The 144,179-nt window shown below is 38.7% G+C and overlaps 2 protein-coding genes and 1 long non-coding RNA gene across 3 annotated transcripts in view; 2 read left to right on the top strand and 1 right to left on the bottom strand.

The window, feature by feature from the left end:
• eml2 (EMAP like 2) overlaps positions 1–19,709 on the top strand; it is a 20,423-nt gene extending 714 nt beyond the window's left edge. The window contains exons 2-19 of the mRNA XM_042487219.1: positions 6,522–6,550; positions 7,684–7,813; positions 8,810–8,959; positions 11,038–11,107; positions 11,306–11,416; positions 11,587–11,682; positions 13,261–13,395; positions 13,532–13,631; positions 13,943–14,097; positions 14,379–14,504; positions 14,631–14,762; positions 14,908–14,975; positions 15,446–15,534; positions 15,662–15,759; positions 16,094–16,181; positions 16,347–16,442; positions 17,093–17,223; positions 19,567–19,709. Coding sequence (XP_042343153.1) covers positions 6,522–6,550; positions 7,684–7,813; positions 8,810–8,959; positions 11,038–11,107; positions 11,306–11,416; positions 11,587–11,682; positions 13,261–13,395; positions 13,532–13,631; positions 13,943–14,097; positions 14,379–14,504; positions 14,631–14,762; positions 14,908–14,975; positions 15,446–15,534; positions 15,662–15,759; positions 16,094–16,181; positions 16,347–16,442; positions 17,093–17,223; positions 19,567–19,689 — 1,927 coding nt within the window. The 3' untranslated portion in view covers positions 19,690–19,709. The remainder of the gene's footprint in view (positions 1–6,521; positions 6,551–7,683; positions 7,814–8,809; positions 8,960–11,037; positions 11,108–11,305; positions 11,417–11,586; positions 11,683–13,260; positions 13,396–13,531; positions 13,632–13,942; positions 14,098–14,378; positions 14,505–14,630; positions 14,763–14,907; positions 14,976–15,445; positions 15,535–15,661; positions 15,760–16,093; positions 16,182–16,346; positions 16,443–17,092; positions 17,224–19,566) is intronic.
• A 23,013-nt stretch (positions 19,710–42,722) lies between these two features.
• Positions 42,723–115,426, top strand: gpr4 (G protein-coupled receptor 4). Its single transcript, XM_042486021.1, has 4 exons — positions 42,723–42,849; positions 106,784–107,536; positions 113,069–113,333; positions 114,500–115,426. Exons 2-4 carry the CDS (start codon positions 107,408–107,410, stop codon positions 115,219–115,221), a joined length of 1,116 nt encoding a protein of 371 aa, XP_042341955.1. The 5' UTR covers positions 42,723–42,849; positions 106,784–107,407; the 3' UTR covers positions 115,222–115,426.
• A 17,201-nt stretch (positions 115,427–132,627) lies between these two features.
• Positions 132,628–144,179, bottom strand: part of LOC121942927 — a 12,560-nt gene continuing 1,008 nt past the window's right edge. The window contains exons 2-4 of the long non-coding RNA XR_006105835.1: positions 143,697–143,785; positions 139,301–139,369; positions 132,628–132,835 (exon numbers count right to left, since the gene is read on the bottom strand). This is a non-coding gene — a long non-coding RNA (uncharacterized LOC121942927). The remainder of the gene's footprint in view (positions 132,836–139,300; positions 139,370–143,696; positions 143,786–144,179) is intronic.

Genomic DNA, 144,179 nt, shown 5'->3' with positions numbered 1-144,179 from the left:
AACATACTAAAATATGTCACTGTGAGAAGAATTAATCATAGTTTAATTGTGTAGATCAAAGTAAGAAAGAAAAAAAATTTGTTGTACTGAATCGCCAGAAACAGAAATTTCACTAAGAGAGCTCTCAGATTATGAATTACATTACATTACAGTCATTAAAATATGTCTTTGAGACGCAGACGGAGTAAAGGCAGTGTGCACATTTTTGTCCCTCCTTGCCGGTCGTCAGTCAACACTTCACAAAGGAAATGTATATGTGCTTAAAAAAAAAAAAAACAAACAAACCCTGAGATCTGACTCATGACAGTCATAAGATAGTGTTTTTTTAAAGGTGGAGGTAAATCTCTTTTCTAATACATCTCTCATTATGTCATAGACACTTTTAATGATGCGCCTTTTCAAGTGTAATTAGTAACTCTTTTGTATTCAAGGTTCTAATGATGAACATTAGTTCAACAGTTCTGTCCAGTTATGAAACACACACACACACACGCACGCACGCACGCACGCACGCACGCACACACACACACACACACACACACACACACACACACACACACACACACACACACACACACACACACACACAAAGACCCACGCACACATATGGGATGACTAAATGTGAAGTGACAGAGGACTGTACTCACACTGTGTTCAGCAGTTCTGTCAGTTAACTGATTCTTCTGTTGTCTGATTAATTCTGGCAGCAGACAGGACGGAGCTCCTGCGTCTACAGATTAAAGTTCACACTAAAATGACAACATCACATTTACATGTGGAAAAAATCAGCTACTGAAGTGTCATTTGCATGTGCTGCCTTGGGTGGTGCACACTTAATTATTTAGATTAATTTTAGGATTGAAAATGATTTTCAAGTGATTGAAAATGATTATTAATTTCTTAAATGTGCAGCACAGCTTATAACTTGAAAATACTACAGAGACAGTTTCTTTAGCAGCATTGTTAGCACACACAGGAGGCTGATGCCACTGTGGGACTGACGTAACAATCACAGATTCTGCACAGTTTGCAAAAACACTGATAACATTGATTGGAGCTTCTGTTTAAAATGCAAAAAACATATTGACCACAATGCAGAGAAGCATTTTGCACCATTAAACCAGCTTTAACCACAATAAACCAGTTTATCATCACTATGACTGCCTTTGGATTTAAATTTAAAGTTAGTTTTAATGACCCTTTAAATCTAAGCGCATTGTACAGAGTGGAGTTTTGCCATACAGGTCTGGATTTATGCAAATACAGGGAACAAGGAAAAGATTTTTATCATGTTTGCCCTGACCATCTCTGTCCTGTTGTCTCTGTTTCATTGGACTGAAAGCTTTGATCCAGAAGGAAATCTGATGAGGTTGCTTTAAATTTTCAGTTAAAATGAGTACTGCAGGGCTCAACAGTAAGGACTGCCTAATTGTGTGGGGCAAGTAAAATGCCACCTCAGGCTAGCAAATTTAAAAATTTAAAAAGGAAGTTTTACAAATCACAATAGCTCACGAATTAAGAATAAAAAGAGTCATAAATGGCATTGTTTGCAGTTTAAGGTGTCCTGCCAACGGTTTTACAGACGTGTCTTTTGTAATGGTGGTCTACTGGGAAAATGTTTTCTGGGCTGCAGGGGATTTTTTCACTGCAATACCAGGAGTGGTCACTGCAAAAAAATTCTACCAGGCTGAGCAGCTTTCCTGGGGTCCTGAAAAAACATCACTGAAGTGCCATAACTAAAGCCAAAAGCACCATGAAACAATTAACTCCGTCAGCCAAATGGCAATTGAATGTTCAAATTTTACCAGCCCCTCAGTAGATAACCATGGTTTTGTGGTTGATGTGTGAGCTACCAGCCACTTGCATATTTTTACCAGCATTTGGCTAGTGCATGGTGCTATTTTTATACCCTGCTGCCAAAAAACCCTCCTTAAGGGCCTTGCAAGTTTTACAAAATTAATAAAAATGTAATACTTGCTAATAAATGCAAACACATGTATAGGGACAAGTAAAAATTGACTTTGGGCAAGTAGATTTCTGACCCATTGTCAGACTGGGCAAGTGAAAAAGAAAAGTTGAACCCAGATTCTAATATGTATGTAACTGTGGTCTCAATATAACCTTTGTAAAGTACAAAAGGATCACTAACTAAAATAAAAAACTAAGATATTACCCTTTACCAGATTGACACCATGTCAGTTCTGATAAAGGAAAATTGGAAAGATCCACATCATGTTGAAAAGATTAAGATCTTTTCCTCCTGTCAAATTAAATATTTCTCCCTTTCACTTGCTCTTTTTCTCTCTCGTGTATTTTGTCTGATGCCACAATAACTTCAGAGCAGATTTGTCTAATTTAAGATGGAAAAAAGTTCAGTGTATTTTTGAAAGATTGGAGATCATCATATGTTTGTTTCCATTAACTAAACTGCCTAAGTGCTTAAGTCATAATGGACCAGGAAATGGATGCACACTTTGACCACTCCCACAGTCTGGGTGGGCCACGACCCATCAGTCCGACCACAAGATCCATCTTCTGTCCGCCTGCATCACTGCGATAAAAACTGATTTACTACAACATCCATCACTGCAGTCTCTCCCAGCCTGATGAAGCATTTTCCTCTTACTTATGAAATACAGTGATGAGGATCCATTACTGCACCTGGAGTACCATTGTACCATATTTCAGCTGAAAAGTTTTAAATAACATTTTAAACACTACACTCATTATATATTAGCAATAGCTGATTTATTGTAATTAGCAAGTTAAACAACGCAAGCCAGCTAACGTTAATGAAGACAGTTTACGCAATAACAAGTATAAAGCACAATATTTCAGCAAGTGAAATACATCTGAAATATGATAAACAAGCTAGCTAAACCACAAGTTCAGATAAAAGCTTCATAACTTACACTGTGGTCTTCATGCACTGACAGTCAAAAAAATGTTTCTCAAAAAGATTCAACACCTCAAATTCAAAACTTGAGACAAATATAGATACAAAACCGCTACAAAGACACACACAGAAACAATGACTATTGAATGGGCAAAACAACTGCACACTCAAAATGACCACAAAGGCACACAAAAACTACTACAGAGATGCAAAATTACTTGGAAGAGACACAAAAACACTATAAAGAGGTGAAAAATGACTACAAAGAGACACAAAAAGACTATGAAGAGATACAAAACGACGACAGAGACACAAAACAATTACAAAGACATGCAAAATTACTACAAAGACACATTAAATAAATACAAAGAAATTACAACATGGAGATGCATAACATCTGAAAGAGACAAAATGACTACAAAGAGACATAAATCAACTAAAGGAGATGCAAAATGTCTACCCTAACTATGTGGCCTATTTTTTTTGCACCCCATTTTTTAAGAAATTTAAGCAAGTGCAAGCCGAAAGAGTTCTTGGATCTTAACGACAAAACCACAAAACTCCTCTCCTCAGGTTTGGTTTTCAGAGTGCATCCAAGCAGAAAATGGCAACAACACCCTCAGTGCTGCATGTTAATGAGCAGCCTGTTTGTGCATTCCTTATCCCTGGAAATCTTGTGACTAAGGGCTGCAGCCGCATGGCTTTTAAATCCACAGTTATTTGCCCTGTCCGACTGCCAGCTACCCAGCATGCCCTGCACTAATTATCGGCTCTGAATCAATCGTGTTCTCTCATTGGCCAGAGCTGGGCCACACCTCATCTTCCTGGCAGACCCCACATACACACTCACACACAGACACGCAGTTCAAGAGACAAACGGGCCTTTATGTGGTTACTTTAAAGAGCCGACTGGCTGGCTGGTCGCCTCCAGCTGCTCAGGGACACAACAGACAACAGTCAGGTCCTCAGATCAGCAGCCTGCTCTCTCTGCACTCATCTTTGAATCTTCTTCAGATGCTTTGTGATACATTCAAACACACATACGAGCGCTGATCTTTTATGATTGATAATAATTCCCTTTTCTCTTCACCTGTGTCCCCTTTATTGACTTATAAAACACACTGAGGCAAACCTACTTGATGAGAAAACGATTTGATTACATATCACTTGACATGACCTGACAAGCTTAAAAAGACACAGAGACACCTCAGTGCTGTGAGGCTTTTCCAGGTAACTCCCTGCTAAACAAATGTCAGGACAAGAAGCCACACATGGTTCATCCTGCTGCGTGGCCTGTTGAGTTTTCTTGCTAACATGTAAAAATTGCATTAAATGATACCTGACAAAATGCAGCTAGACTTCACCCATGTGCTAAGTGTGAACTCCTAGTTAGGATTCCTTAAGCATTGCATTTGCATTTTTCAGGAGGTTTTTACCAGGAGCCTTTTATCTATAGAAGTCTCTTCCTCTCCAAAACAAACAGACGAGGCAATTTAACCCTTTGAAACCTAGATCGACATCAGTTTTCTTTTGCTGCATTCAGATGCCTTTTACAAGCTATTTAACCCTTTGGAACCCAAGCAAATTGGTTTGATCTCTTTCTAAAACATGGGGGGAATGCAGTGACCAAATTGGCAAGGAATGTCCCACAAATTGCAAGAAAATTACCTAAAATTTGTTTTGAAAAAGAGGGAAAGATTATTCGAACTATCTAAAACTTAGGGAAAAATGTCCAGAAAACTATTTTCATAATTATAATTTTAACTTTTATGACTTTTTCATTTCTTATTTGTGAGCCATGTCTTTTGCCCTCTCCCCATGTTTTTGACAGAAATCAAACCTGTCTGCTCAGGTGAAAACATGGAATAAAACAGTTTTATGGAAAAAAAATCAGTCTTTTTCAAATTTTGTTCGACTGGTTGCCGAGACGCTGCTAACTACGGTGGCCAGCTTGAAAACAACAACGGCCCAATATACAGGCAGTTTTTGGTTTGTCTCTTCTGGGCTACTATAAAAACATGACAATTCAGCATTGCAGTCTCTGTAGTAGAGGACTCGCCCCCCATGTCTGTACAAATATAAACAGCTCACTTTAAGGTAACAAAAACACAACAATAATTATTCCAGGTCATAAGAAACTACTGAAAACATTTTACAATTAAAAAAAAAAGGAACCATGACAACATACTTAAATTCCATTACTGCTAATGCGCCCCCCTAAAGGGAATATATTTTAGCATACCCTGGACCATTAAATTGTCTTCTTCACTTACTTCAGGTTTTTTTTTTTTTTACAACCACTGACTGTCAGTGTGCTTCCACAGACACTAAGGAAAGTCAAACACATGGTTTCTGACTCTACTGTTGCTAAGTAGGAAGAGTCAAGCCCTTCAGTTTCCTTATCTTATCAAGTCTTTCTTTTACTGCTGTTGCCATGGTGACATCCACCTATCGGCTGAGGCAGCGTTTCAACATCCTGATTACTGTCAGCATCCTGACAGGTTTGGCTGAGTGGTCAGCAGGCACTGAAATGCTCAGTGGGCAGTTCTGATTGGTTGACATATGGCTGATTCAGGAAGAGCTGCTGCAAACTGATGAGGCTACTACAGGTTTTGACGGACAGATCTCATTATGGGTTTTGGCAAATTAGCTGACTCACGAGTTGTCATTTTGAGTTTAAAGTAGTCATCCAACATACAGCTTTTCTGTGTGACTTTCAGAAACACTTGTGACTCTCCGTCTCGTCTTGCTGTGATCCTCTATCACACCGTTTGGCTGTGCAGCACATTCACTGTGTGTATAACTGATAGTGTCACCATCCATATGTGGATACACAAATGTTAAGACTCCTCTGTTTACTTTGTGTCAGCTGACTTGATCAAAGACTGTCCTTATCAACCTGTGTACACAGCAGGCAGCAAGCTTTCAAGGCTGAAAAGTAAAGCCAGCATTTAAGTACCAAAATCTGCAGTTCCTCTAATGTCCACTTGAGGCTGGCTCCAAAACGGAGCCAATCCCCATAGACCCCCATGTTAAAATGCCCAACTTTACAGCAGAAATAAAAATGTTTATAGCCTGGTAAAAAAAAAATAATAAAAGAAAAGCTGCTCACGCAGGCAGTCTGTGACTAATGTTGCAAATCTTTGACTTTCAGGGGGCATCCATACTCAAAACATGCTAGAGTTCAATTCCACAAGTTTGATGCAAACTGACATTTCAGTTACTGCACATGAAAACATTATTTCCAAGCACCAGGGGCGTAAATCTAGCCTCCGTAGTCCATCATCCCACACAAGAATTGCCGGAGTATAAGACCTGTCTTTCACGGCATGTGCTTTCTGCTGACTCTGTGCTCTGCAGCTCTTCACAAACGTCCCTATTGTCCAGTTAATGTGAAACTGAAGGCTGCGGCCTGTCGAGCACAGAATAAATAATTCAGAAACTTATAGGAACGCCTGATGTTATGGAACAAAGTCTCAGAAGCTCGCATGTATTGTCTGATGTACCTGCTGGTACAGAACAGGTGGTATTACCATTATTGTTCCATTATGGACAACAGAAAGACCCTGAATCATCTTATGTTGCTTAACAATCTTTACACTTATTTCTTTTTTTTCTGTTTCAGCAAATCCAAAGAGTGCACCTTTAATGCAGGTAAGAGAAGTTTTTACCCCACTGATGTTCTGTATTTATGGAAGTCTCTTTGTGTCTACTTTAAAGGTCCAGTGTAAAGGATTTTGCAGTGTCTAGTGGAGACCTCTCTTGTGTGCCAAGCGTGTAGGAGAACTACAAGGCTGACATAAAAACACAAATGTACCTATCTAGAGCTAGTGTTTGGTTTGTCCATTCTGGGCTACGGTAGAAACAACAATTCTCTCGTCTGATTTTGAGTCAGAAAGACCTACTTTTATCTTTTAACTCAACACTGAGAAACAGGATTAAATAAAAGGAGATGGAAGTCAAGGCTGTAGGCGGGTTTCCATTAACCCTTAAACTGCAAAAATTGAAACTGCAGATATAAAATATATAGAAACATGCCGATTTAAAAAATCACCTTTTTATCGCAAAAAAGTTTTTATGCTTGCATGAGATGGTATTTCAGGCAATTCTAATAAACCATATTTCACAAAACTTTAATAGAAGCACTTTTTTGGCTTTTATAGGTCACATGATGCTATGGCTATGCGCTTTTTGGTAGAAACTGGCACCCTCAGCCATGATGCAACAGGCGCTACAAGAGGTGTTATTGCATCGCATAACTCTTCAAAAGTTGAGTGGATCATCTAGAAGTTTTGAATCCACAATTTCACAGAGGTATTGTGGATCAGCTCCGAGAAATCCATCAGGATAAGGGGCTCGCTTTTCCATTATCGCTTGCATAACACACCTGCGTCACCTTGGATTGTAAATATTAACAGTTAGTGCAGTGGCTGTAATAGAAATAAATCTGCTAATGTTTTGAACATCCACTACCATGCTTCTTGGAATTTTCTCGAGAGAGAGAGAAAAGTTGCAGAACATCACTCAATGGAAGCGCAGTCATCTTGCAATTGTGTTTTAGCAACATTTGAAAATATCGCTTACATTTTGCGCAAATCTGTAATGGAAACCTGCCTTGTGTCAAAATAGAGATTAAGCTTTCACAACTTTCAGTTAATGGAGTGCTGTCATTTTCTAAAAGAGACGCACGCATCGCTCTGTCTCTGCAGCTTGACTTTTATTTCTGTGTTCTTTTCCCTTAACCTAACCTTCCATCATTTTTTTTCCCGCTTTCTGTTTCCCTCCAGAGGATGGCTACGTGAGGATGTTCCTCCGAGGTCGTCCTGTCACCATGCATATCCCTGACCAGCAGAGGGAAAGCTACAGCCTTGACCAAAAGGTGGCGCTGCCTGACCGCAAGCTCAAACTGCAGTGGGTGTATCCTTCAGACTGACAGAGGGAAACTGAGAAATAGACAGAGAAATAGTTTCTTTGATGGAGTTAGTGAATAAATGAATGAAAAATAAATGAATTATTATCCGTGTCAGACTTCAAAAACCTCTAGAATGGACACATGCACCGCAACCTCACTAATAGCAAGACTATAGTAATTACTACATTTTTATATTTTTGGGATTTGTTGGTTATTTTGCTTCTTTTCAACTGGTGTAAAGAAAACATCCAAAATAAAAATGTAGGTTTACTTTGGTTAAGCTTTCTGTTTTAGAAATGTATGCATTTGGATATTTAATTACATTATGCTTCATTTTAATATTTAAACAAATCATTTCTGAAAACTTTTTTTCTTCACACAAGTAATACTTAAACCCACCAAACGTTCCTGTTTTACTTCTAGCTATATTTTGAAGGTTATAATTGAAGGGTGTGTATATATATATAATTTATAGTCTGATTTATATAACACTTATGTTCCAAAAATGTGGCGAACATTTTGTTTTTTTGGTGGCTGTTATAAGCGTTTTCTGATTTATGAAGTGAGTAAGAGATATCCAAAATTAACTCTGTCAAAATATTTGATTCTAATATGTCAACAAAATAAGACACACATTTTCAGACTGGTTTTATCCTTTGTTGAGATTCCTGTTCTGGAAAATTATGCAGAAAAAGCATATTTTATCAGATAGAGCCTCATTTTCACATTTAAATGTAAAATTTTAGAGAACTTGAAACAGAAAATAATTGTCTTTATGTAAGAAATTAACTGAGACTGTTTCATGGTGATATCTGCTTGTTAAAAGTTTATCCCTATTCACCTATAGTGTCTCCCCTTAATCTACGTAGATATTGTAAAATCAGCATAAGCTTCAGTCCTCAAAAGTCACCTTGATGACTAAACTTAACACCTAAAATATGTAAATCACATGTTCTCTCTCGCCGGTCCTGGTCCTGTTCCCTAACTTAAGCGTGAACCAGGTATGGCTACCGTGGACGTGACTGCCGCTCCAACCTCTACCTGCTGCCCACAGGAGAGATCGTCTACTTCAATGCCTCTGTGGTGGTGCTGTACAACACAGAGGAGCAGCAGCAGAGACACTACCTGGGCCACAACGATGACGTCAAATGGTGAGAAAACGCCAGACTGATAACAGCTGTTTCCAGGTGTTTGATATCTAACATGAAGTCCGGGTAGACTAATGTCTCACTTCCTGTGTAACCTCCATCTACCCGGGTTCTGTTGTACATGTATCTCCTTTGATTAAAGGCTGTGCTGAAAGATTCATTAGTCACATACAATATGCAGTACACATGTAGAATAACACACAGGGCACAGAGAACAACCAGAGGGAGTTGACAGCAGGATATGAAAACTATCGTTTAAGCTAACTACTGCAAATTGAAAGCACTTTCCTAAATTGATTATTGGTAAAATTAATGATCAATTAATTGGTTTTTAAAGAAAAAAACATTGCTTATTTCATTCAATACCAAATGTGTTTTTTCCTTAATCAAAGCTCACAGCAACATATTGAATATAATGTGACAGCATTGCATATCCTTTCAAATGATAATAATAATAGATGGATCTTATTTAGCTTAAGTACCCAAAGGAGCTTTATATGAAATGCAAAAGAAAAACAAATACGAATACAAATTAAGAATACAAAATACTGAAAGACGCTTACATGAAACAAAACAACCAAAACATATACAAAAAATAAATTTGTGATTTACTATTATTCATTTATTTATTTTATTGATTAAATTCTACATTTTAGAATAAATTCTTAACCACTGATTAACCGATCATTGATTATCTGTTATCATTGCTAGTGTAAACATAGGAGTGACTCAAAATTACTTTCAACACGACATTGGCACTTTTGTAACACATAATTGCTCTGTGCATTTCATATTTATCAATCCACATTTGTTATTGCGTCAAACCTGAAACTCACATATTTCACACCTCACCAATTCATTAAAGCTTCTTCGTGACTCCAAAACGCAGAAAAATACAAGAAAACAATCTCTTGTCATTCTTGCTTTTGTTTAACTCACCATCGACAGCTTCATGCAGCTGACTGTGTTTACCATGAATGTAATTTTTGATTTACCTAATGAGCGCCAGATGACATCCTGAATGAGCTCTGTGACTGGAACCACTGGGATGTCAATAAACTGAATCCCCCTCCTGGGGCATGCTGGGAAAGCTACTCATGTCTTCAGGGAAGCAATCATGTTCTCCTCTCCCATGAAATCATATTTAGTTCTCTTTTTCTCGCTATAGACCAAATAGCAATGACATCACACTACCAACAATCATTCGTGAGAAGACAGCTGACAGTTGTTTTGCCTTACAGAGGGATGTGAAATCGTCAAACCTGTTTATTTCTATTGTCGTTTTCAACTGTAACCGAAGCATTTGAAGATGATATAGTTAAACATGGACTTATCTAATGCTTCTGTTGCTCCTATTTTGTGTACTGTGCTGCTTTGTGCTGCTTTGTTACCATAAGAAAACAAGTCTGGCACAGAAGCTAATGTACTGCTGTGAACAGGGCATGCAACAAAATGTATTTTAGCCACCTTAAAAAAATAAAAAATAAAAAAAATTAAAAAACAATGACAGTTTAAGTATACATCATATGTGGATTATTATCACCTGATAGTCTCGTCACATTGGAAAAAGTCTTGAGCTAAGTGCTTCGGTTTCCCGTCAGATGTGGCTATCTAACGGCAAGATAAAACTGTGAAAATGTTCTAAATATAGCGCACACTTGAACTGATATTGATTTTAGGTGGCTAAAAACTAACCAGCAAAGGCAACATTTGCTCAGCACTATTTCATTTTATCCATGTGACATACAGGTTTTCTACCCGAAAGTCATTGTCAACAAACACTGATTCGGATACTGTGTTAACTACTGTAGTTTTTATGTTGTGTTTTTTTTTTCATGTATTGCAATAAACATTTGCTGCTTAATAGAAATCACAGGCCAAAAAAAACCAGCTTCTTTTGTGGAAATGGTAACAAATGGTGGTAGATCTTTAAAATGTCTCTTGCTATGATGGCCTTTCAGTGTTTACATGAATCCAAATCTGTTTTTTGAGTTTCCTCTGGGATTTCACATATTTTTCCATAAAAGCTAGGAATGTTAAAAAGTTAAAATGAGCTTACAAGTTATATTTCCTCTTCTTAGCCTGAGTGTGCATCCTGACATGGTTACCATAGCAACGGGGCAAGTGGCTGGAAACTCTAAAGATGGAAAGGTACGATAAAAACCATCACTGTCATTCTCCCACTGAGTTTCAATGGTTTACTCAAATTTTGACAAAGGTTACTTAAGAGTTAAAAATAGAGAAGAAAAAACAATACACAATATTCACATTTTAAAAGTTATAAATGGTTAAAAAAAAAAAAAGTTTGTGTGACACTGTCTCACACTGATTTCATCTCTGTGTGTTCAGCTGCTCGCTCCTCATGTCCGTGTTTGGGACTCTGTGAGCCTCAACACACTCCATGTGATCGGGATGGGTGTGTTTGACAGAGCTGTCACCTGTGTGGCTTTCTCCAAGTCGGTAAGCAGCTTCATGTCCTGTACACTTTTCAGAGGCTTTGACACTGTGCAAAGTTCAATCGTTTACTGAGTTGTTTTACAATAGAGTTCATATTTACTATGTTTTTTTTTATAAATGCATGTAACTGCTTTTCTGCTGTCTGGAGATCTAACTCCTTATTTTGCTCTCAGAACGGCGGCACCTTCCTCTGCGCTGTGGATGACGCTAACGATCACATCCTGTCAGTCTGGAACTGGCAGAAGGAGAAGCAACTGGCCGACGTCAAGGTACCCTGACCCTTAACCTGTAACTTCCTGATCCTGATCACATTTTAATGGACTTGCACTTGTATAGTGCCTTTCTAGTCTTCCAACCACTCAAATTTCTTTTAGTCCAAGGCTACCGTACAAGGTGCCAACTGCTACTCAGTTTTTTTTTCAACATTCTCCAACTTTTGGCTCCAGTCAGTACATTTACATGAAGTTAGAAAAAGTTTATTGTGTTAGTCAGACTGGACTGGACTGGACTTTTAAAATAAATATAAACATGTTAGTCCGACTGAAATTGGACTAAACCGAATTTCTCGAAGTCGCGCTAACACACTCAGAAAACCTGATTATAAGTTAAGCTACTCAGTGGGACTTAAACTGGACTAGATGTTTTGTGCGTGCTCCTCATCACCATTTCAGCCTCCCTCAGTCATTAGGGATAGGGACTGTTATTCATGAGGGGGGAAGGGGTGCTGCAAAAGGCATTAAAAAAATGTAAGCACTGAGGAGGGACTTGTATTTTCAATTTTGGCTGAGGTGAGGGACATTCAACTTGAAAAGGTTCATTTCATATTTACTTAAAAAAAAAAGTCATACCCCAGCCACCCTCCTCCTCTGATAAATAAAGTACAGTCCAACAGCACCGGCACAGAAGCTAAGCGATGTCCTGCTGCAAACGGGGCAGCAGTAAAACATATTTTAGCCTCCTAAAAAAAATCATTATCAGTTGAAGTGTTCACTATATTTGAATATTTGCTCCTCTTTACCTTCAACAACAGCTGATGGAGGCAGCGGTAGAGCAGCAGCTCCGCCATTTAGTGGAGTAAAATTCTCACTGGAGTCTGGTGTTTTTGATGCAACGGCTTCAAATCCCCGCCGATAAAGTCTGTTTTACAGCAAAGTAAATCTGTGAAAATATTCTAAATATAGCATAGGCTAATGCTTAAACCCATTTTGATGGCTTAAAACTAATCAATGAAGGCAGAGTTTGCTCAGTGTTGTTTGATTATATGTATGTGACCTGACGGTTTTCTACATGAAAGTTATTGTAAAAAATAGTTGTGATTGTGATTCGGTCTATATCATATTCTGTATAAATAATATAGGTTAATTGCAGCTGGCTGAAAGGTAGCATATCGCCACCTGCCGTGGAGGAGTCGAATAGACTTCGGACAATCGATTCTCGATTCGAATCGATTCTCCCCGGTGCTTGTATACTGGGACAAGGACAGTAGTCCAATTAAATGGTCTAATCGAGCCGTAACCATAGCTCAACTTATCTTTGGTGAAGGGCTGCAGGTTTAGCCTCTGTGCCCTGTAACTCCTGTCAGCTTCTCCACATTGGGAGTATGCTGGCCACAAGCTAACTTTAGCAAAAACGCTGACCTATGTCATAGCTTCTTTTAAAAAATGGTTGAGTGGGAGTTTTTATTCAGAAACATGGAAAAGAACACAAATGTACCTGCCCTTTTAACAACCAAACAGTTGGATTTCCAGCATGGACAGAAATGGTTGCAGTATTACAAAATCTTCTGAAACCACTTAATGATTCTGGTTGAGAAAGCATGTTAAACATGTTATCATCTGTCTCTGCAGTGCTCAAATGACTCTGTGCTGGCCGCTGTGTTTCATCCCATGGATGCCAACCTGATTGTCACCTGCGGAAAATCTCACATTAACTTCTGGACCATGGAGGGCAACACTCTCACCAAGAAACAGGGCCTGTTCGAGGTACGGCCACCATAAGAAACCTCTGACCTCAAGTGTTAACCACTAAATTACACTTATTTAAAGCTTAGCTAAAACAAATGCAGCAATATATGCAATAAATTCCTCTTTCTTTCTCTGTATGTCTCTGTCCCTCTAGAAACATGAGAAGCCAAAGTATGTGTTATGTGTGGCATTTGCTGAGAATGGAGATGCCATCACAGGAGACTCCAGTGGAAATATCTATGTCTGGGCCAAAGGTAGAAAATAAAAGAAGCACAATCATCCTGACCTTTTGTCAAAGATGTTTAAGTCTTCAAACAATAAAAAACTGCTCACTAAAGCATGAAGATGTTAATGCAGCAGTGCTGCTTATGTAAGAACATGAGTGGATGTTTGAAAAGCAATATGTAAAGAAATAAAACCAGTTTGCCTGTTACGGATCACGACTAAAACGTAGCCATAACAATTTGGTGTTACCTACTAAAACACATTTTTGTTTTGGGAAAAGATAATTAATTTTTTCACAAATGCATGATTGATTTGATTTCCTGTGTGTTTTGATTGACAGGTGGTAATCGCATTAGCCAGGTGGTGTCTGGGGCCCACGAGGGCGGGATTTTCTCTGTTTGTGTCCTGAAGGACGGAACCATGGTGTCTGGAGGAGGGAAGGACCGCAAGGTGGTGCTGTGGGACCACGACTACAGGAAACAAGCCGAGATGGAGGTGAGGGAGCCGTGGTGTCCTGTGTCCCTTAGAGGGACAAAGTCAGAATAATTCTGAGGGGAAAATCAGTTTCCTTTTGACATGTCTGGGGCCTTTAAAAAGGTAGAATTGAGACACAATATAGTATCTTCTATCTTGACATTATCATTAAGTCTTTTAAGTCTAAACAGCTTGGCCCTGGTTCTATTTTCTTTGAGCTCTTTCTTGATACATACAGTTTGTGAGCTGCGTTAACAAGAGCATGACACCTTTTTCTCAGTCTGTGCTGTGTGTGTTTTTAGGTGGGTGAGTCGCTTGGTCCTGTACGGGCTCTGGCTGAAGGAAAACCTGGAGAGCTCTTTGTAGGAACCACTAAGAACGCCATCGTGAGAGCTGCCTTCCCTGACACGTTAACTCCTCTTGTACAGGTACACACACACACTGACACACATTTTTGTGATTGACGAAGAACACACTGGGATCATTTTGTTTACAGTGGAATGTGCTAACAAACATGTTATCTTTGTGACCACATTGTATTAATTGTGATTCAGGGTCACACAGATGAGCTGTGGGGTCTGGACATCCACCCCTCCATGGAGCAGTTTGTCACCTGCTCGCAGGACAAACAGGTTCACCTGTGGGACACCAACTCCCATCAGCCCCTCTGGAGCAAGACCATCGAGGTGAGTCTAATTTTTTGTGCCTTTAACATAAGGTTGTTAAGCACTGACCTGACAGCACTAGAATAACAAAGAATTTAAAACAGTTGCACAAATCGATCTTCAATAATAAAGAAATGAAACTAATTCATCCTCTCCCCTGCTCCAGGATCCAGGGAGGTCTGTAGGTTTCCATCCCAGTGGAGCCGTTCTGGCTGTGGGGACCATGACTGGAAGGTCAGCCTCGAAGTTACAATTTACAAACTGAACACTAACACAGCACGATGATAATTGATCCATTTTTTACAGCAGCAGTCTTGAAAAGCTGTTAACGTTGCAAAAATGATTACTGATTGATTAGATTCATTTAGATTATCAGATGTATTCATTTAGTAAGATTTATTAGTTTATTTAATATATAAATAAGTAAAAAGTAATAATTAAAAAGAATAATGATGATGGTGACAATAATTATAATAAGTAAATAGGTAGTAATAATAAAAATTAAGTAGTGATAGTAAAAACAAGTAAACATGTAAATAAATAAATAAGTAATAATTAAGTTAATAAATGAATAAGAATTTCTCTGTTTTATCGAGTACGTGTTTGTCGTTTGGACAAGACATGCTGCTGACAAATAACAACTTGTGAAGGGTATTTGTCACAGATTTCTGACCTGTGTGTGTGTGTATGTGTGTGTGTTGCAGGTGGTTGGTGCTGGACGCTGACACCCGGGATCTTGTTTCTATGCACAAAGACGGCGATGAGATCATTTCCAACGTCAAGTACTCTCCAGGTAAAACGTCAGCTGATCACATCATTGACCCTGATTGATTAAAGACCTTCAATCGACACAGCTGGTGTAACACGTCTCAGTGCTGTATTGATTCTGATAATACCAATGTTAACTCTTGTGCCTTTAGACGGTAACTTCCTGGCTGTTGCTTCCCATGACAACTTTGTTTACATCTACGCTGTGACCGAGAATGGCCGAAAGTACAGTCGCGTGGGGAAATGCACTGTAAGTATCCTCAAATGAGCAGCCTCACAATTCATATCTCACTGGTCTGAAAGCATTAAAATATTTGTACTCATGAGAGCCTTTTTTTACAACTGTACTACTTAAGCTTTATTATTATTTATTTATAGTTAAACTTAATTTGAACTTGAATCACTGAAATAAAAGTTTCCCTTCTGAATCAGATGAATCACAAGAAGCCCCTGACTTCTTCCATTCACAGATTTAATACAACTAAAACAGAACACCTGAAATGTCAGTTTACACTGTTTGGAATAAAACCCTAATGCTCTGTGACATTACTATTCAAGCAACATAAACTTCTCCCTCTCCCAAGGGCCACTCCAGCTTTGTCACCCATCTGGACTGGTCTACAGACAGCCAGTACCTCGTCACCAACTCAGGAGACTACGAGATCCTCTTCTGTACGTTCTCCCTCTTGTCTTTTATTGTATTGCCACTGTAAGAATTAATGCTAAAATATCTAAACTTCAGTCACTCATATCTCAAAGACAAAATGTTAAAGCAACATTTTGACTTGTTGCACAAATCAGACAGCATGACTTTTTTGTTTTTTGTTTTTTGTTCAGGGGAGGCATCCAGTGGTAAACATGTGACCAACATGGACACAGTGCGCAACCAGGAGTGGGCCACTTCCACCTGCACTCTGGGCTTCAACACCTTTGGTAAGTCGATAAAACTCACATGATTGATCATGTAATGGATTGCACTTTATTTATCAGAGGAAGGGGGTGGCTGGAGAGATATTTTCTAAAAAGTTATTGTTTTTATTTTTGTTATTATTAATTAATTAATTTTGGCCCTCCCCACAGCTACAAATATTTAGCTCTGAGCCTCCTGAGTAACTTGGGGAAAATGCATGATCTTCCTTCCACCATAAATATCATGAACACTACACTATATTATGTTAGGTGTTGCTGCCAAATAAACAAGCAAACAGCACAGAGGGAGTGAGAGTTGTCATCAAAACAAACAAATGATTTCTTTAGAAAATACAAATCCTCCTGAAAAATTGTATCAAACAGGCGCCTGGTGGCTCAGTGGATAGAGAGGGCACCCAGTGTACAGAGGCTGTGTCCCCCAGCCTAAGCCCTTTGCTGCATGATACCCTGATATTTTGTAACGTTGACTAACCTGCGTAATTTGACAAAGTCAAATTCAGTTCAGTCAGTTCTGTTGTTGGAGAAATGTCCAGACTGATCTTTGAATCACTGCACAGCATTCTGCATTTTGCTGCAGCCTGAAACAGAACATGAAGAGGAATGTAATGTTTGGCTGTTTTCTCTCTCACCCTCTCACTGATTCTCTCTCTCAGGGATTTGGCCTGACGGAGCAGACGGCACAGACATCAATGCCGTGTGCAGGTCACACGACGGATCCCTGCTGGCCTCTGCTGATGACTTTGGCAAAGTGCACTTGTTCTCCTTCCCCTGCTCTCAACCAAGGGTCAGTCATGTTCACTCACATTCACACACTAGGCTGGTTTCCATTAACCCTTAAATTGTGCAGATTGAAATTGCAAACATAAAATACACCTAACAGAAACACGTCATTTAAAAAAACTCCCATTTATCGCAAAAACGTTTTTACACTTGAGGTGGTATTTCAGACAATTCAAAATAGCCATATTTTGCAGAATTGCAATGGAAACAATTTTTTGGCTTTTATAGGTGACATGATGCTATGGCTATGCGCCTGTTGGTAGGAACTGGCTCCCTCATGATGCAGCAGGTGCAACAAGTTCTCAAAAGTTCAACGGATCATTCGGAAGTTTTGAATTCACAATTCCTCTGTGAAATCGTGAACTATCACCTCCCAGAAATCCCTCATATGTGGCCACTCCCACGTATAAGGGGCTCGCCTTTTCATTACTGCTCACATTACACGCCTACATCGCCTTGGATTGGAAATAATGATGGCTAGTGTGGTGGCTGCAATAGAAATAACCTGCCATTGTTTTGATGATCCATCCCCATGCTTCTTGGAATGTTATCACCAGAGGAGAAGTTGTATAACATCACTCAATGGAAATGCCTCGCAATTGTGCTTTATTAACATTTTGAAAATATCGCTTAAGTTTTGTGCAAATCTGTAATGGAAACCTGACTACTGAGCAGAAGCTCTCCAACAGCTCATCCCACAATCATTTTTAGACAATTTTCTGCTCTGCTTAGATGTTTTACACTTCCTGAGCCAAGCAGCCACACTGTTCTTCTGTCCCTACATCGGGATAAAGTGTGGATGAACACTGTAAAACACAATGAAAGCTCAGCAAAAATAACTAAGTACTCAGCCACAAGGCTTTCGGTGTAGGATCACCACCAGGCCTATAACATGCACAATTTCTAACAAGGTGTTTTACTGAGTGCTCACAGCATGTTTTTATTTTCTTTTAACAAGTTCAAATTTTCAGTCAGAGGCATTTAAAGTGGAGCTGTAAACTTAATCACCCATTCAGACTGGCTGCCATTAGCACAGAAACTCGCTGCTGTAAACAGTTACAAGTTGGTATTGTTTATAACTCCCAAACATTTTGTAACTAAAATATAAGTCAGTTGGAGTTGCACTCCATGCACATTCTGTCACTGTCAGATGCTTTAGTATCACTGTCAGTGTCAGTGAACAGACTTGGAGTTTCTCATAAAATAAATCTGAAGGGTTAGGAGATCCTTCGTGGGACAGTAAATGTATGTCTATTTCTTGTTATTAAAATTCATCTGAGAAAGAACTATCACTCTAACCAGTTGTTTTAAGAAAAGATATTAACAACTGTGAAGTTAAGCATTTTTCCTTAGTGACACAAAATAAAGCAGTTTAACCTCCTGAAACCGGAAAAAATTGGCTTAATCTCAAAACAAAAAACATGTAATGCAAGGAGATGATATACCTTTGCAACTTTGACAGGAATTTCCTCTGATGCCAGCATAAAAAGGGAACTTGTTTGCACCAGTGCCTTGCAGCTCCGAGATGCTGCAGCAGACAACGTCTTTGTCTAATTAGTAGGAAATTACAAGAAAATGACCTGAAATCAGCCCACAGAAAGAAAGGAAAAGAAAGCAAAAAACAAACAAAAAAGGAAATGGCCTGAAAAAAGTGCTAAAATTTTAAATGTAATTAACTTTCAATAATTAATAAAATATAATCATTATCATATAATTAATATTATAATAATTACAATTAAATAATCATTTTGTAGTATTTTCTCTCTCTTTTTTCTTTTTTTAAACTAACTTTCAGTGATTTTTGTCAGCTTTTCCTAATTTTTTGCAGTTTTCAGGGCATCTCTCGCCAAGTTGCTAGTTGTATTTTAGCAGCAAAAGAAATCAAACTAATCAAATCACATTTTAAAGGTATAAAGGCTTGCAGAAGGGATTCAAATATAACACAAGAAACTGATGTCGATCTGGGTTTCAGAGGGTTAAAGGAGCACTGTTTAGGACTGAGTCCAAAGGATTTCAGATTGCAATCAGCTGAAACTTTTCCGAAGTGCCAATGGGCTACTGTAGAAACATGCCAGTGAAACATGTGATCTCCATAGAACAAGCCCTGCCTCTATGCAGATACAAACAGCTCATTCTGAACTGACAAAAACACAACAGTTCTTATCTCAGGTGATTATATACTACAGAAAACACAATATTATATTACACTCCATTTCTGCCTATATATTCCCTGAAACCTTACACACTGGAAATTAACATTTAACTCTGTTGTTGTTGACTTCACCACTTAGCATCTGACTAACTCATTACTTTTCATGTCCTCCCTTTGTCTCGCTCTGACATACAGGCTCCAAGCCATGAGTACGGTGGCCACAGCAGTCACGTGACCAACGTTGCCTTCCTGCACGATGACAGTCACCTGATCTCCACTGGTGGGAAAGACACCAGCATCCTGCAGTGGGTGGTCTAGCTACGCACCTACATCTCTAATCCCCCCACAAACGCGGTACAGCATCTCCTGACGCCTGCCACCTCTTCACTGTTTTTATCCTCCTGCAACCAGGGGGCAGTCCTCTCCACTGTGCCTACTGGAAACAAACACACACACACAACACACACACAACCACACAACACACACACACACACACAACCTGACCCACAAGTCACACGAATGAGATGATTGGTATCATTGTAGTAAATGGGAATATTATTTTAGTGTCCTGCTGTTTGTACTAGAATGTAGAGAAAAATGACTAGTTGCCATGCAGGAAGTGAATCACAAACTGTTCAAAAAAAATCAACTATTGCAAAGCCAACCAGCCTTAAGGTACTGGTTTGTGACCACTCAAGTCAACCTGTGATTTAGCATTAGTTCTAACTGTGCCTAAACTGTATCTTAACCCCCTTTAACGGGAAATCCACCTACTTTAAAGGACAAGTGTTTGCAACTTTTAGCTTCATTCTTTATAAATAACAGTAATGTACACTTCACACTTTTGTTTGCCATTTTTGAATGCACACTGCACAGTTTGGGTTATATTTATATTTTGAGGTGTTTTTTCTTACTCTTACAAGCAGCTACTGGTTTCCAGAAAGTTTGAAAACCAGTTAGAAGATTCTTGAATTTAATGCAATACAGACTTCTCAAATCAGTCTGAGCGAGATCAGCTTCACCACCTGATAAGAATGTAAGATTGACAAAATAATGCAGAATCACTGATCACTGTAATTGATTTAATCCATCCAGTTTCCTTAACCGCTTATCATATTCACAAAAGCAGCTGGAACAAATATCCCAGCTGACACTCAGCAGAAGAGGGTACACTCTGGACAGGTCATAGACTATCACAGGGCAGAAATATAGGCCTTGTTCAGAATGCCAGCCCCAAAAGGTTTTTTTATTTGGCCATGTCCAGATATATTTTAGAATGTCTGGCAGCAGCAAAAAAAAAAAAACCTCTTTCAATTAAAAAAAACAAAAAAACAATCTTTTGCAAATTTGATCTAAACAACATTTGGAGGTGGTTTAAAATTGCGATTCTTTTTGGATTTCTACAAATGTGTTCTGTTTTGGGAACATATATGATTTGCCTGCAGTGTGAACGTCGCCAAAGAGACCACCACTCTCTGTCATAATCACACTTCCGGGCAATTTAAGGTAAAAAATTAACTTAAAAAAATCAAAATATATTTTCTAATACATTTCTAATACGTACAATGGTAGGCTGGGATGTTAAGTGTGCATGATTTAGGGGCTAAAATGTGAACTTACATTGCTCTTTAAGAATTTGTGTCATTTCTGCACCCCAAGGTGAGCGCAACCGAAGCTTGTTAGCATGCACCGATCTTTTTTAAAGCCACAAACGGCAAAGATAAACTTTCCAACTTGTGATAAAGCTGTGCAGAATGTAACCAAGTCAAGGTGTGTGATGAAAACCAGTGCTTCTGTTGCTGAGCTTTCTAGCTTTATGAAAAAGAGATGCATGTTGGGAAGAAGTGATTGACCTGTCCTGGGCAAAGAAAGATTGTATTAAAATTTCTAAAATGGGTGGTATTCCCCTTACTACAACGTATAACCCCCACTGCCTTGTTAACTTAGACTTCCCTCCATCCCTCAGCCTGATTTCCAACCTCTTACGGTGCAGATTTTAAGTATTACAGATTGCTGTTGGAGATTGTAAAGGGTACAAAGTGGCTGTTTTATCCCGAACCTTTCATTTCACCTGTCCCCCATCTCTGGAGCTGCTGTGTTTCTGATTGTACTACTGTAACTGTCACTAGATGGCGCTACAATGCAAGAGAATGAGCATGACCGAGGCTGTCCTCCACCTGTAGATGCTGTTAATGTCGCAAAGGTCTATAGAGTAAATTTATATATTATGCAGTATATCCAAGTGGCTGTGTAATTTTTAATATTTAACTGTAACAATAATAGATGTTGTTATTAATATTATTATTGTGGCACTTTTAGCGATTGACAGAAAGGTAATGTAGGCTGCTGTGCTGTTGAAGTGAGCTTGAGCTGTGCTTTGCCTTCTTCTGTTTTGTTAATAAAGTTTTTACCCAAGTATGACTGACTGGAGGCTCTTTTGTCCTTCTTTTTATGAGGGGTGGAAGACGCAAAAACTTTATAAGATAAAAATTGAGGTTATGAAATTGTATGTGAAATTAAAAAAAGAATGATAAATTATCAATTGATTTGATTAGTTTAAAGCTGATTTGATTAAAATATTCCTTGTGTGATGAAAACAGAGCTATGTTTCATCATTTTACCCATCTCACATTCATGATCCAGGACACAATTTTGGCATCTATCGTATAAGAGAAGTTGTCTTAAGGGAGGGAGTAACAAAAAATATTTGAAAGTAAATGAAAGTGATTAAAATGCATAAGTAGTAATGGAAGTGATGGACAAATTTGCAGGACAAATTTGAGAGGTCCTGGGACCCAGTAATTAGACATCTTAATTTTCGCATCTCTTAGCTGAAGATCCTGCTGCTTGACACCTAGTTTTGCTATTCAGTCATTTTTTCTTTTTGTTTCTATCATCGGGTAAATATTGATGTATTTATCTCTGTCCAGTCCAGCTTTTTGTTTTGTTTTGTCTTTTTGTACATGTTACGTGTAGGTTCATATGTTTGTTTTTATATGTTACTTTTAAATTAATTAAAATATTTTGACAAATAACCGAAGTGATGTAATGGATGTAAAATGACAGAGTGAAAAAACAACTGAATCATTCGTTTACCATTCATCATTCACAACTCCCACTAACACTTCTCCCCAAAATCGAATCAAAATTTATCAAAAACCCACCCCGACCGACTAGCCGATCAAGTTTTAGCTTTTAAAGGAAAACTTTACTGATTTTCAACCAGCTATGCATCACCAGAGTGTGTGCAGGTGAATAGTGTTTCCTTACTAGAACCACCAGCAGCCTTCGCTCACCCCCCTGCTCGTGAGCAGACCCCCGCCAGCAGCCAAGCTTACACCTCCAGCTGGTTGAAAAGAGCCAAAACGTTCTCCGTTAGTAGATTCTTCCTTCTTCTTCCTATAAACGATGAATGTTGTAAGTTCTAATGATGGATGGTTGACAAGTTAATCAATCCTTTCAATAATTTATCACTCTGTTTTCAGCTCACATACGCCATCACTTCCATTATTAATTTGTAAGCATTTAATCACTTCAGTTCTTTAAATTAATTTTTGTTGCTCTTTTTCTTGAGACAACTTTTCTTGAATGATAAATGTCAATTTTGTTTTGTGAATGACGAATGTAAGATAGGAAAAATAATAAAACATGGCCCTGTTTTGATCAGACCATGACTGTTTTAATCAAATCAGCTTTGAATTAATCAAATAACTAATAATCTATCTATTTAACTCTCTTTTAATTTCACACCCATGGTATATACTCCATTTTTCGATGAATAAATATTTAATCTCTTTCACTTTTATGAATTGTGTTTTTTCTCTGCCCCTTATCAGAAATACTGGTGAAGTAAGGTTTATAATTGATACATGGGTATTGAACTTGATTTCTAGTTTATGTCTTCCTGTATACAATAAATACTGTTGTTCTTAGTTCTTGAAAGAGCTGAAAATTAATTTCTGTTAAAAAAAATAGTGGTAAATTAAAAGTAAAAACATGGTCATTGTGATGATCTGAGTTGGGGATGTCACAGTGACAGATCTACAATCTATTCACAGTCAACGTGTGTGTGATGGTTAGAGGAGGTTCAGTTTGTGATCAAAGGCAGCTGGTTCAAATATCAGGTCACTTAAGGTGATCTACACGGGTGCACCGTAAACAAGGATGTTCGGTTTGCACCTGCAGCAGTATGTATGTGGGTTTATCGTGTCATGTAAACAACATTTAGAGCCAGTTCCTAAAATAAATAATTTATTTGTTTTTTTTGCTAGTAAAACACCTTCAGCTGCCTTCATATTGTTTCTCTCTGGGCCATTTTCCCCACTGTATCTGGCGTGGAGCGAGAGTGATCAGAAGAAAACAGTTTCCATTATTTTCCGATCCTGACACATTGTAAATACTTATGCAATAATTAATAATACAATAATTAATAATACTAATAACCTGCAATGAGACTACAGAGAAATCATGGGAATACAAACCACGGGGGATAATTACATGCACACACTCCATCTATCGACCATCTATTGAAGAGGATCAGATATCAACGTCTTTCTTACAGCAGCCTAAAGACCAGGATGCATTGCTACATGTTGCTTTTAGAGCTGCAACCCAAAAGACTCTCTCTGTATCGCTGTGCACCCACATGGTGTCTGGAGCCACATCATTGTTCCAACGGCCAGAAGCCCAGTTAGTCTGAAAAATGTCTCTTTTCTCCAACAGCCTGTTATCTCCAAAACATCCAGCTACTGCTCCGAAATCCTGTTTCTCAGTTTACCAGCGGTATTTGAGTCACCAATCCGGTTGGTTTTATTAAACCTTTGAGGCATTCCCAGCAGCATTTGAGCCACCGGTCTCAGGTGTTTTTTATTGACCCCTTGCTGCATTTTCCAGCACTATGAGTCATGAATCCCAGGCGGTTCTATCGCCCTTCCGCGGTGTTTCCCAGCAGCATTTGAGCCATCAATCCCAGTATGTTTGCTGACCATTTTTTGTGTTTCCAGGTGGCCTGTGAGCCACCGAACTGTCTCTGCTTTTCCAGCAACTTTTGTGCTACCAAACGTGGGTGTTTTCAGCCAAAACTAATCCTTTTTCTAACCATAACAAAGTGTTTTTTGTGCCTAAACAAAAACAGTATTCATCACAGTGCTGGTGACAAATGTTATATATTCTGTGGTTTACAGAAACCGACAACGGGAATATTATTTTCTGGAAACTGGGTTCTCTAACTGCCGGGAGTGTGGACTTTTGGAGAAATGGGCTTACGGTCCAATGGGACAATTGTCATACTAACGGGGCTTCAAAATATTGAGCTGTCGGAACTATGTGCAGTCCCCTATTGTATAATTGTAGCTGAGGTCAGCAGGTTCACGCACATTTTCGGGAAGAGTCGAAAGGCATGCTGGGAAAGGTAGCATGAGTACTGACTGAAACAGAGAGGTTATGGAAGGTGTCAAAGGATCTGGTACAACACTTTGTCATAAACAGGGAATGTGTTGTGCAAAGAGTGAAGATGTGTAGGTAAGCCACACAAAGGTGTGTTTGTCTTTGAGGGATTGCAGAGATGGAGAGACAGAGGTCAAAGGTCAAGGGGGAAGATTCCCAGTGTTTATCCAATGAACAGGGTTAGGTCACGTTGATGTTGTGGGTACGATGGCCTGTTGTCTGTCAACACCTTTTTGGACAACATGAGGGGCTGCAGATCATCACAATGAACCAAAACATGACCATCATGACAGTCCACTCTAAACAAGATTTTAAAAGATTTTAAAAAATTCATGTTCAGGGGGTGCCCAGCAGTTCAGCTGGTTAAGTGGGTGCCCCCTGTAACTGGAGATTAAAAAAAAAAAATCTTCCAAGGGGACCATGCATCCCAGGTTTACATCTAGCTCCTCCCCTGCATGGTGCATAGGCTGATCAAAGCAACTTTTTTAGAGGCAATAGCACACAAAGTCAATGGAAAGATACAAGTTTACACAAACAGATGAACAGATCTTGCTGTTGGCAGTCTGATTTTAGGTCAAGACTCGTCCACATAAGCCGACAATATTATCTCATCTCATCTACTCCATGGGAACAACTTTTCAATTTCCTTCTGTATGTTCAACCAGAATAACTTGCTATATACAGCTAGAAATAAACAAGAATATGTCTCAGTAGCTTTCGGAAGCTTTACAGGATGCACTGACAAAATAACAAGGACAAAAGGACTTCCCATACAGTGCAAAGGAAGAGCGCAAGACATACGATACCCTAAACTTTAGTACAATAAACATCGACCTTTAGAAAGAGGGTGACACAGAGGACAAGGAGGGAAAACAGCGAGTGCTTGGGCTTCCAAGTAGGGCACTATACCTTGCCAAAGATGGAAGATAAGTGTAACACTGGTGTTTTGGCATTTAGAAGGTAATTGTGGTTTGCCTTATAGCAATCCTAAAGGGCAGGGTCATGCAGTAAGTAACTGGGAATTATGGGCTCAGGAGCTTACTCTAGACACCCCTCAACTTTACACTCTCTTCACTCTACAATTATGCTAACTGAAAAGCATGAACTGCAGGTTAACTCATTAGGTTCTGTGTTGGCTGATCAGGCATTTCACTATCTTTTACAACCTTCAAAATTGTCTGTCAAGAGAACATATTTTGCCTATTTCAATCTCTGCATCTCCCAGTTTGTCATAGATAACAGAGTTGTTGCACATTATCTTATATTTCTATAAAAAATGTATAAGTTTGCAGATTTGCATAGTGGATGATAACTATGTACACTGGGTCCTGGGTGAATTATCTGCATTGCTGTGTTAATTTTCAACTAGAAAAAAGAAATTCTACACAACATAAACCTATCCAGACAGAGAATCTTATCCTAAAAACCTATGGCCAATGCTCTGAAGTCGAGTTCCACCCAAAAACAAGGAAAAAAGTCACTTTGATTAATTTCCTTGTGAACAAGGTATCAAACCCAAACCTAAGATGATCAATACAGACAGGTGGACAGTAGAATTTAGTGATTCAGTGAAAATTCACACATTTTTCACTGAATACTTACTGAATAATATATACTTAAATTAGACTTTGTGACTTTGTGACATCGGGCCTCATTCACCAACCATTCTTAAGCAGAACTTACTTAGGCATTTTTCACAAAGATTCTGATTAATGTTTTCTTTTTGGGGATTTGTTTTTCAGTAAGAACAGAATCAATGCATACTAAGTTACAATAGTAATTTTATAATTTAAAATATTTTTGGGATTTATTTTGATAGTTTATAAAAAGAATGATTTAAAAAAAAATAAACACTATCCACTACTACATTTGTTTTTTTTTATGTTTGGTGTCCCTCATCAGATATTTATTGTTGGGAATTCTTGAATTATGCTGCGTTCCAGACAACTCGGAGGTCGAGATATTCCAACCTCCTACTAGAAAAATTACGATGAAACGCCATTGAAAGTCAGAGTTCCTACTTGTGAACTTAGGGCAAATCCCTGTACCCCAACTTCAGCAGTCTGACTCTGCACAACAATGGCAGCATCCATTGTGGTCACAGAGGTGCACATTGTAAATGGTAAAAAATCAACTAAAAGGCAACAAAAATTATATTTGCATGTATTTAATAACAATAATACATCTTCAGTAAAACCTGTTCCACATGGAAGTTGATGTCAAAATATATTGCCAACGTTATTAGGTGGCTGGTTACGTCAAACAATCTCATAACCCGATCTTCTTTGTACAAAAGTTAATCTAGAAAGCAGTGAAAATTTTAATTTTAAAACTTTATCAAAATGTATTTGATTAATTTAATTTGTTCCCTTATGTGTTGTGTAAACATGTTTTTTCTTCATGTATGGTGTTGTGCACCTGGAAAGTCCAACCTCCAACTCTGAATGGAACGCAACATAAATCCTCTAAACTTTCTCTATTCGTCTTCGTCTTTTTCTTCTTCTTCAATTCCTGTGCATGCACAGCTCTGCAGTCTCATGCACTTTTATAGAGATCTGCGGGGCATTTATACCCATCAGGATGAACAGACACACGCTCTCAACTTAGGAGGACAGTTTGATTCATGATCATAAAAATATAGGTTCTCTAGAACAAATTCAAGAAAAAATGTAACATGGTATTAATGAATGAGGCCCATTGAGTGCCACTCGCCTCTGTTATCACTACTCAACATATATTTTTCTTAGCCTGATAGAAACTCTGCATTTAAACTAAGTTATTTTTGAGTGCAAAGCTGCAATCAGGTCCAGCAAGATGAGAACTGATGACTGGACATCACTTTCACACTTCCATAACATTTTTGGGCAAAAACTGGTGGAAAGCTAGGTCAGAGTAGCAGTGTTTCAGTCAGGAATAATGAGTTAATGACCATCTAGCCAAGCAGGGAGGAAGTCAGCTTCATTGACAGTGAACCGGTATTTCCACAAGCCAATGGAGACGGAGGTACAGCAGACTGAGGACTGCTAAATATTCCGAGCTCATTTGTTGACTTTTTGCAACAATTTTTACATTTGCATTAAACAACAGGAATATTCTCGAAGCATATGGTGCAGAGACAAAGACAAGCTTCTAAAAATGGAAAGACTGCAGATTAACAAAAAGGTTTAGTAGAAGGTCTGTCAGTGGCCTAACTCCTGTACTCAAACACAGTACTTTTACATGATGTTAGAAAAAGTCTAATTATTGTATTAGTCCAACTAAAACTGCACTTTTTAACTACATGTAAACATGTTATGGGTATTGCAAAATAAGTCAGGCGTTAAAAAATGTAAGCCCTGAAGAGGGAATTGTGTTTTCAATTTTGGCTCAGGTGAGGGGCATACAACTTGAAAAAGTAGTATTTCATATTTATTTAAAATAAAAAAGTCACACCCCAGCCACCCCCCTCCATAGAAAATAAAGTACAGTCCCATAGCGCCGGCACAGAAGCTAAGCAATGTCCTGCTGTAGATGGGGCCGTAGGACAACATATTTAAGCCACTTAAAAAAAGCTCAGTATTAGTTTATTTGTATACAATATTTTAATATTTACAGCTGATGGAGGCAACAGTAGAGCAGCACCTCTGCTGTTCAGTGGGATAAAATGTGGGTAAAGTCTCCGCTGATAAGGGCTGTCTTACAGTAAAGTTAAGCGGTGAAAATATTCTAAATATAGCGTACATTTCAACTGATATTTATTTTTTTTTAGGTGGCTTAAAACTAATCAATAAAGGTAGAACTTTTTCAGTGCTGTTTGATTATATGGGCGTGACACAGTGGTTTTCTACCCCGAAGTTATTGTAAATAAACAGTTATGATTGTGACTCGGTCTATATCATTGACTGTATAAATAAAATAGATTTATAGCAAGTAGCTGAAAATCTCCACCTGCTGTGGAAGAGTTGGACATAAGGACATCAATAAATTGATTCTCCCTGGTGCTTGTATACTGAGACAAAGACAGTAGTCCAGATAAATGGCCTAAAGGAGCGACAACCGTAACTCGACTAAAGCCTCAACAGCTAGACTGGTAAGTATTGACATAAATGAGGTTTTCACAGAAAAAAAGTCTGAATGTGGGGCTGAAACTTGAGTGTTTCCCTGCAAAACAAGAGACAACAAACTATCAAAGCATAAACACTCACCAACAGCTAATAGTACACACTGTTGTCAGGAGAAATAGAAGGCACCATTTATGAATCAACTGCCAACTCCTTTTGTGCTTTCACTGAAGGCACTTCCATAGTTCATCAGCACAAAAGCAGATTAAGCTTCCATGTCTTGCTTCAGGACACTTTAGTTTGGTTTGTATCCAATTATGGGTTTTATACCTCCACCTCATTATTTTAGACCAGAACCAGTTAATTCTGCACCAGCATCACATTTCTTAGTCTCCTCAGCTTTCATACCAATGAGAGATTTATTGCAAACAAATGTTAATCCACATTCCCTTCAGATACCAAACAGCTACGGACACAAACATCATAGAGATCGGTCTCTAGGCTTCCATCCACTCATGACGCTCTCTCATACAATCAATATAACACTGAGTATACATTGTTTGAGGGTAGTTTTCCTTCAGAAAATATACACACAAAAGCTTATCAGAATACATGATCTGGACAAGTTCTTTTTCCCAGAAGACGACTCAGGAAAACTGAATTAGTGGCCAGAGATGACAGTTTGAAACAAAAAACAGTGGACTCTGCTCGTCTGTCACCTTGTAATGGGTATAAAATTCTGATTTTAATCATATAGGAGTATACCACATTATTTCTCATTTGAAAGACCATTTAATACATCTGTATGAAAAACAGAAATAAATCTTACATCTGTGAATGAGTGAATGTTTTAAGTTGCAGAAGCTAACTTTTATAACAAGAACTTTTTGACATATATGCTGAAGCATCACTATGTCCTTCAGTAGTACACAAGACAGTTATTTTCATTTGATGTGGTGGATTCTTGCAAAAGCCATCACGAGAATTAAGAGGAGCCAGAGGAATTTGATTTTTTCACAGATTATCTGTATTGTTTATGGCTGTAGATTTAGTGACAATTTCAGCAGATATGACAAAGAGTTTTTTTTCTTCTTTTAATTAAAGTAACTGACTATTGCTTTAACATCTTTGTTTGATAAATGCCTTGAACAATTCAAGCACAAAGTCATAGACATAAAGAGGTTCCTCACGTAAAACTATTCCCTCCAAGCAGTAGAATGATATAAATAGTTTTGAACTGGTGCTACATGAATAGAGAAAGGAGAGAAAAAGCATTAACCTCCTGCCTTTCCTTTGGTTATTTTCTGTAAAAGGTACTGTGTGCTTTAAGTCCCTGATTGTTTTATAGCATTGTTTTAAAATGACAAAAGTCACAAATAAATATTAAAGAAAAAGAGTGAAAAAGGACTGTGGCACTTTTGCTGGAGAGGTAGAAAACCTACAACTACCAGAATGCACTGTGCCACACCAAATGACAGACAGTCTCATTGGTGGGTGATATAATATGAACTTGTCCGTTTGACACGATGGCAGCTGGCTGTTAACAAACAATTTCATGCTATAGTCAAAAGGTAAGCTAAAACATGCTTCTGAAAACATCTGAGGTGAGAAATTGGCAACTCAGTAACAGGATCTTAATTTATAGTTGATCAGTGCTAGTTTCACTTTTTCAACCCCTGCTTTTCACCATGGATGTTTTAAAAAAGTCTGGATACAGCCATGGAGATGGGGCCCCATTCATTCCAATGAAAGAAGGTCATTGGCGCATGAAGCAAAAAAAGCTCTTTTTAAGGGTATAAAATACCCAGACCTACTGGCCCATATGGCATTCAGCATTCACGCTAGAGACTTACTCCCAAGCGCGGGCGAATGTGCCCGAGCGGGTAACTTCACGGAGAGTGACTGACCAGTTTGGCACTGCACTTGCTTGAATGGCAGTTAAAAAAATGTAATATTGCGGCTCTTTTGGACTTTCTAAATGTTATCAAAATGGATGTTTTAAATCTAGATAGTGAAAGGAGTCATTTCACTGGGGTTTTGATGCTCACAAAATATTATCCACTGATTTACAGACGTCTCTTTTCCAATGTCAGTCGATGAAGAAAAGTATTTCACGTGACCGACCCAGATGCCGTAATTACAGTTTTGGCAACTATGTAAAATTTACATCACAGCCTGGCGCACTTCCTGGGGGCTTGGTTTTCACTGTGCAGGAAGCAGTGTTGTGACAAATCTCACTATTACAGCTAAACAGAGCACTAAAATACATTTCTAAGTACATTTTGGCAAATAGGCAGTGCAGCAACATAATCTGCCTGTATACTCTGTCTGCGGGGGCAGGCAGCATTGGTAGCGGGCAATACAAAAATGTGAAATTACAGCCTGTTGTTTGAGCAATGGCCGGACAGCCAGCGAAAGTCAATTTAACCCACCAGCAACGTATCTATGTTATCCAGTGGGGTTTTGCTGGGGTGGGGTGGGGGGTGAGGGGTATGAAGCCACTGGTTAAATGGAGGGACGTTTACCAAAGTTCATCTACACATAGGCTACTACCCACATTGTTTTGGTACAAAGCTGGTTGAAAATAGGGGAAGTATCTCGTAGGAGAACTAGGAGGGGCCAGAGGAACCTGACTTTTTCACAGATTATTTGTCTTGTCTGATGTGTTTAAAAAAGCCTTTTAAATTGTATGCCCTATTTCTTTGTTCTTTTGCTTTGTTGTTTGTTAGGAAGCCTTGTGTAACAAGTAGGATAAGGGACCACTGATGAAAAATACCCTCCTGGCTAATTCTGTCATTTTCATACCTTGTGTATTTATTAATTTGCACTCTACCCTTTTAAATAAACTAATCCTATAAAAAAATAACAAAAATAATTTTTTTTATGTTACCAAATATAGCTATTGGGGGCTGAGGGATGGCACATGATGGCTCCTTTCTACTTTGACAAAACCATACTGCAAGTAGTGATAATATTGCAGTGTGTTTGAGAAGAAGTGGACTTAAGTAGTGAAATGGATTTAATACAAATCAAAAAAGGTGTGAGCTCCATTTATTGATCTTAATGAAGGAGAGTGGTCTGCTCTGGGTGCCATTAACTTCACTGAAAACGACTGAGAAGATGGAGTAGGCCCACTACATTAGAGGAAAATTGATGCAGTCATTCTTCGTGAGTTTCCCTCTGAAGGGGCTATCAGAGTTACATATAATTGGTCATAAATCAGCTCAATGCAGGGACAAAATCCTAAGATCCTTTCATAAAAGTCTTGATCCAAAAAAAATATAAGGGTGAACAAATGACAGCCTTGCTACTTTTAAAATGGAATCAACACTCATAACAGAGTGGGTTTTGGTCATTTATTACTGTGTTGGGGAAAAGCTATCTATGCCCTTCAAAGAAAGAAAAAAGTTTTGGGGTGACAAAAAAAACATCAAAAAACAGAATTAAGCGCTGTGGATTTGTGTTTTATTCTGATGAGAAACAAAAGACGTGAGAACAGGAAATACAGTCTGTGAAGTTTCAGAGACCTTAAATTGGACATTCAACCGGATGGATTATTGTTGGACAGTCTTGATGGTCTCAACCACAACATGTACATACCCTTGAGGCGGGGCCACACACATACACATACAACTCACACACACCCACTACACACACACCATTATGGTGGGACTGAATACACAATGAACGGACACATGGTGGAAACATGTTTCCTTGTTCCTTATTTCCCACAGCGTATCGTACAGCCAACACTTTTGTCGTTTTCCCCTCTGAGTCTGATGGTGGTACAGAAGCCATCTTAGGCAACTTTCTGACGCAACAAGGATTTAACACCCAATCACAATTGTAAAAACTAACCTGCAGCAATGCTTGAGAGGCCTAACCTGGACAGAGGATAAAGAGTGAGAAAGTCCATGCAGGTTGGGATGAGAGGGTGGAGGTGGATGAGTAAAAAAAAAAGGATTATCATCACGCGCTTTTTAGGCATTTTGTGTTGTTTTTTTAAGCAGGAACGTAATGTCAAGGAGGCAACTTCATTGCAATTGTAACGACAGAAATGATTGTTTTTTGGGACTTTCAGGTCATGTTTAGTGGGCTGACACATTTTTTCAAACATCGGAATCAATCGGTTTGTGACAGCGCTGTAAAGGCAGTACCTACTTCTAGACCTGTCCATGACAATTCCTATATCAACTTGTCGTACAAAATAAAAAAATTAACTCGACAGTTTTTTTCTGAACCTTGATATTGTTTTTACCTGTTAACAGTTACATGTTTGTTAGACTGTTTCTGACCGTTCTTGTCTCCAGTCAGCGGCAAGGTGGGCTCACAAGGAGTGGACGGCATGCCAAAAATGAACCAGCCAGCGAAGTGTAGAAGTTGACACAATTCCATGCCAGAAAGTTTGAAACAATAAAAGGAATGGTTCCAAAGCCGAATTCCACACTCTGGTGTGGAATATTTTGAATATAAGCAGTAGAGCAAGGTGAAACCAGTAACGTGAAAAGGCTGATTTGTTTTGTTGAAAACATGGCAATACAACTAACCTGATCATCTGATCATGTCGTTGCTAAACAATACAAACATAAACGCGACAGCGCAAAATGGTGCACACTCACAGACAGCTTATCATGCTTTTAAGCCAAAGAGATCAGCCATTCAATGCAGATTAAAAAACAAGCATTTTAAAGAAATGCTGCAAACGTTGACCAGCAGTACCTTGTGAAACTTGGTGAAAGACGCCATGCTGAAAAAATAAAAGACAATCTCCTTTTACTCTGCCACTGCAGATATGGTTTTAAAGCTCAAATATGTCCCCATACATGAGCCTTGACCTGTAATTAATAAATGATTACTTGTTGAATATTCTTGAGAATTAAAAAGTTCTATTAAAAGATAATGCTACATCATAATTTTTACAGTGGCATAAAATGGTCTTAAATGAATGGTGACAATAATATCAATATAAATTAATAATAATTATATCATATAATAATAATAATAATAATAATAATAATATAATAATAATAATAATGAATAATATGGACAATATATTTTGCCTGATAATATTGCAATATTTTCAGGCAAAATATATTGTCCAACAAAATTGTTATCGTGACAGGCCCATGCCCTTCTCTCCAAAGAACAGCAGCCCACTGGCCAAGTTACATGGTGATGGAAGTAGATGAGCAGGGCGTTCTGTGGGAGTGGAATAGATGCCAAGCTCCTTGATGAAAGTTAGTGCACTATTGGATCAACTTCAAAACTGCTATTTTAAGGTGGACAAGCTACATAATGTGGTTTTAACTTTCAATAAGAAAACTCTAACTATTCAATTTGTTTATATTGTCTCTCTTTCATTTCATAGGTTTTAGCAATGATTGGATATTCAAGAGCACAAATGTATATGAAATTAATCCACTTTGTGTTTGTCTCCTCACTTGGAGAATAAAAGGTGGTGGAGCATCATTCCTGTGTGCTCCAGCAGCACTTCACTGCTACTCTGCTCTAGAACACTTGAGTTTGATCTTTTGTGCTGAAAATGTTGTGCAACCTGGTTCTGCAGATGATCAGCGAGGTGCAGATGTTAGTCTGCATCGTCGATGAAGATGAAATACAGCAAGTAACAGTTATTAATATCAGACGTATTGTTAAAGACATCTGATTTTGAGAATTAAGTTGAGTATATATCATTGTCTGAGTTGTAGGGACAGAAAATTAAAAGTTTATCTCCAAATTTATAATATGTTTGCTGAGTTTTGTGTAGTAATTGAACAGGCCGATTAGTGAAAGAAAGTCAAAGTCAGTCTGCAGGGAAAGCCATGAGTCAGCTGACTGCAGGTCACAGTGAGAGATAACAGATTTATCTGAGGTTCAAATGAAAATGATCTGATCCTGGATCCCATCAAAAATCCTTAGAATTAATACAGTTAAGCAGCTGAAAAATATAATTCCCCCCATGCTCTCAGTTAACACAACTGTTTTCAAAAAATACACAATAGAAGGAATTTTTCTTCTGCGAGAACCAAGTCTCACATCCTGCCTGTGGGAGGTTAATTAGCGGCTCACACACAAAACTTGTGCATCGCACAACAGTTTATCATCTGTGCTTGTGTTTCGGTTTAGTTAACACAGCACTGCGTCTGCCAAGATGTTGTGTTTGGAAAAATGCAAACATCAATTAATATTCCAGACACATTTTCAAAACAATATCAGAGAGAGAGAAAGAGAGATAGAGAGAGTCAAAGTCAAAATTAGTTTAAAAAACAACCCAGTCTAACTGCCAACTGATGCTTCAAGCAATTGCTGTAGTATGTAGAGTAAAAAGTCCACATAGGGCTGAAGGGGAGATGGATGGGTCAAACAAACTCTTGACTTTCACCTGGCAGACCGATGTTTGTTTGCCGTGTAAAACTAAAAGTCAATCGCATTATTTTAATAAGCTAAAGTAAGAAAAAACATGTTTCTGATGACATTTTAGGCAAAAAACAGGTTTTACTGTTTGATTGCTTGATCTGACAATGAGAGAGATAGGAAGAGAGAGAGGGGCGGACCTCTCGAACTTAATATACCAATATCTGATTTCTATTCAAGGCAAAAGATCTGGAATGATTAGTGATACGCAGGTGACTTTTATTAAAGTTGCTTATAACAGAATTTCTCTGACATCTCTTGTCTCTTCTTTCCCTCAAACTTCTTTCCCTCATTTAAACACTCCCTAACTACCTCAGCATCATAAAAGGACTTTTTGTTCTTGCCCAGCAGCCAGGTCACTCGGATAGAGGCTTCAGTTGCTCTCTGTTGCTGTGTCATAGATCTCACAAGCAACTTGTTTGTTTCATAGCAAGATTTTAACTGTCAAAATGTTGTTGTCTTCGCCTCAGTTTTCCGAGGATACTGCTGTTTGAAAAGTCTGTGCTTTGTGTCATAGAGGAAGTAACATTCCATCTGTCTCTGTAAAAATCAAACACATGGGCTTCGAGCTGGATTGCGGCAAAATGAACACATATTTCTCTGTGCACTTATCTTTGAAAACTTTTTGGTCAACTTTTCTTCCCTTCATGCAATTGGATAGTGACATTCTCACTGCATTGGGGATGTGATTTTCACTGACAGAGGACGACTAAGTCTCACTTTTTCATGCCCCCAGGACATAACTTGATTGCCCGTTAGCCGTTAGATAAGATGCTAATTTTAAACCGACGCCTGTTAGCTGACCCTTGAACTCTGACATGTGATGACTTAAATGTGATACACTTGCCAGCTGTCAATGTAAGCATTAAAACTATGTCCGATGGGGAAATGATTATGCTTAAGGCTTAATCTCAGGCCAGGATAACTGTAACAATGTCCAAATAGACTATATTCTACAAAACTACTTATCGATAAAAATAAAACTTTTTTTTTCAAAGTCGAAAAAGTACACTTCATGACATTGTGTTAATTAATTCCTAATATGAGGTGTGGGCTGAGTCCGGACTGACAGTGTTCGGACTTTGAGAACATCTGATATATGGGATTATATAGGGATTTTTTGTGCTGTTGATGAGTATGGTGCTGAAAGGGCAGAGAAAGAGAGCAGAGAAAGAAAATAGAAAGATGGAAAAGTTCAGGGTACGGAATTAAAAGTCTGAAAGAGGGAGGGTCAGAAAGGAAGAGCTCAGGGAGAAGGTCAGGAATGCAGATTGTGTCTTACCGTCTATTCTCTGCACCACCAGGGTGTCTGAGTTGCTGCCGACGGCCTGTTGAGCAATGTGTTGATGTATGGGGCGTTGCTGAATAACAGTGGTTTGTCTGCTGGTCATCCTGCAGAGCAGAAAAAAAACTTGCATGAGAACCATTTTAATGTAAAGCAGGTTTCCACTGGCTGCTGTTACAAAAGAGTAAAAGAGCACTCGTCCTAAGGCACTAACTGCTGTGTAAGCATGTCCAGCTGCAGAGATGGATGCAGCTGCAGGTCACATTTGTAATATTTAACTTTGATAAGAATCACGTGCAAAACACCCAGAAAAAAGTTTCCCGTTTCACACGTGAAAGAAAAACTAGGAAATAGGTGAATTTCATGATGCACAGGAACTCAGCTGCAAAACACATTTTTCAACATGATGTAAGATGTTATCCAAGGCAGCAGTTTGTCTCTAATGTCTTCAGGAGGTCAGACGTCCTTGAACTTGGGCAATGTGAACATAAACAAACTAAATGCAGAAATACAACAAAGTGAACTTCTCCTGTAAACTGTTTGCACCCACACAGCTTCACACAGTGTCACAGAGAGCTGCACACAAAGCTGTGCCACTGATTCAAACAAGACTGACAATCTGCAGACAGGTTAACCACTATGTGAGACACTACTTTGATAGTTATAGTAGTGGGTCAAGTACTGAGAATACAGTATATTCTCAAGTAAAAGTACAATTATCCCCCCCCAGATAAGACCCAAGTAAAAATGAAAATTACCATTTGAGAAAACTACTCAAGTTAGTTAAAACGTGCCTGGTTACCAAATTACTCCAAGCACAAATTGCTCAAAGTGTTAAAAGTACAAGTACAAAATAATGAAAAAAAAATGCACTCGTTGATGAAACTTTTTTAATAAAGTAGAGTAGGCTACCCAAACAAATACAAAAAAACTTTACAACTGTGGAACCAATCTCCCACTCTCTTTATCTCTTCCCTATATCCCTCTCTTTCTTAACATAACATCAGAGAACGACATTACACATGAAAGATTAACTAACCCTGGATAACAAACTACTTTTCACCTACAGTATTTGCAACTTATTTCAGTGTGCTTGTGGAGGTTAGAGAAGAAGTTATTAAAAAGTGGAAATGTGCGCGTTTTTGGGAGACACAGCATGCACTTCATCATATAACTGTTGGTGTGGTGTGTGGCCAGATGTGGTCAGGTATTGACGCTGGAAGCTGCCTCTTGTTCTGGGTTTTTCACAGTCATCGTCACATTGTGGCATACAGGTGGTGGTTCTTTTTCTTACTGAAAAATATATGCTAGAGTGACATGTAGAGTAGAAGTACAGTTTTAAGAAGGAACATCAAAAATACTTAAAATAACTGTTTTACTCATGTTCATTACTTTTAGTGCATTACTAGTAGTGCTATCAGAGTTAACACGTTAATCGTGATGTGATTAAGGTCCATACATAACGCGTTTTTTTTGTTTGTTTGTTTATTAATTTTTTTATCGTGTTAATTAACAGACGACATTTCTGTCTTTAAGAGGCTGTACCGGGCTGAGTATTAAAAGTGCTGATACTGGTATCACATAAAACTAGAAGACCTGAATCCAGAAATACAGAATCCAGTCATACCAACCATGTCATGTTAGCTTCTCAGATTAGTGGGGTGAATAATGCTCCAAATTTGGGCATTATTTAGGTGATGGAAAAACCTCATGGCCATTGGGGAAATCAAGGTTTTAGAGTCCTACATGCAGAGTATGAAACACAAAATAACAAGAAATAAAAGAAAACCTTCAAACAAACAGCAGGTATTTCTAAGGTCTTTTCTACTTTTCTTCCTGTAACTAGACAGTCATGTTTTTATGCTATAATAAACATGTGGGCAAAATTATCCATAACCCTATACGTTACTGATGTTGGCTTCGGTTTTATTTTTCTTTTCTTTATTTCTATGTTACTGTAACACTGGACTTTTATTTTATTCAAGTAGCACTGAAAAAGTCTTTAAAAGTCACAAATTTATATTGTCTTAAGCTGTAGGAAACCTGCTGTACACAAAACAGGTCAATAACAAATGACGTAAAATACCTGGTAGTGTTGGTGTGTTGGGTCCAGGGCTGCAGAAGAATATGCTGCATTTCAGAGTATTGTTCCAGGCTCGCCCACCTTACACACCATCTACCTGGCTGTCCTGAAAAAAAGTAATAAAAATGCAGCGTGAAGTCCAACAATCTTCGTCTTTCATCTCTGCATGGAGCTGGTTCTTAGATCCACTCAGTGTTCAGCACACTCCACCTGTCTCAACAGTGCTAGTACAGGCTGAAGGGTGTGGATAGATGTTTACCGACACACCAAAGAGTGAGAACACAATATCACATACGCACAGAGAAATAATGTTACACATCAGGTAGACTGGAGACAAAAATATTCAATATTAAAGCTTTTGTAAAGCATGGGTACACACAGTTACATCTATCAAGGAAAGATTCTTTTGTGATTCATTTGTTGGCTTCATTGTACATTGTATAGTATTATTAAAATCCATATGACATATTTTTTTTGTACCTAGTAACTTTACAGTGATTGTCTTAATCACAACTTTTTGTTTTTTACCTCTTTCACTGTGTTACTAGAACACTTGAGACACTTTCTATGAAGACCACATCTGTAATGCATTCTGAGGGCATTCATTGTGAACTGTAATGCAGTCATAATGCTTTATGACAACACTGCGTGATAAACACACATAATGCCACTGATGCACCATATTAACAGTCATAAAACATTATAGATAAGACTTATAATGAATTATAAATGTTGCGCTTGACTAGTTAGAAACTAGAGGTTGACTGTTGGGCCTTATAATGCACTTTAAATACCTACACTCACCTATACACACGTATGCACACAGATTCTTATAAATGCACAAAAAGCTATCACACATTACTTAACACCTACAATGAAACATTACGATGAAGCATAAATTATTATGAATGCATCAAAATGTACCTCACTGCATGTAACACATACAATGAGAAGTCCAGACTGTTATATCACACTATGAGCCCTTACTACAGCTGATTGTTGATGTGTGTAAAGGTGAGTATATGTATTTATAATGTATTATAAGCCCCATATCTGAACCTCTAGTTTATAACTTATCAAGAGCATCCATAAGACATCTGTCATTTATAATTCATTATGTCACACCTATAATGTTTTGTGACTGTTGATATAGTCCATCAGTAAGCATAATGTGTGTTTATCCTGTTGTCATAAAGCATTATGAATGCATTAGAATTCACTATGAATGCCCTCATAGATGTAGTCATCATAGAAAGTATTACCAAATACTTCTCTGATATTTCTGACATTCTTGTGAAGTATGTCATTATGCAGTTTTTCATGAAACACGATCATAAATGGGGTAAAAGTAGTTTAGCGACCAACAGACAAAGTTAGTGTCTGCAGTAATCAAGCATCTACCTGCTAAAGAACCAAATCTTTCCCTCAGGAGTTGGAATATCTATGCACCATCCACAATTTCCCTGCACTACAATTCACAATCACTTGAAGGTCAAATAATATTTCCTTTACCTTTGCTGCATGAGCTGATTTCACCTGGACAAGAGGTTGAATAAAGCTACAGTCAGCAGCTCAGGCAGTCATTAATATTTGCAAATATGGCAACTCCTGCAGAGGTCCAGTCAACTGTTTTCTCCCTCCATATTGTCACATTGTGCAGCTCACAAACATTTAGTATATAAAAGGAATAGAAAACACATAGTACTTTAAAAATAATTAAGTAATGGAGTACCTCTCAGTTGCTGTGAGGGAAGCATACAATACTGAGACAGCAAACAGCTCACATTTACAGCTTCACAGGGTGAAACCTTCTAACATTTCTCCAGCATTTAAAGTTAATGGTAACGCACTTTACAGTCATTTCACAGGCAACACAGCAGAAAGAGTGAAGCCGCAAACAGCCAGCCTCCTCCAGGTTTCCCACAGGGTGATCATCCAACCAAAAACACATGAAGTCCATTCAGAGACATGCAGAAACGCATCAACATCAGTTTCTGATTTGACACCATTGCCTCCCACCTCCAGATTCCAGATGGGCAGGAAGAAGTCTGTCGCCAGAGAACTGCATGTGCTGTCCAGACAACACTCAGTGCACACCACAGCTGATATTCAGATTTTATAAGTATTCACTTCGTTATACTCCTTTTTGAACATGAAATATTTAATTTGTTTATTGAATATGAATATGTTTACGTCCAATGGGCATTCTGATGTTGTTCTTGCTATATTTTATTTTTTGCTATAAATCTTTCAAAAATCTTAAAAAGATGTGGAAAGTAGGATTTTGTAAATAATTTTTATCTGATTTTGCATCTTAAAATCTAAAAATAATTGGTAACATCCATTGTTTTAAATAATATAATGAATGCCTGTCACATTTGCTTCATGCAGATCAGTGTAGTGGAACCAACAACACTTATATTTTGTTTCTGGTGGCGATGCTCAAAGCAGAGGATCTACTTTTTGCTAACTTGTCCTTGTACTCTGGACAACATGGGGGAGCGTAAATTCAATTTCATTGATAAAGCCCGTTATCACAAATCATGATTTGTCTCAGAGGGCTCTACAGCATTCCACATCCCTATGTCCTTAGACCCTCACAACGACAAAGAAACAACTCCTCAAAAAAAACTCAAAAGGAAACCTCAAAGAGAGCAACTGAAGAGGGATCCCTTTTCCCGGACAGACAGCCACGCAATAGATGTTGTAAAGAACAATAAAATTATGGTAGATGACAAAATGATACTTCGCAAAGAGAGAGAGAGAGAAAGAGACAGTGAGGAAGGGAAAGAAAGCGGGAGACAGAAGTAGCTTTTTAACCAAGATTTTGCTGCATAACTGAATAAGGCAATGCGTAAGAACATACATACGTCTGTGTATTTTATGAAAAAAGTTTTTCAAACTCAGCAGATGGGGATCAAGAATCCCACATGTAGAGAGAGAGAGACACAAAATTGCCAAGAAAACTGCAACACGCCTGGTATTTTCCTGCTCTGTTTTGAGCATCCATCTTGGATTTTGAGGTTGAGGTTGAAGTGGTTCCTCTTTCTCCTTCTTAGTACTGTTCCGACATTAGGGGGCATTCACTTAATTTTTTTTCCGTACGGGGAACAAATTTTTCTGATTATTTCAGCACTACATGAATGCAATGATACTGTTGGCTCCAACCCTTTCTGACATAATGATGTTCAAATCCAACAATGTACGTTTCTATGCTTGAAAATTATAATAATTCTGTAAATAATTGATTGGTCATCTTTCCCTACCTTTTTTCTATAAAAAAAAAATAGCTCTCTACATCTACTGCTCTCTTTTTTGTATCTTTCTTGTTTACTATGCCAATAATACTGTCTTCTTTGGTGCTAACGGTTTCAGTAAAATTAGCTGAATGATTGAATTGTACAAAACCATACCAAGCTAATGATGTTTGCAAATCCATACTGACCAAAGTTTAAACATTTATACATATTTGTACACGTGATGTAAGCAGCTAACTGATGTTTTCTCCAGCAGGTAGCTAACAATTCAGTTTTATACATCCAAAGAACTTCTAAAAAAATGAAATGCAAGGCAGCCAGACTGGGCCTTTTCTTTTATTTGCCAAAATATGTCACTATACTGCGCTAGTAAAAGGAACTGGGCCTCTAATTGGGACGAGGGTTTTGTTTAAAGTTTTAGATTAGGCCTATTATTGGGTCAGGAAATGTGACTTATAAGGGAGCCAGAGTAGGCAATGCATACCTTGCCCCCTAGACTGCACTCTTCTGCTCCTATAACCACATATAGACAAGATAAGGAAACAAGTATGTCCAACCAACTGTTTTGTACTTTATGTTCAAGGAGAGAGAGAGAGAGAGAGAGAGAGAGAGAGAGAGAGAGAGAGAGAGAGAAAGAGAAAGCGTGCACGCAAGAGAGAGAAAGGGAGAGAGAGAAAGGGAGAGAGAGAGGGAGAGAGGCGGCACTCTGCATGACTTGATGACTGTTCCGCCCTTCCTCTCTCGCTCTCTCTCCCTCCCTCTCTCTGTGTCTCAGTCTGCAGGCTGCTGCCGCTCTGTTCACACCGTCCTGTACTGTGGAGGCTGTTTAAAGTCACCATCACTATTACTACTGAGCATTTTCCCATGGAGGTTGAATAAAATGACATGACTTTGTTTCTCTGGATGGATACGGGCTGTTTATGGAGGTGACAGCAGTGACTCTGGACGCTCAATGTGAGTACAACCGTGTGCCTTTATTATTCAGCGGTGCCTTTACTCTCCCTTCACTCTTTTCTTTGCACACAGAGGCAGAAGTGAAACCTGCACCTGTCACAGAAAGCTTTAATTCAGCTCTAGAGGGACCAATAAACTCCGATATTAACCAACACACATGTATAAACATGTCTTTTTTATAATATTTTGACACCTGCACATGGATTACAATATCTAGTTTTAAATACAACAAAACTGAATTATGGTAAATTATACAAATAATATGGGCTATATTCATAGGAACATTCTACCATCACAGTTTACAAACTTGCTGTTCAATCTATCTACTATAGTTTTTTACTTGATGTTAAGATTATTCCTGGCAGTTGGATCATTAGGTCAGTGTGTCAGTGTATTCACATCCCATAACATCCAGTCACACATTGCTTCAGTGTTTATGATCTGGAGGAAACACTCCACTCCAAGTGAACATGATGCTCTTACTGTACATAATGAACTGTCAGAGACATTTTAAGCCGTCAAAGAAAAAAGATAAGTCAGAGGATTCTGTACACGAACGTCTCCTCTGCTCTTGCCCCTGACTTTGAACTCAGCTTTTTTTTTTTTACATCTGACACCACTTCCACTCTGCACACAGCACGCTGGTTTTTGCTACTATTAATTTGTTGCAAAAGCAAGTCAAATCGCATTTGTAAACGGATAACGGGATGAGATGGAAGCATTGACGCTACAGTACAGCAGGCACTTGTGTATCTGCCACAGCTCCTGGGGTTTTTGACTCCAGACAATTAATAAATCATGAGACTGAACAACTAAAGCAGCCGCTTGTGTCACTGAGCTCCTGTGACTTTATCTCGCTCTGTGCAGGGACCAGAAAATTGTTCTGCTAGATAAGAAGTGTAGCAGAACGAGTTTGGTGCTATGAAGAACCCTGTAGAACGAAATGTTGAACCAAACTGAAAGTGTTCTGTATCAATGTGAATCTTAAAGTTGAAATTTTGCCATTTCATTATTTTGACAAGGCGTCTGTAGATCTTTAACTCTGAAAATGAGGCGAGGAAGGTTCAGTTTTCTGTCAGCCTGATATATCAAAAACAAACACATGGCTGAAAGTCGGAGATCAAGTTGCATTTGGCTAAGAAATTGGTTGATCAGAATGTGGTGGTGATCCAGATTTTTATTTTCTTGCAGTAGCACTTGTGCTGCATTCGTTTGCACATGGAGGAATCAGATACAGGTCAATCTCTTGAAGGAGCAGTGTGTAGGATTTAGTAGCATCTAGTGGTGAAGATTAGAGATTGCAACCACCTGAAACTTTTCCTGTTTGTAAAGTCCAGTATACACTGCGATTTTGGGTTGTCCCAGACTAAAGATGACCATCATAACAGAAACATGGCGATATCTCTGGTTGTGGCCATGTACATAAAGATGGACGATGCCCCGACTTAAATGAGGCCTGGGATACAAGTGCTTCCATTTTGCACTGGTAAAGTCATTCTGAGCCAGAGTAAGAGCACTTGTGATATCCGCGGTGGGAGTTCCCGCCCAAACACTCATCTAATCAATCACGAGCAGCCTCACTGAATGCAAGCACATGGATTGGCTAACACAACTGTCAATCATGGAGAGAAAAAAAAAACAACTTTTTGTATAATTTACTAATTCATTAAAACTGAACTAAACTGAACTGAATGACCACTTGCACAAACATCAGGGTGATGAGAACTACCTTCAGTGACAGAAACCATCTTTGGGAAAAATTAATTTGGTGTGTACTTTGAATATTTAGTTTGGCCTATGTCCATTCACTAACATGGAGGGGTGGACTCTATGAGATATACTGCAGTCAGACACCAGGGGGCGATCCAGGCTGAAAAGTTACTGTCATGTTGACCATCTTAACATCACTCTAAAACAGTGGTCCTGCATCGCACAGTGAGAGAGATTCGAGGATGGCTGTTGTCTCCATCATGCAATCAAAGACAATCTGGGATAAAATTTCTGGCAGTGTTAGAAATTTGGGATGATCATCTCACTATGTAACTGCTGTTACGACCTTTGTCTACAAACCAAAAAACTGAAATGCAGCTTGAAATGATGCATTGATCAGCGCGACTCTAAATGCTAGTAGATGCTAGTAATACTTCGAGCTGTCTTTGCAAAATTGCTGTGCCAAGTTGGCCTCTTTTCCCTAACCGTGACCTCCTCCTCTTCCTCTTTTTTTCTTTTTTTTCAGCACAAATAGATGCCATTATAGCAAGGGCTCAATTTGTTTGTTTATATTTTTCTCTAACCACTACAGCAGAGTAGATGGATGACACACTTCTACGATATTGGTTACGTTCATGGACACACTTCGTATTGATATTGTAGGTGATGTCATCTTACAGTCTGCACACATCAAACTTGATGTCGTACCCAAGTTCACTGAGATCCATGTCGCAGAGTGTAGCTGCACTTAACTCATAAGATTGCAAAAATCTCGCAGTCTGCAGGAGGTTAAGTAGGTTTCTATATATGTGGTTAGGAAGTTTCTACCAGGAGCTGAATTATCTGCAGAGGTCTCCCGCTCTCCAAAACAAATGGACCCCAATGGTTAAATCAGTAAAAACATAATAAAGCAGTTTTATGTTACAAATTAGAGTTTCTTTAATGCTGTTCAGGCCTTTGCTGATGGGCCACTAGCTCAGCACCTGCTTTTTTCTCTGATAACATAAGATCCAGATGTTCATGAGGTTTTACCAGGAAGTCTCTTCCTCTCCAAAACAAAATGACCTTGTGATTTAAACCGGTAAAAACACTAATTAAAGCAGTTAAAGGTTAAAAATAGCTGTGTTCTTCTCATGATTCTTGGGATGGAGGGGCTGCTAACTACACTAACCAGTGCAGAAACACAATTCCCCTATCTAGAGCAGTGCAACATGGCAGACTCCATAAAGGAGAACCAGGGGCGTCATGTACAAAGACTTGCGTTGGATTTCCTACTGAAATATGGCTCTAAAAATTCAATAATAAATAAAATAAATCCAGAAAACGTTGTACGCACAAAAAAATCCAGATGTATGAAACTGTGTGCACACATGAATCCAAGCACATTTCCTTTGTACATCCCAATCAATGTGGAATCCAGCGCACTTAAAGGAGTACCTGACTCCTCCCTCTCCACACCCCCATTTAAATATGCAGGTTAATGTAAATAGGTCCTGCAAATAGGATTCCCCTCTCTGCACCGTCAGATAACACAAACATAAGCGATGAGTAAAACTGGGAGGAAGAAGAATTTTTCAGAATGTGAGTTGGAGACACTCCTCAAGGTATATTTTATGCGCAAAATGGATTTACAGTTTCCATTTGTTAATGTTACACACTACTTACATGGATCACATACTACTGTTGTAAATAAACGCAGCAGTGCACAGGGGAAAAGGTCAGGCTGATCAAGTCATTTCAAACTTTACGCACATGTTTATACACAACATAATTACTTTACACACAGAGACAAATAGGGGCTTGTTGGAGAACTCTTGTTGGAGAATCTGTAGTTTAACCAGCAAAAACAAGTCACTAACTTGAACCACTGCAAAGTAATTATGCTGTGAGGACAGGATGATATTCGGTGGCGCACATGCTCAATGCGTGTCAGGGGGATTAATGTTAGGACAGTTAAACAAATAAATAATTTATTCACCAAGAAGCCACCCATCGCGCACCGTGTCAGCCTGTAGCCTGTTCCCAAACATGTTGCTCGTTAGAATGAATGAATCGTGCGTTGATCCAGGCCACCTTGCCACAATGTCTGTTAACTGCATTTGCACATCACATATGATCTGTACACTGAGCAAATGAAAACGCGTCCTGTTAACATAAATATATTCATCCTGTGATGGTGCTTTTATAGCAATGTGTGTGCAGTCGATAGCTCCGATTACATTAGGAGAACCAGCTCTCACTGCAAAATGCGCTTTAATGTTGGCCTGTTCATCTGCATTGTATGGGACTTTGATATACCTGGCTGACATGCAGAAAATTCCGACCTACACAGCTGGCATGGCTCAGCTCAGGGTTGACTGGCAGTACCGATTGGTCGGCCATCTCTGTCTGGAATGTGCCTGCCCCTAGGAAGCCCAGTGTGATCAGCACATGTATGGGCAGCGCATGGTCATATCAAACAGACCGGTCGCTGCTCTGTGCAGCGTTCCAAGAGGATTGGCCTCGTAAACCTAAAGCGGCTGATCAGCTAGTGGTCATCGTGTGTGCATATAAAACCCTCTCAGCCTCTAAATAAGCTTTGTCTTCACACTGCGCCATTTGCAATATCTTCTCATAATGCTAAAGCTGCCATTGTTGTTAACATTATTTTCTGCACCATTTTGCACATGCTTTTATATCCACTCACCTAATTACTGACAGGCAAAAAGAAGCAGTAAAAGCAGTAGAAACTTGCATATGCCAGCCATGAAGTTGGCGTGGAGCACTGTGCAAGGTCATTTCACTCTTGATACATCTGAACATGAGCATGGAAAAGGGCGTACGCCACGTTTTTGTGCGTACGCACCCTTTGTACATGAGGCCCCATATCCCTATGTAGATACAAACAGCTCATTCTAAGGAACAAAAACACAATGATTAACACTTGCAGGTGATAATACACTAAATAAAGCATGCTTATTATAGCATGTTTCATTTCTGCCAATATGTCCCCTAAATCCTTCACACTGGGCTTTTAATAATGAAAACTGTTAAGCTGAGCACCTTGTGATGTAGTTTCACCTTTGGTTGTTTAGTATTAACAGTTGTAGATCTACTCCTTTTTGGGCTGTTGCAGACACACTGAATTAAAAGATGGGGATGTGAAAGCTGAGTTTATAAAGTGACATTACATGTCTTTGATGGATTATTTCCTGGCAACACTCTTCCATTTGTGTCAGGAGGAAACAGAGGGAAACAAAACGCAGCACAGATATGAAACCACACAACTTTAAGAAGGATAAATAGAGTTTAAACAAATCAAATGATATTCATCTCACCCTATGATTTTCATGCTGTACAAACGATGGTTTGTCAGCCACTTCCTTTTTTTTAAATGCTCAGAATTCTTAAGAACAATATTCAGTTTTTATAATGACTCGACAATTTCTAGCATTTTGATGTGTATATTACACAAATTTGTACATGTGTTATATTTTCGTTAAGCGGTGGAGCAGATGAGCCTCCTTGGGCTCAGAGGGACAGAGAGCTTGTGATCTCTGGCAGAGAACTGAGCTTCACTGAGTTGCGGGGAAATGTTTCAACAGATCTTAATGTTCTTTTTAGTAAACGGTTGACACAATGACTCCTCTGTTCCTGCTATAGGATTCCAGCTTTCAGCTCCAACAGTTGTAATATTAAAATGTTTTCTCCTCTTCTCTATGTCTGCACTCTTTCCTCTGATTTCTATCCTTGTCCCCCATCCCTTTTTAATGTGAAGATCTTCGAGTTGGTTTCTTCTTTTTGTTTTTTTTCATCATTCCCTCATTTTTTCTATCCTTCTCCCTCTTTCCTCCCATTTCTGCTTTTATGTTCATGTGATTACGGTAGCTTGTTTACAATCAGGTGACCATTAAGAAGCGGGAAAATCAGATTGAGGGCAGAAAGTGATAAATACATATACCGCATGAACTGAGGAACCTGATGAAATTAAATAGTTGACTGAACCTGTAGGCATCTTCAAGAAAGCTGAAATTCATGTTGGATGTGATCCTCACAATACAATAATAGTTGTTTTTTCCCACAGCTTCACCGTTTTGCTTAGTGTAAAGATGATTGTTGTTACAAGTTATCTCGACCTCTAACGTTACTTAAGTTACACAGCGAGCTGATGAAAGCGTAAAGGAGTCTAATGGACTCTATTTTTTGAACCATTGGTACTGCTGTACCTGACTCACAGTTATACCAGTCGAATCGGAGTTGGTCATTTAGTACGAATACCCAACAATTTCCTTTGTTTTCCACTCAAAGTGTTAAAGTATGAACGGGGCTCTGTGAGGCAGAGTGTGACAGCAAAATTCAAAGACATCATTGACCAAAAATGATTAAATGACTTCTGATTGCACAATGCAGAAGAAATACTGACTGACTCTGTTTTGTTTCATTGCAATATTTATAACACTAAAGGAAACCATCCTCTCCTCTCCCTCACCCCCTCCATCACTTGCACTGAACTATTTCTAACTTCTCTGGACAGATAATCTGTGCGTTTTTGCTCTGACCTTGAAGGCAAAAGAATGACTGTGGTTAGCTAAGAGCCTCAGCTTTGCTTACCTAGCGGTTCCTTTTACTACTCCCCACCCAAACACACACCACCAATTCCTCCTCACCCCTGACCTACATAGATCTCTCTCCCCTCCCGTGCTTCACCTTCTCCCTCAAACAGTTGTGTGACCTTTACAAGAATGCGTTCCCCCTGGGGTGAAGTTTGGGAGACAAACACACGTACAGCACACTGTATCATCAGTCTTTTAGAACATGTGGCACTGCACTGTGTGTTGGAACAGAATGTGATATTATTGGAGTATGGCCTTTTTCATAGTTTAGAATAAATAATACTTGTATTTTATGATATTGAGCCACCTGACTCACAGTGACAGTCAGTCTCACTTTACTCCAGAATGAAAAACCATGGATTGCCAATACTGCCATGACTTTTTATCTAGTGCCATCCGCAGGTCAAAGTTTTCAGTTATCCTATGACTAGAAAAAATTGATCAGGAAAGGAAATTCAATTACAGAGACCAAGAGAAGACAAGAAGTTTTAAAGGACAGTAAAAAAAAAAAAGTGAGCTACGGAGAGCAGAGAAGAGGACAAGAGGAAGAGGAGGGCAGTAGGAGACAGGTTGGAGATGAGAGAAGGATGATGGATAGAGGGGAGGAGACAGGAGGATAAAAACAGGAGCTTGAGAGCAGGCTGAATGTGAAGGAGAGAGCAGTGATTGTGTAATTGCTCTCCAGAGGAGTTCTGATAAGCAGCACTTAAGAGCCTCTGTGGTTAAGTAATCACTGTGATAAAGGGGCCGGAATGGCTACAGTGGTGGAGAACTATGCTAACAGCTAGCCTGGCTGGAGGAGCGACACCCACTGCACTACATTACCACATTATACTGTAACATAACATACTGTAGCATAGCAGAATGTAACATAACACTTAGTATTTTGAGAACTGTTGTGAAAACAGTTTGACCTAGTCTACTTTGCTTCCCATGTTGGGATTTCCACCAAGCGCAGTTTGGATGGTACTTTTAAAAATTGAATGACATATAGCAGCAGTAAAATCATGTATATAGGGGCGTGCGCAGTCAGTCAACTACTTGATTAAAAGTTACTACCCTCACTAGTTGAAATACTAGTCATTTACAGTGCCTGTTCAAGGAGGGAATATCATGCCATCATGGAGGTAGTAACAGCCCAGAAATGAGGTCTGTGTAAAACGTAAAGCTGGAAAGACGTGAGCATGAGCGGCACGAGTGTGACGTTTTGATGACGTGTTTATGCGTGCCACCCACCTCAGGAGATTTTAAAAGTAGCTGTTAGCATAGTGGCTAATTCAAAGCAGAATGAATGCATTTTGATTATACATTCTTATTTTATCAGTAATAGTTGTATAATCGTAATATTACACTCGAGGTTGTACTTAAAAATCATTCGAGCACTTCAGTGATGCTTGATGACCTCAGCACAAGCGCCTCATTGTCAGTTATATTGCTTTAATAACTGACCTGAGATGTGAATGTTCAACTTCCAGGGGGACAGCCCTACTGCTCTTGAAATAACCTACTTTATCATGCCAGTGGCAACTTAAAAAAAATACCTGCCTAAAGTAGGCCTGGGTAAAAAAAAATCGATTCATCAGTGCACTGCAATATGTTTTTTGCCAATTCAATATCGATTCATAAAATCCTGAAATCGATTTTTTCCATTGTAATGACGCCCCGCTCCCGTGGGGGCAGTATGAGTGCCGCCAGAGTATGATTGACGTTGTTCAGAGGCCCCGCTTGACCCCAAAACAAAGTCTGTTGTTTATTCATTAAAATGGCAACAGTGGCGCGAGGTAGCTGTTAGAATCAGCGCCGACAACATTAAAAGCTGAAGTTTGGATACACAAAGTCGAGTCACGTCGTGCGTGAGCCTCGTGATTCAGTGTTAAAACACTGTAACAATACGACAAACCTACGTAACCATTTGAGCCAACAACACGCAGATGTTTTGCAACCCGATGATAACACTAAAGCTGTGGATCACACACAAATGCAGGTTGCATAAATGTTTATTACTTTTGTTAAGTTCAGCTCAGGCAAAAATGTGCACTTTTCTGTACTTCAAATTTATTTTAGTTTTCATTTTTATTTAATAAAGAATAATGTAATGGTAAAAGAAATTCTGGTGTTTTTTCAAAATTAATACAGATAATGCATGCTTTATGGAACACAGATCAGAAGGTATTTGAATGAATTATTCTGGTGTTTCTGATATCAACACACATAACTGAATCGATATCAAAGCAACTGGATCTATATTGAATCGAATCGTGATCGAAAGAATCGAAATTGAATTCAATTGTGAGGTTCTTGACAATACCCAGCCCTAGGGTAAATGGTGCTGCATATATAAATTACATACTGGGTTAAACATGCATGACAGTTAGACTTATGAGACACCACAGAAAGTCTGCTACTTCTGAATCCACATGTGAAAGAGATCAGATTTCAATCACATTGATGCTGCGCTCACACATACAAATACAAAACATGTGTAGTGTCTGGCCTCTCATGAAACTGTTACTCTGTGGGTGTGTTGTGCTGAACATGACATTCAACTGGACACCTGTTTTTTGACATAGCCGTTGGAATAAACACGAGGAAGTTGTTCATTTCTTGCTATTGTCAGGCCTGCTGGCAACCTCCTCAAAATGATAGAAAATAATTGCATAGACAGTAACAAATAGTAAGGGGAGAAAAATGACCGTGCAAGCGTGATTAACTCTTTGAAACCTGAGCAAATTGAATTGTTTTCTTTCAAAAACATGGTAAGAAGTTGACAAGCAGCTCAACAAGAAACTCCCTAAGAATAGCAAGAAATTAATAAAAAGTTACCAGAAAATGACCCAAAGATACCACAAAAAAGCAAAAATGACTTCAACAAAGAGCTAAAAACTTCAATGTATATTTGTCCTGCAATACAATTCAAATATATAATCAAACAAGTAAACAAGCCAACTAAGGACTCCAAGTAAATCTGTGCTAACGTTGCTAATGATGGATTGAAAATGTGCAAAAATTTTTGCTGTCACTAGATATCAAACAGAAGCCAGAGACTATATATTAATTTTTCTGTGAGCTGTAAATTCACCACTTCTTAGCAGAAGGCAGAAGATAACCACGAAAAAAGAAAAGTGAAAAGAACCAAAACAAAAAACCCAAAAGAAAATGATGAATGAATATCAGTCCCTAATTGGCAAGTTAACCAACAGGTCAATGTCCCTAAAACTAAATGTGCACCAACACTGGAGTGATGGATGGACAAATAAGATTATTTTCGTCCTGTTTGCAATGAAAAATGTCCCCCTGCGGGCTCACAGCTCACCTAATTGAATAATTGTTCCGGAGACACTGAGAGGTGTCACGATTCTGCTCTCCTAATTAGAGGGATGACTCATAAGCCAAGGTGACAGTGGTTTGAGTCACACCTCCACACACACACACACACACACACACACACACACACACACACACACACACACACACACACACACACACAGAGGCCACATGGGGAGATGTAGCTTCATGCTTAATTGGAGGTCTCAAAACTGAGCTGTGTTTTTGTTGTTTAATTGTGGGTGACTCTGCGTCTGTTTTTTTAAGTATCGAGAGCTCATTTGCATCAGCATCAATACCTCCTGCCTGCCTCGACTTGTTTTTTGTCATAACAATAAGACAATTTTTTTATCCCAAAAATCTGTTTTTTCCACAGTAGCTCAGGGTTAATGTTTTAGTTATACGTTCAAGCGTTGAGTTTCAGTCACTTTTTACCTCTTTCTCCTCACATTACTGCTTACATTTTTCATGTATTCTCAAATAAAACTCCTTAAATAATGTATTTAATTCATTCATCCTAACTCTCTCTGTTTTAGCTAATATCCTGAGTTTAAAACTGGACTCATTGTCATTATCGAGAGAAAATGAATGGTGAATCAAATCTGACTCCTATTTTCCTCAGATATTTTCAAAATGTCCATAAAACAGAATTGCGAGATGACTGCATTTCCATTGAGTGATTTTATTGACTTCTCTTGCGATGTTGTGCAACTTGCATGGCGATGGATATTCAAAACATCAGCCAGTATATTTCTGTTGCAGCCACCGCACTAGCCATTATTATTTCCAACTAAAGGCAACACAGGCGTGTAATGCAAGTGATAATGGAAAGGCTAGCTCCTTATACGTGGGAGCGACCACGTATGAGGGATTTCTGGGAGGTCACAGTCCACAATTTCACAGAGGAATTGTGGATTCAAAACTTTCGGGTGACCTTTTTCCACTCAAATTTTGAAGAGTTAAGCAATGCAATAACACCTCTTGCAGCTCCTGCTGCATCATGAGGGAGGCCAGTTCCTACTGACAAGTGCATAGCCATAGCATCATGTGACCTATAAAAGCTAAAAAAGTTTTTCCATTGCAGTTTTGCCAAATATGGCTTTTTCAAATTGCCTGAAATACTTGATGTAGAAACTTTTCTGTAATAAACTGGAGGTTTTTTTTCAAAACTGACATGCTCTCATTTAGTGTATTTTATATACGCAATTTCAATTTCCGCAGTTTGAGGATTCACGGAAATTTGCCTAGCCTAACTTAAAGGGGAACTTTGCTGACTTTCAACCAGCTTTATGAACAGTGTTTGGCTGTGCTACAAGCGCCCAGAGCTTCCCACCAATGTGCCACAGGAGTTTTCATGCTTCATTATGAAAGGGATTTGTAGAGAAATGACAGAGAGAGCAAAAGGGCCTTGTACCAGATCTGAACACCAGTCACTGCAGTAAGAACTCTGCACCCAACTTGTGAGTTACCAGGACACCCCTTGCCAGCCAACATTGATTACATGTTTTGAGTTACCTGGTGGACTTTTGCCAGGATTTGGGCATATTTGGAACAGAGGGAATGGCTGTATCCAGTTCTGAATTATATCAAACAAATAGGATTTGGCTGTTCAGTATGGATATTAGACTACTTGTTTCTCTCTTTTTCATAAAGACATAAAGAGTTATAACAGGTTTCGCCAGAACATTCAGGGTTACAGCTATGTTCATATTAATAAAAAATAAACACGCTCAGGTGCCCTCCGAGATAATGTGCTTATGCTACGCTAACAACAGATTATGCCAACACTACAGCCAGACACTATCAAAATATAGCCAGAGACTATCACACTACAGCCAGAGACTGTATTGTATTATGCTGCTGTGTGTTGGAAAGTCACTACTTCTAAGCAGAAAGCTAAAAAAAAAAAACAAAACATTTTGGAGCCTGACCAAGCAATGCCACTCTCTTCCTCTGAACAGCATCCTTGGTCTCAATCAGACTCCCCCTGGGTTAGGGTCTGCAGCTTCCTGCACCTTAGAGCAGTGTGAGAACAAGGAGCACTCCTGGCAAAAAAAAAAAAAAAAAAAAACACCTGCGTAACTTAAAGAATTTTGGCTGACTGAGGGGTTTCTGACTCATGATTTAAATCCTCAACTGTCAACTTGACAAAGAGCTTGTTGTAAAATTGGCAAAGTTTTCCTTTAAGCCCTCTATGACTAAAACACAGCTCTCTCATGCATTTGAATGGAACCAGTCCATCAGCACATTGCAACACAAGAGACTCCAGCAAAACAACAAAGGGCTGTCTGCAAAATATTCAAACCAGAAAAATTCAAACCATCAAACTAACTAACAAACTAACTGCTGTGACGTCATGTCACTGGCAAGTGCTGCACCAGTTCAAAACATGCAAGCACACAGTACTTGTGGATTATTTTGGTAAACAGACTAAAGAGTGTCCACATTACATTGTTGCGTCTTGGCAGCAACCTCTGGAGCTAAAAAACTGAAGCCAACACAAAAGTATCAAAAACTGCAGTTCTTCATATGGAAACTAGAGGCTGGATCCAAAAGTAAACAGACACGCCACTGCTTCTGGCTCTAAAAACACGGATTTGCGATAGCTGAATTGAAATACTTGAGGCTTTAAAACAGGAGTCCACAGACCAATGGGCGACTTTATGGTACCTACGTCCATTATTTGCACAGTCTGTGGTCACGACGCAAGATAAAATAGTTGCAGCAAGTTCTTACTATCGCTTTCATCAATCACTTAAACTGGACAAACTGGTTCAGATTTTAGTTTCTTTGCTGTATCATAAACAGCACACCCCCACTAATGCAACCTGCTGTGATATTTTAATGCAGGGCTCTTTTCAGTCCAACTCCCTGCTCAGTGTGGATGTTCTTTAAAGCAAACTGTTACCAGACTTGTTGTCACACAGTTTGATTAGATCAAGGTTTGTTGGTGGATTCCTTCAAATGGAAAACTGGATCCTGGCATCAACAAACTTTGAAGGGCTTCCGAAAACATTACAGTGTGAGTCTGTAATGAAACACAACACGGCACATCAATGTGTGTTGATGAAATGATACGGCTGATGGCCTGCAGACCAAGGAGGCAATTTAAACAAAAGAGATGGGGGGGGCACAGTGATCAGAAGTTTGTGTGTGAGACTCTCTTTCTTTCTCTCTCTCTCTTTGTATGTGTTTGTGTAACTGCTGACAGTCTGACGCCGCGTCTAAATGCACCCAGGGCGTGATGAGGTCACCACTGTCTGTCTGTAAACACTGTTGGCCCTGTTAGACACACACACACACACACACACACACACACACACACACACACACACACACACACACACACACACACACACACACACACACACACACACACAGATGTCTCCAGTATGGAGACAGTAGCACCTGTGGCCAGCATTAGAGCAGTTTCAGATGGTCGATAACATCTCCCTCTCTCTGTTTGTCTTCCTTCTTTGTTCCACATTAAACCTCCATCTCTCTATCCACTTTCCTTTTCTTCACTCATTGAATTTTCTTCTACCCCCCCCTTCCTTTCTTTATCATATTCTCAAGATCAATGACCTTCGCTTCTTTTATTATTCTCTCTTTTCTTCTCTGTTGTGTTTGAGTCTCATTGTTCCCATTTGCATTATCAGTTTTTCTACCTCCTCTTCTCTTTCATCTTTCTCTTTTTTTGCCTGAATCTAAAATTACTTTCTCTCTCTCTCTCTCTGTCTCCCCCTATCCATTTGGCTCTCCCCCTTTTCCATCTCTCTTTCTCTTTCCACTTTCCCTCAGTCAATCGATTTCTTCTCATTCCCTCTCTTATCTCTCCCTCCCATCTCACTCTTAGTTTTGTTGTTCATGCTGCCCAAACAATCTACCACTTGGTGTTGTGTTAAGTGCTAAAAGACTTCAATTTAAGTTTTTGCAGAAGATGTTGATTGTTTTATGTATTTTTCTTTCCCTTAAGCTATAATCTGATTGGTCCAGACTGTATGAGGGCTGTGCTGAGGATGGCTCTAACAGAACAGTGAAAGCCCCTTTCCCACTGCACAAAAACTTACTGACTTCTGCGAACATCTGGCTTTTGTATTTAATGGGAAAGGTTGCAATCGGCATTCACTCCTGAGACAAAAGACTCTGCAGTGGTTATGGCCAATTATCAGCTACAGCTCCGATTGGCTTCAACTGGCAGTGATGGAAATACGATAGCCAGGTGAATGCCCCAATGTTAGGTCCTATGTGGTGCAATGGAATGAATTGCCCCCACTAAATGCCATCCATCTCTGTCCAAGCAGCACTCAAACATCTTTCAAAATTTAGTTGGCACAGAATTTGTGAGAGACTGAATAAGTAAAAGATATAAAAAGGAAATAAAGAAATAAAGTAGTAGAGAAGGAAAAGAGAAATGTTTAGATAGCATTTTTCTGGTGACATCAAACTAAAAATACCAGTAAAAAAAAGAAAAGTCTACTGGCAATGGGAGAGCAGTCTATCGCCTATTTTAAATGGGTTTTCCTGCTTTTCAAAGTTTGCATATACATGCTAATTTTGGTGGTAAAGGGTATTACAGCCCTCTGCCTTCTTCATTTTTATATCAATTAGTCATGCCTTTTTCAACTTGAGTTCAATTCAAAATGCATGCTTTCACAGAGCATGGCAACCATACTGATTCATTGAGGACAGTGCTTAACAACAGCAAAACTAGGGATGTCCTGATCTGAATTAAAAGATTAGTATCAAGTCAAGCAAGTTTTTTTGGCTGATTAGCATCTGCTATATTGAGTTTATAGAGCCTGATCTGATTGTTTTATGTCAGCTGTCACACCACTCCACTGTCCGTCTATCCACTCCACTGAGCTCCTGTGTGTAAGAGCAGCAGTTGAACCCTGCCTGGGGCAAAATAACACACTCTATGAACAAAAAGGCAGTATGAGACCATTTATTTTCAGTATTTACAAATGTCATGAGCACTTGTTTCCTTCCAGCTCAGTGTGAGAGTGTCACATTTGCTTGCAGAGTTTACTACAACCTCACTCACCACACCCCTGCAAGTGCAACAAAAACCCCACAAGACACAAGCCAAAAAAAAAAAAACATGACTGGGAAATCTGTCTTCAAAACATCAGTTTATGAACTCTCTCAAATTAAGTGCAGTATAATCTAAGTCTAATTTATTCAGTCGTATGCTCAATACTTCCCAAACACATGCATTTTCACTAAAAGGCCATAGCAATAAAGTCTGGCTATAGAAACGTTATAGCAAGTTTTTGTGTTTGGGAAGTAGCCATAAAACTGGACAAATAAGACTTAATTACACATTACACTGCACGAGTTTGGTGAGAGTTTGCAAACAGATGTTTTGATATAGTTTTTCTGTTGTTAAACATGGTCCCGAAATTAATAAATAAGTTTCACGTTTTTATGTGGAGTCATGCGAGAAAAACAAAGTTTTCTTCATGAATTCAAGGTAACTATAAATAATTCAAGGTGGTTTATAAAACCACACGTGATGTGAAAACAAAAAGTTGCCTTATTTAATCTTCTACTGTATATGAATTTACTATCTCTTCTATTTAATAAGTAAAGTTTAATCAGGATGATTATTTAAAGGCCTGTTGTTAAAGAGGTTAAAGGTGCCCAAATTGAATCTAAAATGGACAGTCTGATGATTTCATGACATTGAAAGTATGATTTGAAGAAAAGGAGATATCCCTCTCCCTTTATCATTCTCTTTTCTCTCTCTCATCTTCCTCTCTCTTGCCAAAGTCTCTTCTCAGGTCTGCATCTATCGACCGTTTTTGTAATGGAGTATTGAACATGAATAGATGAAACTTCAATGATCTCAGAGGAAAAATGGGGTTGCTGCAATGGCAAGAAGAAATATGATACATCACATAAAATTGGGTTATATTTGTCTGTGTGTGCATCTTTGCACTTCTGTGTACATGATGTGTGTGTCAGATATATTGAGCAGATATGGATGAATAATATGCAAAATGTCTTGATTCCTGTCATATGCAGAGAGCAGCAGTGTTATTATGATCAGCAAAGTTTGCACTGTTAGAAAAAATGGCCTATTGGCAAATCCAACAACCAAATTAATCCAAGTATAATATTCACTCTAAAGTCTGGGTTTGTCTCCGCCTACATCTAAAGAAAGTTCCTCCTTGTTGTGGTTAGAAAGAAAGGTTGAGGGTGAGAGGTTTAAACCAAAATGGTAAAATTGAATGTCACAAAACCAAAATGATTTAAAAGACGATAAAACGCTTCATGGAGCTGAGGGGAGCTGCAGAGTCAAGTCATAATTCTCTGTGGGTTTGTCGATGCAAGCATCCCCTCTAACATTTCACATGATCCAGTATTAATGCAGTGGAAACCTCTTAAAGTGATCACAATTACAGTGATCACTATAAGCTTGGGTCGGAATAAATTACGATAGAAAGGTTGTTAAAATGATTTGCTGATGGTTATCAAGCAGTCCACTTACAGTGCTCATTTTTGGTCTTCTTATGTGTAACAACACATGGAAAAAATTTAAAACTACAGTAATTACATTTTATTTTCCCTTTACCACCATAATACAACCTCAATTCCAGAGAAGTTGGGACGCTGTGTAACACATGGCTAAAAACAGAATGCAATATTCATGATTTCCAAAAGCTATTTGGAATGTAAACTCATCAGACCACAGCACACTTTTCCGCTTTGTGTCAGTCCATCTCAGAAGCCCAAAGAATTCACTGGCAATTCTGGATGCTGTTGGCTTTCGCTTTCCATGGCAGTTTTAACTTGCAGTTGTAGATGCATAGATGAAGTGTGTGAACTGAAAATGGTTTTCCAGAGTGATCCCAGGCTTATGTTATAATATCGTTTTACAATGTTGAGTCTGAGGGGTCAAAGGTCACAGGCATTCCATGTTGGTTTTCAGTCCTGTCCCATACATGCAAAGATTTCTCCAGATTTTCCAAATCTTTTGATGATATTATGGATTGTAGATGGCAAACCCCAAAAATTCTTTGCAATTAACTGTCGCCGAAAGAGTTTCTCACAAGGTGACCATACTTGCTTGTGAATAACTTTTGAGACTTTTGAGAATGCCTCTTTCATACCAGTCAAACTTTAATCTGTCACCAATTAACCCATTCACCTTTGAGATGTTCCAAACAGGTGTGGGTTTTTTTTTTTAGCTTTTCACATCTTTCCTTCTTTAGTTTTTTTTGTTTTGCATCTGTCCCAACTTTTTTCTTGACAAGTTCCAAGCATCAAATTCAAAATAAGTGCATATTTTACAAAAAAAACCCGATAAATTTGATCAATTTAAACATTAAATATGTATACCTGTCCGATTTTAAATTGAATATAGGTCAAAAAAGGTTTGTGAATCATTGCATTTCATTACTTTTTACATTTCACACAGCTTACCAACTTTTCTGGAATTGGGGTTGTACTTTGTTTGCCTGACGGTAACCTGTTTGCTTCCTGCAGCAACCTGAGGCTGCCGCTTGAAATGAAGAAGACAAGGAGAAGACAGTCATTTTCTCTCAATATAAAACAGTCTCCTTAAAGTTAATGACTGCTAGTCGTGGCTGCTCGTGATGGAGACAGGAAAAAAAAGCGTACCATCCTTGTAAGATGTATTGATGATACCAGTCACACAATAAAACAGCTGTGCTGTTGTTTGAAACAGTAAATAAGATTGACATATATTAATGAAATAAAAATGCAGATGTCATTAAAATATAATCTGCATGAGAAATGGGTTATAACAATAATTCGCTTATAGTGATCAATTTCACCAAGAAGGATGCAATCAGTATAAGAGGTTTCCAGTGTATAAAATACAGATTAGTGTAAGGCTGTGCCATATGGCTTTGGAATAATATCACAATATTTTTAGGCTATATCACTTTATATATCTGGATATTTTGAGATTTCCTCTTAACTATTGTAATCTCCTAAAATACAAAGTCATTAAATAAAGTACAGTTACAAATAAAGTAGTTACTGCCATTAAATAAAGTCACAAAAACTGCTGTTACTATACAGGTAAGTAAAATACTGCTACAATGTTAAAAAAAGTAGGTTATGGAGTTAGATGAAGTACTGTTTTAGTGAAGTTAAATAAGTATTGTTATAGTTGAATAAATCAAACACATGGTGCTTTTACTTCAAAGGACCTGGCTTGTCCCAGGCCAGAAGTGTTGATGTTTTTGCTGCAGACCTGAAGCTTCTGGCCAACAGCTGAATGTTAGCAGACGGTTAAATTGTAACCGCAGCATGAGGATTCATCCACTGTGAGCTGGAAACAAACTAACAGCTCTCAAGTTCATATACTGCAAAGATTTCCAAGTTGCTCTGGTGCGAGTCACGATGCATCGAGAATATGCATATATTCAGCCTCCCCTTGTTCAGTGTCTTACTTTTCATACCCCAAATTAGAAACGACAGACGTAGTCCCTCTTTGGGTATGAGCTCCTCCTGGTTTTGAGTAACCTGGTCGGTGTCAGTGTCTTGTGCTGGATCCCCACCTTCAGAATCACTTTCCAGCTCCCCCATGTTTATTTATTTTGGTGCCCTTCATTGTGTAGATGCCCCCTCGGCCATACGGACGGACGAAAAGCATCATCCAATGACGCGTAATATTTTACTATGAGCAATAGCATAAATGAAACAATGCACCTTTTTCTATCGTGAGTACTAGTAATGCAAACGGAGTGATTTTGGTTGTTGATGCATTGTTGATTCTATTTTAATGCTATTTCTACAACACTTCAGTCAACATTTAATATAAATAAACACAGACAGCTACAGTGAGACGTGTCCCCTACTATAGATTGCCATCTACAGAACATCAAAAAAGTACAAATTACTGAAGGGAAAAGAGCTGCTGACCACTGCTGTTCATTGGAGCCTCACTGGAACTGAAATTTATATTACCCTTTTAATCTTGAGGCTCCTCTACATCTTGAATGCTCAGCTCCACACAAGACAAGACAAACTTCAACACACACAGGTAGCTTCAGACACGTACGGGACAGTATATGAAACATCTAAAATGAAAAAAAAAGAGTAAACTAATAGAGTAAAAAAAAAGAAAAGATTTTCTCTGTTTTGTACCGGTTGTTCGCCGAGGGCTCCTTTCTTTTTTTTTTTTTTTTTTAACCTGTCCTGTTCGGCAGCTTAGGTATGCAGTATGAGAGGTCTGGGTGCCTTGAGGTACCATAACAGATTTGCTCTGCAAAGGAGGAGTCCAACACCACGTGCCCCAGAGACAGCCACGCGCCCCACCCAAGGGGGAACAAGCAAGGGAACACAGAGGCAACATCCCCCCCGGCCGGGGGGAAGCCCACAGAGAGACAAGGGACAGGAGGCCCCCGGCCCAGCCCAAGGCCACCAACCCCGGCACGACCTGAGCCCACAGCCACAGGGCCCCACCAACCGAGACCACCGAGACCCGCCCCGACCCCCGGCGGGGAGCCTGCCTTGCACCAGAGAGGCCAGAGAGGCCAGAGCCCCCCCAACCCCGGCCACGGCCCACCATGACGACCCAGCCCACCGCCCCCGAGCCAACCCATATACCCCGTGGGGAAGACGGCAGGGGGCCACAGCGGCCCCCCACCCCAGCCAGGGGCGAAACCCCAGGGAGACCGGGGAGAGCAGGCCCCCAGCCCAGCCAGAAGCCAAACCCTCCACAGGCACAGACAGTGTCCAGACCATCCCAGAGCTACCCAAACCCCCGGCAGGGCAACCGCCACACAGCAGCAGGGCCCAAGCAACCACCCAGCCCAGTCCCGCACAGAGAGGCCGACCACCATCCCAGAGCCACCGGCGACACCCCCGCAGCAGAACTGACGCCACACCCCCAGACCACAGACCCCCCGTCCAGCCCTGCAGGACCAGGGACAGAGGCAGTGGGAGACCCCCACCCCGCCCCTGCCGACCCCCCGTCCAACATGGATGCAGGTGTATGCATGTGACGGTGTGTGTATTTAGATATTTGTTATGAGATGTGTGAGTGACTACAGTGCAATTAAAAATTGGGGGGAATGGCTAGGGCATGGGCGCCCCACCACTGGCAGACGGTGGAGTCTCCCAAAATGCCCCACCCGCCCCCCATGCCCTCAGTGTCTCCTGTGCAATTAAAATTAAGGGGCGGTGCAATGACCAGAGCAGGGAGGAGGGCCAGGCCGCCATAATGCAGCCCCACCCCCACCCACTGGCCCCGCCCCTCAAGGCCCTAGAGTCTTATGAGGTGGGATGTAATGGGATAGGGGGTCGACAAGGAGGTAAAGTGGGGGCTGTCCCCATGTGGCCAGCTTCCACCCCCAGACACCCAACATGCCCCCCCACCCCCATCCCTCGGAGCACCCGGGGGCACGCCTGTCCCGAGACGCCACAGCAGACACCGATCCGCCCCCCCAGGGCCGGGCCCGGGCAGGCACAGGCCACCAGGGCCCAAAGCCACAGACCCACCCGCACCAGCAAGGCAGCCCAGGCGGGGCCCAAGGGCACCAACCAACCCCCCAACCCCCCAGAGCACCCCCCCACACCGAGGAGGCAGAGGCCCCGCACCCCCCGACACCGCCCCAGGCCAGGCCCGCAGCCACCCCGTGACAGCGGCCACGGATCAATCGGCCCACTGGGAGCCAAACTGGGTACACCGCCAGCAAACAGAATCCTTTCCGAAGCCCGACCCCCAGCGACACTATGTAATGAAGTTAATTATTGGGGTCCAGATATGTTCAAATTCTGTGAGTAGATTTTTTGTACAGGCAGACATTTTCTCCAAGGAGATGTGATCTAATAGAAGATTTTTAGTTTTCTTGGCAATGCTTAGAGCTGCAAGGAGCATGTAGGATTTGTTAGTGTCCATATTGATGTTAGTGAGATCACCTAGCAAACAAAGTGAGGGGGGGGGCAGGGATGGGGTGTCCTAGACATGTCGATAGGTCTTCACAAATCTTTTGCCAAAAATATGTTGACCGGTGTACAAAGCCAAACAGCATGCATATACGTATCTATGGGCAGTTCAAACAGACGTTTCTGTGTGTAAGGCCCATCTTGAACATCCTTTGTCCTGTGTAGTGTGTTCTGTGAAGAACCTTGTACTGTATGAGTTGTAAGTTGGCACTTTGGGTCATTTTGAAGGTATTTGAACAAATTTGCATCCAAAAATTTGGGTCTGTGTTGATGGATAAATCTTTCTCCCATTTGGAGATTGGAAGAGAGACTGTTAGATCTGTTCTAAATAATAATAAATTAATTTTGGAAAGTAATTTTGGAGGTGAGAGCTTTAGAAAATCTGTAATTATTGGTGGCAGCTCTAAGTTCAATTGGCTAAGGTTAAACCTTGCCTGAATTATGGATTTAAGTTGAAGATATTCCAGAAATTTGTTCTTGTTAATACCATATAGTGCTACCAGCTCATTAAATGGAATGATGTTACTGCCTTGGAGGATATGCTCCAGATGTCTTATCCCTTTATCGTACCATGTTGTGAAGTTTATTGCTTTTTTATTTCGCAGGATATCAGGATTGTTCCAGATGGGCGTATGTCTGCATGGCATGGGTGAAGACCTAATTATTTTAAGAAATTCCCACCAGGCTGTCAGAGAAGTGCTAATATTAATGCTCTTAAAGCAGCTATGTCCTTTGATAATGGGACTGACAAATGGCAGGTCAGCGATTTGGGTTTCTTTACAAAATGTCTGTTCAATATCTAACCATGCTTGATCTAGTGGACTTTTTGTAATCCATTTTAAGATATATTGTAGTCTATTGGCAAGGTAGTAATTATAAAAATCTGGTAGCTCCAAACCACCGTGATGTTTAGCCTTTTGAAGAGTTTTTAAACTTATACGTGGTGGTTTAGTTTTCCATAGAAATTTGGAAATACTCGAGTCTAATGATTTGAACCAAGTGAGGGGGGGTTGAGATGGAACCATTGAGAAGATCTAATTTGTTTTCGGCAGGACCATCATTTTAACTGTTGCCACTCTTCCCATAAGCGATATGGGCAGATTCCTCCACCGAGTGAGATCATCCTCTATTGTTTTAAGTAGGGGAATGTGATTTAGCCGTGTCAGGTCAGACAGCCTGGCGGAAATGTTGATACCTAAGTATCTAATGTTTCCCGATTGTAGTGGGGCAGTTGACCCCAGTTAGAGTTTATAGGTAGGACTGTCGATTTGTTCCAATTAATAGAATAGTCTGAAATAGAGGAAAATTTGCTGTTGTCTCAGAGAGAGAGGCTTGTGCATTTTGAAGGAAAAGTAGTACATCATCAGCATAAAGGCTTATCTTATGGTTCACATTTGCTGTTCGAATCCCTTTGATATTATTATTTTGCCGAATTGCAGCTGCGAGTGGTTCGATAAATATGGCAAAAAGGGATGAAGAGAGTGGGCAACCCTGCCTGGTGCCCCTTTGGAGATTGAAGCTTGGAGAAGTTTGATCATTTGTTCTGACACAAGCACTGGGTGAACTGTATAATATTTTGATCCAGAATAGAAAGTTGTCTCCGAACCCAAATTTTTGTAATGCAGCGAAGAGAAATTCACCCGGTCAAAAGCCTTTTCAGCATCTAATGAGACTATTATGGCTTCCTTATTGTGAATATTACAGTAGTCTATCAAATTGATTAGTCTGCGTGTGTTATTTGTAGAGTGTCTTCCCTTGATAAACCCCGTTTGGTCAGGATGTATTATGTGAGGTGTTATTTTTTCAATTCTTCTAGCCAGCGCTTTGCAAATGATTTTTAAATCTGCATTTATAAATGATATTGGACGATAGCTAGATGGGAGTAATAGGTCTTTATCTGGTTTAAGGAGGAGGCTAATGTTTGCACGGTTCATGTTAGGGGGGAGTATGGAAGTTTCCTTAATTTCGGCAACCATTCTGTTGAAAATTGGTGCGAGCATTGGCCAGAATTCTTTGTAGAATTCTGCGGAAAACCATCGGGTCCTGGGGCTTTCTTGTTCGGCATATGCTGGAGGGCTTCATGAAGTTCCTCTATTGAAATAGGTGACTCCAAAGCCATGATCTGTTCATTATTTAATTGTGGTAGTTCAACTGCACTTAAAAAAGCATCTATGCTAGAGTTTGATGGATTCATTTGTGATGAATACAAGTTTTTTTGTAAAAATCCCTAAATGTGTTATTTATTTCTTTTGGGACACGGGTTGTTTTCCTAGCAGAGTTCTTTATTGAGGAAATTGTTACTTTTTCTTTATTCTGTTTTAGCTGGTTTGCTAAGAGTCTACTGGATTTGTTGCTGTGTTCAAAGTTCTCCAGGCGTAATCTCTGTAGCTGAAATGTGTGTTTTTCTGTCAAGTAATTCATTTAGTTTCAGTTTTAATTTTCTCAATTCACTTAACAAATGTTTATCTTGGGAGGCGGCATGAGCTGTCTCCAAAGCTTTAATTTGCTGTTCTAATTCTATTTCAAAAGCTTTCTCCTTTTTTTTCTTGTATGCGGAGTAAGAAATTATTTTACCTCGCATGACTGCTTTTGCCGCCTCCCAAAGAACACATGAGGAGATGTCAGGCAGGTCATTTGTTTCAGAGAATATTGTCCACTCTTTTTTAAAGAATTTAATAAAGTCTGGGTCCTTAAGCAATGATGTATTAAATTTCCAATGTGTAGAAGGTGGTGTGACTGTTTTCTTAGTGACTGTCAGAGTGACTGGAGCGTGGTCGCTGACGGTGATAGGGTGAATCTGTGTGTCAGAGATGTCCATCATAATTGAGTTACTTGTTAAAAAGTAGTCTAAACTGGAATAAGAGTGGTGGACTGGTGAGAAGAAGGTGTATTCTTTGAGCGTGGGGTGACAACAGCGCCAAGCATCGCAGAGACCACAATCACTCATGTATTGTTTTATTATATCACTTGATTGCCAGTGGTGATAACTACCTGCTCTGCTAAGTCTGTCTAATTCTGGATTGAGTACCAAGTTGAAGTCCCCTCCCACTATAAGTGTTGTGTCTGAGTGTGCCAAAAGTGCAGTGAAAAAGCTGTGGAAGAAGGAGGGGTCATCAACATTTGGACCATATATATTGGCTCCTTTCTGTTACATCTCATTGTCTTGTTGTCTTTCTCTGAGGAAACTGATACAAGTAAACATTGAGGCAAACATTGATATTGGATCCACAGTACTAGCTGCTGTAAATAAAAATGAAATGTTCTCTGCATCCAGATCAATTGCACTTGCAGATCAAAACGATAATTTTCAGAAGCAAAGTCAATAAAGCTTGTTTTGGTTTGTATTTTTGATATAATCTAGTAACAGATTTAAAGAAACCAGGAGCTGTAAATATCACTCAACGCAAACTTTAAATAGTGTTTTGGTGACCGCTTGAGATGATGGACATTTTAGAGTAGTGACACAAGTGAAATAATTTAAACAGTTTTTTTTCCACGTTGGCAGCTGGCAGATTTGCGAGCTCATGATTTAACGTCACTGCTCGGAGTCTTACTGACTGCCAGTTATTGCCTCATCCAAGCTGACAGAGAGTCCTGTTTGTTTTTTAATGAAATTCAAAATATACTGAATAATACTGAGAGGCATTTTGGTTTAAAAAGCCTTTTCTATTTCTGCAGAGAAGAGAGTTTATGGGGCATGTTTTCTTTTTCTCGCCCAAATTAATTTTAGTGACCTTGATCCTGTGACTAACTGCATACAGAAGTTGCAAAAACTGTAGGATGCATCATATTGTATTTTCTGGCTGTACCATGTTTGACATGTAAGAGTAGGCCTGTGGTTTTTCTATCACAGTTCAGCTTATATAGACCACACTTTTTTTATATAACAAATGTGAAATGTAGTGTAAAAAGCACTTTGAGTGGTCAAAAGACTAGAAAAGTGCTATACAAGTGCAGTCCATTTACCAAAATTAAGACGTGCTACTTTTAATATTCAGATCAAATGTGCTATGATTTTTAAATGTATACTACATACAGGGTTCCTGCACAATTTCATGGACAAAAATGCAAAACTTTTAATGACTTTTTCAAGAATCTTTTTTTTTCTTTTCCCATTTGCCTGGCATCTGTCAAACATGTCAAATTCAAACTCTATTCACAAATAAGTTTGGCTAGATGCCATACATGAAGGGAAAGATGGGATGTGGGGAAAAAAAATAAAAACCATAACGGAACAACAAAACAAAACGTCACTCATTGACACATAACAGAGCTACTTTACATCAACAGAAATCATATTTGCTGTTACAGATCCCTTTATATTGGACACTGACTGTTACTGTTTGTAAACATGGTTGCTAGCAAAAGTGAAAGTAAAAGTCAACTCCATATTCACTCATATTAGGCGTTTCATCTCGCTATATTTGCATAGTTTTCTACCGTGTCTCTTGGATGTCTGCTGCTTACGATATGATACCTGGTCACTACCTTTTTATAAAGCCAATATCTCCCCAAAGGGCTGGGGATGTACATGCCAACGAACGTCCAACAACACAGAAAATAATAAGAAAATCCAGGTAGAGGGCAGAGTCTCTGAAGATAAATACACCGCCACACTCTGAGAGTTGGTCATAAGTGCTGTTTTAGAGGGATTACCTCTCTGTGAGTCTATACATTGTTATTTTAGGAAAATTCTACTTTCTTCTTTTTTCCAGTATGTGGAAATATGTGGACCCTAGAATAGCCTTTGCTGGCGCTGATGGTAATCCAAATAAAGAAGAGAAGTGGCCCAAAAAATTAGCAAGAAATTAGTTAGGAGAGTTATGAAAAAAATTCCTGAAAAATAGCAAAGATGAGAAGTGAATAACAAAGAAATATAAAGGAATTGTCTGAAAAAGTGCTGAAATAATATAGAAATATGTTTCTGTAGCATAATTTTAAATATGTAAATACAATAAATATATATGTAGTTCTCTTTTCTTTGTTCCCTTGTTTTCTGATCATTTCTAATTATTCTCTCTCTCTCTATCAGTTCATTGTTCTCATTACATTTTAATAATTTCTTGCAATTTGTGGGGCATTTCTTGCAAAGAAAGAGGAATAAATATATATTCATATCCAGTGGGTTAGTTGATTTATGTCAGATATGTTACCCTCTTCAGCTCGAGTTCAAAGAGGAAAAAGATTTTTAACACTTCGACCCTTCATGCCCTTATGTCACTCGACACGACTAACCAAAATAGAACAGACCAATCAGGCGACAAGAGACAAAACAGGAAGCAGGACAGGAAGCAGCCACATCCTGGCAGCAGACCGGCACTGGCAAACACACACTCATAGACACACTAGTTATGAGGACACGCATTGACATAAAATCATAAAATCTTTCATAGACACAAACTCACCTTAACACACTATATGACCAAATCCAGCAGTTACTTCTTTTAACTTTAACCCCAGAACCAAGTAGTGACCCTCACACAGACCTCTGAAAAAGTGAGGACCAGTTCCCACTTTCCAAAAATATCCTCACTTTTCAGGTCTAAAAACTTCACACAAAATTCGTACTACATGAGCCCATAAATGTACACTCAGAGAAAGAGTGGCTTTCTGGTTACTCTATTAATAACATTTAAACCTAAATAATCAATACAACGTCACATTAATCGCGTTGTCGTATTGCTCATTTATAACACAATAAAAGCTGGATTTTGTGTGTGGCGCCACGTTTTAATTTGCCAGAATGCGTCATATTGATAAATGCCATCTCAGCTGGTTTGCATAAAATCAAACTGGTTTCAGCTCAATGACTGGACCTGACTGGCAAAACCAGATATCGACCCAACCCTTTTGTTAGTCTATGAGAAAAATAAAATCAGTTGCTATTTCAGTCAGCTTGATACATTTTGTTGACTTTAACTGAAGTGAGATAAATGAAATAAAAACTTCATATTATTAGATAAAACAGATAGTGACAAAGTTTTCCTTTGGGGATATATGATATGACATCATTTGAAGGAAAAAGGTAATAAATCGCAAAGTATTGCTACGTATGTTATGACAATACTCAGCATTTCACAAAACATTAAAAATTGCACTAATATTGTATCGTGAACTACATGTCATGACAGTGTGGTATGGCGGGGCCTCATGTGACTCCATCCCTTATTGTCATTGTTTTATTAAATCAAACCTTGCCTGTTTGTGTGTGTGTGTGTGTGTGTGTATGCGCATATATAGTTGGGCGGCTCTTGTTAACTCTAATCTGTCAATGGACATAGTCTCACACTCATCTATCGACACACCCACACATGTCCTCAACTCGACAGAAATTCAGACAATCATATGCATACTCCCTTTCTGTTCCTCTAAGACACAGACACATGCACGCATGCACACGCACACACACGCACACTCACACTCACACACACACACACACACACACACACACACACACACACACACACAGAGCTCTGGTGGGATTAGTCTGGCAGGCAGCGCCTCAGAAATGAGTGGAGGTTTTCTGCAGCCCGTCATTAAAACTGCTGACACCTCTACATTCAAACCTCCACTGGAATATCATTTGTCTGAGGTGCAGCAAGCAGCCGAGGACAAACCGCCAACACCGACATGGTGCAGAACACTTCAGACATACACTGTACAAGTAAGACCGCAAGCAAAGAATGAGTTGTGAAAATGCAACTTATTGGTGGGAATCAATGATCAGCTGTTTTTAATAAGACAATGCACGCAATTTGAGAAGAAAGACAATGCCTACCCCACCCAAACCACTATATCAAAAACAAAATACAAATACAGCCATAACAACATATGGTCAGAATTTAGTGGTTGAAGATGGACTGTTTGGGGACATTGAGGGTAAAAATTACACAATCCTCTCCTGTTCCAACTGTGGGAAAGAGGTTCAAACAGACCTTAGTGGTACAAATTGAGTTTGCATTTGTCAGTGTTCAATGCAAAATGATTTTGTAGGTCAGGGAGGAGAAAATCCCAAATGCTGACACTAAGGTTGTGATCAAAGGCACAAAAATCTCCCTCTGGAAAAAACAACAAAACTTGTCTCGTCAGTTACTGGTAGACTACAACAACACAGGTGCTCAACTAAAAGAGCACAGTATCATACATCATGTCCTGTGTGTTGGCTGCTGCAGAAAGGAAAGAAGTTTGTCATACACACACACACACACACACACACACACACACACACACAAAGTGCCTCATTCATTTCTCTCCAGACGTACAGTAACAAGCTCTGGTGATCTGATCAGAGCCAAATTAAGATTTGTCCAATAAAGCTCCATGCAGGAAACGTCACAGGAAAATGTGCCATTTTTATTGGAGTCATTAATTTTCCCTGCAGGGTGTCAGGTTGAGCCCACAAGGGCTTTGAAACATGGACGGCTGCATGGCTACCCGAGCATGAAATGAACAGCCGGGATTAACTACCTGCAGCCTTCGACTTGCCCTCTGTCTCTCAACCTCAGGCCCTGGACTGCTTTTGTTTTGCCTGTTCAGTTTTCCTCAGCTCACTTCTTTCCTTCTACTTCACTCTTGTTTTTAATCTTTTATCCTCCTTAGTGCTGATGACTAATTTTCTAAGTGTACCAGATGGTCAAGTGTCAAGTACAGGCAAGCTGGATTCATTAAGAGGTTAAGGTGTAGCAAATGAGTCTCTGCACAGGGCCTTTGTGGCTGCACCAGAAGCTTCGCCAGAGCTTATGTGCATCTATTGAAAATGAAATATCACTTTCACTGCGCATTTGTTGTGGAGAACTTAAACTTAATGGGGGCAGTGTTGTAGAGGATGGAGGTTTGTGAGGCAGTTAAGTATAGTGTGACATGTAGGCAAAGAATTCTTTTAACAATATTTCTGGATGGTTAGGTCCTGACATTTTTAAAATGTCTTTTTCATGTACTGAGGTCATATCTAGCTTAAATTGCACTACATTTCCCACACAATCGTCAGTGCTACTGCTCTATTTTGTACCTATCCATAAGCTTTCAGGAGACATCTACAAATACAGACGTACTGAACGCACAGGCTCGGTCTGTGTCCCTATAAATATGACATTAAGCACAGCACAGACGAGCCATTAGAGCAGTGTCTGCAATAGAAATAAAGCTGCTAATGTTTTGAACATCCATCGCCATGCATTTTAGAAATGTTATCGCAAGAAAAGAAGTCGCATGACATCACTCAGCAGAAAAGCAGTTGTCTTGCAATTATGTTTTATGCAAATCTGTAATCGAAACCCACCTAGTAAGTCACTTCAGCTCTCCTATACCTTGACAGTATGTAGTTCTCAGAGGAATTCCCCAGTGGGTAGTTTTCCCCAAAAAGCCTCGTATCTCAAGAACATCAAGAACCTTCATTTTCCTTGTAAATCTTCTTCTGAGTGCTGCTGTTGTTACAGGTCGGGTTGGCAGTGTGATTGTGTGTTTGTGTTCTTATTTGATAACTACGGAGCTACTCTGCCCATTAAGTCTGTGTACGTAGTAAAATGGAGACATTTGATTCCCGCCTTGGGACAACAAATCGTCCAGACGCACCCAGCCAGCTTTGCATTTGATGATGCGAATCAAACTGTGTACTGTATACTGGCATGTCTTTGCCATGTTAGTACTTTAAGCCTGTAACTTCTGTATTTGCATTGTAAAAGCGTGTGGGCTCCGGTCTGTGGATTAATTTTTGCATTTTAGTTAAAGATTTAAGATTTTATGGAAAGAAAAGATGTTCTTGTAATGTACAAGGTGTCCAGTAAATTGCACAAAGGACCAAAGCTCCTGTTATTGTGTCCAGTATGCCTTCGATGAATAACCCATTCCCTCTCAGACTCTCTTTGTTTCATTTTATGACTTTATGTTACTGTAAACAGGCTGCTGGTCAGCCAAGGAGCTGTGGATGTAAATAGAGCTGCTTGATTGAGTTTAGGCTTCCTGGAGTCTGATATAGAAACAGGAAATTAGACAAATGAAACAAGGGCTACCCTCTGAGAGTGCACTGTATATTGTAGTGTGATATGAAGTCTGCTCTAAGTTACCCAGTCAGCACCTTAAATTCCTGAAATATTTCTCACAGTTATTCATGCGACAAAGCAGGAAGGAACACTTCCAGGCTCCGAACAAGGGCAGGTATAAATCTGGAGAGCAGTGAAAAAGTGAGGGAAGTACTGAGGTTAGCTCTACAAAGAACATGAAGGAAGGAACTGCATCTGTGTTTTTGGATCGTGTCTTTGTTTTTTGCTGGTGAAAAGGTCTCAGAGTTCAAAGTCACTGCTTTGCATTCATTCGCTACAATCAGTTACAGAAGCTGCTACCTGGAGAACTGTATGTCTGCGTTTTGAAGTTATAGAATTCAGTTTCAATGAACTGTGCTATCAGAGGCCCGACACCTGTTAACTGGTAACTAAAACTGGCAATTAAAATGGGGCACAGTTAATTTAAGAGGCCCCACTAACTCTCCTGAATAATAACAAGACACACTGACCTTGTGGTGGTTTGTCTCTCCTCCTTTTATGTCTCTCTGGTCTTTGTTGTCTCTTTGTGTCTTTTTTTTTTTTTTGGTCGTTTTGTGTCACTCTGTGGCTGTTTTGTCCCTTTTTTAATAAATTTGGGTGTCTTGCCAGTGCCCTTCTGCCACTTTGTCTTTTTTTTGTGTCTCTTTGTGGTCATTTTGAGTCTCATCCTGTTCGCCATGTGTAATTTGGGTTACATTTGGCAAGTGAAGGCCAGGAACTCAAAACCAAACAGCTCTGAGGTTGCAACACATAGCGTAAAGAGCGTCAACCTACATTTCCTGAAGCTAATCTGTGTTAGTTTGTGTATGCTGACATCTTTCCACTGACCTTCTTACCTATCTCATTGTCTCAGTCTTACCTAGTCTATTAGTATTACTGTTTACAGCAGAGACTGATGAAAAACACAACACTACCATGCTAAAGTTTCTTTCATGGTGTTGCCTTGCTTTACACTCATAGCTCCATGAAACATAATTTATCAATAACATGTTAATATACAAAAACAACAAGGTGCTGTGTAAAAAAAGTATTTAACCCTTAGGGACTGTTTGCCGCATTTTACATGCTTTTCATTCTTAATTTTTTTATTATTTTGGTTGTATTCATGCACATGGCACACATTTTGGTAAGTCTGTGTTTTTGTTTAGTCTTAGAATTTCCAACTCAGCTCCTACAATCAGTCTGAAATACTGCAAACAAAATTGTTATATTCATACTGTTAAGTGCAGAAAATGTGCCACTGAAACCCATTTAAACTGCAATTTTTGATCCCACAGCCACCAAAGCATGAAAACATGCATTTCATTATTTCTGGGTGTCATTCTGCATTTTTGTCTTGGAATTTGTCATTTTTACTATTTTCCACCTGATGATGTCATTTTTACCATATTTGGCATAAGGAGAAAATGCATGCTATTTCCACTGGGTGCACTGTCACAATCAATGTTGCTGCAAAACACTGACTTATCCCAGGCTGTGACAATCTAAAACTTAGAAAATTCATGAGAATTGTGTATTTATTATTAGGACTGATGTTGGTTAAGAAAAATAAACTCAATAATAGCAGAGAATCATATTAACATATTTTTTTATAGCTTGATTTTGAAAAGCGCATTTTGTGTGTTGAGCGGTATGAGCGTGAGTATTTGACTCTGCGCAAAAAAAATAATGTTTAAAAATCAGTGTTGCTGGGGTGTCAGCGGCTCAGTGGATAGAGCGGGCATCCCATGTCAAGAGGCTGAGTCGCGGGTTCGACTCCGGCCTCCACCTTTTGCTGCATCTCTCTCCCCCTTTCACTACTCTGTCCTATCAAATAAAAGCGAAAAAAAAATATATATATATATATCTTAAAAAAAAAAAAACAGTGTTGCTACTAATCATTGACATATCCCGGACTGTCATAATAATAAAAAAAAGTACTTAGCATGTAGTATACTGAAAATAATTAGTTTTGTTGTTTTTTGGGTTGGTTTTTTTTTTTTTCAAAAAACATAGTGGCATCATGACAAAAAATGCCATTTCAAGTGGTAAATTTATGAAAATTAATGACTATTGGATGTTTATGATTAGGTATGACGTTGGTTGAAAAAATAAACTCAATCAAAGAAGAAAATCATGGTAACGCATAACATTTTTTAAAGCTTGATTTTGAAGAGCATGTTTTGCACAGAGCCAAACATATAAAGGGGGCCCTAAAGGCTTCAAATATAATAACAGAAAATAAAATAAACAACACCGTACAAGAAAAGATAGCACAGAAATAACAACCGTTAAAAACTAAATATGCAAAAAATGCTATAACAAAGCAAAAAACAGGTCTTTTTCTTATATAAGTTTTGTAAATAAAAACTTTGGACTAAACATTTTTTTGGGGGGGGGGGGGGGGGGGGGTAAACATGAAATTCCCACAGTGGACTTACAACACAGACGCTCCCACAAAATGACCACACAGGAAGTTTGTTTGTATAGTATAGTGCTGAAGAGGGCTTGAAAGTCAGGAAAAAAAGAGTGACATGTCTTTCCATGGGAATATCTTTGGCATCAGTGATGTCATGTGTTGTAAAATCATAGTCTTTAAAGTGTTAAAATATTAACATCTGAATGTTAGACATAATAAAGTGTGCTGAAGTGGCCATTTGTTTTAAAAGAAACCATCATCCATCTCTCCTTCACTCTCTTCCTCTCTTCCAATGTCATCTCTGACAAATTAGATTTAATCTGCTGTCTGTTTGGGGAAATGGATTATGTCTCAGCATTCAGCAGATTGATGTTCAGGAAGACAAAAACATACTGTATTTTTTAAAAATTATATTTATATTTCAGTCTTTAATCTATTCCTCTGTCCATCTTGTTTTCTTTAATGCTTTTCTTTTTTCATTCTGTCCATTTATGTCTTTTTTCCCACCTGTCCATCTCAGTCTCATCTCACTGTTATTAAGGCTGTAAGGTGTGTTTGTTTATTGACTGTTTCATCTGTTGTACAGCATGCTATTTAATTAATAAAAACATAAAACTCGCTGTCTTCTCTATCGCTCTCTTACACACACACATACACCCACAGGTGAGACAGCCACATGATGACAGCGTGGGTCCTCGGGCTTCAGTCTCATGACTCAGCTCAGCAGCTGATGACAGGCTGGAAGCTGTTATCATGTGGCTGTTCTCTCTTGTTGCGCTCCACTGCTCTCCGCTGCACCGTCATCTTGTCTAACATGCACTGTGGTGACGGACACCATGTTCGGGCTGCGCCATAACAGCAACATATCCTGTCCTGATGATTATTTTCACTGATATTTCGGTTGCGTGACATGATTGCTTACATGTAGTTGTTAACGTTCTCATTGGTGACCTTATGTGGAAAAAGTGACGCACTATAGCTTTTGTTGTTCCTCACAGATTAAGAGCTAAAGAATAATCAGATTATTATCAACTAGGGATGTAACAATTCACTCAACTCATGATTCGATAAGATTCACAATATTGGGTTCACGATCCGATTTTCTCACGATTTTTTTTTTAAATACAAAATGAGATTACAGAAAAATTATGGAAAAATTATACAAAATACTGCATTTTCTCTTCTTTTCTGTATCAAATTAAACAATCCCTTTCTATTTCTGAGGTGGGGTATAAATGCAAAACACAAACTATGAATGCATTTCTGGACATTCACAATGTCCCCTGCTGTTAAAAAAAGCTTTCACTGGGACAGAGGTGGCTGCTGTGGAAAGGTTTGCTTTTTCTAAAAGGGGAAAGCAGAGGGGGCAAGTTTGAAGAACTAAGTTGGCCATTTCTCTCTCACGGGTGATAAGTTGGGCTCTCTCTTTGGCTCTTCTACTTGTTTGGGTGAGCGGGGTTTCAAATGCGCTTGGTTTGGCCGTGTAGTTCTTCAGGAGTAACGTGTGAAGGCGGGGCTGACCGGAGCTCCTCACTATGATGCCAGCTCACATGCTGCATCACGTTAGTTGTATTGTTTGTAGACTGCAGACTGTTTCTGTCTTTTCTGTTATCATCTTCTTGCCTTTATTTCTTTCTGACTTCTGAGGCTCAAATGCCGCCACACTTCCGATTTGAAACTGGAGGGGCATCTTCTTGTACATTGCAGAGCCCTTGCTTAAGTAAATTGGTGAGCTGTCTTAAATCTCAGACACAACGTAGGATGTTGAACAAGTAGTGACGTGGCACATCGAGCAAGTGAAGTCAAAGTTAGATTACACCCTCTGCAGTTCAAAAAGAGTATTGGGGTCCATTTTTCATCTCACCGATTTGAATGTCATATTTTTTATCGATTTTTAACTGCCTCCTGATGCATTGTTATATTCCTATTATCAACAGGAACTCAGTGGTAGAATGCAAGATTTTTATTTAGTGTCCGACTCTTGCATGAAGCGTCCTGGTGTTGCATTTTACATAGGTAGCAAAGTTACAACATCAACTCTCTTTAACATAAACACCGATTACTCCAGTCCTTCTTTTTCCAGAGATTGCATCTCAATCAGAGTGTATACTGGAAAAACCATCAATATGTGTAAAGGTGTCTTGCACATCATTGTAAATTCCTAGGCGAGACCCCCACTGCAAAACACTATTTCAGGCAGAAAAACAAACCTGATTGTGATTTAATGAGTCATTGCTGTGTTTCCAATGGTGTTTAAGCCACCAAAGGTGGGTGCTTTGTAGCAACCTTTCACTGCATTTCCTGTCGGGATAGTGCCACAGAGAAATGGCTGATTTTTTGCAACAACATGGCTACGTTTACTTATTGGTTTGGTTCATGTTCACACTGACTTTTTACAAAAGAACCAAGAGGAGGAAACTGACTGACAGGTAACACACTGACTGGACATTTTTGGCATTAGTCATCCTGCATCATCAGGACCGAGGTGGGGAAATCAAGTTAGATGACTGACAGAAGTTCATGCAGCACTTCAATGCTTATAGAGTGTTTATTTATTTATTTTTTGGTGTAGCAAAGAGCTCATAAAGAAAAAATGAAACCGACTGTAAGCACTATTAGGCGGCTATTATTAGACTGCTCATCGATCACGTTATCAGGGCCACTGTGGGTGTGCTATCGCTTTGTTGTTCTGCTTACACATTACAGAAGGAAAATCCCAAAACTTTATAAATTCTGCATATTTGTTCCACTACAGAAGAACAATAGAATAGACATTTTTCAGCAGCTGCTGGAGGCTCTACAGAGACACACGTCTGCTTATCTGCTGCCAGGTCGTTAATCAGCTCATTATATGATGACTTCAGAGCCAGTTATGCAGTGATACTGATGACAGAAAGACCAGTCAGATGTTCCTGTCCTATTATTGAATGCAGGTATGTTTTAACAAGCTTAAGTTCTAAAAAACTTCGATCAGCATAGGCAACTGCCTGTATTAATAACTAATAATAACATAAAAGTGCACCTGCGCTGCTGCACTCCTGCGCATCCTAATGGTGGCTCTGACCTTTATCAGGATCAATAATGAGATTGCGGAAAGATTTTATAATCAGCAGATGGATTTATTATTGGTTCAGCTGTTGAAATACTGCTATAATCACATCTCATCATAAAATCACACCAGAAAATCCTGTGGCTGGTTCATTTTCTTTCATACCACAAATAAACCGCATGGGGGTTCACTTGGAAGCAAACAGAGACTCCTACTTTCAAGTGGACCAGAGTTCACTTGTTTAGTCCAGAGAGACCAGAGTTTGGATGAGCTTTCACACCACCCCCAAAGGTACCAAACTCAGAGAAATCGAACCAGGGTTTGTTTTAAATGGACCAAACAGCTCTGGTGAACAAGAACATGCACCACTGAAAAAAGGTTTATGATAATAAAACGAAAATGTTCTTGCATGAGCCCCACTGCTCTCAGACACATCAAAGTGTTTAGGACAAACAACTGGCAGGCAGAGTCAACATTACACACACACACACACACACCTCAGAGCCTAGGACATAATCCAGTCACCTTGCTGGGACCAGTGCAGGTCACTATGACACACAGCGTGCAACAATTTCCTGCTGAGCTTTACAAATATGACACAGGTGAAACTGTATGACAGACATGTTGTGATGACATACACTGACTGCTGCAGTGTGCTGACTCACATGCTGCAGGGACACTGAAGTCAGATGCCATAGTAGTGCATGTTACTCCAAAGATATTACAAAAACTGATTACCTTGCTGGAGACTGAGCCTTTCTAATAATACAGTCTGGTTGTTTGGTCCAGATATACCCAATCATCTTCACTGTAATCTAATCTGAAGTCACCGTCTGTTGTGACTCACCTGTAAAAGGATTAGGCCTTTGATGGATCGCTGTAATAACCGTGACCCTTGGCGGCAGCCGCACCGCTAGTGACAAATGTCTGTCAGCACTTCCTGTAACAGAGAATTTAAACATGATGCCAGGGAGATTACAAGAACTGGAGCAAATTAGAACATCAGCAAACTGTAAAATAAAAAAAAAATAATTTCATTACCACAGCAAAAAGAAAGCTCTGCAAACTCCTCCAGGAAAACTACATTCTTTCAAAATCTGCTAAAAGTTACATGATTATCAACATATAGTGTATAACACGGTCATTATGGTCATAACAGAATACCGCTAAAACTAATGACCTGATTCCACTCTTCTCATCTGGTACAAGTAAGGGTTCTAAACTATTGTTCCGACACACCAAAATACCAAAGCCTTCTTTATCCAAAAGTGTTTAACTGGACCAAAAGCCTATTTCTCCAACAACCTGTTATACCAAAAATAAAACGCACATAGCTGCAATGCCCTGTTTCTCCAAACATACGCACTCCTTGCAGTTAGTTTCAGTTTATTAGCAGCATTCGAGCCACCAATCCTGGCTGTGTTTAACGACACTTAGCAGTACTTGACCAATCAATCCCAGGTATTTTTACCAAATCTTTAAGGCGATTCACAGCGGCACTTCCTCAGGTGACTTTACTGACACATCACAGTGTTTTCCGGCAATGTTAAATCCACTAATCCCCATAGTTTTTACAAACCCTTTATGCCATTTGTCAGCGGCCTACAGTATGAGCCAACAATCCCAGGTGTTTTTACTGACCTTTACGCTGTTTTCCAGTAGTGTTTAAGCCACCATTTTTGGGTGTTTGTACAGAACCTTTATGTAGTTAACCAGATGGTTTGAGCCACCAGTCCCAGCTGTTTTTACCGTGTGAAGAGTTGGTGGCGTTTCAGCCACCAAACATAGATGTTTAAAGCCAAAACAAGATATTTTCCGTACGACAATCAAGTGTTTTAATGCCTGAAGCTAACCACACATTCATCAGAGCGTTTAAAAATGTAACTTATTTGTTGTATACAGAAGCAAACAATGTAAACATTCTCCTGGTGATTGAAATGTCTTACTGTTAGGGAGTGAGCATTTTCAAGAGCATTTCAGAGCAATGGGCGTGTGTTTTTTGGGATAAGAGGTTGTCAGAGAAATTTGCTTTCTGTCCAATCGGACATAATTTGGATCAATATGGGTTTAAAATAATGGGAAGTTCCCCAAAGTAGTAGCAGCAGTGTAAGTGGTGGAATTGCTCGAGGTTGTGATTATCATGTTAACAGACCATCCTACATTTTAATCCTTTAATACTAAAACAAATTGGGTTGAATTATTTTTTTAATGTAAAGTAGTAACTTGACAAGAAAAACCTCCAAAATTATCAAGAAACTAGTAAAAGGTTTTGAGAAAATTACTAAAATTATCAAAACAACATAAAAAAAAAAACTCAAACAGGAAATTACCAGAAAAAAGTGCTAAAATAAAATAAATGTGATTTAAAAAAAATTCATGTAACCATAATTTAAACATATCATTATAACAATCATTAATTTAGTTTTCTTGATATTTTTTATTAGTTATTCGATCATTTTCTCTTTTTTAGCTAATTTTCAGGTCATCTCATTGTCACCTTCTACTTATTTTTGTTTTTTTGCAATTTGTGGACATTTCACGCCAAGTTGCTTTTTGCCTTTTTTTCCAATGTTTTTGGAAGAAATCAAACCAATGTGCTCACATTTTTAGGGTTTACCTTCAAACCGATGCAGTTACTGTACAGCCTCAGCTCTAACACACAGGACAGGGCTTTTTGTATTTTCAGTATTCCATCAGGAAGGCAAGAAGTTACAATATTGTTCATATCACAGTGTCACAGAGCATTACTGAAAGCAGTTTTTAAGGTGCTGCTTGTGTCAGTGGATGTAGCAGAAGTACATTGTTTTATTTTACTGCATCTTGTGAGTGTTTACTGTACAGCTGCAGCCTGTCCTATAGCATGACTGACATAAGGGTAATTTCATTAGAAGCCTGACATATCTAAATAAGATTTGTGAAAGATTTACAGCTGATTTAGGACTACAGCCAGTGGCATATAGTCAACGGCCCTCTGTGGCTGCAGTCCTGCCACATCCGGTCGTTTGTCTCTGTGTAACATGAGCGCTGGTGTTACAGCCGCTGGCCTGCTTCTATGTGACATAGCAGATATGTCTGAACTCACCACAGATGTTGTGTTTACGCTAGCAAACTAAACGGGCTAATGCTGTGACTATCACAGGGATATCTCTTTATCAGGCCTCAGGCAAGCTGCCTGTGAAGGGCAACAAACAGCACCAGTACAAACGCAGAACTATGATGCATGAAATCTTGTTTGGACAGAGAGGCCACAGTGTGCAGTTTGGTGCAGATTATTTACTTGAGTGAATCATGCCCCACTCCCTTTATTCAGCTTTATCATCTGACATAGAAAAGATAAGTGCTTGTCTTTTAGTCCATTTGTCTTTTTGGGGTCCTGCTGGATCAAAGTGGTGTGTCTTTTTCATTTTTTTTTAAAGACAGGAATTGTCACCGTTTGTAAGCTACTGAATTATTATAGGAATGTTACATTGTTGGAGGGTTGTAACAGCATGAAATTTTCACAGCACAATAACGTCACAGAAAATATCGTGGTTTCACAGTATACCAGTATTAAAGAATTATTATAATTATTATTATTATCTTTTTTTATCAGTTACATTGACCCTTAAAGGAAGGAAAACAGTTTTTCATTTGGTTGAACAAATGTGTTATAACTATAATTTAAACTAAAAAAATCAAAGTCTGTACAAACAGTCCTTCTTTTGAAAGCAACTAAAATAATGGTGAGATCCTCCATCCGGCTGAATTTTTTTCAATACTTTAGATAGGAAAATTTACTTGGTATGATAACTGTTAATTTTCAAACTGCGGTATACCTTGAAACCGGTATACTGCTGCAACCCAAATAGTTGTAATAGAAGAGCCAATACTCAAGCAAACCGCCTGCACTCAGGACTGCCAATTGCTGAAGCTATTAGTCCAAAAAATGTCCCACTGGACAAAAAGTCTGTTACACCAAAAACACACTCACTGCAATTACACAACCTGATCGGCGGAAAAAAATGTTCACAAATTGTGCATTTCTGCAAACCACAGATTCCTTACATTTGTACATTATTTTTTAGTGAATATGTTGAAACTTTCTGCTGTGGTGAATGTGAGGATAGGTTTAGGCCCAAAAAAACACTAGGTTAGATGGGTAGAAAAAAATCCTGTTTTTGGCTGAAAACACTAATGTGTGGCGGTAAAAAAAAAAAGCTGCTGAAAAAGCAGGAATGGGTCCCTGAAAAACACCCGAGATGCAGACTCAAACGCCACTGGGGGCAGTAAAACACTACTGGATGGTGGCTCAGAACCTACTTGAGATACCCAGGATCAATGGTTCAAATGCGACAGGCAAACTGAAATTACTGCAGTGAGTCTGTAATTTCAGAGAAACAGGACTTCAGGGCAGCAGGTTTTTGTTTCTGGGACAAGAAGATGTCAGTGAAATGGACTTTAACACTAATGGGTAACTTTTCAGATTAATGGGACTTCAGAATTTTGAGCTGGGAAAAATGGCATAGCACTTTAGCATCTAACTGTCCAAGAGAGAACAGTACGACAACATGTCGGTCTTCACCCTCTCCTTCAGTGCTCACTAGCAAAAGTGAAAGCCAACCCCAGATTCAGACTTTTTTTTGGAACAGGAAAAACCTCACTATATATATATATATATATATATATATATATATTATATATATATATATATATATATATATATATATTTTTTTTTTTTTTTTTTTGTATCCACAATTTTTGCAGGTTCCTCTCAGATGTGAGCTGCTTATGATCTTGCTGCTGGTTCCTACCTTTTCTTGAAGTCCAAAGCACACCTATGCACTGTTACTAGCTGGGGGCTACCCCTCCATGACAGCAAACAAGAAAATCAAGGCAGAGGGCAGAGTCTCAACCCAATTACCCCTGTATAAGTCTATACACTGTTTTTTTGTTTGTTTGTTTTTTAATGATAATCTTGCATAGTATACTTTAAGTATGATTGCCAAAATAAATTATAGTTTGTTTTTGCAACTTAACACCTCATTTGAATTAATGACTTTCCCTTAGTGAGCTCCCAGATTGAGTCATATAATTGTTATGTAACTGGTTTGGCAGGATTCTTCATGAAAATAACATCTCTTAAGTGAGCTGGAACTGAACAATAACTCAGCTATCACTCATGTAGGTAACACCTGCAGACAGTCTGAAGAAGCATCGCAGGGACGAAGTCTGATAGCTTCTCTTTCACAGCACAGTTTCTTTCATAATTGCATTATAATCAATGTGACCGGAAAATACAGTCATGTTCTACATTTGGATGGTGTAAGGTGTTTGGGAGAAACATCTTTACAAGAGCTCAGCTGTGGCTGTTTCTTGATGCGTTATGGTTTTTTTATGCAGTAGCAGAACTCGGGGGAATAATAAGACTCCCACGAGCACCGCAGGAGGAAAATAAAACACAAACAACAAGCATCGGCCATCTGGAGGCTGCTGCGCATCAACGACTGAAGTGTAACGCAACCAATGACAAGAATTCTGCTAAATAGAAGTACAAGAGCGCACACACACAAACAGACACAGACACACAGACACACACTGTGAATACTCAGTTCATGAATTCCTAAGTTAAAAGTCAACTTTCTCCCAACAAGCCTCCTCTCCTCTCTCTCTGTGTTTACTGTTGCGGGGTTCGACAGGATGATGTCGGGGCTTTTCCCACCACACTTATGGGAGCGGACACCAGGCGTCCTCCCCTCCTGTTTACAGCTCATTATGACAGCCGGGGCCCTCTGGGACGCCTTGCTCAAAATCTGAGCCATGAGGACAGAAGTCGTGGCCCAACTGTCGTCTGTGACGCTGTTGGCAACCATAACTGTTTTACATGATATCGTCTCTAATTTCCTGAAACCCGACACATATTGAAACCCGAGATGCAGGCTAGGTGGGAGTGACTAACTCATTTTTGCAGTTTTGGTGAAAGAAGTATAATCCTGCAGCATGGCACTTGGTTTTAAAGTGTAAATGTTATAACTATCAATACAGCACTACAATCCAACAGCACCACTTATCTCCAAAATGGCCGCACAGCTGAACTAATACCTCTCTACATGACTTTCAACAAAAAACTGAGCACTACAACTTTCATCGAGGTAGGATTTATTTAAGGCCTGTTATAGGGCTGGGAGATATGGCTTAAAAAAATAATATCGCAATATCTTTAGGCTATAGCTTATATTTTTCCGTCAACTCTAAAATACTGTAGACTACTATGATGCATAATTATTAAATGAACTACAGTTACAAATATGTTAAATAAAGTACTGTTTACAATTGAGTTAAATGAAGTATTGTTAGAAAAAAGTTAAATAAAGCGCTGTTATAATAAATAGGGACGGTTGATATCGCTTTAAAATAACAACACAAAATTTTAAGCTATATCGCAATACACAATATGCATCACAATATTTTAAAGTCTCCTCTAAACTACTGTAAACTACTAAAGTAAAAAAATATTAAATCAACAGTTACAAATAAATAAGCTACTGCCATAAAATAACATTACATGAACTACCGTTATAATAATGTTGAATAAAATATTGTTATAATGTTACATAAGTATAAAGTTAAACTAACTACTGTTACATTAAATAAATCAAAGCGAGACCAATGGTGCTTTTATTTTGAAGGACCCAGGCTTGTATTGGGCTGAAGTGTTGTGCCATAGGAGAGAGATAGGGAAAGACGAAACCCCAAAGCAAGTCTCATGCCGGTGGCTAAAAAAACTAGACTATTTATACTCTAATCTAATAATAATTAATAGATGTTCGTGTTAAACTAATTTTACACATCACAGAAATAACAAGCCATGATGCATGGAATATATCCGTATACTAACCCACCCCTTGTTCTGTGTCTGACTTGTTTTAAGCAGGCCAGTCGGTAACAGCGTCTTATGCTGAATCCCCCACCTTCGGTATCACTTTCCTACTGGGGCACAAAGTGCTATCAGATGACATAAACGAAATAAACAATATATCATAATATCAAACAATAGACTTGTTTTTATGGTCAGACGATATATTTCATCATATCGCATAGCCCTTATAACAAAGGTCAGTAAAGTTATAATTAAATAAAGCAAAACAAAAACACTGGTGCTTTTATTTTTGAGCACTTGGTTCATCTCGGAACGGAAGTGTTGATGTTTTTGCTTCAAGCGTCCGGTCACAGTTAAACTGTTATTACAGCAGCTTTAAACATGAGGATTTATTTGCTGTGAACTGAGAACAAACTATCAGCTCCCCAGCTAACATATTAATATTATTTGCAAGTCGCACTGGTGCTCCATGGTACATACAATATGTCCGATATATCCCAACCCCGCTTTCAGGCTGTTACATTACACTTCATTGTTACAGAACTTGTCAATAAGACAGCTCAGTGTTTAAAGGGATCACTGACATTTATCTAATCTCATCTCTTATCTTTACCGCTGTATTGGACATAGCCACATGTAAAAGTCGGTTGTTAAACTGCTGAACTGATGTTTTCTTTTTCATAAAGGTTGTCAATAAAAGAGAAAAGCTGTAATGATAAAAAAAAAAGACACCAGTTCTGCGTTTTACGTGCACTATCACTGATGTGGTTGGTTAAAACATGGAGTTAACCATCCAGATATTTCTCATAAACTGCAGCTACTATAGATGTGTCCTGTTGGTTTTCTGCTCTGCAGCTGTTGCGCAGATGTCGTTCAAATAAATCTGGCACCATCAGGGAGGGACTGACAGTGTGGAAGTAATGGTTAAATAAAAAACCACCAAGTTTAGAAGAACAGATCTTTCTGATGAAGGACCTGTTGGATGAAGATTTTGGACCTTGTTTCCATAATGATGCATGGCAGAGCTGCTTTTTTCAATGAACAGAGACACACTGAGGTTTTAATTTCTTCTGAAACTGTTTGATAGTTTTCTTTTTGCTGTTAGTTTGGCTGCAGAGTCAAAGGCTTATTTTAAGACATTTCTAAAAAAAGAAATATCCTATTTCCCACCCTTTCTTCTCAATACAGGATCAGAGGGCCGAACAATGGGTCAGGGCACCTCTACACTGTGAGTTTGGGCGGTTCTGTGTGAAAGTTGACTGTTGTGGTGAAATCTTTATTAATCTCATTAATCTACTGTGGTGGCCTGAGGCAATACCGTGAGACACGTCCATTAACAGATGATTTAGAGCTTTGGCAGCCAAAGAAATTCTGACAGGGCCAGTAATTTATTAAATTCTCTCATTGTGACTTAAGCTGTAACACAAGTCTACACACCAAACAAGGGCAATACAACATGAATACTGGCTGAGGAAACATTTTTTGAAGTTAAATAAACTGCCTTTGCTATGCCACAAGGTTGTTTTGTATTCTGTAACATGTGAATAGTATTGATGGATGTTGTGAAATGATTATGTGTTTGTGCTTTTATATTTGTTTTTTTTATTTCCATTGTAGTGTTCCAATTCTTGTAGTGTACCCGTCACTGGGTGTGATCAAGCCTCATTCCCACTGCACAAAAAAACCTGCTAACACTTGCTAAATTCTGGCTTTTTTATGCATATGATTAATTGATGATGCAGTCACACTTGGGTCAGATGACTCTGCAACAGACACAGGTTTTTTTCGCCTCCAGCTGTAATCAGCATTGATGGGAACATAACACCCAGGTCAAAGCGCTAAGTTCAGCTCCGTAACCTTTTTTATTTATTTTATTTTATTTTACTATTTTTTTTATTCATGTTTGAGCCTTTAATGTCTCTGTCTTAAGACACTTAGGTTGTATTGTAGAGTTGCAAACTTCTTGGTATCACATGACCTGTCAAGTGACCCATTCATGCTATTTATGGGGTGTGTCTCTGTACTTTGTCATGTCTGAGGAAGAGCTAATGCCCGAAACGGAGGTAATCTAAAAAATTTTCATGGGAGCATGCACTAGTGTGCGGACTTTATTCTTTCAGCTCCTTAACCTGCGAAATGCAATGACATGCCGTCACTAATTACCATCTGTCTCCTCCTAAGCTGTGCTCAAACATTATTCCAAGTCAGTCCGCACCGAATTTAAAAGAGAGACTGAATAACTAATACTATACTAACTAATATATATAGATAGAGAAGAAACCACTAAACTTTTTAAAGGCCTCTGCTCCTGCTGCTGTCTACTGTTAACCTGTTCTGCAACCTGTCCATGATGTCGCACGGACACACAAACAACCCACACACACACACACACACACACACACACACACACACACACACACACCTGCCAGCTGACAGAAAGGTCGTCTCATGTTCTGCAGCGGTTAGTTCACTAGCAGTGGGAATACATCAAATTGCCTACATTCAACAGATTTACCAACGTCTGAAAAACCCACCTGCATGAGGTAATTTTGGTAGGAAAGGGCTACAAGACTTTTAGACCCATGTCCATGACACAGTTTAACATTCAATAACCTGTAACATCATTACAGTATTTCACTTCAGTGTGTGTGGGAAGCTTTAGGACACAAGGCAGCACATTACAAGATGCAGTGTTAACAAGTACACATGCTTTAATAAAAGCCACATATGTTTTCCTTCAGGCAGAATCTCACTCTATTTCCTTTACAAAGCATATTCACATTTACTGCCTTCTTGAGATAAATAGACTCAGAATTTATGGGAATGCTTCAGGGGGAGTGAGCCCGCCCGCAGCTCACCCCGAGTGAGTGAGCTCACATGTTTGTGCTCCGGTGCTGCTCACACAATACAGAAATGGCTCAACTCAGTCAATAAACCCGTCAACAACCGCTGAGTGAAATGATCATCCCTGTCACCATGTGTGTGACAGGTGCAGTTGCAGTGTCACAAACACTGGAAAAGCCATTCATCCTCTGCAAAAACAAAAAACAAAACAAAACAAAGACTATCCAAATGCATAAACTGAAAACTGCGTAACTACCCAATTAATGAATACTCGAATAGCTGAATATTAAGGTCCAGCCCTACTAGACACCAACTGTATCCATTTGCTCATTAAGAAAAAATGTGAGAGGAGAGTGATAGAGAGAGTATACATACAAAATTTACAAGCAAAACTGGACGTAAGCTGAAACTTATGTAACTGAGGTTGTTTACTTGAATAAAAATAGAAGCAATTCAAACTATGAGCAACACTAGCTACTGTTAACAGACACTGCTCAGATTTCACTAGCCAGACTGACAGTCGGTAAGATATCTTATTGCAAATATCATCTCAGATGGACTGTACTAACACAAAACGGCCTGAGTAGCAGAAGCACCATAACAGCACTCAGATTACACTTGTACACTCATTCTGCTGCAGTCACGTGCGTAAAGCAAAAGTAGAACATGATTAAATTTGGAGCTGTATCGTCTTTGTAACTGCTGAAAAGCCTCCAGTGAAGACATGGCGTTACTTCTTTCTTTACAAAATTGTGCACAGAGCAAAACACTACAGTCTATTGAATGCTATTTTTGTTGTTTAAACAGATCCTATTCAAAGCAGAGCTATATTGGTGAGATGATATGTTGGCCCACTAAATGTGATTTAAATCTGTAGAAAAAAATAACTCATCCAATATCTTTCATTCTATGTATACAGTACATGTGGCTTCTGTGGAAATGATTACCATCCAGCTTGAGCCATGATAAACACAGAACAAACACTGAAGGGAATCACACTATCCATGCTGTCAGTGAGAACTGTGGAGGCGGCTGCCTCCTTCAGTGGCTGTCAGTTGCTGCTAAGGAGAACATCCACATCCACCATCGACATTTTCTCCATAAGCCAAACTGTCCATGTTGCTCTGTCTACATTTTTCTGGACCGCAAGAAGCAGAACGACATATTACCTCCTCAAAAGATAGTTTATTATCACTGCTGTGCCATTGTAGTGGTTCTGCAGCCTCTGCACAATATCAGTTTTTGAAGAAGCTTTTCTGTTTAAAGTAGGGCTGAGTGATATGGCTTTAAATCAATATTGTGATATTTCAAGGCTATATTGGGATATACAATATAAATCTCAATATTTTATGTGTTCTCTAAACCAGTGTTATCTGCTAAAATACAAAATTACTGAATGAACTGCAGTTGCAACCAAATTAAATAAAGTAGCTACTGTCATATAAGTATGTGAATACTCTACTTTTCTGAAAACATTTACCTTTTGGTGCTTTTGTTATCAAAAATTTTTGACATCTTGAAATTTCTTTAGAATTGCCCTAATTGGTGATTTGATGGTGAGCAGTTCTGTACAGGAAACTTCTGAGAAACACCTTTTTTGTCAATATGCTCATGAAAGCCAAACATCTGAAAGATGGATGTCTCATGTTTGTGGTTATAAAGTTTAATGAGGCTGTGATTTTTTTTCAAAGGTCACAGTAGGTCATTTTATACATTTAGGTCAAGTTAAAAAATGGTCTTGGTACAATGAAACGGCAACTAATAAAACTAGGCTCATTGAATCCACAAGACTCTCAGCTTTCCAGTCATACCAAATTTATGCAATTCCAAAAATGTTAAGGCATATTTTGCATATTGCATATTTGCATATTTTTCACCCCAAAACTGTATGGGACAAGTATCAAGTGGGCATGTCTGTAAAGGAGAGATTGTTTCCATCAGATATCTTGAGGTGAGTGCTCAAGAGACCTCTACGAAAATCACCATGCCAGTTTTTCACTTGCCAAAATTTAGCCTAAATTTGAAGTATTCCATACAAAAAAATGACATGGCTGGTACCAATAGATGCCTTAGGTCTTTTAGAGTTATGAGACCATTATCCCGTCTGTTAGCCAAGATCGCTGGCAGTCCCCTGGGTCTCTTAAGAAAACATAGCAACATAATTTTACTGCTTAAGCTCCAGACTGTGGCTGAGAATCACAGCGGGGACTGTTTTTACTTCACTTGGGTGCTCAGAAAATGCAGTATTTAGTCCTAATCAAACTGAAACCTTCATTGCATATTTACAACCACTTGACAGCTTTACTGCTAAATACTTGTCTGCTCTGATCACAAACAACTGTCTGCTCTGAGAGCAGCCAACCTCACTTCCTTTTGCAAAACTACACACTTGCTACACTTTACACAGGTTATTCCATTAATAACATATGTATCAAACTGTGTCAGCACACTACAAAAATATGACTTCACATCAAAAACGCGTTTGCGTTGATTGATCGTAGGCAAGGACTGTGCCAGCAGAAACACCATCCCGGCTTTTTACTTTGGAAGAATCAAAGGCCAATTGGGAAACGTCAACTCAACCAACTAATTATGTAACTTTTAGGACTGTACCCAATCATAATTAAGACAGTCAAATAAAATTTGGCCGTTCGATGTAAATATTCAACGATTTGTGTTTTGCATTTTGAACAGGGCTCCGCTGGGCGTTCAGTGTGACAACAGCATTCATGTAATAACATAAACAATGTAAGGGAGCTAACGACAGACAACATGCAATTTTTTGCTGACGCTAGATATCAAACAAAAGCAGGAGACTCTGTTACATTTAATTGCTGTGAGCTGTAAATTCACAACTATTAAGGACAAAAGCAGAGATGATGTTATCTCAGAACCTCACAGTGCAAAGTGTCCCATAACTCTGTGCTTCTGAAGCCACTATCAAAAGCTCCATTTATACTGCCTGTTTGAGGTGGGAATATCATGCCGTAATGCCGTCTTGCCGATCGCAGAAAGGGGGGGGCAGAGTTATCTCACCCCTGAGCCTCGAATGTACCGACCATGGGCGGTACAGATGTGACATTTTTGACGATGTGTTTATGTGCACAACCCACCGCGGGAGATTTAAAAGCAGCTGGTAGCGTAGTGGCTAATTTAAAGAAGAGCAGCAGCTGTAAATGTCCACAAACTGGGAATACAATAAGACTGGGGAGCTCCTTACCATCCAAGCAGAGGACAAGATCAGCTGTTATATAACAGAGAAGGTAAATGATTGTGATTGGCGTGTCATGCCTTTGTTATTGTTTAAACGTTAGGCCCATCATGCTTTCTTTGATCACGGGATGCCAGGATGCAGCGTATAATCACATAGCAGAGAGGATTAATGCCGCTGTCAGTTGGTTCTGTGTAAACATGCAGGGGCGTTACAAGGACTGTACTTCGTTGCAGCCCTATAGCGCAGTCTTTGTTCAAAAGGGGCTATTGTTTTACAAGCCCAATATGGCATTTTACTTGCCCCAGGCAATTGGGCAAGCCTTTTTGTTCAGCCCTGCGCATGTGACAGGAGCTCAAACTGCCAGGAACATGTGTATTATAAAGAACAACTTCATTGATTAATGGCTGCATTTATATTGCCCTTTTATCCAAGTGCTTTGCCTCTCAGTTGCACATTCACACTCATGCGCATGCACACACACACACACACACACACACGCACACACACACACAAAAACACAAACACAAACACAAACACAAACACACACACACACACACACACAGATGGCCGCAATCATTAATGAGACACGATTGGTTTTAAAGTGTTACACAACTGCACTTTTCTTTTAGATGTTCCCTTTGATGATATCATGGACTGCGCAAATGATAGATGAGGGTGAGAGTAGACAGGACTGTATACATTGTCAGCATGCACCACTAAATATGCCAATTTTATGGAGTAAAGGTTTCTGCTCTGGATGCACGTTGATACATACAACAAGGGCTGTATAGAAAAGTGATAATCAGTGACTCACAGCCAGATGAACGTGGCTTACAACTGCTCTGGAATAATAAATATATATTTGGCTTTAACAGAACAAACTCACTTAAAAACTTATTTATGTCTGTTTTGTGTGAAAACATAACAACCTTTACAATGGAAAAGTCCCCACCGGTGTCATTACATAACAGTAATAGTGACTATCGTACCAAATGTTTCTGGATAGGTTGGGAATATGGCACAGCCCCCACCCTCAAGTCTTCCTCAAGTCTTTGATTTCTGTACAAAACTTTCTCCCAATTTTTTTCAAATTCCTACGGGACCTTTAAATTCCTCCTCAAACATTCCTCAGTAGATCTGATTCGTTTATTTTATTTTTATATTTTATGCCTGAGTCCCATAAGTTCAATCTTAGGGGACAGATTGTGACTAGAAGGTTGCCAGTTTGAGTCACTGGAGGAGTAACCAATACACCCGTTGCTCAACATTAGTTCCATGTCAACAAATAATGTAATTTCTGAGGTGACCCAGCTGAGGTTGATCAAGTCTCAGAGCTTGTGCCCCAGCTGCACTCACCCATAAACCACTCTCTTGATCTAGACTACTGATACTTCATTGGTTTAAAATTGTGTTCATAAGTAACCAAAATCCAACATCATCCAAATAGCTCATGCTAACAAACCTGGCAAACCTGCCACACTCAGTGCAGAATAGATGCTCAGTGCAGAGTAGATGCTTAGTGGCTCATCATGCTGCTAGTGTTTGTAGTAGAGTGTAAATACGCAACACTTCCATGGAAAAAAAAAAAAAAAAAAAAGATATATTAACGTTCAGGTGCCTGACTGTTGGGTACAGGGTCATTTTAACATAAATACAAATAAAAGGAAAGAACAAAATTTCTAAGAGAAAATGAAAGCTAAAGTTATAATAAAGCTATTATTACACGTAAACCAAGACATCCTGAAGGGTGGAGATGTTCAGTGTTTGTATATTTCTGGCTGGAAGACAGGTGCTTGTTTGTCGTGATGATGGAAATAAAACAGCGTCCCAACAGTGCTTGGATTGTAGCAGCATCTGGGTCTCTGGTGAACAGTTCATATTTTACTAGCTGGTGTAAATCTGATAAACTGGGAAACTGAAAACTACTGTAAATTAATTTTTAATTAGTCCCAGGAACAGTTGAAAGCACTTTCATTTGGTGCTGACTGAATTAAAGTGCATTCATCTCAGCTATAACAGAGCACTCAGAATCATTATGTACTTGTTTGTGGACAATAACAGTCCATCTCAGCAAACTAGATAAACAGAGGAGTGCTGCAAGGGCGAGGCTTTTCCAATGAAGTCAAAATGAATACTCACAATGTGATGCAGGGAACACTGTGAATTAAAGAGCAGATATAAAATGCTCCGAGTTACTCCGCAGTGTTTACTTCATTTATTTGTTTAGCAGTACAAATGAGAGAACAAATAGGTGATTTTTCTGCTCAGACAGATGAGCAGACAAACAAAGTCCACACTGAGACTGTAGAGTGTCAGGTGTGATGGGACCCACCATTATTCAGAACAAACAGGTCAATGGGTTGTTTGATTTGAATAAACCAATCACAATCACCAAGAATGAGCTTCGACTGATGGGTGTTTTTTTTTTATAAATAACACTGCAGATGAACTATTGACAGCTTCACCTAATCAGTAAATTAATTTATTGGTGCACTACACTCAATTACACTACACTCACACAATTTCAAACCTGTCGTTAAGAATCTGGGTTCCACTTTAAACAGTGTATGGCTTTTGATTTTTGTTTGTCCACCACCTTTATCTGCCTGACGTTTATGCAAGCCTTTGGTAAACTATTAAAAAAGAAAAAGATATAAGAGCCGTATACGTATATGTTACCTTTTATTTTGAGATTTTACAATGCAAGGTAAGAAAAAAAAGACTCATAGACTGTCCATGTCCCAACTAGACTACTTTTTATGCCACAAACATTTTTTAAGACTTATGAAAGATTGATTTAAGACATTTTAATACTAGTTAAGGCCTTGTTTGTGGATTAATGAATTCCATGCTTTTAAGACTTTAAGGAAGTCTGTTTTGACCATGATTTTATTAAGCTTGTGTAGTCCTGTTTCTCAGTCAGTTAAGAAATATCGCAAAAATCGGGTATGTTGTCTTCCAAGGATCTTGAGCTATTAATAAGCATTTTCGTTTTTTCTCCCCCTTAGATTATTGTAATTCCCTTTACACTTACCTCAGTCAAGCTCCCTCCATTGGCTTCCTGTAGAATTCGGAATAAACTATAAGATCATGTTGATTACATACAAGGCACTGCACAACCTCATCCCCAGTTACATATCCTTGTTTCTTATTCTACTTCTCAACCATTCCAATCCTCAAAACTTGCAAAACAAAAGGTGATCGTGTATTTGCTGTTTTTGCCCCAACACTCTGGAACACTTTTCCTCAGTCTATCAGATTTGCTGAATCTTTAGACTGTTTTAAGTCTCTACTTGTTTTTCTTTGTTTTGGTCTTATTTGTCCTTCATTGTACTGTGTTACATATTGTAATTTATTGAAACTTGATTAATTAATTAATTCACTCATTTATCTAAATCCGTGTTAATGTTAATTTGTGAAGCGATTTGTACCTGCATGTTTTAAAAAGTGCTAAATAAATAAATATTCACTTACTATTGTTACCAAAACATTTTGGCATGGCTAATGGCAAAGACTCATAGAGAAAGTTTGACGTCATTTAGTTTTCTTGAAATCCCTAAAGCAGTCCCACAATGCATTGCAGAGACATGATCAACCGGCAGCTATACTACAGTATTGTTGACAGAAAGCAGGATACAGAGGGGTGACAGGCCAAGTGTCTTTTTCTTACATTCTAGACTGAGTCCTCGGTGCACTCTGAGAGTAAACAAGATGATAATGCACTTCATGATGATATGGGTTTTATACAAATTCTGGTGTATTACTTTTTGTAGGTATACATACAAATGGTGCACGAGAACAGCCTGCCCACTGTACCGACATCAGGGGCCACGTGTATAACTGATGCATACGGACAAAAATCATGCATACACATAAACTTGTATTTACAAAGGGAGAATGTAAGATGAGAAATTTTGCACCTCCTGCATTCTACAGACCAGGCATACACAGATTAAATCAGTTCAGAGACAGATAACATTGCTTTTAGGATGTTTGCCAATTTCACTGATTGCTATTTTTGCAGGCTAAACAGCATTTTGTAAAAAGTCAATCAAAGGAGCATTTATTGATTTAATTTTAAATTACTCATGAGTGATAACTCTTGATCATTTTATGTACCGTTAATGATTGTTAAATCTGATCCTGAACTGTTGCGCACTTTGTAAAATCAGTTTCAACATGAGCGTGATAAATGAATCCTTGATCATTTGTCTATCAGTATTAATTATATACATATATATTAAATATTATATATGCTCTGGCGGCTGGAGAATCTTGCCGATGCAACACAGTTGGTGTAACTGCACTTCTTCTTTACCATATTTCTCACTGACAGGTCTAATGAATGGTGAAGGGGCACATGTATTGATTTGCAAAGAGATGTTCAAGTGCATTTCCACATCTGTTTATGTGGATCTCAAAATAAGGCTTGTTCACATGTGCTCGCTTCCACAATGATGAAGATTGATAAAACAGAAACATGCGAATGCACAGCTTTATATACCAGACAAAAGAATGCACACTCCTGTCTTTGTGTGAACATACAGTTTTAGCCATGAATCTACACAGAGTTATATGTATCTGTTGTTGTATTGTCTAGTGACTGTTTGGCTGTAGCTCAGGTTCTTGTCCTTATTGGGGGGCTTGAAGGGACAGTGAAAGACATATAAGTTTTGACCTGTAACAATTTTTTGACAGCTGTTCACAACAGACAAACTAGACAAAGCGAGTTCAAAATGGCTCAGACTTGTCTGACATGTATAGAAAAGTTGCAGCGACTAGAAACACAATTGTTTTCTATCTTTGCTGTGAACCTGGCACCAAACAGGTTACCAAAACTCCTCTAAACAAGTTTGCAGTTACCCCATGTGACTTGTGTTTGGTTCATTTATAATCACACGGCGCAGATCTAAACAAACCAAATTTAATCCGGCAGCAAAGGAAAAGTTTCTACTGTTGTTTGTGCCAAAGAAAATAGTGTGGGCGTGATGACACCCTGGGGGTTGACCCTCAAGATGTTATTGATGCTGCTAATGAGGGTTGGTCACAAGGCTAAGTGAATAACGTCAATCATTTGGCCAGCAGCTTTCAAATATCAAAGATTGCCTGAACTGAACTTTAGAGGATCATTAATGATGGCAGCACTTGTAGTGGGAAAACAGATGTACTACCTTTTAATGAGTGTAATTTTCCTTTAAACTCCCCTGTGACTGTAGAGCCTATTGTTTGTGCCTTAAAAGTCTGCCTGCAATACTGCACATGCCTGCTGGACAGTATAACCATTTTGGATCACTTTCACCAGCTTTGAATTTGGAATGATGGTAGTGAGGTTAGTGAAATGTGTGTGAATATGCGCGTATGCAGTGTTATCTTCGCTAATGAAAACTATGACTTAAAGTGTTTGTCAAGGACCTCATTTCTATGACAAAGACCAGAAATTCTCTAAAATGTTTGTAGTGGACTATTGCACATTCAAAAGGAGAGGACAGAAGAAGAGAATGACAAAAGTTTTCATGAAATTAATTAATGAAATGTTTTAAATGAGGAAGCTGAGAACTGCCAAGCACCAACAGGTTGGTAAACTCCACTAAATAGTCAGTGTCAGGATGCTTCGCTAAACCGTCACGCCAGAGCAGGGTCAGCTGTTACCACAAGTTGTGAGCTGTGATTTTGCAGTGGTGTGTGACTGTGGATGGTGGAGGTGTTGAATGGATTAGTGGAGTTTGTTGGTTGCATTAGTGGCTGTTAGCAGCTAGCTTTGCTCAGTAGCTGCTAAACTGCAGCAGAGCAAGCAGCTGCCAGCCGCTGGACAAAGTCCAGTTTTAATTGCTGAATCTGTGAGGGGACATCAGTTTAAACATCTCGAGCAACATGTCCCAGATTTAATAAGAGTTCAGACTGAAATAAAGTTAGATAGTTAGAACAGTGAGATCAATAAATCAAAATTTACAGTGAAACCTGGTACAAATAGTTGTCCGGTTGTCTTAAATTATGTTGTCAGAGTTGGAGAATTTTAGCTTTTTGTTAATGTGTATAAATATTAGTTGTAGAAAAGAATATGTATAGGTAAAATTTCAACACTTAATACAACCTGTCACCTTGATTTCAATCTCTGATACCTGTGTCAGTTAAAAGAGAAAAAACATTTTGACTAAAAGTTGTGACTAAACTTTGACTCAAAAGTACTGTTACCTTACACTGGACTTAAACATTTTCAATTGCCATCAAATGAAACTAGACTAAAGTATGAAGGATAAATATAAGTAAATGTGACTAAAATGAATGCATATTTTTGTCCAAAGATTGAATCTAAATCCAAAATAGCTGCTGAAATTAACACTTTGTGTGTGGCGTGTGTGGCGTGTGTGGTGTGTGTGTGTGTGTGTGTGTGTGTGTATGTGTGTGAGAGAGAGAGAGAGAGAGTTCTGGAATTGACTGGGTTGTAAGAAGTGTGTTGACATGTTTGATAGCATAGCATTACTGTCTTCCTGCTTCCACTGTTTGACTGTCAACAGGAATGTTTGGCAAACAGCCACAGAGTTACGGCCATGTGAACTACTGATGAGATCTGGAAACGTGTGACAGCATCACTAAAAATAAGTCCGACGGGGGGATAATAATGTATATAAAGTATATGAATAAACTATAACCATTATCACCATATGACCAACATGGTGATAATTAGACTCCAGTTGGAATAAACCAGAATTACAGCTCTATCAAGAAGTAAGGACTGGAGCTCACATTCCAAAAATGCTTTTCTCTCAAGGTCGGAAATTCAGTTTGGACATAGAAGTAACACACACACACACACACACACATACACTGAGTCTACTATTATATCTTCCTTACAGGGTAAATGACTTCAGTACTGACCCTGGTGTTTCCGTTTTCGAAGCTTCAGGTCAGGCTCTTGTTTGTGTCGTCTTCCCTCCTGGCTCCACAATCTGAAGTGTTCCTGCACCGACAGAACAATTTACAAAGCAAAATCAATTAAAAGGGACCTTCTACCAAAAAAGAAAAAAAAAGCGAGTAACCAGTTTGTTTATACATATTACAAAACGTGATTATACCAGTTTAAAAACTCCAGCGGCTATCAACATTTTTTTTTGCCCATACAAATTCAACACCACAAAACTGTGGCTGTTGTCTTGTACCAATTTCACATGCATAAAATGTGCAACCCATCCTGTTTATCAACCTTGCTTTGACATTGGCTGGTTGTATGTGGCTCAAGCACTGCCATATTGACGATTGTTGCTGTACTTTGTCATGTCATAATTTTCACACACTCCTGTTGAATCACAAATTCAACTCAACCGTATCAAATCACAAGTTCAAGGATTTGTAACGCTGCTCTGATATCTTGTGCGTCACATATCATATTATGGTGTTCATTGTTCCTGGTTTCTGAGAGAGTTTTTGTGCGCACAGGCAGAGTGGTGATAGTTAAGTTACCTGCATCAAGATCATGAGCCAAAAATTTGAAGGAGTGTTAGGAGGAGTGTAGTAGGGAAGTGAAAGGCAGAAAAGTGAACCCTAAGTGAAAGCTGGAAATAGACTTATTGTAGAACTATGTCCTATAGCATGTTGTAACAGAGAAAAAATCTTCATGTGTGGTATGTTAGAGAGAAAGTATGTGTGTTTGTGTGTGCTGACAACCAGCATGACATGTGCCCGGCTGCCTTGACCTAATCTCCTCTGGCAGCAGATCAGACGCTGCTATGTTGCACCGGACGGCACAGAACAGGTTGATGTAGGCCTCCATTGTACACATACACACACACACACACACACACACACACACACACACACACGCACACACACACACAAACGCATGCACACACACGCACACATACACACTCTCCTAATTCTTAATCACTAATAAACCTCATGAACCGCTCTCCAGCTGTGACCTGTGACCTCAAACCTTCAGTTACAGTATGTTCCTGCACAACTGTACCTTATGTAATACAAACCAGTTTTATCCCTGCGATACACAGAGCGTTTGGGCAAATGAGTTCTTTAAAACATGCAAGACTGCACAGGGAGAGTGATGGAAAGAAATATTTGGCGAGAGGGCCAAAAAGCCGCCTGAGGAATTTTAGACATTATTGACTGCAGGATATAAAGAGAATTTCAACAAATATGATAAAGATGCTTCTAAAATAAGTCTCCTATAACTAGACAAAGTAGTGTGAGAGTGCACAGACACCAGAGTCTGCAGGTGTGACAGTTCTCTGTGATTGTGATTGAGCGTCAGCTGAATGTTTGACTGCTGAGGAGCCTGTCAGCTGCTAACTGTAGTAGCCGTTTTAACATACCAAAGTTCCTAGGCCATTTAGTCTGCAAGGTTTCTGGGTTTTGACTCTTGTTCCAGCTCCATTTTGTAATGGATGTAATCTGTGTACTCATGTGAGGAAGTAAAACATTTTAATGAGGTTTATTTTGGAAAACAAAATGATTATAATAATAAATAATAACAATAACAATAATACAGCAGGCAAAGTCCTTACATAATCACATCTTGTCTGGTCCACTACTGACTTGATGTCCTATTCCTATCTCACATAAAATGGTTCAGCATGTTCCTACACAATACAGCACAGTCAAAAACTTACATCGATCCACACCCACGCAGACTTCTCGTCAGCCTCTAGCACGACATCATCCTATCCTCTTTTGTAATGTGCACTAAACTGCCTTATAGCACCATAGCTGTGGTACATAACTTAGCCTGCATTCTTACAGAAACAATATAATAAGAAGAGCAAATATAAAGATAACTTCAGCTTAGTTTACTACTACACACCATTCAAAATATACAGATACTGTTGTAAAAACTTGAATAATATCAAAACCTATATAATATGTCATATACCAACATTAACATTTTTACAATGTTTAAAATATGTGATTAAGTGGACCTGATAGCGTCAACAACAGCAGAGAAGTGCGTGTGTGTTGCCATCTTCGCATGCAAACACCACATGATAAACATCTGTAGCTGACAGAGCAAACCACATTTCTGGTGACAGTGTAGACAAAGATAATACAAGTGATGTTTGCTACACGCTGAGAAGTCAGTGAAAATCAGTGTCAGTCTGTGTTGGTCATATTGCTTTGGCAAATTAGGAATTACAACATGCCATTAAGCAAGAAACAATAACACAAAATACTCCTCTGAGGCTGATGGGCAGGGTGCAATACTGTAGTCTGAACTGCCTGAAAGATCCCTGTGAGCACAAAGTCAGAGTCATACCCTGCCCTCCCACACACATGCATGCATACATGCGCACCCACACACACACACTGAGAGCAGACTTTTCATGAGGGCGATAAGGTTGATTGGCAGTGGTTTTGTCACTGGCATGTGGCCGTGCTGTTTTTATCTAATGAGGAAGTGATGTCGCTCTGTGGTGCTCAGATGTAATCTCAGCTCTTTAATAGTGGAGCGTTGTGACTGCAGGGTGAAGCAGAGACACGGCGGGACATTTTGGGCTTTTTCTATCCAAACAACTTCATAATTTGACTTGTGCCTCACTTGTCCTTGTTCTGAATGTTCATTATCTAAATGGTCATTCTCAGAAAGTAGCTCTTGTCAAAAACTGTCAAATGGAAAGTAAAAAGTGTCTCAGTACATTTTTCAAGTGTAGTCAAGTGCAATTTAAAGTTTTTGCCTCCCTTTGTTCCTTTGTCTTTCCTTCTTTACTTTTTTCTCACGTCCATTACTTAAGCCGTATTCGTTTTGCATCTTTCCTTCCCTACATCCCTTCTCTGCATAAAAGGATGAAAATTCCTTAAACTGGAGATATAAGTGAAAGTCAACTCTTTTAACAATATTAACTTTAAAAAATATTTGCCCTGTTTTTCTGAATTAGCATTTATTAGACTCATTATGATTCATTCATTATCTCAAAAAATATGAAAAGTTTTCATGGGGGGGAAAAAAGCAGTTTTTTTTTCTCATTTAACAGCATTATTTTACATTAATTCGGAAAAAGGAGCAGATTTTTTTTTCCCATTGAAACTTTGTCATAATTCTGAGATAACATTTATGTGAAAGGTCTAGTGCAGAGGTCGACAACCTTTTCTATCAAAAGAGCCATTTTTGGCCAAAAATAAATAAATAAATCTGTCTGGAGCCCCGAAACATATTTGATACTTAAAATGAAGATAACACAACACATTTAGTCAAAATTAGCCTATCAATACTATTTATGGGTCTATATGAGCATTCATTAATAAGTTTTACCACTATTTATTATTTTTTGTTACATTACCTTTGCAGTGTTGGTGGTAAAAAATAACAGATCTATCTATGTACTATTAACTTCTCCATTTTACTCTGAGACTTCTCCTATCTTGGATTTGGAATCCATAGCTAGTCAAGCTTTTTTTGATTCAGGACTGCCTACCACTTTTGAAATTAAGCAAAATTTAGCAGAAAAAGGCACCAAGGCCACAGAAATATGATGCATCCTTTTGTTAATGAAATGCTAATCGATTTTCATATTCTGTGTACAGGCTAATTTTTGCACAAAAAAAAAAAAAAACCTGAATGAAAATCACTATTCATTTCCATATAATTTTTAGTCGGAGACATAGGAACCACTGGAGAGGGGCTAAAGAGCCGCATGTGGCTCCAGACCCTCAGGTCGCCTACCCCCAGTCTACTGTGTAAGATTAAGTTTGTCTGTTCTGGGCTACTGTCGAAAAACACGGCAAACTCTGTGGACGAGGACCCGCCCCATATCTAGATATAAATGGCTCATTTTGAGATAACAAAAACACAACAATTCTTATTTTCAGGCGATCATACACTAAAGAAAACATAATTTTGACATTATTTTCCATTTATGCCAATATATGTCCCAAACTCCTACACACTGGACCTTAATTCAGACAACCGAGCATATTTTTTTTCCTTAAGTGAATGCATAACACCTCTGTTCATTGAAATGAAAATTTGATTTAATGCTATCTTTATTGTCAAGCATCTTGCACACACAAATGTGAACTGAAATGTCAGCTAGCTGCCAAATGCAGCCTTAGCTTCTGAAATACAGACACACAACACATAGTTAAGCTTCTACTTGCACAACACTGCTGGAGGCATTTTCTCTGTTATGGAATAATCACAACAAGCACAAATAATGGTACTTAAACACATCATAGAGAGGGAGTGAAGATTCCAGACTAACAGCAAAAAGCCTTTTTAGACTTGCGGTTGTCCCTTTGTGAGACAGCAAAAGCACCACTCACTCAATGTGGAATTCAAACAACACAAACAAAACTTTTTTAGGGAATCTGAAGACAAAATATAACAAATAATCCTCCAACTCAACATGCAGACCAAGTGAAACCATGGACACAGTTTAAACATGTGGATTCTTGACAATGCAGACGAGATTTTTTTGGTTTTTGCGCTTGATGGTCGGAACTTAAACTTCCAATAAGAGACCTTTTTGGTAAAGATGATTAACCAAATAAACCTCAACAGTCAAACATCTCTGTACTGTGATGCTAATGTGTGTGATAACAGATTATAGCAGAGTAGTGACGCAGCTGTGGTTCAGCTTATCAACATGGATGTTTCCCCAACAAAGAGATGTTTGACAAGGTCATTGTAGAGATGACCCCCCCCCCCCCCCCCCCCCGTGTGTGTTTTGTGTTTCCTCACATTTGTCTTATATCTCTATGGCACTGAGTCAGCTCTGTCCAAAGTCACTGTTCCACACCAGTAACTGTCACATTATCACAGGCTAAAGCTGTGTCCTTCACAAATCTTTAAATTGTTCTGATGTGTGCTGACGGACACTATGACCTCTTGTTGGGACTTTTAGCTGCAGGAAGGAAATACACACTCAGTTTGCCTGCCTTTTCCTTTGGAAATAGTCTACCCTTCTTCATAATGGGAGATACCCAGTACAATCGCAGTCTTACTTAAGACCCTTGATCATGGACTGTGGCATGACACAGCACATTTTTGTTGGCTGAACCATTATTAGGCTGATAATGTTGTATTCTGATCCCAGCCAGCTGACAGCCTGATTCTCAAGACCTCTGTGCATGTTCAGGGGCCCCCCAAAGGATGATTTCTTAAGTTTTTGGTGACCTGGCTGACCTTTACCCTGGCACCACCATCAGGTCACAAAACCAAGATTCTGCCATCAAATCCAGTACACCCCTTCACTGAAATTAGCATGTGTATGGAGTTTTTTTAAACATAGAAAACTTTTTTCTGGTATGTCGCATCACAGACACTCAATATAACAGGTTAGTGAACAGTAGAAAGCAGCATGGAGGCCAGTGAAAAAGTATTACTTTGGTTTCTTCTTTCTTACATCTGCTACTTATTCAGTCACTCTCTCAAATGCTACTTGCACAGAGAGATAGTATTTTGTGGCAGCCCCTAATTGCATCTTTCTGGCAAAGGGAACAAAATCAACATGTCTAATCACTGCCAATTGAAGCCGATCGAAACTGGAGCCAATAAATATGTGTGACTACTGCAGAGTCATTTGACTCTGAAGTGAATGCCAATTCTAACGTTTCAAATTATTCAAAAGTGGGTGTTGGTGGGTGTTAGTTTGTTTTTGTCCAGTGAAAAAGGGAGCTTCAAGGACATTCATGATCCCTAAAGGAGGGGCGTTGCATGTGAATTCTCATGCACTGTCCTCAGATCTTACTGTCAGCTTTGTACTCAGAAATCATATGGCTGTATTGCTATGATATTTTTGATACACATTAATGGTCTTAAAAGAAATACTCCATAGTTACCACCATCAAATCATCATTTTTATTTTCACACAAATATATATACATATATATATAAACACGGCAAATATGCTCTGAGGGAAACATAATGCCGAACATTATCCATTAACATTGAGAAAATGTTAATGGATGAGAAATTTTGCAAATTAACTCAAGTTTTAAAAAAGTTGATACTGAAGGTATCAGCAAAATGTTCACTGACAAGATTTTTCAGTAATTTTCTGACAAAATTGGCAATCTTGCAATACAGTATCAACTTCTAATGACTACAGCATTGTACTTTTCTTACCACATAAAACAGATAAAAAAACACAAGCCTAGAAAATGCTTAAGGACTAAAACCTAAAAATAAAATTCAGAGGGCAGACAGACCGGAGAAAGCTCAACAGTGAAAAGACTCAGGGAGTAGAGTGCATTGCAAGTGCATCTATAGAATGGAACACAATTCCTGAGCAAATTAAACTAGTTATATGTTAATTAAAAGTCTTAATATTCTCTACATAAGAGGAATTCTAATTCCATCATGAACTACTGTGCATTGCTGAAAATTATGAAAAACAGAGTCTCTGGTGGTTGGCAAGCAAAAATTAAAGCTTTTCTGTGATAAATATTTCAGTGAAATGGGTAAAAGCCACAATACAGAACTGACTCTTCAGACTGAAAAATCTATCGATCTGAGAGGACTGAAAAGAGCTGAAACATACACATAGTCTGGAATAGGGCAATGCTTCAGAACATGTTGAAGTAAAATGATGGAAAACACATGTGAACTCATATAAGCCATATACAAAAATATCAATGTGGTCCAAGATGTATAAACAGAAACTCAGCTTGGTGTGGAAAATGAGAAAATGAGGAGTGTAACAGAAACTCTCTCCCTCTATCCCTCTCTCAACTGTACAAGGATAATTAGGTCATGTTTATATGTGGGCTTACATAATGCTTATCATATGTCCTGAAGTCTCCGTTTGCACTCTGCAAGGTCTTTTAGTGCCTGTATAATGCGTGTCAGCATATTCTGTTAATGATGTTAGAAAGTCTCTGGACGAATGTCACCCAGATAAATGTCCGCTGCTTCACTGATCCGACTGCATTAGGTCCCCTGCCTTTCACTCATTTCTGTGGTATCTCAGTCCACTGGGGCAGAATTAAATATTATACAAGAAAGGGGTTTGACTGTATGTGTTGAGGGTGTGTTCATTCTGGGCAAGTCTGAGGGGTTTGTTTTCACCATGAGAGATTCCACTTAAAATAACCAAACAAAGTGCCTAAAAACTGCAGGTGGGAGACTTATAAAAAGAAAGCGTAGTGCATTCAAAGTATATGTAAACTGAATGTAGAGCACAGGAAATTAATACAGGAAACAAGCCTGAGATACAAGTGTTGTGGCCGAGGTGTAAGGAGAGCTTGCAATTTGACAAGACAAGACGGTATACTTATTTCTGTTCCTATTTCTGCATTCCTGACTGATATGAGAACTGGAAGATACAAAATTAATGCACAAAAAGCATTACATTTAGGAAAGGTTTTAACTTCAGTCATTACAAACTCAAGCTTTTTCCGAAGATATCCAGACTTGTCAGCTAAATTTGTATAAAATAATTAACTGTGGTAAAGAAGCTGTATTGTTAAGCAATTGTAAGGCATATTGTTTCTTTATAAGGGTCACAGTATTTTTCAGCTGAGATGCTTTGCTTGCGACTGGTTGCTAATAGGGCTGATTATAAAATCTCAGATTCTCAAACTCGATTTAGTTTAATCAATTTTTTCTTCTCAAAACAAGTTTTGCTTTGATTTTATCAATAGAAAATAACAAAGGCAAACTGAAAAAAGTAGAGAGGTTTCAAGTCAGTTTTGCAATTGAAACAGTAGAGGATTGAAAATGACCATTTCTGAAATTAGTATCATGTTAACAAATAAGTCAAAAGACATCCCCGTCAGCTCTCTAGCGAACTTCAGCACAATACCTGCGGTTTGGTAGCTCATACCTGGGGTGAATAGTTTTTTCAGCATGTGGATAAACCCAGGCTTTTCCACTGTATATATGGGCTCCGTATATTTAGCAATATGCAGCACGACTGTATCAGTAACAGCTTTGCACCGGGTCGACTTCCTGTCATACGGGACACAATGTGAAAATGACTCCACTAATGCTGGCTGCTTTTTACCGGGTGTTTGTGGCCTGACGTGGTCCTGCGCATCTCGGAGTGAGACACATTTCTCCCACTCGGCTACATGCCTCCGTTTGAGATGTTAAAATAAATCAGTCGTGTTGCTGCCTTCAGTCACAACAGCGGTTCAACACGGTTTACAAAGGCCTATAACGGTTTTACAGTGGATTGTGGGTTGTTCAAGATCTGATGCCGCAAAACCGAACCAGTTCCAAACAACTGACGAGACTATGCCTTTTTGGGAACATACTCTTCATTGTCATTAACACTCGCTGTCATGTTGTTGTGTGTGTGTGTGTGTGTGTGTATCTCAGAGTAAAGAGTTTGTAGCAGAGTGTATATTTGTAGCGCAGTAGCTCAGTCCATTGGGACATAGCTTGGGAACCGAGGGGTTGCTAGTTCATCTCACCATACAGACTAAGTATGGAGTTTGGACTGGAAGAGGTTTGAGCTTGCCTCCTGGCCCCTGCTGAGGTGCCCTTGAGCAAGGCACTGAGCCACCAACTGCTCCAGTTACCTGTCCACAGACAGCCCTCTTGCTCTGACATCTCTCCATTTAATGCATGTAATGCATGTTCGTATGTACATGTATTAACAACAGAGTAAAAAAATTAAATTTCGCCTTGGGGATTAATAAAGGATGTCTTCTTCTGCTTCTTCTAAAAAAAAGAACATGTCCTGTCAATAACGTGGTATTGCAATAATGCAGTTACCATGACAGTTGGGTGAATATAATTTAGCTTTGATAAAGAGGAGGGACCAGCTAATACAGAATATATATGATCGCGTCATGCACGTGGAATTGTCCATTGTTGTATATGTGTTAAATTGGTCCTATTTATTTTGATTGTCACTGTAGTTTTATTATTTTAGGTAGGTCATGAACACACATGCAATAAATCTTTTTTTTTCACTAAAATAAACACCACAAAACAAATTGTTCTCCTTGATTTGTTCTGTAGGACATTTAAATGTCAAAGCATCATAATTTAACAGTCTCCCCTTCCTCTCTCTGTCTCTTTCTTGCAGATGTTAAGCAGTAAACGGACAGACATTCGGCTCCAGAGTGATGAAGCTCTGTAAAGTCATTCCTGTGTTTTAGTGTAAGCATCCCTCAGGAGTTTTGTGTGTCGTAAGGACCTTGAGACACACCCACACACACCCACACAGACAAGCATTGATGTTCAGCCTCTCCTTTTCACGATAGACCTGGCAGACCTCTAATCTCTAAAAGATTGATGAGGTCCTGTCCAGGCGCAGGAGGCCTGGCACAGCGTCGATAAGGCAGCTTTCATTTCACCACATTTTATCCCTCGCACCTTCCTCCCTTCTCCTCTTTTCCTCCATGCTGAGGGACGCGGGGGCCGGCTTTGAAGTATGAGAGAGGATTATGACATGCCAAGGCCCCTTGGCAAGAAGGACAGTATTTTAAGAAACAGGGACCATGAAATTCGCCAGAAATGACAGTTCTGTTTTTTTGTGTCGCTCCATGTGGAACAACTGTGTGGTTGCCGAGCAGGACACCAGAGTCGGCATGCCTCTGTCAAACTGCTGGAGCTGGAATATAGTGAAACTACAGCGGGAAACTCAGAGCTGAGAGTAACTGAACGCAACTGCACACAAAAACACACACAGAGCGTTCCACACAGGACAATGTGCAACATCTCGTTCTGTGATGTGGACAGTAAGGTGGACCAGTTCTTCCAGCCAACGCTCTACATCATAGTCATCGTTCTGGGGCTGCCCACCAACTGCATGGCCCTGTGGGCTGCCTACATGCAGGTGAGGCGCGCGCACACACACACACACACTATCAATCACACAAGCAATGTGTTACTCTAATATGGTAGTATGGTTTCAAAATAAGCTTGGTTTGGTTCTGACAGCCGGTTTTGTTTGCGATTCAGTTCCATGTTAAAACAGCAACATTAATAATTTTCATGCAGGCATTTAAATAGCTTACAAGCAGTACAGTAAGTTTTAGCCCTCAGATAATTTTTTACTTCTACTTTAAAGAAATGCTTTACCCCGAATTACAATTTGCATGTCAAATAAGTCATTAAGACAACTTCTCGCTTGCCTCCATGAACAAAGCATCCAAAAACTGAGAAACTTCTTGATGAAGTCATAGGTCACTGTGTTTCCCCTGACACAACTCACGAGGTGTAATCCAAGTCCAGACAGTGATAGAACAGCAGCTCGCATGTTCGCTGAGGTTAATTTCCTTTTTTATCAATAGAGTCTGGCCTTGAAGAGAGCATCAATCAGTTTCATCATCAGTCCAGTTGCTTATCTAACAAGGGATCTTTGTTTAGTAAGTAGTGAGCATACAACTGGATAAATGAGTCCCGGAATTTATTGCAAAATCGTTCAAGAGTAAACAGATGTTTTATAATCGGTCTGTTGTTAAATGTGGCCCCTTTTGACATAAATTTATCAAGAATTTTCTGATTGGGATTTTTCACTCACTGTGGAGGCATGTGAGGAGAAACATGTTTTTCTTCAAGAATTTAACATATCAAAGAGTGAATAATTGATACATAAATAGCAATTTGGGGGTGAAATGTTCCTTTAAAGCTAATCTACAAAGGACTCAAAATTGTTTGAGTTTATCAAAAAGACTACATACACATTGGGATTCCGATTACATAGACTGTTATTTGTAGTGATGGAAATTTGAAACAGTTCGAAAATGTTTGAAAGAGCTCATCAAAACTACTGTATGGTGGAGCATTATGATACCACTAACCTAATGCCCCAAGAAGTCAAGCCAGTCAGAAGCATTACTTACCTTCCAATATAAAAAAAAACAAACTTTAAGTAACAAATCGTAATTGAACTGAACAAAATATTTAAAATCATTTAAATTATTCATTCTTACTTTTCGTGAGTGAAACATAGTTAGCACTCACATTAGCAGCTTTAATGTAAGGGTTGGCTGCTCATTAAATGTTGTGTGTGCTGTAAATTACAGAAGAAGGAAAAAAACATGTAATTAGTTATGCAACTACTTACTGTTACTGTAAAATAGTGATTAATATTATTTTGACTGTGGATAACAGATTTTTCAACATGACATGGTTTGCTCCGTACATAGTAGCCGACAGAGCACTGAGGCTATTTTCCCATACAGCATCAAACATTTCCAATGTTTCTCACGGACTTTCAGTTTACTTTGGCAGCAGTAGACAGAATTGTTATTGACTTTTCATTCAAGCAAGTTCACTAACTCATAAAAGAGAGTGACATTTCAACATTAGATTATTGTTTTGCTTCGATCTCTGCATGGAGGCCATTTCTTCAACTTTCAAACTCCAACTTTCTACATTCAGTTTGAGCCCTGGCCCAAGAACAGCATGACTCCAGGGAGCGCAGGTGCACTGTGCCATCAGTGCAATGTAGTTACTGTAGTTCAAAACACCCCTTTGCGTTCAGTGGCAAAAACTGTATTGCTGAGAGCTATCAGCTTCGTGACAACACCTGAACTGAATCCAAAACTTGAACATAATTGGCGTGCTGTTTATTTAGGGCAGTTCTGTCCAAATATTAATATTGTAAAATCAATACTGCATGAGAAACAGATCTGTCTTCTAATAGCTGGATTTTAATCTAAGTGCTGACTAATCAAACTACAAAAGTGCACTTAGTAGAGGGCAGATCTCTGCCAAGCTGCCAAATGGCTACCTGGGCTGATTGCAGCAAAACTATACAGTTCTTTTAATTCCAGCAAATGCGTTTCAGAAGCTCCAAGAAGCGAAGAAAAATATGCGCCTTATCTATTTTTGATGGAGCTGCGGCATAACTGCGGCTAACGAGAGAAAAATAGACAAAATAAAGAAAGCATTTTGCAATGTGGCCTGCTTATGGTAAGAAGCACAAATATCAAATGGACCAGCACTTTTCTTGTAGTTCAACTGCTCAAAGCACTTTCACACTACATGACACATTCATCAATTCACACACACATTCATACACTGGTGGCCGAGGTTACCATACAGGGTGCCACCTAGTGTTTTAAACATTTAAACACACTCACGTACCAATGGCCCAGTCATTGGGAGCAATTTGGAGTTCAGTATCCTGCCCAAGGATACTTAAACATGCGGATCTGAAGCTGAGGATCAAACCGCCAACTTTTCAATCATTGAACAACCCACTATATAACCTGAGCCACAGCCACCCCAGTATCACTATCAAGGAAAAATAACCAAATCAACAAAATCTGTAAGTCTACAAAATAAGGTAGGAAAAACACATAGCTCATGGCCTGGTTTGAGACTGCGCCTCGGAACCCAACTGAGGAGGGCTGCGCCCAGAGGAATTGTCCCTCCTGCTTGGCTTACCCCTAATTTCCACCAGATCCGTGTGTATTCCAGCTCCGCTCCATTACGGCAGACGGAGCAAATAGATTACACTCTAGTCTATATGTTAATTTCCACAGGCTCCGCTGTGTTGCAGATCGACTTTGTCTCAGCTCTGGCAGTACAGAGGCTTACGGATCACATACGTGAGCCTTCTATTTTTGCCGGATCACTAAATTCAGCCGAATTTAACACAGAGTAGACAGGAAATCAGACAGCGATACAACATTAAAACATCCGGTTAATTTTCAGAATAAAACACTTCATGTTTACGTCTGATTGTATTTCACTAAACTACATCAACAAAATGTCAAAACTAGCAGATCCAGGCCTGTATTCATCAGGTCAGAGATTTTCTGAGGTCATTACTGACAACACAGGTGTAGAGAAGCTAATTATGGAGGTGGAAAACCACAAAAATTTTTTGACATCACACATCCTTTTAGGATAGACAACCATAGAAAGGAAATGGAGTGGAACAACTTATTGGGAGTGGGAGTGAATCGACATCACTATAATTGATCCATGGAGTGAATGAAGTTATTACTTCTTCTGTACTGATATAATGCACGTGATTCTGTAATTACCACGAGAACTTCTCTGTCTAGCCGCTCTGACTGATCCGGCAGTGCTGTGCCATGACAGACTCAAAACGCAACTGGTGGTGATTGATGGATCACGGAGCACAGAGCAAATCCACAGCGGAGCCGTAACGCAGCGCACATGCAGGCGGTAAAAATCTGGCATTAGAGTCAAGACAACAGTGGAGATAACAAAAATGGGGACTAATTCATTTCATATCATGGATCATAAATTCAGTGGATCATAATCAGTGAAATTGATCTGCAGATGCTCCAGTTTAAAATGAGACAAAACTTTTCCATTGATGTCATTTTCTAAGCCATGACAAAGGACAGAATGTGGCCTTTAACAGACAGTAAGCTGACTTCAAATAAACATGCTTGCTAACAGCCAGTTATGAGGAGTGAAGAGTCCTCAGTCAATGACCATTTAAAATAGTGAATAAAACAGGATTTTCAACAATTATGAATCACTGAATCTATTGATTCTACTGAATCATTAAGATGATTGTGAGCTTTAGGGCTGGGGCGACGCGTCGACGTGATGGATTCCATGAATTTACACCAGAAGCACCTCCATGGCCGGCTCGTGGCCTGCTCGCGCTCTGCAGCGATCGTTTCAGGGTATAGTCTATTTTGTGCATGAGCTGTGAGCGATCGTGTCAAGCCTGGCAGGAAGTCAAAGAAACAACGAGAGAATCTGGTCAATTTTCACAATAAAACAATTTTCAAAATGAAACAACGCGTTTGTTAAATGCAACGCCATACTTGTGTGCGTTTATATATTTGTCAGTATCTAAAGAGATGCGCTTCACAACGCTTCCTCGCCCTGTGTGTCCCTGGTGTGATGAGAGCTTGAGTAGCGCCGGGCGTGTTGTTTTTTTGTTTAGGCGCTTGTGTATCAAGTTAGAGCGTGCACACTGCTCGCCCGAGCAGCGCTTGTCAGGCGCGTCTGAGCTGCGTGTCAGCTGCAGCACATCTAGAGAAAAGGTGGCTCGCCGTTTTTTTTTTACGCCTGACGCTCGCATTTGTTGACTCTACACCACTTTATACTGCAGTTTAAAGTCTCTCTCTGTCACAGAGATGAGTAAATACAAAGATGTTTGTTTTACCTCAACTTCCTTGCTTCCCTTTCAAAACAAAAGCTATCTGACTGTGTCTGTGGAGATAATGCCATCAGCTGCTGATACAATGTATTTTATTTTGAAACAATTACAGGATGGGGTTGTCAACTGCGCAGGAGCTTGTACAACTTCATAAATGAGTGGAACAAGCTCTTGCATCAATTATATTTTGGAGAGACTTTATATCAGACTGTAAAACACAGATTACCAGTTAAGACTGGGCTATTGTTTGTTGGGGAATAATGCCCTGCAGTGTATGACAAGTTTTAAATGTTATATTTATTGAGTAGTAAAAAGACAGTCATTAGATCAATTAAAAAAATAATCAATAGATTAATTGATTAATCGAAAAAATAATATATAGATTAATCGATAAAAACAAATTGTTAGGTGCAGCACTAGTGAGCATACAGTAATAAATGTGCACACAAAATATTAGGCTGACTGGTCAAGTAGTATTTAAAATTGCTGCATAAGCTGCATATGGATAAATATGCACGCTCACACACACACACACACAACCAAATTCATGATTTCCTCAAGGCATAATAAAAAAGCTTAATGGAAGCCTTACATGTTCCATGTTTTGACATTCAGGAAAACAAATGATTTTCAGCTGATGGAAATAAACACGCATCATTTGCATGTTATTTTCTGTCACATTTCATATTAAAAGCAGACAGACACTACTGCTACCTACTATCTTTTCATTGACTGTACTTAGGGCTGGGCAATATAAATATTATATATAGTATCGAGATATGAGACTGAATATCGTCTTAGATATTGGATATTGTTATATCACGGTATGGAATAAATTGTGTTTTTCTTTTAAAGGTTGTATTACCCACACAGTCATGATATCCACATTTTATTGACCAAAAATGGAACTGCATTAATATTTTTTGAAAGTACCAATAGTCATTCCTACAATATTGTCACATCAAAGACGGAATTTGGTAATTTAAAAAAAAAAAAAAAAAAAAAAAAATTAAATGTTGGATTCTGAATAAAATGCTTTTGAGGAGATTTAAAAACAGAGATATATACGTATATCATGTATCAAGATAAAGCCTAAAAATATTGCAATATATATATGCATATAATGTTCAACCCATATTACCCATCTTGTACTGTACAAAAGCACAGAAGTTGAACAAAATAGTCTTACACTATTAACATCTCTCACTCCTATCCTTTTTTCCCTTCATCCTTCCTTTCCCTCATTCATCACATCCCTCCATCTAGGTACGACAACGCAATGAGCTCGGCATCTACCTGATCAACCTGTCAGTAGCTGACCTCCTCTACATCACCACTCTTCCTCTGTGGATTGACTACTTCCTGCAGCATGATGACTGGATCCATGGTCAGGAGAGCTGCAAGCTGTTTGGCTTCATCTTCTACACTAATATCTACGTCAGCATTGCTTTCCTCTGCTGTATATCACTGGACAGGTATCTGGCTGTGGCATACCCTCTGCGCTTTGCAAAGGTGCGACGCATCAGAACAGGTACGTTGTCTTAGAGACCCTAAACCTAATACAAATTCACATCCTACTAAGTATTGGTTAAAGTGATATAAATGTGTCATTAGCACTTCTAATAGGTGGATCTAAAATAAAACATGTTTTGGGAGAAAAAGCAACCAACTTTCAGCTAAAACAAGATGCAGTACTTGAAAATCTGATCCACGGCATACTGCATCTTCTCCTGTTTTTGCGGTATAAAGAAAATGCATTTGAGGATTAGTTCCCCAAACTGTGCTGCTGCTGAGCCCAGAGAGGATGTGCACATTCAAATCTGATATTTCCTGAAATAACAGGAAATTCAGTTTGTGTACAGATAAGATCCCTTCCATGTCAAGTGAAGTTTTTTATAAATAACTAATTAAGGCCCTGTCAAAATAATTACAGATACACAAAAATGGCCACAATCGCTCACCGGCATTGGCTGCCTTCAGCAGTCTCCCCTTGCCACATGGGTAGTTAAGTGTACATTTTGAAAAACACTTACAAGAGTTCTCATCATCATTGATCACTCAAACATACGAGTGATGATCTGGACATACTAAAGTTTTCCTTCCATTCCTTGTTGACAACAATTAGACTCTGGAAAGTGCCCCAGCATCTGCTGGACTTGATCTAGAACCTTAGTTTCTGGGGGACATGAAACCACAGACGCAACATGTAGCAAAAACGTATCCTTAAACAAGCTGTACTGTGGTGTCACTCATTTATCCAACTTTTTTGTGTATCCGTGAATGCAGCGCAGTGGGCTGGATTCTTTTTTATCTCCTTTGCAGTTGAATGTCACTCATGGGATGGATAATTGATCTGTTGATACGTTCACAACTTATCAGATCAATGGATGAGAGAAGATTTTTCAGATTTTGTAAATGAAAGAGAGTTTTAGGCCCTACAGAGCGGTTTAGTTTCACTTTTAATGCGCCTGATGTTCTGCTGCTCCTCTCTGCCTCTTCTGCGCTATAAACAACCCAACGTTTATATTTCAATACTGCTCCTAATTAACAGTCCAGCTCCATTGAGACTATGGTGGCCTGTAGGTTGGCCCAGATGGTACCCTATTTTCTTGTAATACAGTAGAGTATTCACACAGTTTCTACAGAACTCAAACATTTCTCACCCTTCCTTCTTTTCCTCCCTTGAACTCCCTGCAGCTATCCTGGTCAGCGCCATGGTGTGGATCATTGAGATCATTGCCAACTCTGCTCCTCTCTTCCATGACGAGCTGTTCCAGGACCGCTTCAACCACACATTCTGCTTTGAGAAGTATCCCATGCAGGACTGGGTAGCAGGGATGAACCTCTACAGGACATTCCTAGGCTTCCTCGCTCCATGGACAGCTATGCTTGTTGCCTACCGTGGGATCCTGGCAGCAGTACGCTGCAACGTCTCAACAGAACGGCAGGAAAAGGCCAAAATCCAGCGTCTGGCCTTGAGTCTGATCCTGATCGTTTTGCTCTGCTTTGGACCATACCACATCCTCCTTCTGGTGCGGAGTGTCATGTTTCTAAGGAAGCCATGTGACTGCGGCTCAGAGGAGAGCCTGTTTGCAGCGTACCATGTATCGCTGGCGCTGACCAGCCTCAACTGTGTCGCCGACCCCATTTTGTACTGTTTTGTCAATGAGGGTGCTCGGCACGATGTTGGTCGAGCTCTTTCAGCTTTGCTCTCTGCAGCTTGTAACAGAGGTTCCTCTTCCTCACCATCACACGCCGACATACTTAATGCTGGTTCAGTGACTATGGAAACGCCGCTGTCAGCAAAGAAGCAGCCTTGTGTGTACGCGGATGGGGCCAAAACAAGCAGTTACAAGACAGAACTGGTGGCCCTGAAGGAGGAGTGCCTACAAATGACCATCCTCAGTGTTAGGAAGTGACTTGTACCTGGACCACAGTGTAGGAGGCCCAAACTGTTCAGCTCAGTGGATGGAGACAGCTCTTAACACTGACAGGGTCTGATGTGTGAAATCAGACACATTTGTAAGGCTGTAGATTTATGGGGTAAAATCTTCTATTAAAAGCCAGAATGGGAATGAGATTCATGAAACATGACATGTTTCAATATTACATTTTGCATGAGAACACTACTCAGACCAGAAAACAATATTGTTTTGCTGAGTAGTGTTCTCATGCAAAATGAGAAGACTACTTGGCTATTGCTAGATTCTTACAATTAGTGGGGCAAACAATGTTAAATTTTGCCTGAGGGTGGCACTTGAAGTCATGCTGTAAATCACAAGATTTTATTCTTTGTATGACAACCATTTAAGCACATCTGACACTGACTTTAGGTGCTAAATTGTGTATTTGCGTTCCAGTGCTGCTCACACTGACACAAAAATGGCATGACTCAGTCATAAACCAGTTAATAACTGTAAAAACTGTAAAATTGTCATTCCTGACACTGTATGTGTGACAGGCACAACAGCAGGATCACAGATACTGAAATGGCATTTGTCCTCTGAAAAAATCCCTGAATATTCCAATGCCTGATTTGAAAACCAAATACCTACCCAGTTGACAAATACTCAAATAGCCGAATATCAAATCAAATCATATTAAATATATGGGTCCGGCCCCACTTGGATGAGAGGCGAAATATCTTCAAGAAACTCAGGCAAGTCCAGTTGCCTGCAATTTAGCACCTAAAATGACCATGACATGGATGACTGGGAATCTTCACCATCTGACACTGACAGTTTATTGGGCTCAGTTCTTTGTTGATTTGGTACACTGTTCATTCGTTCAATGCGCTGTAGTATTTCAGCCTCTACACAGCTGCACTGCATGTTAACATCGCATGTTAACATTGCATGTTAACATGCAATGTTGTTATTAATCTCAGAGTGCAGGTGAGGCTATTCAGGATTCAGTCATATAGCCTTAGTGGTATCCTCATGAAGCATTGGACTGCAGGTAACTTTGCTCTTTCTGGTGAACCTATATGAAAAGTTGGGGGAGCACCAAAGTCTCTCTGTCTGTACCAAACTGCATCACAATCCATCCAGTTTATGCTGAGATAGTCTGGACCAAAATGCTGGACCAACAGATAAACAGACTGGCTGACATCCCTACAGTCATCTCACTGGTGCAGCTAATAAGGATCTCATCAAACACCATTTGGACAACTACCCACTCTGCCAGGAGTAATTTACCACGACTAGGAAGATGTTGTGGAATATTTAAGTGGAATTATTTAAAAAGACCACATTCTGCATGGTTGAATATTGTTAGCTGCTGAATGAACACCAAACTGGGCAAAAGGCTGATGTAGATGATTGGGGTCTGATACCAAAATTGACCGCTTTGGATTTCGGACAAAGAGCACAAGGGTAATAAAAACAATTGTTGATTACTGGTCAAAAACATTTCTGTGCTTGTTGGAAATGTCTTAACTGTTGTATTCATTTTCTGCAGGTAATAATGAAGCCTTATAAAGTACCTCAGCTCATAAACTGTGATAGTAAGAAGGCTTAGAGTAGAAGTGTCTATTATGTTATGTGAGCAACGTTTTTTTTTTTTTAACCACAAGCAGAAAAATAATCAGAACTCATTCCACAGAGACGACAGAAAATCCCAAACCAAAGCCTGTGCTTAGCTCCAGTCACATTTATCAGTTACATCAACTACATTATGTGGGGCCAACTATCTCTCAATTTATGGCATCCTTCATGTTTGGACTTTGGTAAAGGCTACCCACACAACAAATACTGTTTACATTTCTGTTAAAGAGGGATGCCTTCTGACTTTAACGGTCCCAAAATTTCTAAATGATAAACAGAAAACCTAAATTGTCTGACTTTTTTTTTTTTTTTTTGACAAGTTTCTGGATCCTCGTTTACCCTAAGAGATAGATTTGTACATTGCTTCTTAATTCAAGTGGCCCTCCTGTCTGCTAATAGATTGTTGTATTAGAGAAACAAATTAAGAGACATTTCTTTTTAACATCAAAAGTGTGATGAGTACATTAAGAAAAACTGATACGGGATATCCATATAAAACCATCTCCAGTGGTCAGAAGAACTGATGCAGGAGCCACTTTAATGATTCATTAAACAGGTTAAAAAATAACAGCAGGCATGTCTCTCCTTTTGTGCATGATGCTGATTGTACTTTATGTAAATATAACCAACATGTTTGATCTGCCAACACTAGATTAGCTGCCATACTTTGCCATATATTGACTACTTTCTGAAGTCAAGTGAGAAAAAGAGATCATAAAAAGTGTTTTGCGTGCTTATATTTTACCATAATTTGACATTGAACTGACATTTAGTGATTTTCATTTACTTAGTTGGCAGCTTATTGTTTCAATTAATCCAACATAAAGTGACCAAACAGCTTTTTTGACATTCACAAAACTTAATGGCTGCATCTACAAGAGAACATTAAATACTATACATATAGTCAGGGTTTCCAATGCATTAATTTATTTGTGGTGGCCCATCATGATTAAAACATCTGCCACCACATATTGATTTTATTATTTTATATTTTTGGAGCTGGATTGTTCATGAGGAGATCTATTAGAAAATACATACCATTCGCTTATTCATGCGCAGCAAAATGTTCAGAGAGCAGAGCATACTCTGGGAACAGATGGGAGAAGCAGAACGCTACAGTGAAAGTGAAACTTTAGCGTTAATTGTGCAGGGTCTAACAGCTTGCTTTCACTCGTTTCTGCATGGCTGCCACTCTCGTCTATCAATCTAATCTGAAAAAACGTCTGAATTTTAGGAGGGGACACAAAATGATAAAAAAGGGGTACACACATGGTAAAAAAAACAAAACAAAACAGAAGTCTCAACAGTTTCAGCTTGTAAGATGAGGTTTCTAGCTTTCGGCTTGAACTTTAAGCTTCCTCTGTTATCTGTTTTTTTCTTTTCTTTTTTTTTCTTTTTTTACTGTTTTTGCACATCAGTGGTTAAAACATGATAAACTTGACAAATTGTCTGTTAACATACAGAATGTCTTGCTGTGTGTTCAGATGTTGTGCAATGATATACAAACTTTCTGTGGAGTATTATGGCTCAAAACAGCAAGTGCTCATCTTACAGTTTAATTGGCCAGCAATTACATTTTAAAGGTAAGAGATGTTTTGGAAAGACTGTATGTGATCACAGCAACACATTTTTTTATGTTGTGGTATGAAGGTATTCCTCTCCTCAGCGGCCTGATATTAAGGCAGATTTTCTGGACACTTTCAGCTCTTCAGTGATGCCCTAAACGCTGCTGTGAATCAATGCTTTTGTTGTGCATCTGCATGTCAGTGTGAGAGAGGAGGCACCAGGCTTCAAAATGAAAATTTGTTCAACAACAATGTCAGTGAAAAATAAATTATGCATACGAAACACTGCCAGCTTGTGTTATTTGTTTGATTAGCTGAAAAAGCTGCATGGCAGCGGCAGCTAGATGAAGGAGCCTTTTTAAATGTAAATGAAATGAAGGAGGTGGACTGTTTATCATCATAATCTGTCTTCCTTTTTTAATCTATTGAATGTTATTATTTTTCCCCACCATCATTTCCTTCGATTTATTAACACTGTTCTGCAGCTGAAATCACTGAGATCTGGGAATACCATGACAGAAAGGCGTCAGATGATCAAAGAAAGAAAACAAATGCAAAGTGTAAAATTATTCACAAAATTGAGAATATCGACACCAGTTATAGGCTGACATCCTGGTCCAACTTTGACCAACAGCAGTAATTAATTAAAACCAACAACAGTAATTAGTTAACAGTAATTAACAGCAGTAATTGGAACTGTTTGGTTTTGCAGCATCAGATCTTAAACAAACCATAGTCCGCAGCAAAGTTTGTGTAGAGGCTGTTGCAACTAAAGGCAGCAGCACAACCAATTTATTTCAACATCTTCAACAGAGACATGCAGACAAGTGAGAGATATGTGTTTCACTCCAAGATGCACAAGACCATGTCAGCCCACAAATACCCCATAAAAAACAGCCAACATTAGTGGAATCATTTTTCCACTGTGACAGGAAAGTGACCCGCTGCAAAGCTGTTACTGACATAGTCACGCTGCATATTGCTAAAGATACAGTACCAATATATACAGCAGAAAAGCCTGGGTTTATCCACATGCTGACAACGATTCACCCCAGGTATGAGCGACAAAGCTGCAAGTATTCTGCTCAAGTTGCCCTGGCTCATCTGTACAATTATACATGTAAAAAGATTACTAGAGAGCTGGAGGGAATGGAGTTTTACTCCACTACAACAGAGGTAAGGTCCAGTAACTTGAACACATTATTCGTTAACATACAACTAATGTTGAACGATTTCAGAATGGTCAATACTCTATTGTTTCAATCTCAAAACTGTACAATATGCAAAACTTGTTTTGAGTGATGAAATGAGTTTGGTGTGAAAAAATCAGAGATTGTATTTTTAGGCCATATCGCCCAGCCCTACTGTGTTAAAGACAAATGTAATGTTATTGCAGCAACACTTAACCCCTTATCTTAACACAATTACTTTTACTCCACCAGAGACTGCCTTAAAGGGTTACAGCACACCAACAACTGACTTTTTCGCTTGTGGACATTTTAAGCACATTTGATTTCCGATGGATTGGACGACATGTTGTTGGACCTAGTGAATTTGATGCATACTGAGATCTTAAACATCACAAAACCTATATCCATGCAACTCCTCCAAACAGGCTTGACAAATAGGGGTACGGGCAAAATGTGCAGCAAAGCAGAGACTTTGGACAAAGAACTCTGCCTAAATCTGCAAAGCTGCAAGTATCTCCTGGTAACAGATCACAGCACTGACCAGCAGAGAGAGCAGTTTTGGTATGCTGCCAACTCAAAGTCACCTTCTTCTCGCTTCACTTTGTCCTGTTCCAAACTCCCCGAGCTGTACAGCTAATGACTTACCTGAAGGACGTACCGCAGAATGTGTGTGTGTGTGTGTGTGTGTGAGTGTGTGTGTGTGTATTTGCCAGTATTTACAGGAGCACATTCTGTGTGCTTGTGTGTTTATCTTTGACAATTTGTGTGTGTGTGTGTGTGTGTGTGTGTGCGTGTGTCCTTTCTTTTGCCCCCCACGTCAGTGGGAGCGTTATATTTACGACCCATCCTCATGGGGGCGGACACATTCACACTGTGTTATACAAGTGTAGATGTGTGTGAAAGAGAAAAGGAAGAAAGACTAGAGCTAGAAAGATAAGATTGTATAACAAACAAGAGTGAGCATATATTAAGGCAGACTATACATGAGTTTTTGTAGAAAGATGTGTGTTTCACTGGATGTGTGATAAAGAAAAGGATGATGAGCGCTCACACGTGCCTTTATGTTCTTGAAAGGAGAGGTACGACATAACTCGTTTGTCTGAGGGAACATCGTCTCTCGCCCTCTATGCTTCATTGGTCACCTCTGCTATAGGTCTATATATAGTAGCTCACCAGAGGCCACGCTGCCATTACCAACAGCTCACCTGATTATGAGAGTGATTTATTATCAGGTAAGCATACAGAAACACCTTCAGGGCATAAAACATGGCTGTGCTGTTATTTTCATGAGATATTCAGATTTATTTCTGGCCTGAGTGCAGCCCAATGTAAAACTGGAGCAAACAGTTTAGCTAGAGGGCGGAGGGATGTGCACTCTTTCTCTCAGTCTTTTCTTGCAGCTCATTAAACAAGTTGTATTAAATCAAAGATACAAAAAGGGAGATAATTATTCATTCAGTAGTGTTTTGTGGATACATTAGCTGAGTTCCTGTTACTGTTATGGCTTTATTCAACAACTTAAATTACATCAAGATTGTTTCAAAGCTGATCAAGGCTGTTTTTAAGATTATATGTTTTTTTGCCTTTATTGGACAGCACAGCTTAAACATGAAAGAGGGAAAGAGAGGGGACGACATGCAGCAAATGGCTGCAATGAAACTGAACCTGCGGCTGTGCAGTAAGGACACAGCCTGAGTAAATGGAGTGCTAAATCTACCAGGTGAGCAACTGGGCACCCCAAGGCTTTTTTTTTTAATCCAGACCAGCAGCTGTAGCAAAAGATGCTTCAATTTAACCTACATGAGCTGAATTTTTGGCCACATGGGGGCAGCAAAAACAACTGGCAGATATTATCTCTCTCTCTCTCTCTCTCTTTTAACTGAAGTCAACATTTAGTATGAAACATGGACTCATACAACCATAACAAAATGTAGCACAAACAATCAATATTGAGCTTTGTCTTGAATGCTACCTGGTGTAAATACACCAGAAGATTAGTATTGTAAATCTCATATTGCCTGCAAGACATGCTAAGTGAAAATGGAGGTCATATTTGCAACTTAAGCCTGATGAGGTTGTTTCATTCTGAAACATTTGCATGTGTAATACTGTATACTGGTTGTATTTTAGTAAAGTAAAAATATGTATGGTCATTATAACCTTGCTAAAATAAAGTTCAAAGTGGCCCAGCACGTTTGCACAGTAGTGTATTGCTATATTTTAAAATGTCTTTTAAACTAAACTACTAAAATACAACATTATTGAATTAACTGCAGTTACAATAAAGTTAAATGGGTACCTACTGTCAAACAATAAAGTTGAATATAAGAAAGTTAAGTAAAGTACTTTTATGATGAAATTTTAAAAAGTATTGTTATAATGTTCAAAAATCAGAGCGGGACCCAGGGTGCTTTTATTTTTGATGGATCTGGCACGTTTTTGGGTCAGAAGTGTTGATGTGCTTGCTGTGGACTTGAAGCCTCCATTCAACAGTTGGATGTTAGCGTTAGCAGACAATTGAACAGATACCGCTGTGCCTTTAACTTTGAGGATTCATAGACTGTGAGCGGGCAACAAATTAACAGCACTCCAGTTCAAATATTACTAATATTTGCAAACCACACTGGTGCCCCGTGGTCACAAAATGTGACTAAAAAGTCTCAATTGGAGCTCTGCAAATACAAACACAAGCCTCTCCTACTCAGACTACCACCATTACCACTCATTAAGTTAGACTGTTAACACAGGGCTGTCAAACTTTATGATTCATTCACTGTAAGCTGGAAAAAAACAGCTCTCCAGTTCATACTGCACATTCATAGTATTTGCATATTGCTCCATGGTTGCAAAAATGTGAGTAAATAGTTACGGTCAGGAGCTCTACAAAAGTCCTGCTTTGTGTGTGTGTGTGTTTGTGTGTGTGAGTAGGCTGAGAGCTGTAGGAGAGAGCGAGAGAATGGAAAAATTGTTTCCTTATAAAAGCAATGTGACAATTTTTACTTGATGTTCGCAATAAAGTCATTTTATACAGCTTCATGAAATTGCTTAAGACAATAAAAAGCACACCCTCTGACATGTTTTTGAGTCTACAGCAGAGGTGTGGAGTTCACCAGAAAAACCCTCCGCCAGTTTTTTTTTTTTTGAGGAAACAGATTATTCAGTTTGCATAATCTGGTTAAACTTCATATACATTTTTTAAACACTTGAAGATGTAATCATCACTAAAGCATGAGAGACAACAACAAAAATGTCAATGTTAACATGTTTATATTTAAGGTGTTTTGTGTTTCCGCAATGAAAGTTCCCAGTAGCTGCTGGCAGTAGCCTTTGATTAGCACAGTGAATTAACTTATTTTTTTCTAAGTCTGGAAAAAATGCAGCAAAACATCATCATAAGTAACTGATGTATGTAAAGTTGCCTCTGTAGGAAAAGTGGCTACATAACCTCCAAAACAAGCCATAACTTGACCGTGCACTTGCACACATGCACACTAGTCATACAGTAGACTGGGGTACTTCAAAAATAGCATCACAACCCTAATCTACAGCTTATAGTTTTCCACCATTGCATTATTTAGGGGAATCTAAGGAATTCTGGTTTTACATTGTTCCTCTATTCTTCCCTCAGCTGGTTAGTTGAATAATGCCACTTGGAAGGGTATTTGACGGAACACACAAAGGCTTTCTTATTTCTCTGCTTTAGCTTCCCCTCCCTTTCTTTTAGAAATAGAAAATTATTTACAATGCATTTATTTGCACCTGAGTAATATTAACATAAAGTGTGAAGACAAGAAAACACAACACAATTTTAATCTCATGCTAACTCTATGAAGCAGTTGCTGAGCTGTTTATGCCTCAGCTGTGACCAATGTGACCCAGAATCCATTTTTAAGATGCATGTTAATCTAATTAGTAACTCATTCAGTTGTATTTCCATCCTGGCAGAGGAAGCAGGTCACCAGCCCCCGAACAGCCAGACAAACGTACAGCATTGTATAAATAGACTCAGATTGCTTTTGGATGCAGACCATGTATCGTGAACTGTGCAGGAGTCAAGAACAAAAGCCCCAATTTCTTACTGACAAGCGTTTACATTTTTAAATGTTATCACATGTTTGGAGAGGCATTAAGGGTCCTCGTGGGCTGGAAAAGACCATGTGAGCCATCAGGTTTTTGTAAAATCCCCACAGTGAGAATCACACTCAGGGTCCTATTTAAACAATCTATGTCACATGGTCTAAAGTGCATGGCATGTGTGCACATAGGGTGTGTCTAACTCAACTTTTACAAGTTAAACAGTGCATAATCTTGACGCAAATTAAAACATACGGGTGAAAGGGTTTTATTCAGTTCCTTAATAAATTAGTGGTCAGGTCATGGCGAATCCTGCAAATTGGAGCAGCGAGCGGTTTCCTGCTGAGAATGATTCAGTAAGAGCAGTGATGTCATTGCAGCAAATATCATGGAACATTAAAGTAGCAAAATTAAAAGCTGTAGTTACAAACTTGACAGAGGAAACAGAACTAAACTTTTAGCCTCTGAAATAATCGATGGAGTTACGCTGGTCCTTGTGCATAAATGCTGCTATGTCTGCTGTCTCAAAACAGTAATACAGCATGCACCTGGCCCAATCTCATTTTGACACCTATAGAAGGGCCCACAGATGAGCACAAGTACTTATTCACACAATGTAGGAATTAGCTGTGAAAATGAGAACGGCATTGCTCTGATGCAGCAGGCATATGAATTAAATACTGATTTGTCTGTTTGTGTATCAGTAAATCAATTTGTCATTGTCATGACTTGCTTACTATGATGCTCGTAGTTAGTGATGCATGTTAATGATTATTTCAGCCGCTCCGATAAACCAATAATTTCCAGCTTCTCATGGCCAATAAGATACCGATAATCGAGAACTTCTTTTTGTTTGTTTTTCATTACCTGAGGGTATGAAAGGTAAAAGAAAGTCATTGTAAAAGAGCAAAATCAATTTCATTTTTATAATTTTTGTTGTTTATTTTCCTCTTATTTTTTTATGTCAACTGGAATTGTACAAAAATAATGTTGAAAATAATATTCAGTTTGAGTTATAGTGGAAATATAGATTGGAACATTCCCCAAAAATGCCAAAAGCACCACAACTACAAAAAAGTCCATAAGTAGCCCTAACGGCTTTGTTGCGACCTCTGCATATTTACATATTGTTCTGCTTGTCAGGGGCTTGTTGTTTTTATTGCAGAACATCCGTAAAAGTGTCCTCGACACTACAGTGAAAACACCAATTGACGGAAAATCTTTTCAATGATGGGGAAAAGAAAAAAAGAAAAAGAAACAATGGGGGAAAACCTAACTGCGATGATGTTTTGGACTGATCTAGCAGGCAGAGCAGTTTGACACGCAGCATAATGCAGTGTGTGCAGCACTGGCGGAGCAAAACCATGGGCAAAACCGGCAAAATCAAAGCAATCTACGCTTAATATTTTCGGTTACATTTATTGGCCATAAATGTTATTATCAGAATTATCGGTATGACGTCATAAGTCCCATCATAAAGCCGATAATTAACGGTCTTGATATTTATTTTGCATCACTACTCAGTATGCTAGCTGTAATGCCATAGATAGTCATTTTTTTCTTCTCTGTTGAGGTAACTCTACAAGTGACACAACAACAGGCAACAAGTCATTTTTAATGGAAGCTAGTAACATGAAGCTTCAAAATGATGCCAAGGACTGCTGACGGAAGTGATGTGCTATACTATATCAAAGCTGACTGTTTTCGTTGCTTAAATGACGAAAAAGCATTAACTAAACATAGTTTTTGTTTCTAGCTGTGGCACTTAGTTATTTAGCTTAGTTAGCTGACACTATGCAAGCTTTCTGTGCATCGCGGTGCACACAGAGATGCTATGGGCCAGTGACCGAAGATTTTTTTAGGAGGTTTTTCCTTTATTTGTCAGGGCAGCTTGAAGAGTGAAAGGGGTAGAGAAAAGGGATGAGATACAGCAAAGGGCCATGGGTTGGATATGAACCCATATCCACTGAGGTAAGGACATAGCTTTTGTACATGAAGCACCTGCTCTACCAGGCCATCTACTGGACGCTGCAGCATAAATATTTTCTGACCAAATACAAACTTTAGATGACAGTCAGTTAGGGCTGGGCAATTAATCAGATTTTTATTTCGATTACAATTTTGGCTTCCCTCGATTTTCAAAACAAGTTATTCGAGTTAAAACAATTATGTGCAACATGATGAATCTTACAATGTTGCTCCCATTTTGTCTTTTATTTTGTAAATCAAGCGCACCCTTTCCTCATGCTCCAAAGTGCAAACAGAAGTTTCAGCCTGGGTTGAAAACAGCGAGTCCCAGCGCGCTGCCTCTCTGGTCATTTTGAAATTTCACTGTCTCATTTTGGATCCAGACAGCGTGTGCAGCGAGAGAGAGAGCACGAGCGACAACAAGTACGAGTGGGGAGAGCAAATGTATACGCGCCGGTGATGATGACGGCGAGGCTGCAGTGAGAGGAGCATGGAGAGTGACGTGAAATACAGCTGTGTGATGTGTCAAACAGTTGAGGCTGTTTGTCAGAGAATAAATGCTACAATTCCGAAAGACCCGAGACACGTACCCATGTCTAGCTCGCCAGCTGCTGATTAAAGTGACAGAAGTTCAATAACGGCATGATCTTCTGGAGGCCAATGAGTAATCATGGTAAATAATTGTGAAATTAATATCAATCAAAATAATCGTGATTATATTTTTGCCATAATTGAGCAGCCCTATATTCAGTGGAGGTGCTAAAAAGGCGTGCTCAGCAGGTGTGCTACACACTGGAATGATGTTACCCCATCAAGATGAAAACACCTACAGTGGGTGCAGAGCATACACGTCAATGAACATGCAGTTCATTTAAGCCTTTGGGGATCTGAAGACATAGTCACCCTAACTTAAATAATTTCTCATGGTTCTCAGAATTACTCTAATGAACAAGTCTTAGTTGCCACACAGCTCCTGTGGTAAATGGACTTGCATTTATAGAGGACCTTTCTAGTTACTCAAAGTGCTGTCACACAGAGCAAATGTCACCCAGTCGCACACACATTCATGTACTAATGGCCGAGGCGTTCATGCATTCACAGCAATCTGAGTTTCAGTATCTTGCTTCTGTGGCTCAGGAGCCACGGAAGCCCTGAGACGGCCAGTTGTTAAGGAGAGACTGGGGTTCACAAAGGTACCAAACCAGCAACAACACAACAAGCACAAGACATTTCCACTGACAAATGTAGATTAGCTGCTGACCATCTATTTCCTCAAGGAGGGAAAATTAAAGATGGTTATGAATATGAACATAATTGTTTGGATGCTAGACTTGCCATTAATCACAATAAATAACTGAGCTGAGAGTAATAATGCCATGAATGCTATGCTTGTGATCATTTAGTAATTTAAGAACATGAAGCGGCATTAACTCAGTCCATAAAGAGTGAGGACTGGTAGCTGGAGAGGTCCCATTTCACCTCCTAAGCACTGCTGAGCTGCCTTTAAGTAAAGCACCAAGCCCCTAACTGCTCAGACTATCTGACTACTGCGCATTTCTATATAGGTGCATTTGTGTGTATTTCAAGCCTACAATTACAACTGAGTTAAAAAAAATTACCTCCTCACAGGGATGAATAAAGTAGTTCTTCTTTTGTAATGCCAACAGCTGATGCTTTACATTTTTAAGGATGCCCATTACCAACATTACAAGCCAGGAAAATAAAAACAGCAAATAATCCTGTATCTGCAGGAAAGGCAGAGATATTTCTAACAAGTGGATGCTTCAACAGAAAAGTCTAACACTTGGACATGTTTCTGCTGATTGCAGCTATAAACACATCCCTGTCCATGTCGAGGTGAAATTGCTTCAGTGATTTACAGTTTTCCCTCCCAGTATTGAGCAGTGAGGCACCGTGCAGCTACAGTCTTAAAGATTTGCAAGAGCTGGTGTCATGTTCCCTGTGTGAGTGGTTCTTCTGTCTTTGTGAGGACAGAGAGTTTTAATTTATATATATAGCCCTCTACATGTCTGTGCAAATAATCATTTAACTGTGCAAGTCACTGTGCAACCTTTCAACTGCACAATACTATAAACAACAATAACAACAACTTTTAATAATATTTTTATAATTATTAAGAATACATTTTATTTCTAAAGCTCTTTCCAAGGCACTCAAAGACATTAAGTTAAAAAAGTACTTCTAATAAATTATTACCTTTTTCATATCGCATTTTATTTTGCAGACTTTTAGTATAATGCTCATATTTGTACATATTTAATATATTTAGAATAAATTTAGATCAAATCTCATCTTCTGATTCATAATATCATTATACTTTTTTATATGTTTTGTTATATTCTTATGCTTATTTGTATATATTGTAGCATAATGACCTTTTTTTTCTTGCATACTCTCAAGCCATGCTGGGATTTCAAGAATGTGCAAATATACAAAAAAGAGCCCCTAAGACAATAATAGGGATGTATAGGAGCCATAGACAAGAAGTCTGTCTGTCGAGATACTGTCGGTTATCTAGTGTGTATATTATGTATCAAAATCTGTGTTTTTCTTGGTGTGGGTTGTGGTATGCAGGTTTATGTGTCTGTCACATGTGGCATGTTGTTATTTGATAAGAGGTGAAGGGAAATGAAACAATGGCTGTTTCTGCCTTCGCTTCATTAAGTCATAATGTTTTGAAGTCTGACTCACGTCTGGTGTTGAAGCTCAGTCATCGTCACTGCGTCTTTAACAATGAACCTGAGAGAAAGAACGAGAGAAATCAAGACATGCATCTGTGTGCGGTCCGGCCCAGGAATATAAATCTAATTTCTAAACACAAAACAGTACATTTGTGATAAATTACTAAACATTTTCTGCTCATTTTAAGCTGAAGTCACTTAAAATAATACTGAACTGAACCAAGTGGCAGAAACAACCTTAAAACTTTAAACTGTGATCATTGGATCGAAACAATGATAACACTTTTGACTGAAAGGTGACCTCATATACAATGATTTACACACACTTCTCAGTCAATTAGAAATAGTAATGAGATATACAAATACGTGATATACAATTATCACTTACCCCTCTGACTCATACATTTCTAAATATATTGTTATTACATTGCTAAATCCTTTAATTCTCTTTTTGTGCCCCAAATTTCTGGTGAAAGGGAGGAGGAAAAAAAACCAAACAAACCTATCCTCGTGAGTAAGAATGAATTCTTTGTTTCTTAATATTTGTGATTTGGTTTCTCGTGACATTTTTGTCTCATTATCTCATGACCCTGTGACCTGGAAAACATATTCAACATCACATGATTTTGCAATATACTACCACTCTCTGTTAAATGTGAGAATAATGGACTAATAAAGAAGGATGCAGGACAAGAAACTTGCATTGTTGGTGCTGTAAAAGCGTACTTATATTACTGCGTATATTTTATATTGCCCAAATTTCTTACAGGGTGATATTGCAATCTATATTACTATGCACTCCACTGATGTAGATTCTTTGAAAAGATGAGAAACCACAAACCAGTAGAGGTTCAAATCAGGCACTTTTAGAGTTGAAGTACATTGAGCCACACACTGAAGAATGTTACACTAAATTCTGTATAATGTTTACATTTCATAAGTACCTCCATCATAAAGTTTCCTCAAACAACTTAAAGGGATACTTAACAGATTGCCAAATGCCTTTATATAAGATATCTGAGTCTCTGTCTCATTTAATCTATCTTAAAAATGTGCTTCTATCAGAAAGCACATCATGATTTTATCTGAGCTGTCTGTCTGTTATAGTTAATGTATTGATTTTTTTAAATTCTTGTTGATTATCTTGATTTTAGTTTTGGCACTCTAGTATTTCATTTTTTATTTTGGTGACATCTTATGACATTTTTGTTTCTTTCATTCTCCTCGTGTTTTAAATGTGAGTTTTACTGTAAAGCACTTTGCAACTGTTTTTTGAAAGGTGCTTTATAAAAAAGGTTCACTATTATATTATATATATATTATATCATAACAATGTGGAGAGTATGCAGTGGTGTTTTGGAGATTTGCGCAGGTATACAGCGTATACCTTTTTTATCTTTTTCTGGCCGTTTACAGTATAGCCACCAATCAGCTAAAAACCATTGGGATATATAATAGACTATGCCCACTTTCTCCTGTTACTGAGCCATCTATATGGTAGTACAAGGGCCTGGAAATTAGGAACGGCCACCTGCAAAATGCTGGTAAAATTTGAAACTGGCGGCTAGATTTGTTTCACTGACAAGCCAAAAACAACAATAGTAATCTAGTGAGTGCCACAGCACGTGGACAAAAAGCTGATTTCCAACCCTGGTAGTACACCCATCATTACATCACTGGTAGTATGTGGAAATTAAGTGTGGTAACCCCCCCCTCATCAAGTGACTAGATCTCCCTGCTCATCTACCAGCTCAAATCTGCTGGCTTTAGGGCTATTGCTCAATATAAGGATTATACTTCCAAATTTTCATATGCCAGCATAAGAGTTCAGAAGGTTGTATTAACCAAAATGTTGTTACTGTGCTGCCTCTTTGTTGTCAGAACTATATTTTACTTACGGTTTGTAATTTGAAATCGTTTGTCACCAGTCAGCTACTGCATTGTTTCCTGTGGAAAAACCATGAGAATAATGCTGCCTTCATGTGCTCCTTGGAAATATCATACTTCTCAGTTGCTCAGTCATAATTACGACATACATGCATCCAAGTGCTCTGAAGGGAAAAACGCAACAAACATGGACGCTAGAAGTAAAACCATTGTTTTTTGTGGCTGATGCTTTACTAAAAGCAAGTAGCACAGAGCTACTTTGTGCTTCAGCGGCAGAAGGAAGAACCTAGAATACGCAACAGGTATGTAACCGAGTTGTAATTCATTTATAAGCTGAAATAACATAACTGGCTAATATTTGCAAAGCTAGCTAGTTCTGTGTTCCTGTTGTCTCAGTGAATAAGGGCTTAAGGTGTTGAAGAGGTAATCACAACTGAAACTGGCTGCTTTAAAGCGCAAATTAAAAGCGCTAGTGCGTGGCAATAGGTCAAGTTAAGTCACTATAATTAAACTTTAAATACAGAGATCCATAAAGCACTAATAGATGCTATAATGTGCAACTACTAAAAGTAAATGATAACCACTTGGAACGACGTAACGAAATATATCATTTTTCTTACCATCAATTGTTGACACTGTTTCCAAGCTTTCCGCAATTTCTGCTGCCCTGAAACGTCATGCAAATGTCACAACTCAGCAACTTGAGTATCACCTGAAATTTCCTATTTTTTTAAAACATGCTAATGTCCAAGGTGACACCACTCAATTTCAACAATTAATTTCAAAACGATTAACAGTTAAAACATGTAGGTGGTCTTATTGTTTTCATGAAGTAGTTGAAACATTCATAGATAGCCTGGGGGTAAACTTTTTTTTTTTACATCATGGTGAAATAGAGGTAGCTAATATAGGCAGATATGCGCTCGGTTCAGGTCCGCCCCCTCACAACCGTTACATATTCGAATGTTGCGCTCGCGCGTTGCTCACCTGTCGAAGGTCCAGTTTTAACCATCCTGCTAGCTTGTTTATTTGGCTTCTTCCTTCAGTTCTGCGGTCTTCGGGCCCCACAGCGGTGGATAAATCTACATACAGACCACGTTTTTCCACAATACTCACCGTCCGTCATTTTATCCAATTCACGCTCAAACTTATGACTGACGTTGGCCTGACGTCTGTACGGTTAACTGCCAGGTAACGCGAGAGGTAGAGCTGCTTCCTCTTCTTCTTCTTCTTCTTCTTCTTCTTTTTGGACGTATGACGGGTTGCAACCGTTTCCTATGATGCATACCGCCTCCAACTGTACAAAAGAGGGAAGTGTGAGGTTTTGTCCCTGGTCACTTTACAACTTTAGGTAAATAAAGTGGTAGTTAAATGATAATAGGTCTGTAAATCGTTTTTAAAAAATCAGCAAATTATGATATATATTATACTAAAATTTTCCACAATATCTTTCTGTGTGTCTGCACACCACCTCCCACTGTTCTCAGAAAACACACACATACCCATCATACAGCGGCTCTGAGCACTCAACATACTGCTTTTTAATTTATTTATTTTTTAACATTTATTGAGTAACATTGTTTGGCCATTAAAACAAACAAAAGTACAAACAAGACAAAATGCAGATTGAGCATACAACTTGAGGGGCAAACAAAATAAATAAAAACAAAATAAAGTGTAAAATATAATAATAAAATATATAATGGTCAGACGGCTGATAAGAAAAAAATATATGATTTTTTTCGTTAATATGCAAGGTTGTTAAACTCGTCAGTACCTTCTTGAAACGTTTTCATTCATTCATGAAGACAAGGAAAATTGGCCTGGCAGTAATACATCTACACCTATGGATAAGTTTTTCAGCCATAATAACACAGAGCAAAATTATGAAAACATGTTTTTGAGTTATAAATCTATTTAAGTCGGCTCTCCTGGAAAATGACTTAATTTATTACTTTTTTAATTTTTAACGTTGCGATGGTTTGATTCATATTATTATTTAAGAAATCTGCAGTTGACCAAGCATTAGACTTTTGCTATGTTATATAAAAGACATGGAATCATTCAGTCACAATGACAAATGCAGTGTGTTTGCAGTGTGTTGCTGCATTGCTTTATTATTTCATGTTCTCATTTAGAATAATAAAAAATAAATATATACGCTAAAGACAGATCATTTGTGATGCTTAGCTGGACTTATTTTCACATAAAACTGTGTTTATTTCCCAGATTTACTATAATCCTTGTTCAGTTATTGATGCAGCACAGTGATCAGTCACTGTGGCAACTCATAAACAGCAGTGCTAAATGTCAATAAAAACAACACACACATCTGGTTTTGTTGATATTTAATATAAACCAACATAATTTAGCAACTACTTAAGACTTTCAACAGTTCAAAGATCAGTCATTTTTTAAAAAGTGTTGTATAAGTGTTCTGTCGGCGGGTCAGACCATTAACAGCAGTGACCCAGAAGCTTCAGTTATCTTGGGTTTACTTAAAATGTGTCCGACGGCCTCGCTAACCCCTGCAGATGTTTCCCGACAGTCCACTGAGCTGGTGGTCTGTTCCAGAGTGTGAATCCTGCTCTGATTGGTTGGCCTTAAGAAGAAATAAGAAATTGAGCCCTGAAGCATAAAGTCAGCGTACTTCCTGTTAACAGATAGTCCCTGTGGTGGTGACAGATTCCAGTGTGAGTCCAGCTGCGTCAGCACAGACTCTGTGTGAGCAGGGCTGGGATGAGAGACCGGGGACAGAAGGAAGGCTGGGTCTGAGGTCTGGGGACTGATAGAGGACATAAAACTGGGATTAAGAAGTGGGAGCAGATACAGGGCAGTTGGACTGAGGTTGAAATTGGGACTGAGAGTGAGATTGTTGATTGGACCTAGAGTTGAGGTCTGAGATTTAAACTTGGATCTAACCTGGGATGAGACGGTGACTAGGCCTGCAGAACGGAAGTGGAGTTATTGGGATTTTACCTTTTACCTTTTACCTTGCCTTTTAACGAGTATAATTCAACTTCAGATCAGTATAAAATAGGACTTGGAGAGGGTAAGACGTCTGGGAATAAAACCCCTGCCTCACATACATAAAATCAAACAGTGCTGAGCAAACAGTACCTGAAACTAGTTTTTAACCACTAAACAAATTAAGATTAGGTGTATGTCATATTTAGCATATTTCCACCACTTTACTTTGACATCAAACAGCCTTTTCCGACAGGGAACTGAAGCCATTATCTCAAAGCCAACAGACTTGACAAAAACAGTAATTTTACTGAAGACAAAAGGTGCTGGTCGAACCTGCTGCTGTGACTGGTGAATGTGTAAGAAGAAAATATTCCAAATATTGGATACACTTAAACTGATATTGATTTTTTTTTGTTTTTGGTTGGGTCTTTCAAGGTGTCAAAAACATGTTTTGCTGCAGCCCTCCGTCCACAGCAGTACATTGCTTAGTTTCCATGATAATAATTACAGAAATAATTAGTTGGTTGTTATATCAGTTAATTGAAAGAAAAATAATCAACAACTGATCATATCTTTCTTGCACCAATTTCCCGGTGTGTGTGTGTGTGTGGGTGTGTGTGTGTGTGTGTGTTTGTGTGTGTGTGTGTGTGTGTGTGTGTGTTTCCCCACATTATTATGTTTCTTTGCTGATCTGCACTGCAGTGTAATATACATATATATTAGAATTTCAATAGTTAATCATATGTTTACAATTCTATTATTTTGCATTTCAAAACAGTTTTGAAGTCCATATTGACCAGATTGTCTTGATTAGGATTCAAATGACAGCAAAAAAACTGCATGGAACTAGCATAAATTGGGCATGTCCTTAAAAAGGAGATTTGTGGGTACCCACAGAACCCATTTTCACTCAGATATCCTGAGCTCAAAGGTCAAGGGACCCTTGTGAAATGACCATGCTGTTTTTCCATTGCTAAAATTTGGCCTAACTTTGAATCATTACTCAGCCCCTTACTAAGAAACTGGCATGACATGGCTGGTACCACTGGATACCAATATCATCATTGTAGCTTTAAAACTCAGCCCACTACAGCCTCCCAAAAACAGGAATGTCGACTAACAATTAACACAATTTAAAAAAATAAATGCATAAAGTATGGACCATATTTGCATCACGATTTAATGTGCTAACGCTGACACAGATAGGTTAGATATATTAGACAGATAGATATAAAAACAGAAAACAAACTTTGAAAGATCTGTGCTTGATTTGTCTAACTCAGACTGCTGTGGCCTGATATTTGCAACAGTTGAACTCAGAAACTGGACTGTGGATTCTGTCCTCCATCACTTACACCATAATTCCTTTATAAAGGAATAGGAAGGGAGCTCTTTGTGGCCTGTACGGACAGAGAGAACAATTAAAAGGACCGACAAAGCTTTCCATATGAGTTTTGTTTTCAGACACACCTTTCCTTTAAAACACACTCAAACCAAGGGAGAGCTTGGGCGTGCCACTTTTCAAAGGCACCTCATCCAAAGACTTTGTCGATGGAAACACCCAAATTATTGTACGGAAACACTGCTGCTGAGTCACAGCTCCTCTGCCACAAACAGGATCTGACTGAGGGATTTATTCAAACACGATTTCATTTCAACGTATTTTGTTAGAAAAAGTCATGACCCCAGTAACTAATTCATTCACACAATATATATCCTGTTTGTGTGAGCTGAGGGTTCTAAACTCCAGCTAAAAGTCATCACCAGTCCAAATTTTGGACACAGTCTGAGACTGACCAATCAAGGTCTAATGCAGGGTTTCTGCAGATCCTTGAAGTCTTAAAAGGCATTCAGTTCATTCATCAAAAAATAAGGCCTTAATTGGCACAACAATATCTTAAATCAATCTTTCAAAATTAAAAAAAAAAACATTGGTAGGAAGATATGACTCTTTTTTTCGACAGTGAATCTTGAAATCTAAAAAATTGGTAATATCTATTTTTTTTAAATATTTATTTATAATTCAACTTTGCGTAGATCAGGTTAGAACCAACAACACTCACATACATTTACCACATTCAATCAAGTGAATGATCAAGTGAATGATCAATTTTTTTTCAAGGCAAACCAACCGGATGTTTTAACAAACTTAGAAATATATGGAAAACAAATGTTTATTGTTTTCCATATATTTCTAAGTTTTAATATTTTCAGCATTTGAAGTACATCATCTAACTTTTTACCATGACCAAAAAAAATTTCATGTTATATATATAAAAATAAATATTTGGGAAAAAATGTCCCTAACTTTAAGTTTTTGATGTCAGTTCATGTTTTTTTTTTTAGTTTTGGGTGAATTTTGGTCTTTAATTTTACTTTGGCAAGCATTAAAAGATCTTAAAAAGTCTTAAATCTAGCTTGCCTAAAGCTGTAGGAACCCTGGTCTCATATAATTCTGTAGAAACTTCCAGCAGCCCTTTTTGTAAGTGAGAACTGAACCTGTAATATTTCCCCGCAGGAGGAACCCCCCAGGATGTTTTACCTCTGCAGCACTGCAACCTTTGTTTATGAGCAGAGGGTTAAGCAGGAATGTCTGCAGGCTGGACCAGTGTAAACCAGTGTAAACCAGTGTAAACCAGTGGGCACGGACGAGAGCGTCCAAACTAAACAGCGTCAGCTCGAGAAAACAAACAGCCTCCATCATCTGCAAGTGACACGGGCAAAAATCTCATCCTGCTCACTGTTTACAAACTAAATGTCCTTTCAGACTGAGCTCCAGCTATTCGCTGATCAGTGAGTCTGCTTTGGTTTATTTTCTGTTCAGAATGATCTAATCACTAGACCAATAACCAGGCTTATTTTCAGCAAGTGATATAATTATATTGGTTGGCCCACGAAGCTTCACAGTCTCACAGTCCCACAGTACATTTGTTGTCTTCTTATTCTGTGGCGTTCAGCCCGGCACTTCCCGTCGTCAGTGTTCAGCAATTTCAACCCTCGGAATTTGTAGGGTGGGAAGTTTGCCTTTCCTTTCTTCCTAAAATGTATTGACAGTAATTTGTGAATGGAAACACTCAGTTTTATTGCCAATACAAATTTGACCTCATAGGACGTAAAATTAATGCTGATTAAAGAGATGTAAAACAAAGATAGGAATGCAAAAATGCCAAGAAGGGAGGCTTTAGTGAAAAAACATGTATATTCTAAATTTACAATTGAAGGAGATTAACATTTAACACATTCATCCCTGCTGTCTCTCAGCTCCTTAAAGGACAAAATGTGTATTTTGTTTATTTCTGTGAAGAACCAATAAGAAGGAAGTTTCTCACAGTACCCAGACTGGACCGATGCTGAACAAACAAACTGGTGTGGTAAAAGAATATCATCTACGTGACCGTCATGTTTACCTTCCCTCCACAAGATGGATTTATGTAAGGGCTTTACAGGAGTCATGTTTCAGCAGACTGATGATTTTAAACTGATTACATGTTTGACTGAACAAAATGTTCCGCTTTAATTAGAACTTTATACTGAGGGAGAGAAGTAGGGTTGTAAAATAATTTACCAAATTTACAAAATGGAATATGAACACTCACAAAAATGAGGTGTTCAGGTTAGACATGCAAATTACAGTTTGGTTTACCAAGCTATGATTTAACCCCTTGAAACCTGATCAAATTAGCTTGATTTCTTTCAAAAACATGGGAAAAGCACAATGAGCAACTTACCACTTAACTTGGCCAAAAAATAACAAGAAATTAGTCAAAAGTGAAAAGAAAATTACCTGAAAATAAAAATAAAAACAAAAAATAAAAATAAAAACAACAAGAAAATGACCTCAAGACAGTGGTTAAAAAAATTATTTGTCTTGTAACATAATTTTAAACATATAATTAAGAGATGTCCTTTTTTTGCAGTTTGCGGGACATTCCTTGCCAAGTTGTTCATCATGTTTTTTCCCATGTTTTTAAACAAAGTCAAACCTTTTTTTTTTCTTTTTTCTGGTTTTAGAGGTTCAAATTCCATTAAAAGGCATGTGAATGCAGAACAAGAAAAACTGTTGGCAATCCAGGTGTTAAAGGGTTCAAATGACTCTGTCTGCTCTGTAATGATCCCTCTGCAGCACTTTTCACTCTCTCAAAACTTAATGTTTCAGGCCAAGACAAGTGATGGGATTAACTGCACGAGTGACATGTTCTAACGAAAACAACTAAAAGTTCAGGCTTTGCTTTGGTTATTCTCAGGAAAACACACTAATGGAAAAAAACACCAACATGTTTATTTTGGGGATTTTTTTGAGTTAAACTTTCTTGGTTCTTGCACATGAAGCAGTATTGCTCTCACTGGTGCAGTTTAGAAAAATAATGCACTGAAAGTTAGACAAGAGCGCCATCCAGTGTTTGCAGAGCATAGTTAGGACGTCACCTTAAATCACCATTTAGAGAAGGTAATGAGCAACTTACGAGAAATTACCCAATAATTTGCAAGAAATTAGCAAAAACATTTTAAAAAGATTACAACAAACAAACAAGTAAAGGTTTTTTGGGGGGGGGGGGGGGGTAATTTTCTAATAATTCTTTCTCTCTCTCTTCTCTTCTCTTTTTCAGGTCATTTTCTTGACACTTTTTGCTAATTCATTTCAATTTGTGGGAAATGACAGGAGTCACACAGCAACTACCTCACATACACGACCTCATAACTGTACCAGACAGTTAACTATTCCGTTTGCACATGCACAATTGCACTGTTCGAATTTGCACTGTACTGTTTTATTTTCTTCTATTGTAAATTTTTAAATTTCTATTTCATATTTCTTTTATATTTGCTAAACATTAGGCATTCTGTGGACAGCAAAGTAAGAATTTCATTGTACAGGGAAACATGTTTCCATACTGTGCATATGACAATAAACACTTTGAATCTTGAATGAATCTTGAATTCATTAAACCAAGCAATTTCCTCAGTATTAAAAGATTTTAATGTAATTGAAAGGTGTCTGAACACAGCACAATAAAACGGATTTCTATCCCGGTTTCAAAGGGTTATCTTAATGTGCAGTCAGTTCCATGTGAAAGTCATCCAGAGGACACACAGTTTAAGCTGTAGCACAGGTAGATGGAGCATTAGTATCTGTCCTGCATTGACACTATAATGTCATTTGTGATCAATAGTAACTCTTCTGACGTATAGAGTTGTTTGTATTGCAATGGCAATATTTCAATTATAACAGTGGGGCTGGCCAATATATTGATTTATATATTGATAATGTGATATGATTCTAGATATTGTCTTTGGTTTTGGATATTGTAAAGTGTTGTCTTTTCCTGGTTTTTTGGGCTTTGTTAGATAACATTTAATGATTTTACCAGTATATTTTATTTGTCTTCTCAGTCATTATATCCACAATAGGGATGATGATGATGATGATTGTTATTATTATTATTTATTTTATTTTTTACAAAAATCTCATGGTATAAATAATTTGGGAAAGCACCAATATTAAATCCTACAACGTCATCACAATATTGATGTTGAGGTAAGCTATTTGGTCAAATATATTTGATTTTCTCCATTTAGTCCAGCCCTTTTTGACAGTATGTGTAGTACAGTCTTGATAAAGAATAACTATTGCTTTTAAATATTATAGTTAAACCGGTTGGTGAACAGATCACATATTATAGATACTTTTCAAAACACATGAAAATACTGAGTTAGTATTTAATATATTATATCTATGAATATGTATGCTGTATACTGTTGTTTTTCTTATTGTGTTGCCTGTTTGAAGTTTAAAGAAAAATAATTGGAATAAATGATACTGTATAAAGGATGACCACAGTTACTTCACACAATGCATCATACACTTACAACCATGCATAGATTTGAAAGGCCATCAAAACAACAATATACAATACTCAAATTAGACAACCAAAGAACCCCCAAAGCTTCAGCCAATTTTTGTTTTATTTAGTTCTATATTGTGCAGTCTGACTGCTATACAGGCAATCATAATAAGTATGTTTTTTTTAGAGTATAATCACATGGAAAAAACAAACAAACAAACAAACAAACAAACAAACAAAAGTGTTTTTGTTACCTTAGAATATCTATATAGGGAATGGGTCCTTGTCCATGGAGTCCCCCATAATGCACCGCCATATTCTGGCTGGAGATAAGATACAAGATATAAGATATAAGATATGATAATCCTGTCCCACAAGGGAAAATTTGCATTATTACAGCAGCAAAGGAATTTCAAAGCAAGATATGTACTGATTAAATAAAGCAAAAAGAACAATATAAACTGTATAAACGAGATGCAAGACTCAATGGTTACAAAAAATATTTACATCAATTGCACATGGATGATTGCACGTTGTGATAAATTGCACATTATGATAGTAAAATTGCACACTGTGACTTTGACACAGATTACACAGATTTAAGTTCATTGTGGTGTGTGGAAGCAGTGCTGGATCTACAGTCTACATAAGGCCGTTAATGTTATTATGTTTTCGCATCACTGTAGTTTGCAGCCCCTCTGTGACAAACAGCATAAAAAAACAACACTGTAAAATGAAACTGTCTTATTAAGTGTTTTTACTTGTTTTATTAACTTTTTTTTTATTTTTAATTTTTTTTGGAGAGGAGGAGTTCAGCTCCTCATATAAAAAAAAAAATTAAAAAGAATTCCTGAACAATGAACACTGAGGGAATTTACCAGGAGAAGTTTCAGCTGGTTGCGATCTGCAATCTTCACCACTGGATGCCACTAAATCACCCTAAATCTTACACACTGCTCCTTCAGGTGCAACTCAGCTGCAAGCACTTAGATAACAGTTAGATTTTACTTGTTTTGACAAGTAGATATCACATACAGTAGGAGTAAACTGCATATTTACACTGACTGTACCCTGAATTTACAGGCAGGAGTTACTGCTGCTGACTGCTAACACAAACTAGGCTGTTTGTCATCTGCACACTGGGAATTTGTGTCTTTTTCCGATACCGTCTTTGCAAATCTCATTGCTATATAAAGACATTTATGTTTCCATCTACAGCCAATTCTCTGATGGATTTCCAAGATGCTGTACAGCTGAGGCTGCTGAGAGAGTTGTGATGCAACTAGAAAGCCTCTATTGAAATTTGATCTCGAAAGCCGCTCTAACATCTCCACCTAATGCAACAGGTCTGATTTCAGTGTCACCAAACAAAGGGAACCATATCATAAAAACACAGAGACACTCTTGACCAGATGTGAGTCAGTCTGTGCACATCAATCTGCTGCAGCAGAACACTGACTGCGATGGCAGCTGGCCAGATACATGAGCTCCCCCTCTTCATCATCTGCTCTCAGGAGACGAGGTGGAAAAGACTGCATTTTTAATATGGAAATGTGTCCTATTCTTTTTCATTGTGAAATAACAGCTGTTTTGCTGCTTGGCTGCCTACCACTATGAATCGAATAAAACAACTCAAAACCTTTGTTGTCACAGTTTCTCTTCTGTGCATGTTCATCATTAGGTGTTTGCAAGAAGAATAAATTATTATTTGGAGGTTGAAAGCCCAAATTTAGAGGCAGGGGCTTGTTGTATTCCTCTGTTCCTCTGATTTTCCAACCTCATTATCTCTCTTTCCCACTATCTCTCTCTGTCTCTCCCACACACACACTGAAATACTACAATTATGTTTAAGACAACAAAAGACACCAGAGGGGCCAAATTATTGCAAGCTTCAATCAGTGATCATTAAAACATTACAATAACAGTTTATGAGATCAGCGGTGAGAGTGCAGATCTGTGGAAACTCAAGAGGGATCATGAACAGAGACGACCACCTCTCTCAAACATGTGCAGAAATGCACACAGCCATATTTTAAAGGCAGTGTGCAGAGAGCACTGCAGATTTATGCAAAAGCTCATAAAACTCCTCCAGAGGTGGTGGAATGATGGGTTTTCACTGAGCCACCTCACCATCTGTCCAAAATTACAATAACACACGCACATACGCACACATTTCAACAGCAGTTTGTCTATTCAGTGTTCAGTGTTGTGTTTATTATTCAGTTACCTGGACACTGTTTACAGGAAGAAATGTTGCTGTTTAATTATTTGAAGTGTAGATTTTTACCTTTACACAGTGAAATCCCCTCACCTCCATTACACTGCAACTTAACTTCTGCACAACTGTACAATTCCCACATTGCACCTTTTGCACATATACATTTTGTGTTCTTTATATTCTATTTTTTACTTCATATTTCTTCTATATTTTTTATTTATGTTATTCTTTTTAAAGTTACTATTTTTATTCTTCCTTCATGTTAATTGTTTTGTGCTAAAACATCAAGCCAAATTCCTTGTCTGTGTAAATGCACTTGTAATTCTGATTCTGATTATTGCTATGGCCATAACAGAGATTTCAGAGATAGAGATCCAGAAACCTCCAGACATCAACTCAAAACCCTAAATACTTCTAGTAGTGAGTTAGAAACTTTTTTAATGCATTACTTACATTTTCATCTAAAAAAATGCACTCAGTAGAGTGAAGATCTAGACCAGCAAGCTAGGGAAAAATATCCAGAAAACTATATTTATAATGATCATAATTAGTCAGTGGAAGCATTTTTTAAAAGTAATTTCCTTGTTTGTTTTTACTTTCCTTTTTTTTTTCTTTTTGTTTTTACATTTACTTATTTTCTTGCTAATTTTTGGGTAATTTCTTCAAGCTGCTCATTGCCTTCTTCCCATATTTCTGCAAGAAATCAAGCACTTGCTCAAATTTTAAAGGGTTTAACACAGAATCATTTGCACCTTTGAGGGACTGACTGATGAAGAATGTACTGATAAATACTCCTCTTGATAAAATGCCTGAAGTCAAGAATCAGGAGGGTTTTCTCTTAAAGACAGCTGGCACGCTGCTTTGCTACAGTAGTTTCTCGAAAATACATTTGGGCTGATTTGTTAGAGTAATTGATTCTTAACTACCACACAGTTCTGATCCAGTTTTCTTTGTTGCAGTGAGGTCATGTTGGTTTCAGTCATAAATCTCCGTGTGGACACGAGTGAGGTCAGCAACTACAAAAACAAAGAGGAACACATCTGTCTCTTTCCAATCTCACAGAGTGGCCTTCCTGCATTGATTTCTCTATTGATTTCTGAGATAAAAGTGAAAGAGTGCCAGGTGGGAGGACAATTATGCAAAAGGGGACGCTGGAGGGGACAGACTGGACTATGAAGAAAAGTCCTTCAATGACACTGATGGGAAAGCCTGACCAGTGAGCTTCAAGTTATATCGCTTAAGGTATAGTACATTTTAAATATTGATGTTTTAACCCTTTGAAACCTGAAGCAACATCACTTTTCTTGTGCTGCTTTCAGACACCTCTTGCAAGTATTTAAACTTCAAACAACTCCTTTCAAAAACAAAAAACACAGGAAAAAAGTTATTGAGCAACTTGATATGAAATGACACACAAATTGCAAGAAATTAGTAGATTCAAGTTATTGTTAAAATGCTCAGGGAAAATGTCTAGGGAAAGAAAAGAAAAAGGCTTGAGAAAAACTATATTTATGGCTATTTATCAGAATTACATATTTCAAATTATGTTACAGAATCATTATTATGCTAAAAAATTAATTATGCTTAAAAATTATAAAAATTAAATAAAAATTATGCTTTTTTAACTTTTTTTTTTTTTTTTACTAATTTCTTGCTTTTTAAGGAGTTGTGTATATTCTTTTGTTGCTCATTGCCTTCATGCCATGTTTTTTTTATTTAAAGGAATCAAGCCAAGTTTCTCAGGTTTCAAAGGGTTAGTTGTTGAACATGCATTTGTTTAATCCTTTAAAATGGATCAACACCACTTTTCTTGTGCTGCATTCAGACGCCTCCACAAACCTTCAAACTGCACAAATTGGTTTGTTTAAAAAAAAAAAAAAAACATTTATGATGAGCAACATGGTGATATATGCTCCACAAAATGCAGGAAATTTGTAGATTTGGAAATAATAAAAAAAAAGATGCTTGTGAAAAATGTCCAAAAAAAATTATTTAAAATAAGTATAAATATATAATTAAAATTATTCTACAGAATTGTTGTTGTTGTTGATGATGTTTTTACTCTTTTGTATGCTAATTTTTAGTTAATTTTCTTGTGCTTTTTGCAATTATTTGCCAATTTGTTTTGTTTTAAGAAAAACAAAAACAAGCCAATTTGTTCAAGTTTCAACAATGGCTTAATGGGTGGTACAAGATGTAAGATTCAGGGCCATCTCCCAAATAAATATATACTACATAAATATAATTATATAAGTCATATTATATCATTAATAAGCATGTTTGTTTAGTGTATACTTTTATTTATTTGATTTAAAAGGTCCAGTGTGTAGGATTTAGAGGGATATATTGGCAGAAATGGAATATAATTCAATAAGCATGTTTTCTTAAGTGTTTAATCACCTGAAAATAAGAATCATTGTGTTTTTTGTTACCTTAGAATGAACCTTTTATATTTATATTGGGAGCGGGTCCTCGACCACACAGTCTGTGATGTATGTGGGACTCACAAGGCCAGCCTGACCTGCACAAAGACATGAGGACATAAGTTTGAATTGAATGTCTAAAGCAGAGCCAAACCAACACTTGGACATAGCTGATATTATCAGCTGATTTTATCTTTTCTCAGCATGAATGTCTATCTTCAACCTTTTAAGACTTGGATCGAAATAAGTTTTCCTGTGCTGCATTCAGACGCCTTTCACAAGCATTCAAACCTCTGAAAAACTGGTTTGATTTATTTCAAAAACATGGGGAAAAACTTAAATAGCAACTTGGCAAGATATGTCCCATAAATTGCAAAAAATGGTAAAAGGTCACAAGCAAATGACCTGACAGTTACCTGGGAGAGATTGTTCGATATTATCCAAAAAATATGAAAATTTGCCCAAAAAAAACTACATTAATGACTCTAATAA

Source organism: Plectropomus leopardus, chromosome 5, assembly GCF_008729295.1.
Source record: "Plectropomus leopardus isolate mb chromosome 5, YSFRI_Pleo_2.0, whole genome shotgun sequence".
Taxonomy (NCBI): domain Eukaryota; kingdom Metazoa; phylum Chordata; class Actinopteri; order Perciformes; family Serranidae; genus Plectropomus; species Plectropomus leopardus.
Note: the sequence above shows the minus strand (reverse complement) of the source record. Positions and strands in the feature narration are given on the sequence as shown.

What these genes read in the sequence shown, in the direction of transcription:
- gpr4 (XM_042486021.1), top strand. Translation starts at nt 107,408, where the DNA reads ATGTGCAACATCTCGTTCTGTGATGTGGACAGTAAGGTGGACCAGTTC. An exon ending in TGTGGGCTGCCTACATGCAG is followed by an intron (nt 107,537 to 113,068) that starts GTGAGGCGCGCG and finishes CCCTCCATCTAG; the next exon opens with GTACGACAACGCAATGAGCT. An exon ending in GGTGCGACGCATCAGAACAG is followed by an intron (nt 113,334 to 114,499) that starts GTACGTTGTCTT and finishes AACTCCCTGCAG; the next exon opens with CTATCCTGGTCAGCGCCATG.